Source organism: Ischnura elegans, chromosome X, assembly GCF_921293095.1.
Source record: "Ischnura elegans chromosome X, ioIscEleg1.1, whole genome shotgun sequence".
NCBI lineage: Eukaryota > Metazoa > Arthropoda > Insecta > Odonata > Coenagrionidae > Ischnura > Ischnura elegans.
In genome coordinates this window covers 96,855,978-97,000,156 of record NC_060259.1, presented here as the reverse complement: position 1 = coordinate 97,000,156, position 144,179 = coordinate 96,855,978, and the positions used below count along the sequence as shown (strand labels likewise).

The window sequence follows — 144,179 nt, the reverse complement described above, 5'->3', positions numbered from 1 at the left end:
AACAATGTGCAGTGGACTTGCATTTTATGATCTTAGGTTTTCCCGGCGTATCAGTTGCAGAAAAGTTTTTCGGGTTTTGCATCGGTTAATGTTCTCCATGTCTCCCGACGCATCGAACAACGACTTGCTGTTCATCCTCTGGGGATCTTCTGAGTGGCTATGATGCTTGGATTGCTTCGAAACATGTCACACAAACCAGAATTTCTAAGGTAAAAGCATTTACATATTCCCATATTGACGTTTGAAACAACAGAACGTGAGTACCTTTATGAAATGATTCGGTAAATATAGAACAAAGTCAAAGAATAAGTCAAAGAAGGGTGAAGTCATGAATTTTCATTTAGGCGAAACGGGTAATCCTATCAAAAATATCCAATCGTGTATGTAATATTTAACCGTACATCACTTAACTATATCATATAATTGTTTTACATTAATGCATGGCATGCTGAAGATCTCGCTGATCAATGGAAACAAAATTTTAAATTTTAAAAACCAAAAATTTATCCAGTGTGTTCCGAGAACGAGATACATAAACCAATAAATATTTATTCAAATTGTTTGAAAAATTACCATATAAGAATACATTATTTTACGCAAGTTAACAGAACAAGATAGCGAAAAGGCGAAGTCATTTCAATGTCATCCGCCCGCTGGGATGGGATTTAATTAAATGCTTTAAAGCTAAATTAAATGCTAAAAAATTTAATTAAAAGGTTAAACGCCGCCTACGTTCCCTTGTTTCCTCTGATAATAACCTTTAAAAATGTATCTAGCAAATATTGGACTATTTTATTAAGTGACAATTTTCAGTAGGTACTTACTTCTACGACAAAAATATCTTGGATTATACTAGCATATATGTACAGTAGGCCGGCCCTTATTTTTCAGAATTGAGAAAAGTTATGTTTTCCTAATCTCAAAATGATCCAAATGAGGTTTATATTCACGTGTTAAAATTTGGTTACGTTAAAATAACGGGAACCCGTGCCCCAAGGGCCCTAAGTACTGAGGACCCTCAATTGAGTTTTTTGGGGCCGAAAAAGTGCTATCCCTATGTAAAACGTAAAAGTAAAGGACTTTAGGGCCGATGTTTTGTTTGTTTTGGCCTATCTCTAATCGTTTACGAGATATTGTGCGTCGTAATGTAATCCACACTCTAGGGCGCTACCCCGCACCGCGGCGCCGCTGAGGTACGGCCCGCACCACTTACTAGAGACTTCCCCTCCACTCCCTCCCCTCCGTCAGCAAAGTCTTTGCTCCTATTGGCAAGATTTTGCCTCTGAAGAAATGTGCTTCCGTTAGAAATAATTTAATTGCCATGACAGTATTTCCAATCCAAGTGATCAATTTATTTTCACTCTGTCCATGATTTTCGGTACATATTAACCAAAATAAAATACATTTTCAGTGTATTTCTAATCTTTCACTGACACCCCCATATTTGACAATTAAAGTGTCCTTGCGTACGTTGGGGTCGTGTTACGATGAAAATTCACACTTAGTAATTCACTCTTTCTCCTACGTAACTGACTTAAATCTTGCATTAGTTTCACCCATTTCCCTGCACGATCATTTACCACTTGAAGGCCCCGAATAATTTGCAAATCGTTCTTGTAATCATTATGTTCATCCCATTCTCATGTGGGCACATCAAAGAATGCCATATGATATTTCCAATGTATTAAATAGCTTTCTAGAATTAGTAGTGACAAAATTTGATATAGATACCTTAGTCAGGTCTTAGTGCTTTTAGAATGCGTTCTTCGGTGGATCATATTTTCCCTCACATGTCCTCGTACAGCGTATCACGTTTTCCTTTTCAATACTAGAAAAGGATCCGTCAATGAAAGACAGGCCTACCAACTCCTCACTCAGGTACCACCAGTGGTTTGAAAACCTCTTTTGTACTGCTTTCGCTAAGTCCAGGTTTACACTTTCGTAATTAACAAGTCTTTTTAGGAACTGCAGGTCACTTTTGCAGCAGATGTAGCACAAGTAGCGGAGAACATCATCTATTTCTTTCTTCTTGCACATATTGAAATATATCCCTCCAATAACGGCATTCCGTGCTCCTCTTTGATTGCGTAAGAATTTTAATTCTTCAGCCCAAGCTCATATTTCCGAGAGATCAACTGCACATTCCTCCTCGTGTGTCAAAAGTTCAATGGCACCGCTCCTTGCAATGTCAAACAAATCATCAAGTTTTGTCACGAAGGATTCTCTTCTCTTCATCTCTACGGTAATTCCCGTTCTCTTCTAATGTCGTCGCACTTTATCCATTCCTTGTGTACTTTTTCCAACTTTTCAATCGCCTCATTCTCTGTGATATCAGGAATTCTCGTTTTTTTCCGTGGGTAAAACGCATTTCTGGTGTTTTTTTCGCGCACCAAGTCAAATACATTTCGAACCCATTAGGTGATAGAGAAAACACTCAGTACTTCTCTCACTGTAGGTAACTTTGAGCCAAGTATTTCTCCACTTTCTTTTTCTACCAGTTCAATGTCTGAATTTAGTCTTGAATTCATGCCTTTCGTTGTTGGCCTATTCTTAAAACGAACCTCAGGTGTATTCATAGTAAACTAGTTATTTCACTACTTTTCTCCTTAAATCCTAAAGAATTAGCACTCCCTATCCTTTGCACACTATACACAAGAACTAACTACCTCTCCACATTGATCTACATCAGTGAACTGACTGCATCGTTTCTTTTTCCTTAAATATTTCTATCTACTGTTGGAGCCCTGGAAGCCCTGCTCATTTCTTTAATTCCTTGATAATTCACGAATGCAATTGTATGACATACTTATAATATTTTGTACATAAAGAGCACTTTGGAACAAAGCATTCTGGAATGGTGCACGGTCGTATGGTGGCAACAAATTAAGATTGAAGGGGTCGGTACCTAGTACACAAGGCGGCGTTGAAGGGTAAAAATTGACATTGCGGGATTTAACAATATTAATCATGACAAAAGAGGAACAGTCTGATCAAATCCGTACCACTGGCATGTAAATCTTGCCAACAGGAGCAGTCTTTGCCGAGGGAGGGGAGGGGTGGAGGGGAAGTCTCTAATAAGTGGTGCGGGCCGTATATGCTTGACTGTTTTGACTGTTTATCACTATGGCTATAAAAGATTTTTTTAGCCACAGAAGGCAAGAAAATCAATATTATTGAACGGTACAATGTATATATTTTTCTAAACTTAACAGAAATGTGACCTACACATCTAATTTTATTCGATCGCAGTATTTTAGGTATAACTATTTCCGATTCTAGAAATGTAAATACTACTATGTCTTTACATGAGACAAGCGTAAAAATATTTTACAAACATAAATACAGCAGAAAATAAAATGACAAAAGCTTTCTCGGGCACCAAGTGAGTTGTTTTTGTATATGTAGCCAAAGTTTGTGTCGGATTGACACCGTCGGGTGTTTGAATAAGAAGACGTTCTGCTGACAGTGTCTTACTCTTGTCTGACAGAACTTCAAATTTATCATACGCTAGGAAAACACCAAAAATTAATACGTATGCCCCGAAATCGTTTGTAGAACGTTGCCTTTGACAAATACATCCCTATCACCGTTCTACAATTAGATAATCGAGCCTCCGATGAAGTTTTCCGATGGGTTTTCGTATAAATGCCTGTGAATGACTTTTTCAGTGTCATCGTCCTGTATATTTAATCTAATTTTCGGATATACCGGATAATTAAAATAGATTAATGCGAACGTTTATTTTCAACTTATTAACAAATTTTATCAATTACGAATGTACCAGTATACCGGTATTTTTTCGCCGGTACAAACGAGGGAGTACTATTATTGCTATTTAATACACTACGTCCGCAGGGCATACTGCAGAGGGTAAAGCATGACCATATGACTGCTCCATGCACTTTTTTGTCCCAAATAGAAGGCAACTTACCCATTCTTTTCTTATTTGTGTAGCGCCAGATGAGTAGATGAATTCGGATTGTTAGTAGGGAGAAACAAAATATCCTGAGAAGATATCCCTTCGTGAGTAACTCTGACAAGTGAGACTTATAATATAACTCGTAAATTGTAACCTGATGACCTGTTTTCGGAAAATAATGCCGCATCAACTGCCGAGAAGCTCAGCTGCGAGTGTATCGAGTTTCGTCAGAAATCACCATCGTATTTTCCCAGTTGTTTCCTTGCTTAAAATGCTTGAATAAGGTTAGAAATACGTCGTGTTTGGTCTCATTCTTTTTTTAATTACGTGCGCATTATTAATATTTGTATCTAATAAAAGTATAACACCAGTTGCCGAAAATTATAGTTAGACACCTTTTGGGCTAATTGGTGAGTAATCCAGCAGTTGACCTCCAGAAACTGGGAACTTAGAAGGAGGAAGGCTGAAAAAATTCATTGGGCCAGAATCAAAGAGGCCTGAAAAGGGTTTCTTTTGTTCTCGAGTAACTTGATATTTTCTTTCGATGATAAGGTCTTCGTATTAAGATCCCTGCGCGAGCTGGGACCTTTTGTTTGATTTCGAAGAAGAGGAAAGCGTCAGAGGGGGGGAGGCGAGTATTAAATGGAGGGGGATAGCGGATCTAGGGGAAATGCTCTTATGTTACTAACCCTCGGCATTGAGCTTCTCCTTATGGTAGTTTCATCGTCTCATCTCGTGGGGAAGATTCAAACTATGTCTCTGTCATTATTAGCCATAAATGACGCATTGTATATATTTCGTCTCATTTTCGTCAAAGTATGGATGCGGGAAAATTATGCGTCGGGACCGCTATTACTCGACGCTAGTATTCGAGCTATGATTTTCTATTAGAATTCGTTATTCGAGTTCGAGAAATTTGCTATTCGACCCATCTCCAATTTTAACCCATTTTTTTATTTTGCTCATTATCATGATGTTATAAATCTTTCGCCTTCTTCACGGTCACGGCTGCCCGCCTGCTATCGCTGCTTGGCGCGGGGACCTTGCCGCTTGCTTTATAAGCACTCCTTATCTACTTTATCGTCCCCGAAGTGCTTCCTGCTCATATTGCTAATCGTACATTTGTTCGCTTCCTTATTCTTTTCGTCGGAGGATAGGAAGCAAGCTCATTGAGTCGACTTCTTTTTCGAGGAGGAGTAACTCCCCAATGATATGAGAACATCGTGATGTGAACGACTATTCACGATAATATATCACTTTGCTATCAATTTTGTTTTCAATGACACCCCATCCAGAATCATCGTGAGGTTAGTCATCAGCTTACTCTAGAATATCAACCGCCCCTGTGCTTCGAGCTAAGATAATTTGTCTCCTTTGAAATCACTCCCCACCGCATGCCATCACTGCTGTCGGTGGAGTGGTTTAGTTTTGGTGCTGCATGTACTCCTCAGCAAATCCTCTTCAATGTGAGTCATTACTTCTCTCCATGCTTACCGTAGTTATTTGCAATCATATTCATTTACTCTTATTATAAGACATGCGACTTTTAGAAATGAGACTCCTATTTTTCAAGGAATTTATCGACTTATATAGCATTATATAGCTGTGAAAAGCGTATCACGTTGAATGAAGTGTAATGGATATCAAAATTGATAACCCAGTAATATCTTCTTATGCTTAGTCGCTCGTAGCCATATGGTCTCATATCATTGGGGAGATCAGACTCATATCTTCAAACAGGACATCAAAATAAAAATGCTGCAATCTGATTACTCGAGAATCTTCAATCATTGCTTCTCCGTTACATTATGAAATGCACTGGGATATGCATCGCGCGAAATGGTATTTTGGCCCTTGAGGGAATGGTAACAAATATTACGGGGCTCTGCATCTCTTTCGGAGAAATAGGAGATAGGAAAAGAGCGTGAGTTGTCAATGATTAACTATCTAAATTGTAAACAGGCACATATAAACCATAGAAGATCACACTTCACACACTTGTGTAGGTCAGCTAGGTGCAGGCGGCTGATGGAATAGTGCTTTAAAAACCAGCGGGCGGTTTCGAGTGTATTAGGAAAGTTATCATGGTATTTACATCTCGGTAGGGAGATAATGTAGTGAAAAATTTCCAAGGCAGGGATCGAGCACGGACCAGAGGTAGGAGGAAATTTTGTGCCAGATGTATGAAACATCGGAGGGCGCGGAAGCACTCGAGGGTGAAGACAAGCAGATACTGTTGAGGACGTATGGAGAGAACGCTATCCTATTCCCAGTCGACCCCTCCCTGCCTCGTGTTTCAGCAAAATTATCACTGAATGATGGATTGTAAAAATATGTTTTGTGCATACAGTTTTGTAAATGGTTAATATGAATTACAATATTTTTTTTCTGCGCAAAGGTTGCCCTTTTTCCAGTTCGTCATTACTTAAAATATTTCAAACATTAACATTGTCGCTGGCGTTTCTAAAACAGGTGAACCTTTCGAACTTTCACAAATTAAAGCCAGATACGATTTTACAGGTGGAGTAGATTTTTCAATTGTTTTCAGTTCATTGTCGATTGTACATTATCAAGTGGATGTCATTCAATTTCTGTCTCTCAAGTCTCTCTTTACGAAAAGTCTCTGACTACGAATGCCACTCACTACTGTCATCAGTGTTGAATTTATCTTATCATAGAAAAAAGTTAAATATTAGAAGATTTTAATTTTGATTTCAGTGTGAAGAACGAAATAAAGACTTCGGAAAGGCAATAGTTGACTGGACAGCGCAGAAATACCTACCTTTCCGATTTTTTTATGATGACGACACTCAAAAGTTTTTCAAGATGTTGAATCCCACCATTTCATTCCCTAAAAGGACAAAGTTGCGGCAGATGGTACTTGACCGCTATAATAGGATGCGAAAGGCGGTGTTGCAGTTGCTGAAACAAAATAAATCTAACCTGTCTTTCACCATCGATGAATGGACATCTGTAGCTGGGAAATCGTACTACGGAATTACAACTCATTTCATAGACGATAAGTGGGAGTACCAGTCTCTTGTTATTGACTTCGTTCCATCCAACGATAACCACACAGGAAGGGACATTGCCGAAGTTTTTATGAATACCCTAAAGTCATTTGAACTTGAGCACAAGCTGCAAGGAGTGACCGTTGATAACCCCTTCGCAAATGCTAAATTCTTAGAGGAACTCAGCAAGATGCTACTCTAATGAGATCTCTTATTTTTTAAATTAAAAATAGTGACCAATTGCGAAATAAATTCCGTAGCGCTTGCGAAGCTGCAGGGGAACCATCACTGAACCTTGTAATAGACGTCCCAACCAGGTGGAATTCAACAGACGATATGATTACAACAGCACTTAATGTAAACAGAGGTATTTCAATCCTATGTGATAGTGTAAGTGACTGAAGCGCCTCAAAATCACTGAATCAGAATGGACACTGCTTGAAAATGTTCACAAAGTTTTAAAAAACTTTAAAGTTCTGACAACTAAATTAGGAGGTGAAAATTACGTCACCCTTCCACTCGTTACCGTTCCTTTCAACTTGCTTTTGGATAAGCTTGAAAAAATCATGGAAATATTGGACAACAAGCCTGGAAGGATTGAAGGCAATGAAAAACTTTTGCTTGCCTATCAAGCTGCTCGGAACAAGATGGTGAAGCACTACCGCCTGGCAAACTGGATTTATTGCGCGGTATTAATATTAGATCCACGTCATAAATGTGAAACTTTCACCATGACGCCATGGGGAAAAGGGATGCAGGAAAAGTCCCTCTTGAAATTTAAGGAAATATTCAAAACCTATTTCGAAAGGTATAGCACTCAAATACAGTCAGCTCAGTCAATGGATCAAGAGAATCTTGAGAGGTCTGCTTTGGTAGAAAGTGACGAGGAAGACCTTTTGGATGCATATGCTCTCTATAAGCAGTCAATACCCAGTACTGGCAGGTATTTTCTCCTTTTCGATTAATTTTACTTACCTCAGCTATTTTGACCTAAGAGAGAAATGAAATTAGTTTCATAACTTTTAAATATTAATTTACTTTCAAATAGAAAAAATGACCCTTTTTCTGATGAGAGCTATTAGTTTTAATATTTTTTCTCCTTGTTAATCATCCCAGCATGAAATACGAAGGAAAGAACTTGAAGACTATCTTCAACAGCCGAGATCCCACAGTGATGTAAATATATTGACATGGTGGAAGGCAAATGAATCAACTTTTCAATTGCTATCAAAATGGCTAGAGACTTGCTCAGCATTCCCGCTACATCTGTTCCAGCGGAAAGGTTGTTCTATAGAGCAGCCTTGACAATAAGAAAGCATCGAAACCGCTGGGGTCACGATTCAGCTATAAGTTTACTCTGTGTGAATTCGTGGGTGACCCGCAATTTGGCTAGTCAAATAAAAAACTTATGCTAAACTTTTTTAAATCTGATAATCATTTAAACTTTTTTATTATATTGAAAATTATCTTTTATACATTGTCTCATCTACTATCCTGCTCATCGTACAACTTCTGTCCAGAAATCGTTCCAGGTTTTAGGATCAAATCTCTGAAATAACCTACCAGATGAAATAAAAAATATTCGGTTTGTTAAGTCCTTTAAGGCAAAAGGAAATAGTTTATTGCTTACCACCTCATTATAACATATTGATGGCATGAAGATTAAAGTACGTTTTATATATATAACATTTTTTGATTGCTTGTAACTTTGATTGTTTGGTCTTCATGTAACCTAAATAGACGTTTCTTACTCATTGGTTCTGCTCTCTGTGATTTAACACTGGGTTATTGTCTGGCTGTAATATTGTCTATAGTTACTTTGAAGGTATAACTATAATTTTTTGGAACATTGTGTATCATATGCTTTATTTTTTTTAATTTGTATAAAGGAACACTTTTGTTGTAATGTCTTTTTAGTTTATCGTTCACAACGAGATCGTGAGTTAATTTCATGATTCTATTTATTCTAGGCTTATATTTACGCAATGATTGTACAGTGAACAGTTTTTGTTCTTAGAAGACATTAGTAAATATCTTATAGCAATATATCTTTCTAAATTCTAAATACCACACATTACTTTAGCGATTATTTTCTTTCACCTTCTGTGAATTTCTCTGCAGAAAATTTATGTCTACATTCCATTTTTAGACATTTTTCGTTTTAAGTTACTATTTTATTCATTGATTATAAATAAAATCAATGATTTTAGCACCAGTTTGATGCAATTGGTGTCCAGATAAATATGTGTTTGCAATTTTTATTAATGGCTCTCCTATTTTTAAGACTATCTATTTAGCGATTAAGCGCGAAATGTGAACGACGCTAAATTTATTATGGGGGAAACGAGACGAGAGTCTCGTCCGAAACTCGAGACCGAGACGATACCAGAGGTGAGGAAACGAGACTGAAACGAGATTGGCGAAAGTCTCGTCTCGTCTCGTCTCGCGGCAACACTAACCGGGATTCGAACCCGAATGCTTCGATTTGCGGCCTAGTTCTTTAGCTTAAATGGCTTGAGTTAAATAAAAATTTGTTAGTTATGACATATTCAGAATTATCTTTATGTTAATTAAACTTTTATAAATATGAAAATTATTTTAACTACGTTATTAAAGCGGAAATAATCTCTTATACCAATTACATTTTCTTCAAGATAATTTTCTTAAACCTTCTTTGGATTTCCCTGCACTAAATTTGTCTTTATTCAATTTTTAGATATTCTTTATTTTTATGTTACTAGTTTATTCATTGAGTATCAATACAAACAGTGATTTTAGCACCAGTTTGATGCAATTGGTGTCCAGATAAATATATATTCACAATAGGGTGGTTTCCTATTATTTTTTTATTGCTTCAATCGAAAGATTATTACTCCTGAAGTACGCATTTCACGGTTTTAGGTTTTTAAATGACGATATCTATTTTTCGCGATAAAATGAAAAGTGAAAATTAAAATGGCGCGCGAAAACGCGACGCCTAAGTATGAATGCTGAGAATATCCCGTGTGACGTCATTCTGGTTCCCGCTGTCGCCGTGTGAGGTGACCTTGGGGCGAGGATATGTAGCGCTTGGCTTAACTAAGGATAATTATTACCCTATCAAACGAAGGAAACTTTCCTACCATAGGCAGTTTTAATAGGTGATTATTAAGAGACGGTTCCCTGAGCTCTGTGCCTCATGCATGCAATGGTAATCTCAGACGATGTAAAACTTTTATCTACTCGTATAGGAACTAGGTCCCTGTGACGTCACGTGGAGTGGCATCGCATGGGCGCCAATCTGGCCTTTTTCAAATGCGGTTAAAATTGACCATTGCCATTCGTCTAAACTGGGATTTCTAAAGCCAAATAATTTCTATATTATGAATACACTAATAGATGGGTAACGAATCGCAATCAATGACTTTCATTTTCTTTGGTGAAGGAAACTACCCTATTTATGTTAATGGCTTTCGTAGCGTAGCGTACTGATTCAGCGATTAAGCACGCAAATGAAACGGTTTTATATGGTGCTAAATTATTTTGGGAGAAACGAGGCGATACGATAGTCTCGTCCGAGACTCGAGACCGAGACGAGACTGGGGTTCGCGAGACGAGACTCAATATTTTTCCGAGGGACAACATTTTTCCCTATTAAACTGCACTGCACAATGAAATCAAAAACTGTAGTTTACTTCTAAATAGGGGTGTTAACCTTAAACGAAATTACCCATTTAAGTAGATGCTAACGGTGAGTTTTGGCTAATAATTTACATTGGTGAAAAAATTTCTGCAATAGGTGCATTACATTTTCTTTTGTGCTCCGTTGAAATTTGTGCGCTTTTAAAACGGCCAGTTTCGGCGGGAAGTCAGGCTCGAATGGCTCTGACGTCACACACAGCTACTTCGCTGACTGCACGCTTTCGGTGAACGCCGTTATCCGAGCCGTGCTTGAATTTGTGGATGCCGTGGTGAGAAATGCCTTCGGATTGTGGTTTTGTGAGGGCTAATTCTAATGCTGTGCCTAATATGAGTGCACTGATGCTCATTTTTTATCATGAATAAATAGAGGGCAAGGCAAGAAAAAAATCTAAATACGCAGAAAATAAATCTAATAATGACATTATTAGCGCTCCGGAAATGCAAGGAGTGAAGCGGGCAAGGTAAGAGTTATTGCATATTAACGATGATAACACTGTAAAATATGTTAATTGTACTTATGAGTATATTTTGCATCAAATACTTAATTTTGTTACCATTTACTCGGCCTTGGCTGGCTTCCATTTTTATTCTAATTATACCCTAGTAAACGCTGAAATGGTTCTCGAGTGATACAATTCATATTATATTAACAATCCCTGTCACACAATGCTCATTTTTTTTTTTTTTTTTTTTTTTAAGGCTTTTGATAATTTCTAGCCTATAAAAGCTATGGTGACTAAAGGGAACTAATATCGTAAAATAATTAATTTTGTTCCTTTCAGATTCGTCTGCATCGTAACATAGAATTGAGAAATGTTGTCAATATTTATTCTTGTGAAGATTACTGAAAGGCCTCTTGCACACGCACCGATTTTTGATAACCAATAATATACCGGCCGATATTTTACCGGTGAAGCGCTGCTTGCACACACGCCGGATTTTTACCGGTCAAAAGATAAGTTGCTTGGTTGTTGAGCCGGCGCCAGAGATCCGTAGTGGCAATGGTCAGTAGCTAACCGACTTCTTACCGGTGCCGGTGCGCGGTCGCTCAGTGTGCAAGCTTCCATGCCCTTCCATTGTTCACTATTGGAATGTGGACGGCCGTCCAAAATCGGCGTGCTATGGGTCTATTGAAAACTCTTTCAGCGCTGCTAGAGAAGAATACGGCGATTCATCAGTTTGTTATATCCCACTTAATAGGGAACAATATATACACTATGAAAAGAAGAGTTTGTCCTGAGCACAAAATAAGAAAAAAACTATAGGAAAAAATTTTTTGTCACTTATTCTTCCGCCATACCCAGAAGGAAACAAAATTTACAAATTCATTTCGTTCAAAAGGTACTAAATATTTGATGGCATTACATTTCTTATACTCACTCCACGTCAAAGCTTGTTTTATTGGATCAGAGAGCTTTTGAATTTGAATTTCAAAGCATTCAATTATATTCTGTACATTGCTGTAATTGGCTTGAAAAGACCAAAGGTAAGTAGATAAAATTTGTTATGCTTCGGAAAAATCATTAAATTTTTAAAGTAATTTGAAATAAGAGATAAAGTTGTGTGGATAGTAGAAGAAACTCTTGTCTTATTGATTTGGAATTGGTCTCCTAATCTCTCCAAGCTGTAATTTGATTTTAATTTTGATGATGGCGATGAAAATGTCTCTAGTGGCAAACTTGAATATTCTTATGAGCAAATCAATGACGTACATTGGATCTTTAGGTATTCCCAAGTACCTCTTGCGGTAACTTCATTATTAAGTCAATTATATTATTGTTTCCACCAACTCCAAAACTGCCCGCTGAGTATGTGCTCGAGAATATTTCATCAACAAACATTATGTTTGGCGACTGTATGGCAATCTCTGGTGTACTAAATCTAAGACTAAGTTGGCATCAATTAACTTCGGTGATCATTGAATAGTATTTTAAGCATTATTCTTAATCTTTCGTAAATTATTTTCCTTCAAATAACTTCAATAAAATTGTTTTCGATCTAAATCCGTTTGACTTATTTAGGAAGACCGCAAGTAAAACAGTATATCACGTTAACTGACGTTATAAATCTTATATATATCAATGGAATTTAGTATAAATTTAACACTAACATTAAAACGATATTCACAGCATTAATACGATGTCTTTCCGCTGATTTTTGGTCATCTCGCCTTGCTGCAGTAAACCATTTCCTTCGCATACAAGAATTAAGAGGCACAGCATTAAAACGTTTTCCCGGATTTCTCATTGTGGTCGATTTACAAAGCCGTAGAGAGCAACCTATATGCGCCTTCTTCCTAATTTCCTCCATTTTCCCCCTGGTTATTTCTTCGCTGAGGCAGGATCACAGGTTTGTTGACGGGGTTAACGGGTTCCGCGAGAAGTTCGCTGTGTGTGACGTCAGCATGCCTTTGGCAACCATCGTGTGCTTTCGAAGCGTTTGAGCCGACCCTCGTATGCCACACTTTTCGCTTAGCCTTTTAAGGGTTAAATTTTTGAATAGGAAAGCGTTGAAACTCCCGCCAGTATCCCCTCGGTGTGTACTTTCATTTAAGACAGTAAAAAAAATTGGTGAACAACCCTATTGTCTTCTTGAATGTACACACAGCACGTTATAAGAAACTTCTTAATCGGCAAGTACGCACAGTTAACTCCTCGAAAATGATGCCTGAACTCATTTCACTCCGTTCTTTCCGAGAGTCTAGCCGTTACTGTAAGGACAACTCAAGGGATATAGAAGCCGTGGTCCACTAATAGCTAGTGGTCAGCTGAGGGACGAATTTAAGGTCAGCAAAGGAATTCAAGCAAACAAAAGACGTCACGTACCATCTCCTTGAGTCTAAGATTCATATGTGGTAAACACACGAAACGCTAACGGGTCCCACTTGGAATAACCATGTCTTCGAGCTCAATGCCATGATGAAATAGAAAATAAATTCTAGATCGTAAAAGAAGACGACTCTAAGCCACAGATGGGAGCTGTACGAATCTTCGCACTCAAACACCCGAAAACGCACGCAAAATGCTATAATTTATTTTCTGTAGCAATACCTACCAGTAATCTAAAATTAAAATCGTATAATTACACCCAGAACAGTGACCATTCTGATTCCGTAGGTCCCTATTCTGTGGCAACACCAAGTAGACGCCAGATTATATTCCCGCCGGGCGGCGCGGCGATGTCAACTCACTAGATACGTCGCTCTGCGCAAGCTCGGACGGCGTTCCAAGACTTCCACAAGGCACAAGATAAGACGCGTCATAGCACCAGCAGCCCCCACCACTACCACTCTCCATATAACTGCATGGGGATGGATCGGGACGTTCTGGCCAGCGCTCCACGGCTACAAATACGAACTTCTCGCGCTATTTTTGTGTGTTTTTCCTACACTTTCGATGTATGCGATTGAAAAAAAACATTGATTAATTAGATGTATAGTTATAAATTAATGGATATTTATTTTTTCCCTTTCTCAAATGTTTGGGAGGGGCGGCGTCCGAGAGTCCTCATAGGCAAGCCGCCACTGCCTTTTCGTCAGCCGCGGCGGCCGACCGTCTTCCGACCTGGCGGAGTAATCGGAGTGGGCCGCTGCATCGCGCATACTTTCTTATGCGATAGTTTTATCCCCTACCGTACTTTCTTTACTCACTCCGAGAGAATACGTAAAAGTTGTCAGAATTTTTATGGAAAAAGCAACTTTTAGGTTTTTGCGGACAATGACGTCTTTCAGCCTTTTTGAGCACTACGTACGTCCGACGTTGATTTTCATTTATTCCCTTGTAGCGTTTAGTTTCCTTCTTGGATTTACAAAAATGGGGTAACTAAGGTTAATTAATCGAATTAAGAAATTATGAAAAAATTTTGGTCAGTAAAGCTAAATCTAAGTTCTATAGTTCGTTCGCTTCGCCCACTTAATTGCCATTGTGATTCAAGATCGTAGATGTAAATATTAAAAATACTCAAGGTTCCCAAACATTGCAACTTTGGAAAAAAATTACTTGTCCAGCCACAAAGGTTTGTTGCGAAAGACAATTTTCTGCAGGAAATAATATTGTAACACTGAGACGACAAAGTCTGCTGGCTGATCATGTAGAAAAAATAGTTTTTCTGCATGAGAATTTGAAATGATCAAATATTACATGATTCATTTACATGCATAATCTTTCTTGCAATTGTACACATGGCATTACTGATGACTCTCTTGACTAGTTTGGAGACAAACATTAATTAAATTGACGACATAATACTAGAGGTATATTACTTTCAATTGCGCTTATTGAACAGTTTAAGACACATTAATTTTATTCTTCTCCTAATTTTGATACAATTACCATCAAAGTTCCTCATTATCTTTTCCCTTTTGGATCAAGCTAAGCATTCAGAATTCACGAGGGAATTGGAAAAATGAGAATATGTTGGAGCATGCAATGATGTATTGCCTGGTCCAGAAATTGTCATACTCGACTCGGCTCGATGCTCGGGAGTAGTTTTCAACTCGACTTGATACTCGACTCGAGGTCAAAAAGTACTACTCGCACATCCCTAGAACATAGTCTTATAATCATAGCGTTGAAGGTGCTGCGATTAGTAATACCCTCCGTCAAATTTCGTCTCTGTATTTCATACTTATTGCAAGTGTAATGTGACCAACAGCTCCCAGTAGACCTGGTGGGTGATTCTAATTTCATTGTAGTCCAAGCCATATTTCCCATAGTATTAAACATCTTATTTCATCCGGCGATATCGAATGCCGTCTCCAAGCCTGAGAAGGCTGTATATTTTCAATCGCTCACGTGGCTCATTTACTTTAACTGTAGTCTCAGACAGGGGCGCAGCTGTGAATTAAGGCTCGGGGGGTTTCAGGCGCAACTAATACTGGCGGACTTGGGGTATTGCATACCCGCCAGGGTAAGCGGGAGGTGCGGAGGCCCTCCGCCGGAAAAAATTAAGACAAACGGTTCAAAATGGTGATTTTTACGGCCTTCTGAGGGATATTTTATTAATCCTCACACTATTCTACAAGAAACATTAATCCAATTAAGTTAAATATATTTAACTAAAAAATTTCTATGAGCTCTGGGGGGGTTTTTATCCCCCAAAAACCCCCCTCGCTGCGCCACTGGTCTCAGACGTATAGTTTCTCCTTGCCTCCCTCTGTTCTTGCCACACCTGAATACATGTACCTCTTTTGAATCCGTTTCAATACAGTAAAAACTGGTTTTCTTGGAGAGGTTTTCTTCGATTTTTCTATAGCCTCTTCTCCAAGTGATGATTTCAGAGGCACATGACACTAGACTCAAGATTTGGCGCTCCCTCGTATTTCTAAGTCCTTTCCTTCGTCGCTATCGTTACAGATGTGCTCCTTTTTAAAGCGAAGCTTTCCCGATTCATAGCAATTTTGTATACTTCCACTGCATGTCTGTGCGATTATTTTATCTTGGGCGTTGCGGATAGATCACACACGTTCTCTTACGTCAACTATCACGAATAGAACTCACAATTTTGCCAAAAATCCCTCAGTGAAATAACTAATGTGCAATCGTCGAAACTTATTCATAAGCGGAAAAGCATCCGCCTTTCTTCGCGCTTATCAGATATTTTCACATTTATTTCATTCACACTGGGGTAATATTTCGCAAATTATCACCCAGCTGAAAAATACTACTCGAAAAACAACATAGTACCATTTCGTCAAATTACTAAAGGTTTCGCGGTCCATGTTTGTAGATTTATGGTTCTTTGGGAATATCCCGCGTCAGGTTATTAAAATGGCCGACGTTTCTTCTCCTATGCCGGAGACCTCATCCCACCAGGGCAGGGTCATTTGCCCTGATGAGGTCTCCGGCATAGGAGAAGAAACGTCGGCCATTTTAATAACCTGACGCGGGATATTCCCAAAAAAACCATAAATCTATAGTACCACTTGATAAAAATACATGGCATTAACGAGTAGATTGACAGACAGACATTGCAGAGATAGCTTGAAGAAAATGACCGTGAATATGAAAAGAGAAAAGTGTAATTTTCAGTTCACGAAATTCAAATTTTATAGCAGTGTTGGCAGCAAGTATTTCATGCCATCCCACATGAGCAGCCGATCAATTGATCGTCCCAGCTGATGTAACCTAAGGAAATCCTTCCGCTAGCGAGTCGTGCAGCCGACAAGATGCGAAGGTCACTCCGATAAAGAAATGCTAACTCTACGGAAATATTAATAGTTAGACGTGGTGAAAAAGGCTGCGAGGAAATGTCTCGAGAGGGTGAAGCATTGTACTCCGGGGCACAGATGAGCTAGAAGGCACTCAGACAATGTCTACCTCAACAATACACAGTTACTGGAAGTATTATTTCATCACGCTGTTCTTCATCGGCTGGAGTGAGGGGGCAGAATTCACCGTTCCTATCATAAGCACCGATGACGGGAAAGTCCAAGGCTCTTCTCTACTATCCGCCAAAGGAAGAAGGATATTGGCATATCGAGGAATTCCATATGCAAAACCCCCATTGGAAGACTTAAGGTTCAAGGTATGGCACTAAGATAACCTTTTATTCAACACGCTTCCATTAGATGCGAGTTCGATTCTTCCGAACCCTGCAGTCCCTCCACCCGTTATGCTCTTAAATTAATCCCAAATCTTCAATGACGCACAGATATAGATACGAATATGGCTACAAAATTACAAATACAGAGCCATTTTGGCCCATGCTTTAATTCGTGTGATTAGCTTGCATTCGTAATTTTTAGAAGGATTTCATTAAACCTCCGCTAAACTCCGTTTAAATCCACTCATAACTTCCACAAAACCCAAGAAGAGGCGATAATACCATAATATGTAAAATTATTCGAGTAGCGCGTTAATACTAAATGAATACTTGTGTGTCTAAGTTTAAAATTCAATTTTATCGACCATCATGAGAAATATAGCATGCATTCGATAAAAACTTTCCATTCAAGAGTACATGCCAATGGATTCTTATTAATAATACTTTCAAGCAATAATAACAAGCATGGAAAATCACTATAACTATGAAATGTTCTATTATAGGATTTCTGACCAATGCAACGAGGCGAAAATGAAAATTAGTGCCATTAGATCAGAGCAGTTTCAAACACGTGTCATTGTAGCTATGCTATTGACCCACGTAATTGTGACGTGACCCTTAACCCCTCTCTGGAATGCCACTCCATACGACTGCCGGTCCCTTCATTACAATCTAATAGGATGTTTACTAGTTCACGTAAAGATGACTTTTTCCTCGAAATATCTGTCCAACCAACTCAGTTCATTTGTAACGGTTGCAGTGGCTCCTTGGCTATAGAAACAGTTTTCTTTGAGTCTCCACATTTATGCGCCCATTTTTGTGGGGTTAGCGAGCGTTCATATCATAGTGAGCTCCTTGGAAGATTACCAGTTAATGATAGTAAAAAAGGCCATAATGCTGGTTAAATAATAAAAAATACGTCGAATCTCATAATTCCTTTGGGTGAACGTCATTACCATACGCATTCAGTCTATGAAATATTTATTTCCGTAATGTATCTTTGGAATAACTATCTTTTCTGCCTGATTTTTAACCAACATTTTTCACCTAATAGCGCTCTTACTAGTGAAATATAAGACAAGAAATGGTTTTGGAACAATTTATAATAGAAGCGTGATATTTCTATAAAATAAAAATACATTATATATGGCTATTTATTTTAAATGCAAACAATGATTTTGTGCATAGATCGCCTTACGACTATCAGAAATAATAATAATTTTCCTTTATTGCTAAAATTATGCGTAGGCGGTAGTGACGCTGTCTGAAGTAACGGTTGGGCCCCAAGAAGATATATGCTCTTTATGTATCACCCTGATTCCGTTCTTTTAGCTGAAATGCGACGGCTTTCTCAAAGCTTAATGTTATTTATGACATTAGCCACGATTACACCGCGGTGCACATTATTTATTCCCACGGAACACACGTGTGTCCAGTAAGTAAACGTCCATATATCAATTCTTCACCCGTAGTCATGATTTTTCGGTGAACATTAACGTTACGGGGGAAATAAAGCACAGAAGAATCTGTATCGTAGGCGGATTTAGGGAGGTGCACGGGGGCACGTGCCCCTCCCTATTCCCCCACTCCCTGACGCTTAAAAAATAGATAAGATTTTTAATACGGTTATCATTGCGTTAGTTTTATTTTGTGTACTACGGATCCTCAATCATTTTATTTAGTATTAATAACTTTCATGTCTAAAGAGAATATTTCCTACAGTAAGTGTTGGATTTTGTTTTTAATCTCAAATATGAGAAGATCAGTCAAACCCCAAAGAAAAAAATCCTGGATCCGCCCCTGATCTGTATGCTAGCAAAAAGGCTTTGTAACTGCCCTTATAAGGTAAGACTAAATTTTCAATTCATATTGTGAACAAAGACTTCACAGGCATGGAGAAAAATGATTTCGTTGAATTCAATATTAAAACCAAGTTTTCTACTCATGTCCAAAAATATTTATCTTTCATAAGCTTTAAAAAAATCTGCAGACCGATAAATATCAGATCACTCACTGTATACTTAGGGAATAATCACCCGCTAAACATGACTTCACAACAGTAATTGGAAAAGTCTAAAGAACGCTATAGTATTAAAGACCGTTGCATAACAAACGATGATATCATTTACGCAATCTTATTGTTAAAAAAAATGTTTAGGCAAACCGTTAATTCTTCTAGCCCCAGAAAATGAATTCAGTGACATCAGAAAGAACTACTCACCAACACGACAAGGACTTTTTCCTCAATCCACCAATCCTCTATTTTTCAGGAGGCAGAGAGTAGCCATGAGCAAATATTTAGTGAAATTTCTATCTAAAATAAAATAATTTTTGCTGATTAGGCGATGATACATTTTACGCTTTTTTCATTTCTTTTTCATACATTTCGAACGTAGAAAAGCCAAATTTCTTCAATTTCAGCTTAGTTAGAGGGAATCAATCACAGGCACAGTTAAAAAAAGTGATCCGCACCCGTTTAACTAGAACCAAATTCAATATTCTACTTACAGATATCGTAAAATAACGTATGTTAACATTTTCAGAGTAAAATATAAAGAATTCAGTAAAATACACAATGTTCCGTGATGCTATAATTCCAGTTCGATGCTACTAGCCGCAATGAAACAAATCTTTTCTTTGGCAGTATAATTGGTATATCATTCCATTTTTATACTATTCATAGGAGCTTCTTTTTCTGGGAATAAATAGCGTATACCATTTATACGCTAAAAATATATGCGTTGGAAGGATAAAAATTGTATGGATTTCAGCAGAAATAATTAATTTCTTAAACTAGAGTATAATTCATGCGAACTTTTCCCTCCATCACATTATCTAGAACTACAAAATACTTTATATTCTTCTCCCTGTTCTCCATTGCATAACTACGTAGGACAAATAAAAAACGTTGAAATACACAGAGACTTTTCAAAAAATCCCCACTTTCGTCTTCGCCACGTTCCGCATACCCAGAGTGCATCGACTTCAACGCACACGTCATCCGCTCCAACGCTGAATAATTTTTTGCCTCCCTCCCCTGCACTCAAGATATGCTGACGCGGCGTATACCTCTCTCGTTGACGTGTGGTGAATATGATGCCCCTCGACGTGCATGGCCTTTGAGGTATCAAAATTTCGCTTAATTTAATAACATTTAAACTATCACACATATTTAAAAAAATACCAAATTGTGCTTTGAGGTCCAACACCAGTAAGCGTTACTTTTAGAAATATTCATCGATTGCAAATATGCCAAAATAACCCAAATGTTATAAATAGCCCAAAGTGTGTCCATTTAATGATTTTCGATTTCAAATACTTCGCTATAACATCATTTCAGAATACATCTCAGGGACTATTGTAATGACTGTGTGTCATATTGTGTATTTATTTTTTGTAATGTGTATGACGAAGGGTCAGATATTTTCAATGTGCATGGTGTGTTTTTGTCCCAAGGTTGCGAGACGATCCTTTGAGCACATTTCTGTCGCCTCGTCACCATATTTGTCGAAGGCAAGGGTTCCTGCTCATAAATTTGGGTCATCGGTCGTCGAGGCGTATGTAGTCAGCGTCTCCTCGACCAGTCATAAACGTCTAAATTTTTTGGACATATGGTAATTGTCTCGCTGACGAAGATAAGTTGCTCGTTTCCTAGGGTGGGTCGAGTGAAGCCACCCTTCCCCTGGTCTTGGAGGTGTTGACCTGTGCCCTGACGACGCGAGCGCGGGAATTTGGGCAGTCGGTGGGTAGACACGAGAGCGACGGGGTGTGCCTGCCCGTCGCAGTTACATTTGTAAAATCACCACCAACCTCAGTCATTAAACTTCTCTGAGATCTGATTCGCGCGGATTTCAATTCTTTGGTGCCCTAAACCCGATTCCGGGAGACGCAGCCACTCGAGTCTCCCTCCTTGATCGTGTCGATCACGACACTATGCTTCTAATTTCTATTGAGGGTCTGTACTTTTAAATCAGCAATTGCATGAAAATTTTCATTCCTTCAAAATTTGAGGAAGCCTTATTACTTACTTCCCGTATTACTTACTTAAATAATACTAAAAACTATACAAATATAAACACGTAATGCGTGCGTATGGCTGACAGAGATGAGAGACAGCGGAGAACGCATTGTATTGTATTAGCATTTAGTCTAGGTAAATGAAAATCTATTGAGAGCAAAAAAGAACGCTAAATTTAGTATAAGAGCAACACAATGGGATACAATGAGATTCTAAAAACGGTGACTGTGGCGCTAAAATGCTCGAAATGGCCACAATTAGAAGATGATTCAATTCTTATTAAAATTATTTTTCATGGGGCATAATAAACGTCATTGTAGAAAATTAGTTTTTCCATCTCTAACGAAATGATTGATCTACTCTTTCCTTTAGATGAGCCATATAGATTTTTCCGTCAGTGAGTGATGTATTTAAGGAATCAACTCTCCTTAAGACCCACTAAAACTCCTAAATATGAAACCGTCACTGGCAATGAAAATTGATGGATTTACGAATTTCTATTAAAGAATTTAAACCCACCTTCGAGACTCGCTTGCTTGCCCCAATTTTGCTGTGTAATCGTCGGGATAAATTTTATTTCAGAGCGTTTTAAATCCAAATGATAACGAATAAATGCCACTAAATAAACCTTTAACGCCAATGATAGACATCCATCCAACATGTCAGCACGTGAACATAAACTAAAACCACTATGAGGAGACATATTTTTTTACGGAAAAAACAGATTATGATAAAATCGGAAAGGAGAGAAAACATGAAATTTCTGTCGCACAGCTATTACAATGCATGGAAAAACCAGGATGGAAATGCATGGAAATGCACGGGAAAACCAGATTATGATAAAATCGGAGAGGAGAGAAAACATGAAATTTCTGCCGCACACCTATTACAATGCATGGAGATTCATTCTATTGATAACTTTAATCACAAGGTCAATGAAAAGGGGAAATGGCAGTATCAATCAAAAGATTTTTGTCAGCTTGTAAGCTATTATCTAAGATAACACATCGCTTCTACCAGACTAATAATCCAAGAGTCAGATGAAACCAATCTCGACCAACAGCCTGGAAAAATAGTTCAACGTAAACCCAATGGCTTACGTAGCTAAAAATGAAATAAATCCAAAAAGATATTCTCAGAGAGGGTACACACTCTATTCGGAAATAATAAATACAATCGTCGCATAACATTTGAATCATAATTAAAAGCAAAATTTAAGAGGGCTTCGATGTGAGCATGACCTACTATCTTAATTATTCTTCAGTTAGATACAAGGAGGCAATATCAGTTGCGTCGATTTTCTACTTGGCTCTTCCTCAAAGAGTGTCCAAATAGAAGCTCAGGTGAATGGTGCAAAGGACGGCCTCAATATCTGTGTCCGTCATTTTTACTTGAAAACTCACAAATTTGGCCATATCTTTGAAGCCATGAATTTCAACTAACGAGGAAACCGATAAATGTTTATAATGCATTTTGATTGTACGGTTCATAAATTTTATCTATAAAAATGAAAGCTCAATTGCACTCTCACTATCTGCACCCTTCTATTACCAATCCATGAAAACGTCTTTTAACTGAATAAATGGTGCATATTTTTCAATATTCATGCAGGTTCCAAAGCCAGATTCTTTTCTATCAATAAAATAAGACTGGTGATTCAATAGCAGCTCAAGACAACAGAGCACGTAAAAAATATTGCTAACTATACTGGGAAGCCTTCATGGCTAAAAGCGATGAATCAGGATACTATGAGGGGCGGCCGCTGTGCCCCGTGTAAAAGGTAAACCACATATACATTTGTGTAACTCGGGTGGCGGCGACGCAGGATAAGTTTTAGTTTTTAGGTCTTGAAGGCTGGAGCCACAACGGCATTCTATAGTCGGCGGAAATCACCAACTAATGCAGTAAATAAATGAATGAAATAATTAAAAATTACTTCAGAACTCCAACTGTATCTTTTAATTATTTTTAAACACCAACATAAAAGATAAATATTTCACTGAAAAAAACATTTTCTACATTCATAATAAGTGTAACCAGGAATTATTAATAGAAATAAGAAAAACCGTCATTTTTATAAAGAGTGAAAACTCAAAATTTTCTCTTTAGTTTTGGTCCAGGAGCTATAATTGATGTATTGGTGGCGCTCAATTTTTTTCTAATTTCCAGCCTCCAGAACCTGTTTATAAGTGGGGTGATGTGAAAAATGCAACTGAGGAGGGAAATGTTTGCCCACAAAAGTCCATGCTCTCAGATGAAGTCATTGGAAATGAAGACTGTCTGACCCTTAATGTGTACACACCAAAGGTAACTGAGTGGAGCTTCTTACTTGGTTGACAACATAGTAATACAGGAATTCGTTTTTATGATTACAGAATAATTTTAAGCAATTAAGTATTTGCAAATTTCTCTCAATGCTGTTTTAGCTAATTATTTTTGCCTATTGTCAGATTCCAGAAGACAAGAGTGGAAGATTGCCAGTAATGGTTTGGATCCATGGTGGTCTATTTATTCAAGGATCTGGTGGTGCTGATTTATATGGACCAGAGTATTTACTTGATGAAGACATTGTCTTAGTCACTATTAACTACCGCCTTGGTGCACTAGGTATGTAAGAGTGACCAATCTTATGAAAAAACATAGATGTAATACCTCAATGAAAGCTTTCTTTACCAAAAAAATCATGCCTTTGAACAATTATAGGAGTCAAGCAAGATAATGTATGGTCTAACTGATAATAGTTATACTCCTGTATCAAAAGTTAAATTTTTGGCACAGAAGAAATAGAACCTGTTCGTGCTTGTCATAAATAATTGGTTTTTCCAGGTTTCTTAAGCACAGGAAATGAAGAGGTACCAGGAAACAATGGCCTGAAAGATCAAGTAATGGCTCTGAAATGGGTCAAAACAAACATTGGGAATTTTGGTGGAGATCCCACAAGAACCACAATATTTGGGAATAGTGCAGGAGGAGCCAGTGTCCATTACCATATTTTATCACCTCTTTCAAAGGGTAAGAATACATTAGACAAAATCCATTATATTCATTACAAATGTAATTTTAGAAGTGAAGCCCAGTAGGGGTCTTAGGGCTGCAATCCAGAACTTGACTCTATCTTGAGCCCTTCAGTGTTTCAGGTCTACGACTCAAATTGAGTTTGGGGGAGAGTAAGTATTTTAGAAACTAACTTCAACTCGGCTCACTTGAGCTAGAGTCATAGTAGTAATGCACTGTGGTAAACATTACAAAATAATACTTCTAACCAAACTTTTGTCACTCATAGTATATTGACCATCAAAAACTAATGTTGCTGGAATATAATATATCACAAAGAATTATTTTTATGAGAAATATTTCATTTCAAAAATGTATGGTGACAGTGGAGGACATCTTGAAACTTCACTCATTTTGATTTAGTACTCAACTTATCAAGTGTGGTGTAGAGCTTTAGCAAGCCTCAGGACTCGAGTAAGATATCTTAGTATAAACATAGCAATCAAGTCAATTTTTAGTCAGGATCAAGACTTGAGTAAACTTCTGGAATATATATTTGAGTAAACTTCTGGAATTATGAAGCATTTTCCCTATGCATTCTACAGTCTAGGCAATCATTATTTCTCCAACCATCCAACAACTACATGCAGTCATTTACATACAGCTACTGGTACCAGTGGCATACATAGATCCTCATTTTGGGGAGGGGGCTGGGCCCCCTCCTTTGCTCCTAAAGGGACTACATACCATTAGAAACTAAATATTGTGTAGACCCCAATGAATAGTGTTTCCTTGGTAACAAGAAGCAAACGTGACTCTCAGAACACTTCAGAAATTCATCAAATTCAGTGGAGTGATTTTGGCCCTTTGACCTTGCCCTATCTTTCACGGGCACTTAGGCTAATAATGCTTGGTAATAATTTTATGTGATGTATCTATAATCATGGGGAGTAAAAATGGCAGGATCAACATAAGGTTAACTCAATTTGAATAAGGAAGTATGGATATCCCATAATATTTTTTATTTCAATAAATGCAAATAATAATATATTTGATGGAGTATCACTGTATGCCAAGGATATGGGCACATGACTGATTTAACTACACAAACGACAATATTTAATTTTCTATATTTCCATAAATTGGGGGGGGGGGGGGGGGGGGGAGGTCCACGCCACTTCCACCAAAGGAAAAGGGGTGGTACATGCCAACTCTCAGGAATAGTGCATTTCAGTGAAATATTTTAAGATAAAAGAGGGAAATGATAGGGAAATATACAAACTAATCTTCACTATCTCCCTATATCACCAAATAATGTATCTCAATCATAACTCCTTTCATGATCACTCTTGTTTACACTCACCTTTTCTTTCCATAGCGTTGCACTGACCAAAACAAAGACAAAGAGCTAAAAGACAAAGCAAAATTAGTATAATAATATTGTACTATTTTTAAACAATTTTATTTTGTCTATAAAGTTTAAAAAATAAATAATATGATTATAAATAGACTATAACATTTCATTTAAAAAATTATAACTTTGAAATCAGCATTGAGAGTGCAGTCCCCAACATAATGACGAGGAAATGCTTGGTGCCTCAGCGGCGCTGTAAATCCAGCAACGTAACTTTTTCCATTAGAGGCCAATAAAATGAAAACTATCCACACTATGTAAACAAAAATTGCTTTGTAGACTGAGAAGGAAGAAAAAATAGAATAATGAAAATATCAAAATGATCCAATGGAATGGAAAATTGTTACATCATTTTTAAAACCATGAGTGTCGCTAAGGCTCAGAGAATCCATATGAGGGTTAAAAACCAATAATTGTAGAAGAAGCTATCATTAACTTAGAGTTAACTTTGTGTTCTTCTACTGGGAATAATATAATATTAGGGAACTGAAAATATTCCATTATCTGATGATACTTTAAACAAGTGAAATGCAATGGATAAATAATAAAAATAAAATACAATAATACAAAGTTTATTCCAAAATGAATGGTTGTACTTCTATCAGTCGCCCCTCATGAGAAAACCAATGATCACACAAAATAAATAAATCTTTATTTCCTGTGCATAGGTTTGTTCAATAGAGCAATATCTCAAAGTGGATCAGCTCTGAACCCTTGGGCCTTCACCAGTCAGGGGCCACAGCATGCACTCCAACTGGCTGCTGGATTGGGATGCGAGGATGAAGGGGTAAAACAAATGGTGAATTGCATGAGGGGGCATCCAGCCGAGAGAATTGTGAAGGTCACCAGCAGATTGAAGGCATGTACATATTCAAATTATAACTTAAGGCGAATAACTGTTTAATACCCAAATACTGTAAAGAAAAATGCAAACTTTATAGGTAATACCCACGAACCTCACTTGAGAATGCTGCTGCTATGATTGGACACAATTAATACTTTGGACACATATATTTAACATGTCACATGAAAGCCTTTCATATACTTGGGAAAATTTTTAATTGTGAATGGACATTTGAGCTGAGAAGAAGAATCCATAACTATCTGATCATTATATATATTATTACAGAAAGGTCTTTTCTGTCATTCCATGTAAGTTCCAAGAACACTGCACCTACAGTGATAAATGAGGTATCATTTTAAATGTTGAATCACCGGCTTCTGATGAAAAATACAACCTCAATCTCAAATTTCAGTATTAACCGATTAATTTGACTTAAAAGTTTTGGTTTTTCCATGTCAATTACTCGCTTGAGGTATATCCACTCCACACATTTTTTTTCCTAATCTTCAAAAAACCGACCATTATAATCCAAATGACAAGAAAACAATTCCCGACCAAAGTGACCTTTGCAATGACAATTAATTAAGCACATGGTCAGACTCTTCAGTGAGCCGGATTGTACTTGCCAAAACCCATTTTTTCTCATGGACAGTTGTACATTTTTTAGAGTTCGCACTTTCCATGATATTTATGTTAGTGCGTAAGGAACTCAAAACCAAAAAGTTACAGACGACAACATTGTTACTTGTCAATGTCTTCAAAGAAGTTTTGTAAATTGTGTGCCATTATTCAGTCAGAGACGTCATGATTGTTCCTACTGGTACCAAACTCTCTTGCCTGTATTGTATTCATATGTTTCGTATATTTTTCCAAGAAAACAAGTATGAAGAGTGTAGTCTACAATACACCTTTTTCCCTTTTTAAAACCCAATTACATTGTTTCCTTAACATACTTATCCCCTGATAGCATGAGAGAGCAAAATTTTCATACGGGTTACCTATTTGAAAAAATTGTAATTTAATAATTATTTTTTATTAGGAATGGGGTACAGATTTTTTCAATCCATTTGTTCCTGTTGCTGAAGGAAAAGGCAAGGATGCTTTTCTCCCAAGTGACCCAAGGAAAATGATGAAGGATGGGAAGATGAACAAAGTCAAATACATACTAGGTGTTACATCTGATGAAGGGATACTATTTTCATTACGTAAGTGGAGGATTTTCTTGGTAGGAAAATCCATTCTAAATTAAATATATCATAACAATTTAATTCTACACTGAGACTGCTTCTAAATATAAAGGAAAGGTAGTAAATTTTCACAGTAAATAATTACATGAAAAAACTTATTTTATGTACAATAAATAATACTTTTCATAGCCTAAATGTATACATATATACCCAGTTCACAATTTTTATTTTGCGTTGCAGAACTGCTGAGAGATCATATCCTCTTAAACGACATGAAGTATGAAATGTATAGACACCTTCCAATTTATCTGGGGTACCAAGGGGATGAAGAGAAGGATGCTGAAATAACAGCTAAAATTCATGACTTTTACTTCAAGAATGAATCCCTTCAGGTATCTGAACACCCTAATTTTTATAAGGTTGGTAAAAATTATATTAATCATATTTTATAAGTGCAAATATCATCATTATATATACCTAATAATATTTTTCTGAGCTAAACACAATTCTTTCCTGTACAGATGGACATGGATCATAAAATATTATATGGTGTTGCCGAGACTGCAAAAATACTAAGTCAAATAACATTTCCAAAAGTTTACTTCTATGTATTATCATATGATGGGGGCATCGGTTTGTTTTCTCCGGCAATCAAGGACATCCCAAAAGGTCTGCTTGTCTCAGGATATCAAATCAATTACACATCAAACTGAGACTTGAATATTAAATATGCCTAATGCAGTTGAAGGAAAGAACCAATATTACCTATTCTTTTATAACATCCACAGGAGTAAGTCATGGAGATGAATTGGTCTACATGTTCACCAGTAAATTATTTCCCAAGGAACTAAAAGCAGGGACCCCTCAAGCAAAAATATCAGAGCGCTTGATAAAAATGTGGACCAATTTTGCCTCAGAAGGGTATAATAGCACTTTTTCAGATTTTTGTAAACTTTATAGTATATCTAGTAACTGCGACAATGTTCATCAACAGGATGAACTACTCTCGAAGTATTATTACCAACCATTGCATATCTGCTGAGCACTTAACAAATGTTACTCTATTTCAGCAATCCTACTCCAGAGGTGACTGAAACTTTACCAACTATATGGGAGCCTTATAAAGGAAAAACAAAAGACCACTTAGACATTGGAATAGAACTCAGAATGAAAACTAGTTTGTATGATGAACGAGTGGCATTCTGGGATTCAATATTTGCAATGATAAGAAAACAGGAGAGGATCAGGGATGAGCTTTAAAGTGACATATCCTCAATTTCCATTTTTTAACCGACAAAATTTATGCACATAAGTTATCAATAAAATTAAATTTGGAAAAAAATCACTTTCAATGATCATTACCTGTTGAAATTTAAATGAAGATCCAAGCTATGTTATAAGTAGAACTTATTTTCAAATTCCTCCAACAGGCTAGAGCATTTTGCAACACCAACAAACTGAGATGAAATCACTGTGAATGAGGTAAAACGATAAATAATTCAATAAGGTAAAGCCAAAAAAGGGCTCAAGAGCCATTCACTCCAATCACTCATTAGGATCTCCTATTCCGTATGATCCTAGTACTCCCCGATCAACAGGAAGTTTAAATTTATACTTTCACACACATGCGATAAAAAATTATGTATAATCATAAACTAGGGGCCAGACATAATATTTTCCAAGTACGTACCTAGATAATGATAGCATGTAGAGACTTGCATGAATTCATCACAGAATACAGTTAGCCTCAACCCTGGAAAGTGTGAGGGAAAGAAGCAAACCAGAATATAATTCTGTATTTGAGGAAGATGTATTTCTGATGAAAACCAACTGGTATGACTGTCTCTCTTCACAGAGTGCATGGCAGGCTTTGAGACCAAAAAAATTGAAAAAAATGTTATATCCACCAAATTCTTTTACAAGAGAGTATGTCAACGTTTAAAAATTAACTTTCCACACTGAATGTCTTACACATGTCTTAATCCTGCTGATGGGCATTGCCTGAGCCAGTAACAATACATTAAATATTACTGTGTTTTACGAACTGTTACAACCATGTAAAATGGATAAGCCATTTAAAAGAGATGTTTTCAGCATAATATCACTAAAATTTTACTAGAAATCAAGTAGGTCCAGAGGTAAAAGCAGCATGAAGGCTGCAGTACCTGTGAACCCTATCCCAAGCAGTGCTTGGACTTCATGCAGTAAGTTTTGAATTAGAACAATGAATGAGGGTACTGATTAAAATGTTGGTGAAGCATAAAATAGATATTAATTATTTTGTGTTCCCCAATATTAGCAACATCACTGCCAATGGCATTGATGTTAATTTGGCAACATTGGATTCTTTGAAAGTGATAATGACTAGAGACAAGCAAGCATTTCATGCAAACTAGAATCAAAGAACAAGTACGCCTAGGGTGAGTAGAACATAGGAGTACAAATTAAAGAGTCCCATGTCCAAATCTCGGTGAAGCCTCTGAAAATCCAAAATGTTGGTTGAAGCTTGATATGACTTTAGAATGACTAGGATCAGCATTGACCGATAGCAGGATGCCTTGTTCTGAGAAGTGCTACACAGCAATAGCACCACAACTACCTATAATCACACTTCCCATTGGGGATAAAGTGATCTAGTCACAATAATTGTAACTTACCATGCCTATGAGGCTAAAAGTCACTCAGAAAACATACTGCATGACAAGGGATGCTTTCCAATTGTGCATCTGCACTCATCAGTTTTAAACTATTTAGCTCAGAGCATGTTCCAATTGCACCTGTGATGTCATCTGCACTAAACAGATGGGAACACATCCTGCCCCATTGTTCATCTGCGCTAGCAGACAAAACTTGTGATGGCAGGAAAATATATTGCAGGCAGAAAATGAATTCCATCATTTCAAACATAATAATGATTATCATTTGAGAACAAAAACAATAATTTGGTCTAAGTCTTAGATGTTTAACCTTGTAATTTGGGAAATATATTACATACTTTCTTTGTCAAACATAATGAATGCTATTAGAACAAAGGACAATGGCAAGAGGAGGCTACTAGATTTCCTCGAGTCATTGTCCTCATGAAAAAAATTAGGAATGGAAAATGTAAGCTAAACCAAAATGTTATATTGCTTAGATTCTAAGCGTACTAACTAACATGGATAGCTGAGCATATAATATACAAAATTTCATTCAACATTCATGTGGTGTTAATTGCATTCTATTAAAAGTAATTCAGTACAGCAAAATTACTGTAGAATTCGCATATTTATTATATGGAGTTAACATTTTTTACGGCTTTACGTACGTGATGGGAATGCAAGTGGTATATGTATCTCAATCCAGAAATGTGAAATAAAGTACTGCCAGTACTGTAGCCATACCGGAGAGGTAATTGTTAAGTAACAATAATTCAATTATTTTCTTTCAATTAACACTCACTAGTGCATTTACTAAATACAAAATGAAATAGACGAAAAATTATCATCCTTCTTCATAATTCATGTGGCGACGGCCGGGTCAGAAGTGACAAGTCATTTGAACATTCTACTTTTGCCGCCAATCGGTCCATCATTTGTAAACACACCAGCGCAAATGCGTTCCAATTGTCTGTTTCAGTGTGAGCTAGTGTGTTTCAATCTGCTGCGATGTGAACTAATCGGCGCAAGGTGATAGGAAAGCACACAAGGTAGTGATGCAATCAGGTATTTATGATAGGTTTTGCAATGAAGGGAAAAAATACATTCTTTCATTATAAAAGAAAATGTAATATTGCACAAAGGTTGAAATCACTCTAAATGCTTCATTAGTTGAAATGGCTATAATAATGAAAGAACAAAGGAAACATAAGACATTGAAGCCATTCACATCTATCACATATTTTTCACCTTATACAGCAATTAACAAAATAGTTGCAACAGCATTCATTTATGCTTGCAAATGATAAAATTCAAGACAATATGACCACTCTCCTGCAGGAGAAATTTTAGGATTAAAAGTCAAATTCAACAGCTAAGTTATTTACATCATTTAAGCAAAAAGTAAATTTTGACTATACATATTGATGCCAAAACATCTAACAGCGATGCACAACATGATACTTACAACAGATTTTGAGAGCTCAATAAAATTTCGTAGCTTTAATAGAAAAGAATAACTCTTTCAGAAAGTCACACAACCTTCTCCAAGGTACAAACACACGCTAAATAGTATTGAAACAACAGCACATTTCAAACAGTAACAAGTTATTGTGTTATAAAAACACTCCTCACTTATGAACACTTAAAGCAATTGGTTTATACAATTGTTATTAGCAATAACAACTTCTCTCAAATTGATAGCAGTATCATTTAAGTTTTCATATGAATCAAATGAATTATAATTTACCAAACAAACGGCATATTTCTAATGATGCTAACTAAATTATTAGAACTTAATATAAAAAGATTTGACATAGATAAAACTTTCTTAGAGAACTCAAATAAAATCAACATCACAAATTCATTCATGTTGTTAACTAATAAAAATTAAATGACTAAAATATAATAACCAAAGTTACAATAAAGACATCACGATGCGAGAAAAATAATTGCAAAAGTCATAAAGCTTCAAATGGCAGCTATGCTTTGAAAAATATCACAAATTTTGTAAAAAGTGCCAACAAAACACTTTTGTGAGCACAAATATTCAAAAATTATAGTAGCTAATGAAAAATGCACCACATAAGGGATATTTATATTCAATACCTATCGGCAGCATACATTTTACTAAAAATAGATAGTTTGTGTAACATAAAAAAATTGCTATTCCTCGGATATGTCAATATAAAAAGCACGCTGGTTTACTGTGTAATATCTATGAATGAAACAAAAATATGATCAGGAATACAAGGTATTATATTCATTATATGCACCAAAAAGCTAAAGCATATCCCCTTAATTCCTTAAAATACCATGAAAGCACAGAATTCAGGAGCAAATAGACATTTCAATCAATATCAAATGTTTAAAAAATCATTTTGAAGACTAGTCTAGTACACAGATTTTAAGGATTAAAAGGGAAAAATACTAAAAAAGAACAAAATAATACTTGCGCACAAAAATGAACAGAAAATACTATAGACAATAGGTAAAGGTCTAAGACAACATACCTATAAGGAAGATCAATGAAGTCCTTCACTAATTATGGGCAAATGTAATGAGGTACAGTAAAACTTTGATTATCAAATCAGTTGATCAGCCTCAAAGATTACATCGAAAGGAAGAAGGCTCATAGTAGTCAAATGACAAAAATTTGAAAATGAAAATTTAGTTTTTGTAATTGTTCCTTACATCATTTAAACATATTAATGAAAATCTAGATCTCCAAAATCAATACAGCTACCATGTTCATTTTGCGTACAAAATGCTTTATTTTCACCAATATTTAACTGATATTTTGTCTGTGACTTTCCTATATTCAGCACCAAAGTGTGATTACCAGGGAACACTAAATAGTAGTGAAACCATGTCAGTAACCTCAGTAATCTAATAGTCGGCTACGTCATCTAGATACAGTCTTTTAAAAATTCTTAGTACACCATCACCTAATCAATTAAATATGAGTTTCCACCCTGGGATATATATATTGATTTGTACAAACACACTCAAACATGGCTCAAGAAATTGCCCTGAATTACTTATGACAGGGTTTTACGTGGTAGATATTTGATTATAAAAACCTTTAACTATGCCAAAAATTTCCATCAAACCCTGAATATAGAACATTTTCTAAACTAAAAATAAATTAGAGAAATCACCACATATAGGAGATGATACCTGTAAATTTATACTTCAGTTGTGATGCTTCCTCAATACTAGAAAATTTAGATCGAGGACATGTTTCCAATAGGAAAAAAAAGAAATATCATGGCAGTGAACTAGGCATGAATAATCTTTTCAGCTTCAACTTATGCTAAAGGAAAATTAGTCTATTATTTGGGATCCAGCCAACATTAATTGACTTTCTTATTGTGAAATGAGAAAGAAAGCATATGCATAAATCTATGATCAGCTTTGCATCATAAATCCTCTGTCCATCAAAAACTCTATCGGCGCAAGAGCATTCTGAAGATATCTCAAACATTCATTTTTAAAGGCATTAGCTATAACATCTTGCTACTATACATACAGTGACAAAAATAGTTCTCTACAGTGGCATGTAGCATTTCTACAATCCCCAATATTTAAAAAAATGGCATTCCAACAATCTATTGAGGACTGTACTCAAGAGTTTGCTACTACCTCAGGTCCCATCTCTCTAATCTTGCCGAAGAATTATCCAGTAATTGCCAAGACCAAAACACTGATGGCTATGAACAAGTGTGTAATGAATGAGGCAAGAAGTTAATTCTATAGGCAAACTGCTCTAATGCATATATTATCAGCAAGATAACCCCACGTTTATAGGAGGCAGTCAACTATATTTTCATGTAATGATTTACACAGAGAGGAATATACAGGGCAATTGTTGGACTTGTGAAAGCACCAAAGACTCAGTATATTGCCACTTCAATGGCATGATTGAATCTAGGATCCAAAAACTAAAGGATGGTGCACGTATAAGATCTATAGAGATTGAATTCACTGGCACACCATGAGTCAGCTACTGACATTTTAAAAATGTTATCCTTGCCTAGATGATGAATTCCTCGAAGTCTGCTGTCTGAAATTTTACTTTAGTTAATATGTAAATAGCATGTCAACCAGTGGAATCACTAAATTTTAAAAAAAGTGGGTTTATACATATCACGTGTTTTAAGTTTCTTGCCACGACTGCAATTTACCTGACTGATGACTAACAAGTGAACATCAATGACGATTTGTTTTAGAAATCAATAGACTTTTCACATCAAATATTTTCTTTTCTCGCACCATTTGATGGTTAAGCCACCAATTAATCGACTACATCATACAATATGATATCATAGCACAATTCAGGGTGGATAATGATGAATTCTACAAGGTAATTTGATCCCATAAAGGGAAAGATTTAAAGTGAGCAAAATAATTGGGTACACTAATATCAGACAAGGTGCATACAAAAATGAACCATTAAACCTAAATCAGGGACACAGTTACTTAATCATTAATAAATATATATATAATGACCCAATACCCAAAAAGGTACAATGAACAGTGTATATGATGCCTTGTCTAAATGATGGCAGAGGTTAATGGAGTTTCAAGACTAGAAGACAATATATATCAACAAAAACCAATTGAAAATAAGGGGCAATAGTCAACTGAAGGAAAGATAATCAAAGTGTTACTGCCATAACATTTTTATGAGCAAAATTTGTAATATCTGGTGTGCAAATAACACCAGTTCACTCAGAAATACATCATCCAGCCACATATTGCAGTCAGTGAGATTTCCATGTATTGCTTTGAAATGAACAGAACAGATCCCTCAAGCTGAGATTTCTCTATACTCTATTCACAGCTCACAGGACTTTATTTAATTAACAAAATATTTCCATATGGAAATGATATGCTTGAGTTGTACTAACATCACCAGGTACCGAATGCCCCAATAAGCAAAAGCATCCGTCAATTCTCATCTCTTGGGCCCTTCTGGAGAGGGAAGCTCAGCTTGAGCGGCCATCTTCAGAGCATGCACCCACCTGAAAAACAATCGACTCATGTAAAATTACATAAGAAGTAGAGATATCTTACATCAAAAAATTATGTCAAATTTACCATAATTTTATAATGTACTAGAAAATCAATCAAAACCAATGGGATTGGTCCAAAAAGTTTTGGCAAGGCTCACAAATACCAAAAATCTTAATTCAATGAAAAATTCTGTTGATGAAAGGGAAAGATAATTAAGACGGACTAACGATGTAACTCAGGCAGGTATAAGTTGAAACACTATAGTATAAAGTTTCCAGCTTAACTTTGTGGAACCACGACATATGGAAATAAAATTCAGTTTGTATGCTGCACGCTGAACATTTGTTAACCATGGTTTCAATACTGCTACATCATAACCAAGAACAGAAAAGGATATAACATTATTGAAACCACAGTTGGTGAAAATAAATATTTAGGGTGGAATGTAAAAAGTGAATTTCACTTCCTTAAAAATTGAAACTACCAAAGAAAACACTTAAGTTGCAGTCACATTTCATGAGTTGTGACATCATTGGAGTTTTCGCTCCTTCAGGAAGAAATGATCATTGAGGGAAGGACTCACTCACGAGACTGAGAAACAACAAACCACCTAAGGCCCATGCTTAAGACTGAGAACTAGCCACAAAGTGGTTACCAACTCCATATTAGTGTGATGTCATTAAATTATTCTTTTTATGGCAGAAATATTGCCTACAGTACTGAACAGCAGGGTTATTCCACTAATCGTATGGCCGGGCCATAAGTCAAAATCGACCATAACTACGGCCTCAAGAAATACGTATGGCTTCAAGCGATTCTACTCTGAGCGAAATGCCATAAGTCGGGCGGTAGCTATGGCTGAAAGGCCGTAATACTATGGGCATTATTAATTCTCAAACTCTATCCAGGTAGGCAACTTAAAGCATTGGTGAACATCCCATAGTTTTTTTTTCAAAAGTTGCACTGCTTCAAAAAATCATTCATTGAATATTAACTAAGTAACAATCATTACAAAACTTTACCAAGTACATATTCTTCATTGCATTATTCCACATCCCATACACTCTTTGGGGTCTTAATGGGAACCTCGTATAGACAGGCTATCAGGCTGCGATAGGCATCCCAGGTGCTCGCTACCAGCGACGGTCAATCGACCCACCCAGAACCTAATGTGCTCCTTACAAGTTTCCTTTAGTAACATTAAATCATTCTCTCTAAAGGCTTGAGTAATCATTTGCATGAACAAGGTTTACCTTAGTTCATTTAAAATTTCAATTACATAATTCAGCTGAAAACCCTGGATGACTGTTTTTTTGACATACACTGACACTAAGCTTAATCCCCGATAAATCACCTCTTACATGCAAATGCAAATGGTGGAATTCTCTTGTCAAGATCCTTCATAAGTTTTTCGGCCAAAAATGTGGTTAAAGTAACTTACTATTCTCATAAAAACTACATTCGATAGAAAAATATCATCATATAGAACAAGAACAATATTAAGTATGGAATGCACTCTTAAATAAACTATTAGATGATGCAGCCATACTTTACCACATATTGCATAAATTAGTAATAAAATTCGATACAAGGAGAGGTTTGCTATATATTATTTTCAAAGTAAATATGGTAAACATCCTGTTCATTCAGCAAATTTCAAATACTTGCTATGTATATATTTTAATTTAAAAAATCATTACCTTTCAACATCATCTTTAGAGCTTCCTTGGAAGTAATACATCTTCTTCGCATGATACATTTTGAAACTCTTTTCTTTATCAGGGAAATGCTCTTGCAGCTCAGTCAACTAAAGAAGACATAATATTATTCAAATCATTATTTCATATTGTGAGAAAACATAGGATCATAAAATAGAAAGAAGCAGAGGTAATCAACAGTACTTACCTTTACTACGGTAAAACCTGGCAATGGAGTAGCTGTCATTGCTTGTTTATCAGTGTGAGAGCGATATGAGTAAAGAACAAAATCAGGATGAAGGGAAAACCACCGACGAACCCAGGACTTCCCTCTGGTTTTCAAGTGCAGGTACCCATTTAAAACACATATTGCATCAGCTGGCACCTAAAAAATCAAATTATTAAAAAACTCAATGGCTTAAATTGTGAGTCTACATGGTAGTGTGTAACTAGAGGGTGCATAGTCATAATTGCAGAAGAATGCTGACAAAGAAAAAAATCATACATCACACAATGATTTCAAAAAGTAGAATGGATTGGTGAGAATTCAAAAACTCGACATAATGATTTAAAAGATAAGTGTCATCTTTTTTTTTAATATTTTTAAATTGCATTCACTCTTACATACTATTTCAAATATTTCACACAATTCATTCCACATCACCATTTGAGATATCAATCTCTCACTTTTTGATGCGGCAACATTGCAGCAGCAAACTATATTATCACACTTTAACATTTAATTTTTTTCATGATCCTGTGATGAATATTTTGAATATATGTCGGTAAAGATAGAATTAGGAGTATTAAGTATGCTTAGAAATTAACACATCTAGGCCATTCTGAAGAGGAAATTTACATTTCTATCCTGGTTCAGTACACATCAATGCCAATCTTATCGATGAGAAGCACTTGTGTCTTAGCAGTTTTTGGTATAGGAGAAACAAGGGTAGAATGGGACAGAGGGAGTTATGGGACCATTCAAATTTCCCTCTCTCGAATTAGCTCTTGCTTTACTCACATATACGAGAAGCAGTACATAGCTGCATTTCCTCCTAAAATAGCTCCTGGCTCACTTCTGTGATAGTGAGTTAAGAAGAGGATATAGGTTTTCACACCAATTTTTGTAACTTTCGTGAGATGCTTTAACTTTAAATTTCTATAACTTTCATTCTGACATTCTCTCGCTGGAAGCGCTGATGAAAATGCATGTCCTTTGGGTGTATAACTGCCAATTTAATAACATTTAGTTGCTTCTTAAAGCCTAATAATAGATGTTAAATACAAAATGGCCCTTAAGGAAGGTCTAGGACAGTGGCCTAGCTAGGAATTTCGTTCGGGGGGCATCCAAAACCAGGGAGGAAATTTTTTGAAAAATAGGTTACTAATTGTAAGAAGAGGGCTTTGAACTAATTTTTATACTTTTCCCTTAAAAGAAAAACTTCATTTGATCAAGAAATATTTTGTAAATTCATGATATTTCAATATTTTTTTCTTTAATGAAGGAAAATGATTGTGTTTTCATATTTTGGGGGGAGTCCGGACCCCTCGGACCCCCCTGGCTACGCCACTGGTCTCGGAAATTAGATATATGGGAGGAATGGGACAGTGTTCCACTCCTCCCAAGCACTATTATTTTTTAAGTTCTTTTTATTCTTAGGATATTATGCCTCATAAGTGGAGGGATAAAATCCAGATTAGGTACCAGTGCCAAATTGTACCATTCTGGAAGCTGTGAAGATGGTTTTTGATGAAGCCAAAAGTGTGAGAGAGGAAGTAAGAGTGGAGAATTCATCAAAATCTGCATTATCAGGACATTTAATGAAAGCTTTTGCTTCCAAGGCCAGGGACAGTGTAATTTTTCAAAGTAATCTCACATGTGGAACTGTTTTCCTCTTTGGCACTACACAGGGAAAGTTGGTAGTAATGGTATGACGATGGATATGATGTAAAATTCATGCAAAAAAGGGGAGCCAATTTAAAATATTTCTTCCCTCAACAAGACATTAGTTTCATAGAGAAAAAGGATGTTGTTTTTAAACTGAATGCTCCAATTTTGTTTAAAGGCACTGAAAGAGTGAAATCCTAGTTTCCATTTACTATTGCTACCATAAATCGTATAGATATGATCATAAATAAAAACAATATCTATTACTTATGTATTTTGAATCAATCATTTATTAGTTATTGCCATTTCTGCCATTTTACATTAGTGTCTCATTCCTCCCGGAATGTGGGAGGACTGGGACAAATGTTGTATGTTCAGAAAATACTAAAGTCCACAGTACTTTCCTAATCTAATTTATCATATTCTAATTTATAAAAGGACTTTATATGGAATTTTGAAGGGTCAAGGCAACTAAAGATGGCAAAAAAATTGATATAAGCCCCTAGTATTTTCGCAAAAACTTGTGTTCCAAAATGTGTCCCAGCCCTTCCTAGTCTCCCCTACAGCTAAACAATGACTGTAATTTAAAGTATACCGGGACTAGCCGCGGTGATAACTTTTACGGGAGTCACCCGCGATGCACAGTCGTGCGAAAGATCCACAGAGAAAAAATCATTTGCCTTGACCGGGATTCGAACGCGGATCCCGGTCAAGGCAAATGATTTTTTCTCTGTGGATCTTTCGCATTTCGAATGACTGTAATGTTAAGTATGCATTCCTTCAGGATACATAAGTTGGCGAAAAAGCTCCATTACCTCTTACTAAGAGGAAGTTTTATTTAATGCTGACCTGAAAGAGTGTACTAATGTAATCCAAAGAGCAATCCATGGCTTATGTGATTGATGCATTAACTTCACCAAAAAATCATTAGAGGGCACGTTTTTATTTTAAGGAATCTCCCAGAATTATCAGTGAGAGGGAAGACTTCAAGTAGAGATTCATAATTACTAGCATATGCAATGAATACAATGAAAAACTAATGACGTAATCAATGGTAATAATGCAACATATTATGAAAAAAGTCCCTCCATCACATTACGTCATAAACAGTTACAGAATTCATGATTCATTTTCGAAAGTGGTTACTACATTCTTACCTCAAGAACACCTTTGCCACGACTAAAAGGTATTTCAATGTTTTCCTTCCCCACTTCCTCTATGCCTGGACTCCTGCATGGACTTTGAGTGGGAGATTTTTTGGACAGAATATTGTGGCACTGGCGGCATACACGAGACGCCTTGGTATCTTCATATGGCAGTTGAAATTTGTGGTTTGAACATTTCCCACACACAACCTTTCAAAATAATGACATAATATAAGTCTTAGCAAAACACACCATCTCTACCACAGGTTGAGGAGGTGTACCCACAGCCATAGGATTTGGATCAAAGCAATTATTACAAGGAGACAGCATAATTTCATTTTTTCAATTTACAATTACATGTTTATTAATAAATGAATGAATATTTTTTAAATTACTAATCCACTCTTAACAAAGGTGATCTAATCCTAATGACAATTTGTAATGTGAATTCTTTACAAGTTTTATGCTGGTTGTGGACCAACTTTTGAAAGTGACTGTACCTTCATTGTGAGTAACCTTAGATAATAATGATTTGAAAAATTAATGTCATACTTTCGAAATTGCCTCTTACATAGAGGCAGTTGACATAAATTTAGACTAAGTCAATGATTGAAATGTAGAGTCCAACGGCATGGACACTGGAGAAATGCTCCATGTTGCAAAAAATATGTGCAGACACCACTGCCAACTCATGAGGTTGGGTTCAAGGTCTAGCGAAACATGACAAATTTTTTGTATTAAAATAGGTTATGAATGGCAAACACATACCAATTATAACATTTGCTAGGGCTCATTGGGAAAGTTAAGTTAATTAAAAAAAAGTCTATACAACATTGCTAGATGTCATCATCTTCAACTAAACTCAATGTCCAAGGTGCAACACAACAGAAATTTTAGGACCTTGATTAAACCTATCTTCTCAATGAGGAATTCGATAATTTTTGGGACCTTAAATTACATCATGTAATGGATTTACAGCAGTAAATTTCATTCAGGTGCACACAATCACTTTCTATTCTTCAAAGATGACAATCTAATTTTCAAAAGGATAGAAGGGATAACAGAGAGAGGAGTGGGGTAGGAGATGTTGGGTCACCTCCAAATATTGATACACTCAAGCATTGTGCACATATCCACCTGAAGCACAACAAATCTCCTTGCTATTACCCACTAAAATGTCTAAATTTTGAACACTGCGGGTCATGGCTGTGAATGGACCCCCAAAAGAGTGACAACATAAAGAACACAAATTCATTAAAACTTAGGCAGTCCATTCATGGAACCCAAATTAGCACAAAAATTTAAGCATCATAGGTTAAGAGATCTTAAAAATGGTATAAAATACATTTCAATGCTCTTTGTATTATAATCTGAGGAGGTAGAAGAATTAAAACCCCTAATGCAAATTTCATCATGCGATACATTAAATTGATTGATCAATTATCATCATTACCATTATAGTCAACAACCCTAATATTGGTTTGACGCAGTTCTCCATTTCTCTCTCCTATCCGCTAGCCCTTTTATAGCGACACATTTATTCTCTTTTGCATCCTTTATAACCTGTCCTATGTAACTCATTTGGGGCCGTCCATTGCCTTTTTCCCCTTCCACTTGTCCTTCAATGATTGTCTTCATTAGGCTATCGTGCCACAAAATGTGGCCAACTCAGTTGCCCCGTCTTCTGCTTAAGGTTTTTAGGAGGCTTCTCTTTTCTCCCACTCTTCCTAGTACTTCCTCGTTACTTACACGGTCAATAAATTTTATCTTCATCATTCTTCGGTAGCACCACATTTTGAATGCTTCCACTCTTGACTTCTCTGCTGCTGTCAATGTCCAAGCCTCGCTTGTACGGAGTAACATGCTCCATATGTAACATATAATGAACTGTTTCCTGACTTCTATGGTCATATTCTCAGCTGTAAGAAGATTCTTCTTTCTGTAGAAAGCCCTCTTTGCCTGCGCTATTCTAGTGACTATCTCTTTCTTGCTTCGTCCATCGTTAGTGATTCGGCTTCCCAGGTAAGAAAACTCTTTCAGCTCTTCAAGCTTATGCTTCCCTAGGTAAATGTTTGTCTTAGCCTCCTCTCTTTCGCTGCAAACTAATATCTTCATCTTTTATTTATTTTTTATTTCCATATTTATCAGTCTTCTTCAAATCCTTCTCTGTCTCAGCTATGACTCCTATGTCGTCAGCTAATCACAGCATACTAATTTTTCCCCGTGGATATTGATCAATTAAAGCCCTTTGTAAAGTTAATATGAAAAAAGAAACTCGAAAAATCTTTTCTAAGATGTGAAAATAAAAAAAAAACATTCACACCAATTATGAATCAGAGCATTGATACAATATAAAAGGTCCCAATACTTGAATTAATTTGAGTTTCTAAACCTTAGAAGCCACAAATGTAACTAAGAACTTGTTACCTAATTGTTACTTCAATGAGGCATGAATCAAGCAGGTAATATTATGACAAAAATCGAATCACTAACCAATCCACATGCACGGCAGTGATGTTTCCTCTTCATTACACTAAAATTTGCAGAGCAGTCCATACATTTAGCCACACTGTCCATTTTAATGAAATTAGGAGCACGTTTCCCAATTTCAGTTTCCACAGGTGCAATGTTGTCTGCTCCAATTTTCAGAGATGATTTTCTCTGGCAAAGCTCTTGGCTGGCTTGCCACAATGCATCCAACCATGATGTTTTCTCCACTTCAGTCCTAAATGAGAGAGTGAAATAGTGATTATGATCAAAAGGTCAGTGTTATAAAGCCATTATGTAAATGGTGTTAACTCCAATAACTCATACAAAAGCTATTTTGGTTTGTGAATTTCTCAATTTGAAATTAACCTCAGTTACATAGTTTGCTAAAAGTTATCGGGTAAAAATGAACATATAGTTTATATAAAAAAAGAAATTAGTTAATATTCATGATGAAACGCAGTACTTCACTTCTACAAAATGGCAATGAGCTGTCAAAACCAGGGTCGGTTGTTTGAAATTATGCATGGACTTTACTACTGTGCTTCACTATCAATAACACCATCAAAATGTCACCTCTGAAATGATTTCTGATATTAATAATGCCAAATTAGGTAATGGCTAATCGAAAGATTTGATAATTCAGTCTTTCTCAGCTATCTAACATCAATACCTTAACAAGAAAGTTGAAGCTTGAATATGGAAATGACAAGCTATGCTCTGGCCAGGATTAGGAGCTGGCATAAGAGCTCTATTTATACTAAAAGAAATGGTTTTCTAGACTTACTGTGTATATAGTTCAACATTCTTGTGAGTGTCACGAATGTAAAAAGTGTTAGCAGTTTCCAGATTATCTCCTTCAAGTACTTGGATGTTGTCAACATTAAACTTGGCTCGCAAGCGATACATAGGTCCAGATATTACTCTATTGGTAAGAAGTTTTGGAGAGCATAGAAAGAGGATGTCACTGAACTGAAAAGCAAAGGAAATAAACTGCTGTAGCAAAGATAGTGTACCAAATAAGGGTAGCACACAAAATTACTAATAATAATTCACAAAAATAATAGCTAAAAATAAAGACAAAAAATTGATTAATTCCGTCAACTAATCACAAAAGGCAAAATATGTTAAATTAACTGCATTCACAAAAAATATAGTCAATACTGAGATAAATTATGGCCATTCTATGCCATTTCTTAAAAACTAAGACTAAAATATCAAAATTAGACTATCAAAACCTTCAATCCATTTATTAACATGAATTATTCCCATTATCATCTATCTTCTGCAAAATAATTTTCAAACACAAACTGTTGCAGTAAATTTAATAATATTTCTTCGTTGAAGTGAATCTTACTATTCTTTGTCACACTCAAAACAGGACTCTCGTAAAAACAGACATAGTAATATAAATTATTGGAGCTCATTAATGATACAACATGAGAGTCAGGGTATGTGGTCCTGTCTCAAAATGGATCAAAAGTGATTATCATGTGGTAACTAAATTCACCTGTTAGAGGAAGACAGGCTATGGAAGATACATAAGAAAAAGATGAACAGCATACAAAATTTTCTATTAAAATGAACACAAAAATAGGCTCACAAATGCCTGAACTTGAATATATTAACAACTTATCTGAAAATTAAACCAATGATACCTTGCCTAATTTGGAAATGGGCAATGGTGTGTGAGAAGTGATACTTTTTTCTCAAAAACACTTTTTCAGGCAAATTTAATGTAACCTAGAGGAAAAAAGGTGGCACCTGTATGAATGGAGGATACTCTTGCAAAAATATGAATTAAAAGGATAATAAATGATTGAGAATGACAAAAATCTGCAAAAATTTTGAGAAAATATATGTCACTTGACTAATATTCCAGAAGAGGAACTAAGGATGATTTCACACCTGTCATGTGCCCTTACAAAATTGCAGGCAGCATGGAGTGAAATGGGCTCTGAGGTGAGATGGCATGAAGGCACCAAAAATTGGAATTAATTTTTCAGAGCAGAAATGGATTTTCGATTGGAATAGGAGGTGAAAATGCAAAAAAGAACAAAAAACCATTGTAATTGAGTTGCTTAGAGCATTGCGCGTTAAAAATACCCCCTGAATCTTCATGGCTGGAAAGTATACTTCAAATAAGTTATCATCAGGTGAGATGTAGTGTAAGATAGATAGCAATAACTCCATTTAACATAATCCAACTCACTCCATCATTACCCAAAACAATCTAGCATTATCCAACTGAATCCAACACAATCCAACCCATTCCATTGCACACCAATCCGCAGCAACATTATCCAACCCACTCCAACGTAAACCACCCCACTCCAACATACACCAATCCATTTCCACATGATCCAATCAACGTCAACATAAAGCAACCTTCACAAACATAAAGCAACCACCCCAACATTTGGCAACCCACTCCAGCATTATTCAACCCAATACAGCATAATCCAATCCACTCCAGCACCATCCATTTTGTGCTAACATACACTAATCCACTCCAACATAACCCAAACAATTCCAAAATAAATAACTCACCCCAACATTCGGAAAACCACTTCAGTGTTATCCCTCCTACCCCAATGTTACCCAACCACACTCCAACAATAGTCAGTCCAACTCAATATTAAGTAACTCACTCCAGCATAATCCAGTCCCACTCAACAAAAATCAACACCTTGCACCATTATCCAACTGACTGCTGTACCTCTCATTGAGATAAATCCCACAACACGCAGTTTTTTATTCCCGTTTGGCTATCAACCAAAAACAAATGAAAAGCCAAGGCAGAGGATTAACTCTCTGCTTACTGCATTACCTGGTGTGAAACTAGGAAGGATGCAATTGCTAGTACCAAAAAGGCTAACTTGTAAAAATAAGACTATGGAAAAAAATTAAGATGCTCCAAAAAGTGAACTTGCTCCAATTGCACAACAACGGAGAAATAAAAGTGATACTAAATGTGAAAGTGTGTGAAAAAATTCTTTAACAGTGGGACTTCCTGCTCACGATGGGAAAGGAAATACATATGTAATATTTTTCCACCATATAGCATATACATATTTAAAAAATCAAATAAAATGCACCTTGTATTACCTCACCTAATACTATCTTGGATTGGTTTACAAACATTTAAAAGTTGCTTGTTTCACCTAATTGCTCCACATGCAAGTACAATTACATCTATTTAGAAGTATTTGCAGAGTAGGTGTGTCACAGCCACGTTACATACAAGTTGGATAAAAGATGAACTAAAGCAATAACAAGTCATTCAAAGTAGCTGGTATCAGTTGATTTTTTTTCCTTTGTGTTCCAGAAAACGTACCCTGCCTCACAAAACCATTAAACTCATTACCCACACAGAAATGATTAAGATTCATAAAGGATTATAATACATGTCACATTTATCATTATGATATGTCCTTGTGGCTTCACTATGTGGTTGAACAAATGAATATTAAAGTCACTCTGATCTTGAGTGAAACATGAAGTCTAGGTTAACACCTTTGGTGCTACAAAGCAAAACAATTATGACACAAGATACTTCACTATGGTTAGATTCTCTGATCAAAACTGAATTCTGTGAATTATTGCAAGATTCTAACAGTATAAAATTAACAGAAAAAGGATGATGTAAATGTGATGAAGAATGCATATGAAATTTTGCATCATTTATTAAGAAAAAGGGTGGCGTGTGAAAGGCTAGCCTGTACTGCGAATTTTATGTGGCAATTGGTGCCAAGTTTTTCTTACCTACTCCAATATCTCACTGTAGATAAAATTAAATGATAGGTCTACTTATATGTAGCTCCATTGCCAAGTTTCAAATAGCAGATTTGCAAAATCATTAAAAGAATAGATAACACTGAAAAAAATTCACATAAAAATATCCAGCCTTTCGTATCATAGGGATAGACAAAAAATACTAATCTATTGCATAAAATAAGCAACTGAAGAAATATTCAATCAACTTGCCAGGAATAGATATCTCTCTTGATGATCACCACTACGAGCTGATATTTTTACAATCTTCCCCTCCTTGATGAGCTCTCGTGTAGGGCTTACGAGGTCAACTACCCCACTTATGCTCTCCTGAATATCAAGTAGCTGCTTGAATTTATCAATCTTTTTCATGGCTTCATTAGCATGGTTAGCTGCAGTAGACACTAAATGCAATGCTTCTGTAATAGCAAAAGTAGAATAAACTTTTGAAGAGACAAATTATGATACATCATGGTCAAGGATATATTCACTTCATTACAAAAATCAGCAAGCACCAACTGCATTGGCAGAGAAGATTTCTCGGGATCCACACCATATAAAATCCCCCATATCTCCTTCCAATGTTTCAATGTGCAACTCCTCCATTGTCTGCAGGGATTCAGGAATCCTATGATCCCTAGAAAATGAGTTGCACACCAAAACGTCAGCAGGAGATACATTCAGAGGATCTTACCTTAGTATGAAACTCAAGAAATCTTCACTGCCATTGTTCGCTGGGAAAAAACCACACATTACACCAACTGCATTGAAAAATAACTGCTGATACATGTACATTGACCAAGTTATGATACAACAATATCCTACAACAAAAATATACACAAGGAGTACATATTTTACAATATATTCCTGGTCATTAAAATCAATTTTTAATGAGTTATATAACAGATATTTTAAAATTTCATCTCTCAAACTATCCTTAAATGCATAAAAATTATGCAACAATGCAAATTAAAAGAGTTTATAAAGGCATTTGAAATAATCAATACAGTATTTTGTGAAGTCCAAATGACCAATGACAACCACTTTATATCTACAATCAAATACCACATCCCAAATTTCCAACCACTGTCTACATTCTGAGATTTCCCCTTATACATTAACATTTTCCCTTTCACTTCTCCTGAGGAAGAGAACACAAGGTTATCTCGTTCAAGAGGTAAACTGCAACATGTTTCATTGGAAAACATGAACTTTGAAGAGGCTTTCAGAGCTAGTGAGAAACCTCAATCACTACATTTCAAATGCTACAGGCAACCCATTAATGCGATCATGATTTCTCTTATGCTATAAGGAGGTTTGAATAGGATTTAAGGAAGTTTTTCAATAGTCATGCAATTATAGATTTGAAAGAGGGCCTTGAATACCTCCAAAGAGGTTGTTAAGAGGCTTGCTAGAGGTTTTTTGCTGACAGTTGATTCAGAAAGGATTATATTGATGGTATCTGAAACCTCTTAAGAAATTTTTTTGGCAAACCAAAATATTTTCAAAGTATGATAGAAACAGGGATTTTAAATGTTGTACAAAACCTTCACCAGTAACTTAATTTTTCAAAAGGAATTCAACAAAATATCCTCTCTAAACCAGACCAAAGTCTCTTACAACTCAAGATTTTTGTCAGGATACTGTTCATAAAAATTTTCCAAAATTTATCCATGGTGATTAAAATGTTTATATATTATAAATGTCTTTAAAATAATTTTACTAACATAAATTAATCTATGTCATGAAAATTAAAATTTTTTGCATCAGCATAAAAACACTTTCCTCCATGAGAGTTCTATGAGTGAATCTTTACTCTCACAGTAGGTAAGATGAATGGATTTCTCACCAACAAAATCATGCACTAAGACCAACAAAGCCATATTTAGCACACACTTTGATAGGTGAAGTTCACAGTAAAAAGCTATACTATAAATCTAAATGGGATGAACTTATTATTTCTGATGAGGCTGAATCAAAATCGTATTTGAAATAATTTTATTTCTAATTATAAGATTCTTACTCACAATGAAATTCTATGTGTACATACCATGTTAAAAACTTTCAACGATTAAAATATTTACGAATAACAACACTTTCTTTAACCCACTCACTGCTAAGCCTGCCAAAACGGCAGGATGAGCATATTCAACCGTGAGCAGCAACCACCTAATTAATGGATGCCTCAATCTCTTCAAATGTTTAGGGCTCTAACATTTGAGTTTCTGGGATCAGTTCACAAAATTGAGTCCAAATTGAATGGTTTACACAAAATATATTTATAAATACTATTAGTATTTAATTGCAACCCAGATAGCACAAAGTAAGAGAGTTATCCATTTCTTATTGTTTTCTTACGGAAAAAATTGATAAGCAGCATATCATAAGCTAAGGGGCTTATATAAGGCAAGGGTAAGATTTTAGGGAAGAATAGGTGAGGAATGCCATCAAATATCCTCAGACAACGAGCTATGTGCTAGCTGGGAATGAAATCACCTTAATTATAACAACTGAAAAAAAAAACCTACATGGACTGCGGATGAACAGTTATTATTAGGGTGATGTAATTGATTCCAAAAAAACTTATTATGTATTTCAAAATTTTCTAGAATGGCATTACATATACGGCTTGATTCTAGAATTACCAATGAGTGTTAGGAATAAAAGACACTTTGTTATTAATGAGTGATTTCTAATGAGGATTGAAAAGGAAATCCAAAAGAGGGAGATATATGTAGTTTATGACAAAAATTTCCAAAATTCACCATCAATTTGATGAACTTATTTCCCTCAAAGCTAAACTGAATAAAAGGAAACACATGGTTAGTAAAACCATGATTCTTATATACTGGTTGCTTATCTCCCGACATATTCTGGCTCTGGAGTGTTGCCTTGACGGACGCTTTTACCCCTCAAACACAACTTTGGGCACAGTCGCGCTGCCACTAGGTGAAATATGGAATTAACTGCACTGTCGAAAGCATATACCGCCGCCGACAGCACAGTTAGTTCCATATTTCCCCTAGTGGCAGCGCGACTGTGCCCAGAGTTGTGTTTGAGGGGAGGCGTTTGAGGGGTAAAAGCATCCGTCGAGGCAACACTCCCAAGCGGAGATTAGCAACCAGTATATAAGGGCCATGACTAAAACATGGAGCACAATGTGGTCACAGCAATACAGGCATCCCCCGAGTTACGTAAGAGATGCGTTCCGGCAGACTATGCGTAAGTCGAAATTTACGTAAGTCGAACCTTTGCGTTGGCGCTTCAGAGATTGCTGTATAACAAGTTGTATCGTACAGGAATGAGCGCAACCACATACGCCACCACATCCATCGCTAGAACTGCAAATTTTCACGTTGATTATTGACTTGGGATTTATAAGCGATTTTTCTACAGAAATTAACGAAATTTCGTTCGAGGAATGACAAAAATGGGTCACTTTGTTATTTTTAGCACGTAAAAAACTCTATAACTATTCGATATTTTTTCTACCATAGGTTGTACAAGCGAATATATACTTCTTCGCGCTCGCATTCGAAAATTAACGTAATCATTTGAAATACGGTTATCGCTTACGTAAGTACGGATTTACGTAAGTCGAGACATACGTAACTCGGGGGATGCCTGTAGAAGCTAAAAAGGAGACACGTCCATTGAACCCCAGTGAACTCACTTTCAGTGTCCGTTATGTCCGATGAATCTTCAGGCAACTTCTTTAGGTAATCTTTGAGTAGCATTTCGTACCTTGGCACCCTTTGAATTGGACTCAGCATGTGATGAGAAAGAGTTAGGTTTCCACACTCTGGCGTTTGCTGGAAAATTTTGAATGTAATGAATTAGTCTTAAAGTAATGGTGCCATAAAAATAAAGTGCATAAAAATAAAGTCTAATGTGAATGAGGTATTTAAGTTGGAAAAATAAATAATATAAAGATGGGCCGAGTTAAGTCAGACAAGTCCTTCACTGAAAAGACCACCAAATTGGTATATACAATAAATTAATTACTCAATCACAAAATAAACATTATGACAAGGAAATTGACTACAGCCCAAAAAGTTTAACTATAACAGTAGAAACGCACAAACCATCTGGAGTTATCAAATTTAAGAAATGTTGATCTGCTAAGTCAAATGATTTATTGATTTTTTACCATAATTTTTTTAATAACTTACATGTATTTCATCCATAATAGCAGCAAACCTTTGGTGTTTTGCAGCCAAAATGCCCATCAGGTTCATGGCATTGTCAAAATTTTTCACATACTCAGAATACATTTTAAGGAATGGAGCAAAGTTCTTCATGATATCTCCTATGGAAAGTAAAACTTCATTAAGTATCCGCCTTAGTCTATGAAAGGAAAAGAAGTTCTAACTCATTTAACTCATTTTAAAAATAGCACTCTTTTTACCTATCCTTTTCTCATGATCCCAATTTTTCATTCTCTCTTCCAACTGAGGTAGAAGAAAATCATGATGGAACTGATAGATGGATTTTATGTTAGAAAATATTTGAGGAATCATTTCTTGCGAGAACATGGGATGAGCTCTGTTTTCTTGATCAACACGAAAATGAAATACCTGAAAATATAAAAGATATTCAATACTAAGATCACCACAACTAATTCATATTCATGCAAACGTGGCATTTTCAAGCGGTATAAAAATACTCAATATTGCTAAAAGATATTATTTTATCAGGTTCTTTCTCCTTTTGGCCCTTTAAAGTGCCAGTGTGGATGATGTCTCAATATTGCATGCGCACACTTGCTTCTGATTAGTGAAATGTTAATGAGTTCTACAGTTATTTTAGAAAAAGATATTTCAACAAATTACAGACAATAAGAAATAATAATAAACGTTTTTGATGAATCAGGGCAAAATTAGAATGAAAGACTGGACTACATTTCCTAGCTTATGCAAATGTGAAACTTCTGAAGTTGCAGTAACAATGAGGATGTATTTCAATGGAATAGGAGGAGAAGATCCTGAGATAGTATGACTTTAACACCATAGCAAAAACAATGATCGTGAATGGCTTGTTTCTTTTGAGATAACATGTTTCAATTTCCCCTTCACTGCCAAAGGTTACATGATACATATATATTTATACTACAAATAAAGAACCGAATGCTATGCCAATAAATTAACCAGAGCATCAAACATGAATAAGGAAACATACCTGATCAATAATATGCAGTACATCCACATAACTCCTTTCAGTAGTTAATAGCTCATTAGCTATCTTGTAAGGACGATCCTTTCGAGCATCAGACTCAGGAGGCATGAGGGCCAGGGGATAGTTCCTTGACTCACTCCCTTCATTCTGCCCATCCCAAGTGATGCTTGCATCATCGGTTTCGGATGGTGCACAGCTAATCGGCCGAGGCAGAGAGGGAACTAAGGCATGCCTCAGCTCAGCTTGGTGCACTGGACTGATAGTGTCCGGGTCTGTCCTACCCTTGGAGATGCTCCTTTCGGCATCGTCTTCCTCATCCTCACTCTCAGATTCTGAGACATCAAACCCTGTGTCCTGGTAGCATTGTGTCACTTGCTCAGCACTAAACCTTTAGGAAAAATCCCAATCTCAATTAAATACCAAATAGATTCAACCAACTTCCACTTCACTTTCTGAAAGAATCTTTTCCATACACACTACCTATATATTTAGACTTAAAACTTTCCTAAATTAAAAAAAATTAATTGTTTGACTAGTTTAACCATTTGAGAATCTGTAGGAATATGCAGAGAATTTTGAAACACCATTTTACCTGAACATGCCAAAAAGCGGCAACGTGATTTTCACATATAAAAATTCCACGCTCCATTCCTGATTTTAAAAACTCAATAAATGTTGCAATGCATAACCAGTATTACACACTTGGGGGAAAATATTTTGAGTCTTAAATCATAAAATAAGTCACAACTATACTGAATTAACTGCCACATACTTAACTCAAGGAGAATATTGAAATTTTATAGCATACATTGGCATTCCGACCAATAATACATTAACTCTCTGTGACAAAATGAAAGCAAATATAATGGTGAATAAATGAATAAAAAGAAAGGATCCATGTTGTCATGTAGTGTAAGATAGTGCCCTCTAAATAGAAAACAACCCATATCCTAGCAATGCATGCTGCAACAGAGCCACTAATAATATATTTGGAGTTTTTATCGACCTACAAAAATGACTTTGTGCAACTCCTAAACCAGAGATAGCACTAATATCTAGTCTCAGAGGGGGCAGGTTGGGGCTTGGACTCCCTCTCTGATGTAGTAGGTATTGAAGTGCAGTATGGCATGGTATTTGGAGGAGGCGACCAACAGCTGAGGTCATTTGCACCATGAGGAAAGGGTATGGAAGGAATGGTGGAGACAGAGGCGAAGCCAGGAATTTCGTTTGGGGGGGTCCAAAACCAGGGGGAAAATTTTTGAAAAACAGGGTAATGTGTTTTAAACTAATTTTATCACTTTTCACAATCGAAAAAACTTCATTTGATAAAGAAATATTTTGTAAATAATGATTTTAAATACTTTCTTTTCTTTTATGCAGGAAAATAATTGTGTTTTTAATTTCGGGGGAGGAGGGGGTCCGGACCCCCAGGCATTTCCTTAGCATGCACCCAGTCTCAATTCACCACAGTCGGCTGTTTGCCGAGGAAAATCGATTCCATCACACACTTTGCACTCTTGCCACCGGGAAGGGGTGAAAGGTAGAGGGAAGGTTATACCTATAAGTGTTCACAACACTGCCGAAGTATTCCACCGAACTCCTGCACGACTGCATTTGGATCTTGTTCTCCGCGCAGCCCCGCACGCTGGACGGCGGTGACACGAGGAACGGGTTGAAGCGGGGGAAGCCGCCAAAACTCGCCAGCCTCGGGAAGGAGTGCGGCTCTCCGGGGGCGTCGCGCGGCCCGCGGCTCGCCGCTGGGAAGACCTCGGCCGCCGGCGATGCCTTGGGCCGCAGCACGACGCCGGGCTCGCCGAGGACCCGACTGCCCTCCGTGGAGGACGACGACGACTCCACCGAGACGGTCTGCTCGCTGAATCCACAGCTGGACGAGTGGCTCCGCACGAACTCCTGGTGGAAGTCGCCCTCCTGGAAGCCCATGGAGGAGGAGCGGATGGGGAAGATGGAGCCCTCGAACAGCGTGGAGAAGCGCTCGAAGCTGTTGGGGCCCGCGCCCGCGTTCACTTTGCTCCACATGTGAAGGAAGCGCCGCGTCTGCTCGTCGCTCACGCGGTGCACCAAGTCGGCGGCGAAGGGCGGCGGCCCGAAGCCCTCGGCCTTGCCCGAGGGCCCCAGGCGCACCTTCTCCCGCTCCATCGCTCTCTCGCCGGCCACGTGGTCATTTAAGCGGGCCTGGACCTGAAACACACCATAAGACGTACGTCGTGAACTCCATTTTCTTATTTCCTACCTTCACAATCGACAATTCTGTGTCACCGAAGGCCTTCGTCAACGACATGCCAAACACACCACAATTTACATGTACGCAGACGACACGGCTATTGCACCCACATCATGCACGGGAGACACTAACATAAATAAATTAAACACTTTTTAAAACGCCTACACAAATGGACACAAACATGGAAGATACAAATCAACGCAACAAAAAGCACGCACGTACACTTTTCACAACGCAAAAAATTCATTCCACAAACATCTCAAGACATCAACAAGAAGAAGATAACAAGAGATACAACACACAAATTCCTCGGCGTCATTCTAGCTGGCAAATTGACGTATCAACCCCATCTGAAATATTGCCTTTCCAAAGCAATAACTGCTCGTCAAGCAATCTCTTGCCTTTCCATCCCAACCAGCTCTCTTTCCCACAGTTCCCGCATCAGAATACACAAGTGCATCATCTGGCCGGTGTTGCTGTACGCATGCGAAATCTTTGCTAAAAACAGAACCTTCCGTAAAAAAATAGTCTTTCCAAAATAAATCTATCCGTCTCCTCCCTAATATTAGCAAGTTATTCAATATAAATCATGTCCGAAAAGCTCACAACCTCCCAACAATCTATGATTTTTCCCAACTTTGCAAGAAATATAAGTCCTGGCTGAAGGGCACAGGTAGTACACTAATTACAGACATATGGGACAATGATCCAAGCATCCCAACTACATACGCACTGCCTCACCAAATTACTCGCCTATGAGCCTATCCTATATCTGAACCTCCTTTAATCACAGGTCTTTCAAAATGCATTTTACTGTCAATACTTGAATGCACCGTTGAGAAATTGTTACGAAATTAAAAATTGTGTAAGACAAAACAAAAAAAAGAAATAAGAGTGAAAAAAACATATTAAATTGTTATATTAAACAATTGTATTGCAAAATAATTAAATAGTGATGATCTGTCCTCATCACGGCCTTCCTATTCTTTGTCGCGCGTTCATATCCCATTCAGAATTGCCAACCCGCGATGCACAGCGAGGAGAAGCGACCTCTTTCTTTTTTCGGGTTAGTCGAATTTTTTGTTTGTAAGTTTTTTTGTGATTTGGGTACATATAGGCCAGGTGATGTGAGGCCTGGGGGGACATTATTGTGCAATCATCGCAAGTGAGCAGACAGCGGTCAAATCTTGCCCAAGGCGACCACACACGGGAAGCGAGGAAGACGCTGGAGACAACGCAGCGGAGGCAGCCGGAGCGAGGGATGCAAAAAAGGTCCATCCCGGAACGCAGACTATCGGTCACAACGGTGACGGAGAGAATCAGCGGAGCACGAGCGAAAGCAGAAAGAGCCTTCAGTGTCCAGGCTTTCACGGCATCGTCCCGAAATTCCCGGGTGGGGACCACCCGGAGATTTTGGGACGCCCACAGACACCGTAGGAGACGAAAATCACATACCATGGAATGTGAACGTAGGATTCAAAAGCAAATGTAAATGTTATATTAGAGGAGCAAGTAAAGAAATTTTTATAAAAATATGGAGCTGGGTGTAATTACAAGAAATGTAATGACGAGGAAGTAAATAAATAGTGATTGGGTGAAATACATGTAAGTTGCGCATTCTAAGCGAGAGAAAATGATAATATTGCGGCAAACCTCATACTTATTAACAAGTATCTTCTTTTATCGTCAAGGGAATCAATGGCTGACGATAAAATGAAATATAGTTGCCTATTAAAATGAGAGAAATTGATAACATAGCGGCAAACTTCATATTTAAATAAAAATATGTTATTGTTTTGTCGAGAGAAACGCCAAATGATGATTGAGTGAAATAATAGTTTATCAAAAATATCTTTTTTATGTCAAGGGAGTAAATAAATGATGATAAAGTGAAATAAATCCTATTCTAAGCGAGTGAAAGTGATAACATAAATGAGAGAAAGTCATAATATGGTGGCAAACCTCATGTTTATTAACCAATAACTTATATTTATGTCAAGGTAATCAATAGATGATGACACAGTGAATTATAGTGGCCTATTCGATGGGGGAGAAAGAGATAAAATTGCGGAAAACCTCATTATTTACTCGGTGATGAGGTGAAAACTAAATAAAACGTACAATGCGCACATGAAACCCACTAGTCGGTGGCCGTACCTTTTTGGTGTCGGTACGGCTACCGACGATCGGCGCCGCACCGATCGGGTGAATAAAGAATCGCACGACGAGTCGGTGTGACGTCCCACCCGACGAATCGGTGCCGCACCGATCGGTTTGGAGATACAGAATACGGCCCCCTCGTCCCGCGCCCCACAACCCACGTAATTTCTGTTTGAGGTGAGGTCCGAGGTCACGCATCGCGCCTGGCCCGGTTCCGTGTCGGGAGGTCACAAGCTGCATTTATGAGTTTATTTCATGTAAAAATGTCAAATTTTCAAAGAGAAGACACATTAAAAGGTTATCTCTTTGTGACTTTGGAAAGAAAGAAGCATGCAAGGCAATTTTTAGGAAATTTTGCCGTGGGTGTGGGATGAAGTGCAAAGGTCATTTTGAAGTGAGAGCTCACCCGTGCATTATTGGGGAAAGAGGGGGGCTGAAACCCTAGAACCCCCTTCCGCTGGCGGCGGCCTTGAATCTATGAACGTTTTTCGACTCTCTAGTCTCCCATTGATTTCCAAATAAAGTTGGCAACCGTAAGTGAACTCCATTGGCTCTTAGTGCTCTCAAATGACCGTTGGCCCTAGAGGAGTAATCACCTCGCACCTTATCGAATCACTCTCGTATCTCGCAATACGCACATGCGAGCAGGGCTTGCGAAATAATATTGCAGAAGATAAGCAATTCCTACGAAATTTATAAAAATGTCGAAATGGAGGAGATGAATGTGGATAAAATAATGGGAAAGAAGAAGAAATGCTAACGACGATCGGGAAGGCTAGAGATATTACCGTAAAAATTGAAATTCCGACACATGAAAGAGAATAAAACACAAGGAAACCACAGGAAATTGGAGTCAGAAAAGGCTGTTGACATTGGGGTTTTAAGGGGGGAAACCGCCACGGAAGGGAACGGAAAAATGAAGGTCAGTGTTTCAGGAAAAATGACAAGATTTCCAGGAAGGGAATATTAGAGGCAGCGTAAGAACTGGGTAGATGTTTTCAACGACAGTAAAAATTTGATGAGGACGGCGAGCGACAGCGTACGTACCGATAGTCTCTACAGCGCGCATCGGTCACTAACGATAAAATATCCAAGAATTTAGAGGTGCAAAGATAAAATTATATGACCAACTTTAGGGTAGCTGGCGATATTTTGCGGAAATGTATAACAGGTAATATGATCACAGATACACTAAAATTGTATGTTCTTTTTAATCGTCCGACCCAGGTTTCGACACTTTGTCATTGTAAAAGCTTTGAGAATGGCATAGTGCCATTTCCTAAAAAATTATACACCTCGTTTGCATTCTAGAACTGATTATATAGGAGAATCAGAATCTTTATTCAGCCGACTCGGCGACGCAAAGGCGCCCACATCTCGTACTGGCATCTATCCCAACAACCAGGGATTAGACATCAGCAGAGGCTGACAATTCTCTTCCAGAATCCTTATTCTACTCGCATGCAACATGAAGCAAAAGTCCTCTGAATGGGATATAACGCTGTGTATCGTTAGGCATCTCCCGTCAACAGCAGAGATACAGCAACGCGAGGTTTCTCTCGAGGTTTATTTACACGATTTAAGCATTCAGCAGGGTAGATGCGTCAACACTTGCGATAACGCAGTCTCAGAATTTGAACTGGGGATGTTACGAGTGCATTTTTACTAAATCGCCCCGTAGGACGCAGCATTCACGTACGATGATATCGAAAGAACTTTGCTTCCAGCAACTTTTCCCTCCAAAATGTGACTCGCCAGCAAAAATATTTTGCTTATCTAATGATATCATCCTCGATCCATTTTCTTAGAACTGCGTAGCCAGCAAACCGCCAGGATATGATTCACCACAATGGCAGGTGAGTAGACGTCGTGAGTAGGTACTTAATTACATGCTTAGCGGAGAGACAGAGTAAGTAAAGTAGTCCTTCCATGAAGTGAGACGCCAAGCCATGATCCCCAACTACCATACTAATCTAAATCTATTTGTGTAATTGCAATCTATTTTTCTAAATCGGACAAAATAAATACCAAATTATCTTCAATCAAAAAACAGCTAAAACTGTTACTAGCTAGGGACATAATCAGGGCGTGTCCTATAACAACATTACACAAGCAAAAAGTTTTTTTAATAAACCTGAATCAATTCAGATTAAATAAAATCTTAAAATTAATTTCAAGGGAATGAATTTCGGTGTCCCATCCTTCGCAATATAATCGCGAAATGCAAATCGCTGCAATTATTGCCTCTTAACATAACGATTCCTCCCAGTATCTACTCCCACATAACAGGTTCTTCCACCACATTTAACCTTGGCCTTTCTCGGCTTAACCTCCATTTTTTCGTCGTTTCATCTTCCATCATTTATCATTTTGATAACTCAACCTTCACTAAATCTCTCATTAAGACCACACAAACCCTGCACGCGAATCACTCTCTTTTTCGTCGTACACAGCAACATTGGAAACCACATTCTCTCATGCTATATCAATTACACAACGCATTATCCTCTATAGTTTCCTTCAAAAATGGCAATAGGTAAACAGACTATCACATCATTCAATCCTCTCCTTCGTTTTACGCAGCGTAAGTAAATTCCGCAGCCGAAATAAATAGGATTACAATGCCAGGCATTTTCATTAAGGATTTCAGATGGGAGGAATAGGAAATAATTATCAAATTAAAAGAAAAATATTCTCTTCGAGAGAGTTAAACCCATTCTTCACGGCAATAATACTAATTATTTTGTCAACTCAGTGCTAAGAGCATTATTATAAGGAAGTAAAGAGTCATCTCAGGCATGATCAAGTGAAATATCACATTGATAGCATAATGCCGATTTAGAACGCACATACGTCTAAACAGGTCGAATTTATGTTTGCCTAGCCTACACCGGAAAAATAATAATTTTTCCGCTGGTGCTGAAGCTTTTCAGACATTAATATCACAAATAAAGTGTTTTTCACTTGAAATCCTAGGTTTCTAGGGCTCAATCGTAAACGAAAGCGGGATCATCGACCCAAAACGCCGCCGCCTCTTGTCACCCCCAACACCAAAGCAGTCATTAAAGTAAAACTTGCATAAAAATGGTATCTTTCCATGCGATTGGACCAGAAGACAGGTGTGCTATAGGAGTCACTATATCGATCGGAAATGGTTCGTCATGGGAATAAAGCGAGGCAGGCGGAGTCAATAGACAGCGGTGCCGAATGATTTGGGGAAATTCCCCCTATTCACGACATTGCCGCGGGGCCACCTTCCACGTACAGTTCAACGAGGTCCGGAAGTAGGATGTATTATCTGCGAAGTTAATTTAAAAATGTAATTTAATTTTTCTAATACAATTATGTAGCAATAATTATTATCTTATACGTTTTATACAGCAATATTAATAAAACTTCTTAGTAGCAAACATAAGGTGTGTAATTTCAACTACTGCGTCTCAAAAAATTAGCTTGTGGATAAATCATATTGTAATGGTAGGGGGAGAGAGAGGAAGAGAGGGGGGATGAGGGGAGGGGAGGCGGCAAACTGATCTTTGCCCCCTCACAAAACCCCTAGTTCCGGCCCTGAGTGCAACAGACACCTTATCCCAGCAATCGCACGTTACATGGGGAGTGAAAGCATTTTTCTGAGCCACTTGTCTCGCGGTATTTTGACATGAACTGGATCCTTGATATTGATCCTTTATTGGATCCCGACAGGTGTCTTCGGCGCCACCACAATCCTTGTGGTCATCCTACGGGGCTCAATTTCTGGCATGTTTCTCTCCTCACACCCGCACGGCTAATGCAGAGAGCGGATCTTCCGGAACCATAATCAGGATTGATGAATCGTATCATATGAATTTTAATTGTTTCCATCAATCGTCGAGGTTCGATACCAAAGTATACTTGATGCATAACTGAGTACACTTGGTATTTATAGTGCAAATTTCAGCGTATGAAACCTTTAATAAAATATTTTACTTTAAGCAATTTAAATAATAAAGTGTGTTTCATTTTTCTTCCATGTATTTGACTTCGTTTCAAGTACCCATACCTATTTGTATTATTATTTTTAATATGAATTCTATATTAAGGACATCTATTGATGAATATTGGACAATTTTGCAATACATTTCATTTGCAATGTGGTAAAAGGGCTGAAGCTCGTGAAATAAAAATATTTTTAAAATTGATATTATAAAAAACCATCACCAAAGAAGGGGATCACACTTCCATTCCTGCTAGCAATTTTTTTTAAATTTATCACTCGCCGATTATAAATACTTACTAGTAATATTAATCCTGAAGCGTCCACAAATAATATCCACTTTATTCAAAAAACCTCAGTGAGAGGTAAAAATCCTTTCTTCTCCCTCCATTAATCCATTCTAGCCCGAAATATTCGATCACGTTAGCCATTAAAAAAATTAAATATGGGCCTGTGATTTAATTACCCAATAGTCAAATGGGTATAACTTATTAATAGCAGCAATGCGATAAAACTTACATTAACACATTATCCTTACAAATTCAAACTGTGCATAAGGTAATCACCGTCCAAATGGGCTTCACTTATACGGGATGGTTATTTTCAAACGGATATTTTAGAGAAAGAGCCAAAAAATGCGAAATAACGAGCATGCTGTATGATTTTGAAAAATAAAAGGCCCTTAAAAATATTCAAACCAAAGAACAAACCCTAATCAGGGTCTCAGTCATACTTTATGGACCTCAGTAAGGATTTGTCTTGCGACTGGAAATTTTATAACTAGGTAACGCTTAAAGTCCTTTGAAATTACAATCAGGCACCTATACTCCTGCAGCAACCTGAGAGTACCTTATTTATCCTCTATGAAATTAATGGATCCCGTAAGAAGACCCCGCGTGGTTTATAAGCCCGCCGCAGTGCAAGAGAGGTCAAAAGATCGTTCACCCAGCCTGACCTCAACCTTTTCACGGGCGAATAGCGTCACACTCAGGGGGCCTTAGAGAATACGCTCAGACATGCGAGCCTTTCACTCGATGGATCTCTCTCTGGACTCCAGGAAAAAGGAGCGTCGGGTGGATCGAAAAATGCCAAAATTGGTTCGCTCAATGAAGAAGACTCACGATTTCAATTCATTGTCCCATCGGCCTCCGGTCAAGGTTACTCCCTGCCGTCTGGAAACTCGTCCACTCTCTCGAGCAATTTGTATACAAGAGAACTGGTTCCCACTAATTCCCACTCGGTTATGAGGCTCAGCCCACGGCAGACGATAGTTAAGAGTGAATGGCCTCACGGGATTCGAAGGAGGACCACAACTACGGACTAAATTTGAATTTAAAATGTATCATATACATCTATTTTGCCGAGCCCCTAAAGGCTGGTCTGAAACGAAAGATGGTGACGTCAATTTCTCCCACACGGCGAGGAAAAATTTGGATTTGGAGGATTTTTGCGTTCCCATGAATAGCCCACGAAATATACAAGGAAAAACGGAGGTTTATTGATACTTGGTTAATTGACATTGGAATACAGAACTCAGCTCAGATATGATTTTCAACCAGAATTTTTCCTGCTTCTACTTTCATGCTAATTTATAAAAAAACTTCAAGCTCCTAAGTTTAAAAAGGCATACTTTTTGAGCGACATAAGTGGCTTCAAGACAGTGCACTAAAATTTTATAATACTAAGTTTAAACGTACCCTCGGACTAATTTTTAATGCTCACGAATACAAAAAAATGTGAACCAGAATACTTGTCCACGAGACAAGATTGTAGAAAACTAGAATCAATTCGTGGATTTAAAAATTAATTTATGGAACAAATATGACCGTCTACATCGCAACATGCACGAAGGCATGTCGTGGCAACCGGTGAGCTCATGCGCGAGCATCTGCAGTTTCCGTCAAGAGAAGTGATTCCTGGGATTCCGGCCCAACGAACAGGTTTTGGCTGCATCCTCCACGCACGATTAAAGCGCCATGCGTGATGCATACATTCCGACGGTAAATACCGATTCTGGGTAGAGCAACTGGTGAACGCCGTGGCTCCCAACCCGCAAGATGCCTTGTGTACCACTCATACTGGAATGTATTAATTAACCGAAAACTTCTAACCCCTTTGTCCTTCCTCACCGCTTGCTCACATCCAAGTACGTTATTATGAAAAACATAATCAATTGCTTAAAATCGCATCTACCCCTTATGGTTCGCCATCCTCTTTTTCAGGGAACCTTCCCTTAGCGTGGTGGTAACGTTCTTCAATGATACCGAGGGGCGATAATGTCAAGGAAGTATTGTGTCCATTCAAGGTACGATGTATTTTCCCCCGATCTTTCACCCAAGTTTCCGTTAATTCTCCCACCGTAACTTAGCAATGAGGAAATACTGCATTCGACGAATGGAATCGTATATTTGGAAACCGCGTACATTGGAATTCGCTCTCCTCGTAGCCGCATTCGGGGAATTTTCACAGCAGTAACTTCTTGAATCGTGCGGAGGGAAACTATTGAGGATCCCGCGTATCACCACATAGGAACTTAATTGGGGTTGCAGAATCATACGTTTTAAAAAGTGTGCGCTTGGTATGCCGCAACTTAAGCGTGCGACGTAGATAGGGAAATTACATGTGAGAAAATGACAAAAACTGGCGAATGAAGCAGAATAGTTGGCGACTGACTCACTGACTCTTGCCGAGCAGCTCACCGCTTCTCCGCTACTTCTCGCCCTCGCGCATCTGCCTCATCTGCGTCGTTGTCATTAAGTTTATAAGCGATTCTGTCAGTCAATGATTGGGTCTTTCTGAACAACTCAAGGAACCACAACTTAAATGACGTCATTAGCTTAAGAAAAATGGGCGGCAACCTTTGTATTTTTTCATTTGAAAGTTATGAGAAAATAGCTGAGTGAGGAAGAATAATTTTTATTGTAACTATTCTTTCTCATCCATCTACCGAATTGTCTAATTAAATTACTATTTCGGGTCTGGGTGAACGACCCCATTTTCTTGTGCGCGGCTCGCATTGCCTCCAAGCAACAGTTTTACGTACTAATAAACACCAAGGATGAAGTTCGCCATGGAAAAAATATTTGGCTTTACCGGGATTCTAACTCGAATCTCCCAGGAAATATGTTTAGCTTAATTGGGATTCGAACCTCGATTTAATTTAGCGGGAGATTCGCGTTCGATTCCTGGTTGAGCTACATATTTTTACATGGTGAACTTCATACTTGGTGTATATAAATTTCCTCCGGTCCCGTGACTGCGTACGAAGTCACTTGTTTCATGCAGTACTAATAAACGTTTTCAAAGGAGTATCCGCATGTCATTCTTAAGACTTACATTTGGTGTATGGAGAAACATCCGCAGGAGAAAATTCCATCTCATTGGTGAGCCAAGTCATGCCCACATGATAAGCCTCAATTAACTTCACAGCACGCTAAACATATGTGTATCAACACTGGAGTTCATCATCATGAACTTCAGATAGGAAAAAGTTTATAAAAATGTTCCGCTCTTCTGTAAGTCGACCACACGTCGAAGATAACGACGCATGCTTCATAGTAACCGATCACTCAGCTGTCTCTCGCGGGCGTCATTCGTGACTGGGCCTCTGTGTCGAATTTTGTCGAATTACAAGTGGATCTCTTGTCTGTCTCCTATCCCTTTCAGAGGAACCCAGCCTTTCCAAACGTGAGGAGAATACTGAGTCTTGAAAAAGAGCACTTGGCGACGTTCATTTTTCGTTGAGCCCTCGGGGATTTACGAAGCAATGAGAATGGTTTTGGGAGATGCCTATCATCGGCTCGCACTGATCGAGATCTCATTGTGTTCGCATCTACACCGAGCTCAGCGGCGTCTAAATCGCTCCATCAAATCACGACACGCACATTCACATATTTCATGGGTGATTTTTCACGTTTTATCCGGACACTCTCAGGATTGAAACTTGGCAAGGAGGGCGAATCAACGGCACATGCAACGTGCTTGAATCCATTCTATGAATTCAGATAGTTTCACAACGTTGCGACGATTCTGAATTCATCCGCTAAAATACTTTCCCAAGCCCGCTTTTGTCTGCTTTATAGATATTTCGGAAAGATATCGCGGGGAATCGTGAGAGCATGATTTATTCTATAAGGCAACCAAATATTTTTCATTTTCCCCTATTGTTACGCTACAGGACTACTACGCCATTAAGTCTAAAAGTGTTATTCACAATTTCTCCGCTCCGACTTCGCAAGCCTTTTTCATCCATTCAAAACTGTAAAAGATGCCATTATCAATAAATAAAAAATCTTATAAATTCATTTCTCTTAGGGTTCGATTCATAGACGACACTGAAATTGCTCACTTTACAAAGTCTCTCTTAACGGTAAAGTGAGACTTAAGCTAAAGTTCGTTTCAAAGTCGTCCCAAGGATCTCACTTTGTAAAGTGGCACTTGAGCTGCTAACGTCTCGATCCGGTATTGAAATTTTGAGTGTTGGCAATGAACTCTGCGAGAAAGTGAATAAAAAGTTGACACACGATATTAATTGCGAAGTTGTAAACAGGATTTTGGGGAATGTGTTTCCCTGTTGTATAGAGCAAAGATTTTTAACAAAGATGCATTTTCTCGTTATCTCACTTTGTGTGCAAATGTAAATGAATACTGCGTCATTGAAAGCTTTTCCCCTCTAACTTTATTGCGCGTTAATGATTGAGTTGGCTGAATAAAATAGCCAATTAAAAGTGAGCTCTCACTTTTAATTGGCTTCGTGCATTGAAAATGCTCTTAAATGTTTCCAAAGAAGTAAAGATTCAAATGCTGATATTTTCACGTCATTTTATGATCATCTTGTACGTTTAACTACATACGGTTGTTTGGACTACATGTTAGCTGAAGTTTGATGGAATACTTTCATTAAAGGTGGGTGAAATGGTGAAATTCTCTCGCGTTAACTTGAAACTGTACCAATTAATTTAAAGATTCACCAATCAGTGGTTGTCTCAGGTCGATGCATATTTTGAAAGAGGTATGGATGTGTATTGAATTCTTTTGTGCTAACCAATATTTTAATTCTTGAGATGTTGACGTACGTGGCTGTATATACTGGAGAAATGGACACTCAAGAATACCTATATTATTGAAACGAATAAAAGCATGACCACGCAATGAAACATGTTGAATGTGAGAATGATTTATTCAATAAATATCTCTGTCTACTCAAAACGATGCCTCTACATATGTGAATACCTAACACCAAGTATCCATTCACGAATTTTGTAGTAAATGAACTCTGTGATGCTGTGTAAAGAAAATTACATAACAATCCTACCCCTTCGAGAAAATATTGCATTGTTGCAGATAATCTATGTATATAAAAAAAATTCGAAAATCGTGTTAGTTAGAACACTTATAACTCGAGAACGGCTGCACCGATTTGAATAATATTAGGTTCTTTGGATTCGCCTCAGCCCCGGATAACATATAGAACATTTAAAAAATAGGAATACTTCACACAAATTATTCATCATTTTCTTAGGGATATGTTTTTAGGAGTTAGTAACACAACAACAACCGATAAGTCGATCAAAATTACAAATTAAATTATTTGTTTTGTCTTTGCAAATTTAATAATCGAACTTCGTAACAATATAACATTTTAATTACTAAATATAGTCAAAACATTGAAATTGTATTTTAAAAACTTAATTCGAGCTAATTGTAAGCCCAGCCTAGCAATTGTAACCAACCAAAACTATCCAACGGAACGCGTTTGGTGATTTAAAAAACTGATAATGAATGTGATTCACGCGACAATACTCAAAGGGAAATTCAAAGATGAGGAAGTTCTCATTCCGAAGATTCCATGATCCCAACTTATATGCCCTTTTGAGCTTAAACGTATTCAATTTCCAATTCCTGTTGCATTCGTGATAACGATTAACAAATCGCATGGTCAGTCTCTCAGTTTTTGTGATGTTTGTTCTCATGTGTCAGTGAAAACCCATGATTTTCTCATGGTAAACAATATGTGGTATGTTTACGAGTCGGTAAACCATCCGCTGTATTTATTCCTTCGCTTCAAGGGCGCAGCTAGGAATTAAGGATAGGGCGATTTTAGGCGCAGCTAATACTAGCGGGTCTGTAGGATATAGAAAACCCGCCAAGGTAAGCGAGAGGTGTGGGGGCCCTTTCCCCAAACATTTTTTAAGATAAATGGTTCAAATGGTGGGTTTTGCGGCTGTGTGAATAGTTAAATACGTTTCGTTTGTGACTCATCCGTCCCCCTAATATTAGTAATAAAATGTTTTATAAAAATATTCTCTGAGCTCTTGGGGGGGGGGGTTTATCTCCCAAAAACCCCCTCGCTGCGTCACTGCTTCGCTTCGCTATATTTATTTAGCTTCATCCGCTTTATCTTGCGCCTATAAAAAAAACAAATACTGTTGTTTATCAGAAGGTGCTTGACGCAATACATTAAACCCGAATGTGTAGGGCACACCGTAGTGCATTTACGCATGCAGCACGTTTACGCAGTGCATTTTTTCCAAACAGAGATACTATAACTGGCGCGCCTAAAGTCATTTGATACGAATGCTGCTTCATAGGGGCTTTTCTTACACGATTTTGAGCATCAGACCAGCGTCGGTCCAGCGTTGCATTAACCTGCCCCGTGAACAGATTTAGACATAAAAACATATTTTTACGGTTAATTACACAAATATCCAACAACTGAATGCGTACAATTTTTATTTCATTAACTGCTTTATAAAACCACAATGACCAAAATTTCTTAAGTTAAAACGTAAGAAAATTCATCGACAAAAATCCGCGTAAACGTGCTCCGATCCACCCTATGTAGATTCAACAAAGAAAATGTATTCCTGACAAGCAATTTTGATACTCACTTACGTAGTTTTATTGAATTTGTATCCTAATTTTATTATAATAAATCAAATACGATTAAAAATGATACAGCCGCTCTTGATTTATAAATGGTGTAACTAAACTGTAAGTTCATTGATTGTTAGGCGGTGCGAAGTTCGCCGGGTCAGCAAGTATGACTATGAATGAAAGTTGTTTTACTTATTAATTGCTGCCTTTCGTGACGAGATCCTATATCATCATTGCAAACATTCAAATGCGTAGTCAAAAAACGAAACAAAAACTCTCTAGTTTCAAAATGACAGAAACAGGAAAATGTTAAACGTGATATAAGGCTTGTGGAAAGAGGACATTAGCAATTATGGAATGAAAACGCTTAAAATTCATTGCAACGTATAGAAACTAGCATTTTGCTGTACTAAGACCATTGACGCCAATATAAACAGAATTTCGCTATCATTTCAAGAATCTTTAAAGGGAAATTCTAGAATATAAACACATAAATAACCTAAGAACTTATTATAATTAGCTTGCATTCAAAATCCACATAAATTATGCCAACCTGTTCAACCACTTACTATGCTGTAGTAATCATAAAAATTTCCTAGGTAGTATAACGACCGATAGAGTTCAACAGCAGAATTGTAATGGATCATCTCCATCAATACTGACTCGATATATTTTCAGCAAAAAGAGACATATTTCGTATCTGGTTATTTCTTGAAACGTGCCTGTCTGCTGCTGTGCTCTCACCAAAAAATTAATTCCTATTAATTTCCTTAACCCAAATATCTCCATATTTCAACTTCAACAACAGCCACTGCGGCCATATTTATTCATCCGTAAAGGACACTTTAGCCCTAAAGTGAGCTCCTGTTGGACACTTAACGGTAAAGTGACGATTCGGCCATTTTTCTTATAAAGTGGCATTTATGAAACGGAGAAAGCAGACTTTAGCCCGGCTAAAGTGCCGTCTATGAATCGCACCCATAATGGCATACTTGCAATTGATTTTACTGCGTAAGTACTCAAGAAAAAACGCTGTCTAATCGACTTCGAATAGTTCACTTAAGCCGACGGTTTCTTTACAAAAGGCCAAAAGACTTTCATCAGAAGACGGTTGCTTGCGTGAGCCATCGCGGCGCATAAAAATGTTCACTGGTGATAACATTGTTTGATTGCTCCCATTCACTGAGTTGATAAGCAAGGACACCAAGTTTTATTTGAGGTAAAGGGCTATGAGCTGTCACAGCAAAGAGACCTATCGAGAGATCTTATCGAATCGATAAGCTATCAATTGAGAGAAAATATAGAGATTTATCATCCCCAAGTGTATACTCTATCCACAAGATAAATTCAGGAAGAGGTTATCAGACACTCCAAGCCTCATTTAAGGAATATTCGCTCCAGCATTCCCGTGAAAAAATGAGATTGATATTTTCAATTTAAATTTGAAAAAAATATAGGTTCTAATGTAGATATTCTGCATGGGCCCGGAAAAGATATTCAAATTAAGCTATCAAAACTGCTGTAAGCGTAGCGATATGAAATTACGTCATCAAGACTGGAGTCACGAAGCATTGATATTAATTATTGATATACCATATAATTGATATACCATATTAATGGCACATGATGAAAGTAATAAAATCACTTTTTCTCATAAAAACTGCGTTCATAATGATACGGTATGTTAAATAAATTTTATCCCATAACTCCACATGTGTTCACACCATTTTATTGGAATAGTCAGAGCCTTTCTAACATCGTAAGAACACAGGAGTAATAAAGTGTATTTTCCAGGATGGATGAGTGATCTGCAAATTTCAGCCTAGTATCGTTTAACTTACGGTCAATGTTTCAAAAAGTTTGTTATTTTCAGTAAAAATTATAGAAACTACTGGCACTTTCATCGCTTGAACGTGACACAATTGAAACCCATGCCATGATTTAAAAATCATTAAAATACACAACGTAAAATCATCTTTATGAATAATATTCGGGATCCATATTACTCATTTAAATAGGAGCTGCACGCGCAGGTAATGAATAAAAACATATTGTTCGACGCTTTGTCCCCCCCCCCCCCCCACTTCCTCAATATTCGTCCAGGCAAATGTCATATTAGTTCGCGGAAAAAGCGTAATCATTATGTTGTCTTCATGTATCCATTGAGGGGAGAAAATACTCCTTATGGAAGGATTTTTCTGGAGAATAGAGGAATTACAACGGTTGGCTGCAAAAGATAGGTGTCGTGGGAGCCAGAACTCCTTCAATCCGACATTATTTGTTTGCTGCTTTCAAAGAATCCAGAAACAGTCACTCCAATGCTGCTGTTCTGAATGAATATATATGAATATGAGGCCCTATTCGCTACAAAGTTTCCTAAGGGCCCTTTTATCTACCCAAGAGACATATCGAAGCAATATTACAGAAAATAGCGTGAGCATAATTTTATTCCTAAGGGTAGCCTAAATATTGCCCAAACTCTCCCTTCACCTAGCCTGGACATTCCCAGGTTAAATAGTTCCTCATTCACTATTGAGTGTTTGATTCGAGATACTCAAGTACAACACACTTTTAATTAAATACCTTTAGTGTATCTGGGCCCTCGGAGGAAGATGCTACAACCCCAACCAGTTCCCTTCCACTGAGCACACGATATATTACGTTGAAGTACTTTGTCGCTTATATCTCTAACAAAGCTATTGAACATCGCAAGCAGTCATAATCAAAGTAACAGCAAAGCCAAGCACGATAAATTGGGCAATTGGGTTTCAAGGAGGTGTAGCATTTGAGGAAACAAGTGGAACCGATACAGAGGGATATGTGCCTTACTCATCTTTCGAACACTAATTTTGGTATCCCACGACGTAGAAACTCGTGCATAATTGGTTTGCGCAGAGAATCGAGGCTGAAAACTAATCTACTAAACGAGACAGGTTGAAGTATTGGCGGAGTAATTAAGCCGAAATCACTTAGTGGAGGTCTTTTTTTAATATTCAATATAATAACAATTATGAATAATACACTTTGACTCTAATGGTGTAATAGTCTTGTTGCGTAACAGCATAGGGAATGAAAATATGTAGGTTTCCTTTCAGAATAAATAATGCTCGCACCATTTCCTGCGATATGTTTTCGAAGCGGCAACAAAGCAGACAAAAAATTATTTATTTAATATCTTCTTCAATAAGGGATCACTCAAGCTTTTTCCGTATTTAAAATCTGAGATCTTCTAGCTGCTAAATAGGCAGAAAATGAAAATTTACGCGAGCTTATCGCAAGAATAAGATTTTCATCGGTTATAAAAGCGGAAAATAAGAGAACTATAAAGAGATTTTATCCGGAAAAAAGAGGGAAATTTCAAGACAGAAATGTTAAAACAAGTTCCCATAGTCTCGACAATTTTTAGTGGGCCTTCAATTCATACCTAAGACTAAGATGATGTCAGCTCTACTGTATCATTTCACGCCTATACTGCGCAACCTTCCTTGACTCCTTCCCGCCAGCTGCTGTTGATCCAGCTGTGAAAGGGATTTGAAGGATGACAACAAAGGGAGAGCCCTGCATTTGACAATCCCATTTCAAAAGGCAGAGTCCCGCAGCTAAATAAAAAAGATCTCTCCAGAAGGTCCCTACACTGAATAGCCGGAGGAGGAATACGTGGTTTATAACCACCAAACTTATTCTTATTACGTTCCAGCAACATTAGAAAAATGATTACACTAATTTAACAGCCGCGAGTGCATATACACTTAGAATTTCAGAAAGTTCAAGAAGATTTGTGTTCAAAGCAGGCGAAAACAATACCACAAAACAAATAGTAATCAATACCATAACTTCTAAACCAATTTTATTTTACGATGAATGCCCCGAGGCCACCCCCATGTACATCATTTTTATATTTATAGCAGATATTATGAATTCAACAGGAGTGGAAAATAGGGAATTAATAAGGTAAAATAACGAGAAATACTTTAAAGCATGGAAAGCATCATGGTCTTAGAAAAGAGACGGCAACAATGACCGATGCAATGGAAGATTATGTGGAGTACTTTGTGGGCCATAAAAGAGTAATGGCATGTTTTTTACACAGCCTTGTATTTTTTTGCAGGGAAAAAGTAAAAAATAACGTTAACCCATTTATTTTGCGATAGCAATTTATTTAAACTAAAAGCATACCACAGTAAGTAATAAACTACATTAACTATCTATTTTATTAGTCTTCGACGATGTTTATTGTACATCCCTACGACATTAGAGTAAACGGTCCGGTATAGGAGCACATATGTTATTGAGCAACTTCAAAAGACGGAACAGAAAATGAAGAAGGCAAAGGACATAAAACTGTACGGTTATGCTCCGCTCCTTGTCATCTATGCGCATGAGATTCCACCATTACCGCCGCACTGTGAGTCAAAGGGCATTAGGAGCTATTCCACAAAACTGTAGACAATACAAAAAAGAAATCGGAGACTACGAGTTTCACTCTCCGATTTAGTAACAGCAATCAGAATCTCGCGGGAAGAAAAATTAAATAATATTCTTATACTTTTCTATATTTAGTGAAGTATATTATTTTATTATTTAAGTTCATTTAGTCACTTTAAAATGTCATTTCTCGGCCGTTCTCACATGAACGCGTTTCAATAGTCGTTTTCAGAAATTTCCATAATACCGTTAGCGCGAAATTCTCATTAATTCATGATTATTTCTCGAACCCCAGCGATTTGTGGTACTTCAAATTTCTGGTATTCTCTAATCTGCAATCATGGGGTAACATGCAATCTCGTCAAGTGCCAAGAGTTTCGCAGCCAAGTTTACTCTGGATTTTTCAAAAGAAGGAGAGCCACCACAGAGCAATTTGGTTTACGTGGATTTCGGAAACGAATCGTGGGTGCAAGGCGATACAATGCTGTGCTGTGGGTTGAAGGGATTTTAAGGAGCGTCGATTAACGGTCGTCCACCACGCAAATAAGAATGAGACTCCTAAGCCTGAATAGCTGGGCATGCCTGACCCACATAAAGCAAGGGAGACATAAATCTCAAGATATAGCAATTGATTCCAGTCCAAAATTTCTTTTCTTGGACACGAATACGTTTGTATGCAAATTGATACGAATAACAAGGTGATAAGAGAAAAGGGTCGCAGCGGGGTTAAACACTGCGTGCGAACTAATTTCCCACGACGACCTATATTTATTCATGCAACGACAATAGGGTGGTTTCCTATTATTTTTTATTGCCTAAATCGAAAGATTATTACTCCTGGAGTACGTATTTCACGCTTTAAGATTTTTAAATGAAAATATCTATTTTTCGCGATTAAATGAAAAGTGAAAATTTTCAAGCGCGCAAAAACGCGACGGCTAAGTATGAATGCTAGGAAAACCCCGCGTAACGCCATTCTGGTTCCCGCTGTCGCCGTGTGAGGTGACCTTGGGGCGAGGGTACGTGTTTTTCTGCGATGCAGGCAGCTAGCAGGTTGCAGAGTACCCTGCTAGCAGGTAGCGCTTGGCTTAAATAAGTATAATTATTACCCTATAAAACGAAGGAAACTTTCCTACCAAAGGCAGTTTTAATAGGTGATTATTAAGAGACGTTTCCCTGAGCTCTGTGCCTCATGCATGCATTGGTAATCCCAGACGATGTAAAAGTCCTATCTACTCGTATAGAAACTAGGTCCCTGTGACGTCACGTGGAGTGGCATCGCATGGGCGCCAATCTTGCCTTTTTCAAACGTGGTTAAAATTGACCATTGCCATTCTTCCAAAAGTGGGATTTCTAAAACCAAATAATTTGTATATTATGAATACGCTAATGGTGGGTATGGAATCGCAATAAATGCATTTCGTTTTCTTTGATGAAGGAAACTACCCTATTGAAAAACTGAGGAACATTGGGAACTCCTTTAAATTTTCTCCTCATATTGCCGAATGGACTCTCATTTTGCGAGATGCAACATTCCAGATTTAATAAATCTGTATACATACAACGACATGATACAACTACATAACACTGCATACCCCAGGTGTGAAAACTGTCGAAGACTACAGCACCCAGCGAGAAAACTAAGGGGTTGACAAAGGATACGACTCACTGCCCAAAGAAATAAGGTACTCAACCAGAATCGATAGATAATATCACTGGGTGAAACATTTTTTGTGACGGAGAGAAGAAGATAAACCTCTCCGATTATAGGCGGTGAACTGATAAGAGGGTGCAGAAAAAGAGGACAGAATTTTGGTATCAAATAGATAATAAAAAGAAAATACGACGTGATAGAAAATATATGAATAAATACATTGGACGCATTTGTGCGAGTGGTCGGTGAAGACTGGATTTGGGAACGTAGTGGCCCACACTGTAGAGCCGAGGATCATCGCGTTTAAATCCTCCTATATGAAGCCGTTGGATATCCCAACCAAGGATTTGGCGGTACAAAAAGGAGCACGGCCCAAGAAAATGAACTCCCCGCCCATTACTATAGCACGTGCTCATACCCATACGTCTGAGTCTAAGGCTGAGGTGAGCTCTACCCTCGCCTTTCCGAACTAACCATCGGCATGAGTAAGTGAGCGGGCGGTCAACCTCTGGATTGAGCATCCGATTCAGCCGAACATATTATATAAAAGGACGACCATGACGATAATAAAGATATAAAATTCTGAAATCATCATCCTACTGAATCCTATGAGATATTCCACTACTAACGCCGCGCTGTTAAAAACTTTTGGGAGTTGCTGTGAGATGTAATTGGTGCTCATTTCAGCATTTTTGGCTTTTACGGTTCATGTCTTCAGCAATAACCGTCAAAATGAAGTAAGATCTGAACTGCAAGATCCCGGGCAGCGGAGGCCTATGATCCCAGAGTATAGTTCCGCTTCACGTTGTGATTTCGGACAGATTTTCACATCTTCGCCGGAGGCATGTCCACCACTTCCTCAAATGGATGAACGCATTGATTTTTGACAAGATACAAACTCATTTATATTCTACCGTCTAAATAAAAAGGGAATAAGAACGAAAAAATGTAGAAAAAAACATGATTGTTCCACGAAAGCCTCAACAAGAAGGACGAATCGTAAATGTTGTGAGCATCATAATTGAGCAGGTATATTTAAATAAAAACAAATCACAGGCAGTACAATGTTCTCCATACACAAATTTTTTCTCCACTTTGCGCCAGTATATGTGCTTAAATGGAAAGAAAAAACTCAAAGACAAGCTCATTTTCATCGGTGCGTTTTCGCTAGCTTGGCGTTTTTGTTTTTCAACTCGCATGGGTTTTCTTCCCTCAACGCAAATATAAATATGACTGCGTAAAAGCCCCACGAATTTGCATCACATTAAAAATTTTCCAAAAGTTCCAGAAAATGAAAAGGTTTGACATCCGAGAGCTTAAAAATAATGAATAATGGAATTATTAATGAGACGGCTGTAAAAAATGCCACCAAAAACTAGGAATCCCGGAATAATAAAACTACAAATTGTTATTCAGCGCACCTCATTAGTTAAGGTGAAACAGAAGTGTCACAGAAAGACAAACATACAACTAAATCCACTATGATTGGCAATTACTAAGAACATAAAATCAACCAATTGGAGGAAATTGAAAACTAGGGTATGCATAGCATTTCAGAGAACAAATTACTCCCTGGCGGCGCATTTAGTAAATACCCTGAGAGAAATTACCGGCAACTTTCATCCTACGGAAGAGTTAAGTACAAAACCATAAAAATAACTCTGTTACTAATGCTAGTCCTAAACGTTAATTTGAGACATTCCTTCCGGTAATAACCATTATAAGTAATTCTGGGCCTCCTACTTATTCGCTAAACTCCTCAATTATGATGTATTTGCAGTTCAAAACACAATGGTACCAGGGCAATAAATTCCGACCAATCACACCTGCCTTAATATGCCGAATTGCTTAATTTATTTCAAAAAACTATCAAATATTTATCGAAAGAGCACCTAATCTCCATAGTGCCACTGATTGCAGCTAAAGAAATTCCACCCCATCGGAATTTATCGTCAATATTTATTTTCGTATTCATATATGCTTGCAACACTTATTTTAAGTCCTTCAACTACATTTCCAATGCAACAGAACGTTGGGGATGGAATATACAGAGAGGTCATCAACACAATATTTCGACAAGGTTCTATGTATGCAAATAAAATCTAAACGACAAATTTACCGAAGGCACAAAATTAAAATTAAGCGAGATATATCAAAGAAAATTTGTTGGACATGCACAGATATAAGATATTTTACGAAAGAAAGAGACACGAAAAATAAACGGGAACGGCAACCGAATAACATCACTGACAGAACGAACATAAAATGGAAGATGAGAAAGGCTTTCAGAAATCATGAAGATTAATATCACCAGAGAATAAATTGGAGGACTTCAACCAACCAGTCTCCAGCATTATGATTGCTGCAGCACCATGGTGATTCACAATCCAACCACACAGGCAATATTCGTTAAAATTCATCGCATTCCAGCAATAACTCATGGACATAGATTAATTTATTTGATCCTAGGGGGGCTGTTCCTTTTAATGATTAACAGCCAGGGTATTAACCCAGCGAGGGAAAGGAAAGAAACGGTGGCATTCAGAAACAAATAGCCAAAGCAACCAAAACAGACGAGGAAATTAAGAAACTGATTTGCAGAAAATATGAGAAACGCTCGTAAAACGGTACGCTTAAAATAGCTAAGTTTATATTTGGATTCTCGCGCTGATGGAAATCCAGAACAGCCGGGTCGTTGCACGGCCTCCATGTTTTTTTTCCACCTCATAAATAGTTTCCGGCTTTCAAAAGCGAGCGGGAGAAAAAGGGATAGCGTCGGTGAATGTCGGAGTAAGGGGCTACAATCCCGCGAAGAGTAATAAATGGAAATGACACATGTGGCGTCCACACGAGGAAGTGCAAATCACTTAATGAAGATTGCGAGCAGTGATGGCAAATGTACTTAAGAATAGTAATCGGTCTCAATAACACAGCACTAGCGGATTATTAACTATACCAAATCACTAGATATACAAGTAAAATTGGTATCAATTTGCATTTCACTCCTCTAAATAGATGAAATTTACTATGCTTGAATGGCACCTTTGATGCAAACTGGAGCGCTATTGCCAAAGTTGGTTGAATTTATACGATCCCAAAAATGTATAATTATTTAGAAAAATCAAAATTTTGAAAGCGACCCTCTAAAATTGCTAATGACACTAATGGATTTCTTAGCCCTGGGCGTTGCCCTGTAACTCGAAGCTCCGGAGCTAAAAGCATTCGGCCCTCTAGAAAGGATATCCATTTCTCCCACATGAAATTTGTGATAAGATAGATTTAATCCTCTCTGGTGGAATTTATGATATTGCTGTATTCCATTGACATCATTTCTAAAAGGCTATAGTACACCCCTCCGATTCCTTTAACCCGTAAAGACCTGGTAATATTAGCGATTGAATTAGATGTTGCCCTTAAACAAGTGGATACAAGCCTCAAACATGTTGCCCACGAGATATGCAAGATTTATCCAGCTATATGTGACTCACGAACTTCTAAAGATGTAGTGCAAGTGCTAAAAACAGCTCTATAAATTCAAAGACAATTGACTGAAGATTTGGTGATTCAGAAAGCTGACAAAGGAAAATGCCTGGTGATTTTGAAGCGGGAGGATTATATTAAAAAGTGCTATGAATTTATTCATAAATCAAATTTGTCACTGTTGGAGAAAGACCCTTCGCAGAAGTACCACAAAGCTATCAGAGATGCCATACGAAGCTCAAAAGAACTTTTCCAACCCAAAGATAAGCATTTCTTGTTAACTAAAACCCCTATTCCTCTAAGTCTTTATGGGCTCATTAAAATTCACAAACCGGACACACCAATCAGACCAGTGGTGTCGAGTGTAAGCGCTCCAACGCACAAATTAGCCCATACCTTGACTCCACTGAACTCGCTGCACACTGCATTCAAGTCTAAGCGCGGTATCAAAAATTCGCTTGATCTTGCGGACAAAATTAAACACATCATACCTCCGAATAACTCAAGACTAGTATCTTTTGACATGGTCAACCTTTTCACGTGTGTGCCACCGGAGGAAGCAACCGGCCTAGCAGTCGATCTCCTGGGGGCAGCCAAGATCGCAGAAAAAACGAAGGACGGATTATCCACCCATCTCAAAATATGTGTGGCAAAAAATTATTTCAAGTTCGACGGTAAATTTTATAAACAAAGAAGTGGCCTCGCTATGGGCTCACCACTCTCCCTTGTTGATTATTTGGAGGGAATTTTTTTTAGCTCAGGACACAGCCTACTAAATTCTGTGGTATACTGGTACCGGTATGTTCACGATATAATTGTGCTTTGGAATGGGACTGGTCGGCAACTGGATATGTTCTTGAGTTTTTTTAATTATATCCATCCTACAATTTCATTTACCTGTGAAAGAGACTACAACCATTGCTTAAATTATCTGGATCTTACAATCAAACTCGATAAATCCAGGCATGCCTTCTCTATTTTTCGGAAACCCTGTTAAGGCCGTTTTACACGGGGCACGGGATTCCGCAGGTAAGAGCTGCATTAATTCCTAAAATGGCGTGGAATTGCGCGAATGCATGAACGAAATTAGAACACGGGCTATTTTGCCGTCTCACATCCACGCATTCTCGCATGTGTTCTAGCAATTCACCCCTTTACACGACGCAATTTTGATTGCGCCTTCGCACGTACGTCAGATTGCGCAATTCCGTGTACCATGTAAAACGGCCTTTATACCGATCATGTCATCCCAGCAAGTTCAAGACACCATTACTCACACAAACTTATGGCTTTTCATTCCATGATTCATCGCCTGTTAAGCATACCACTATCAAAAGATGACTTTAAGAAAGAAATCATCACCATTAAACATAGTTCTTCAGCCAACGGTTATTCCCAAAATTTAATAGACAAGCTGATATTTAAAAAAACAGAAGATTGGCTATCGACCAAATGTTTTCGGCGGACGAGAATTAAAGGAAGCAGTGGTGCACAGTGACGTACAATGCACTTTCTATGAAAATGGCTTACCTAGAGACAAATTCCCCATGGCTTTTAAACCTAATGCCACTCTGAGCAGAATGATTCTTAAATTTAAGGATCCGATAGACCAATTGAATAGATGTGGAGTGTATTCATTGGAATGCAGCGATTGCAATGGTGTCTGCGTGGGGCAGACATGAAGAAACTTTGGAGTCAGGAATAAAGAACATTTAAGTGCTTACAAAAATAACAAAGATGATAAAGTAATTTTGCTAAACACTTAATATGCAACTGCCTTAGGAGCGATTTTAAAATGAATATTTTAAAATTATGCAACGACCGCCGCGCCGTGAATTGGACTCAAGAGAGCAATTGGAAATTTTAAACATTATTGAAATTCAGGACAGTACTCTGATAAATGAATATCTTTACCCATACTTTTCCCCTATCCTAGCGTCCGTTTTAAAATTCGTTTCGCTCCGTTGGGTAACTAGGAAACAATAAATAGATCATAATTTACGCCTGAAGGTGGTAATAATTCATCGAAACCCGGGTCGCGTTATGCAAAAAAGCAGTGGTATAAGTAATGGTGTAAAATCCAAGAAAACTTTATATATTTGACAAGAAAGTCCATCCACTCGTGAACTTTACGAGAAGTTCACTTTTTTCGGAATGAACGCGAAGTGAATGAAACTTCGATAAACTCTACAGACGGCATGCATGAACGCCTCAGAACTTTCACATTTATTACAAGGCCGCAGGCGTTCTCTCCAACGGGAGAAAGGTACGGATGAGGGGCGCAAGAAAAGCAATTTGGAAGATTAAAACACGGCGATGAATTCGCTGAAAACAAAACGCTAAGATCCAGGTCCTCAGACTGGAGGAAGCAGCCACGGATGGAGCATTGGAGCTGGAAAGCGGGGAGAGGCAGGCCATTGTTCCGAAGCAACGAGCAACAGTGGTTGGGTCAACGTCCACAGGCGTGCTTACAAGCATCCTCGCAACATTCGAACAAGCTCACATACGCCACGTGAACACGAGGGAATTCGCGCTGTTCATGAATTATACCGCCGTCTATCTACTTTCATCTTCCTCTAATGCGTGAAATACTGTATCTGAAAGGACATAGCCTTTCTGAGCCTAAAAATGCTTCCGGTAATGAAAGTTAATAAAGTATTCTTTTGGTACTTTACAAAAGAAAATTAAATTTAGTCGAGTTCAATCAATATTTTACGCAGGCAAATTGTGGTTAAAAAAAATATATAGTTTTGAAAATCGCCACAATGACAAATTGTAAATGTAAATAAGAGCACGATTAAGACATTGTTCAAAATATTTCGATATTCTAATGATTCCCCAAAATAAGATTCCATAGTTTCCTAAAGAGTGAAATGAGGATTAACATAAAAATTGAAGAGAATTTATTGGCAGCCATGCGACATTAATACGACAAGAAATGTAGAAGGAAATAATGATTATACCTCCATTACTATATAGTAGTGGCTTTCGATGACGGTTGGGCCTCATCCTTGCCACTTTGACGGACGAGAATTAATGGTCACGCTTTGTGATGGTGTTCCAAAACTTAGTTCGCTCAGCATTTAGCAAGGTTTCCCGCTTTGCCTGATACCTACTGTTTTTCCTGGCTTTGGAAGAAAAGTCATGAATGAGAATTCCATATGCTCGTCTACGTATCGATGAAGTGAGGAAGAAGAGCAATCTCATCAGGGCCATTATTGAACCAAGGGTGTTTCGCATAATACTTGAGTAGTTTAGATTCTCCGAGTTCAGGGATCCCTACTTCGAAATGCAGTAGCGTTACACGGAGAAACCTCGCGTCAAATTTTAGCTGTGGTCTCTTCTTAGCACATACAACATTCCTTCGTCCACCATTTTTTCTTCCAGAGAAGGATCCAATTACTTCATGAAGTTTCAAAACTCATCCTGACTAGCATGAGACGTCTACAATATCTGTTAAAAGTAGGACACATACCGTTACCATAAAATGAAACATGCATACTTTCTGCGGTCATATGTTCTATCAAAATCAACGTAAACCTAGCTCGTCTCGAATTAAAACACCCTTTATTTATAGTTTATTGAGCTCCAACCCCTTTCCTTGGTTTGCACTAACTAGTCATAAGAGACTAACAATAAATTTTAGCCATCGTTTCCGTCAAAAGCAAATTCACCCAATGAACGGAGCTACGAAAGGCTTCAATGGATTGCTATGCATGCTGGAATGACCCAAGTCAGAGGACACTTTGGTGGGTAAATGCACTGTGCCATTTTATAGTGCCTAATCAATACGCATATTCCGTTATCAATGAGCCAGAAGAAGCCTGAATATGCGTGATCAATGAGATGACACGACACTCAGGAGGAAAACCGTTATGAATGAAGAAATTCCATGAGGTGAGACTGCATCGCAGAGTCATATTATCCCTTCCGGTTCGAGGAAAAGATAATCGGGAGAGACCGAGTGGGAGGGGAGGCATATAATAAGGCGCAAAAGAATTGTGTCTTAAACTTAAACGTCTACTAATAAACATATAAAATAACGTCAGGCTTTACTATGTGAAAATTCTGAACATCCATATCCAATTGAGAAAACTGGCAGTTTATTATGGATTTTTACCAGCTTTCCCATTTCAAAATGGATGTCCATTTATAAATATTACAACGGTAACCCGACTGCGATGACGTACATTTGGAGGCCTTGAGGACAATTCGGCACAAGTTCTTGCAAAAAGAATGAATTTAACAAACCAGGGATCGCAAATATAATACAGGAAATGTCTCTCAGTGCTCCGCATGTATAGATGTTCATGGGATGTGCACCAACTTAATTCTATCAACTCTACGTCTTCGATGAAATATCCTATGCTTTCCTGCATTATGATTCCCAGAGCCCCTCAGATTGTCCACCATTCAGGCTTCAAAACACCAACGCGTAGGATTCCACCATCAGCGTGAAGCGACCGACGAGATAGGTCGGTATTAACCACTAATGCCGTCCATACCTCTCTGCCTTAGCGCATTTCTGGACGAATTTAGGTCAACTGGTATTGGTAAAATAACCATATTTAATTAACCATTAGTATAAAGGAACAAATTTATTACGATTTTGACAGTTAGTTCAGCCTTGTCCCTCCTAGGGGCGTAATCCTAAGATTTATCTAAACGAATAGAATATGGGAGGATCGGGTTGGTGCGGTAGCTAAGGTGTCGCTCTCCCAACCTGAGTATCCGGGTACGAATCCTGGAGATTTTTCCAAGAGACTAGCCGACCCTTACTTGAGAGCTTTTTGGTGGGCACTTCACTTCTTCCTTTTGCAATCGTTTTTCCCCTTTTCGTTCTCCTGCTACAACCCTAAAAACATACGACTTGACGTCCACCTGCACTGGCTAAACTAAAGCAACTTGTACATTATGCTGCATAAAGAATAGTGATTAATTACTTTAAATCAAGGATATAAACTAAATAAACTTACTGGATAAGAATAATGTACTCTACAAGCACCAAGACAGTACTTGATTATTCGGCAAAATAAAGTACTGTCTTGAGCCATTTTCCATCACGATTAAGGAATATATTATTTGTTACTGTTATAGAGTTTGTTTGTTTATAAAAGAGTCCGTTTCCCTACTTTAAGCACACGATTTAAGTCCATTCTCCGTAGTAGTATATGGAATGCACTCAAAAAAAAGAAACCTTTCACTGCACCTCTTGCAGTGCCCGGCGACTGCATAATAAGAGTCATTCGTAGTAATATTTATTAATTTTTCTTTCTGGTGATTATATTCTATCACTATTATATCTGTTATCCACATATAAAAGTGAATGAGACCATATTGCATCCACGCGCTTGCCTCGTCGCCGTACTCTCCGCCGCCGCGGGCCAGAACCGGAGTCGACCGCACGCTCGAAAAAACGATTTAAAATTCGGGGTTGCAAGTTGGTGCAAGGTTTCACTTTAGATCCACAATGTAGAAGCTTCATAGAACGACATGATATAAGTTACTTAGTGAAAGTCGATGATGATGTCTACTTTTTCTCTACGTTTATGTAAAAAAAAGGGCTGAAAACAGGCTCCCCATTTTGTTGAATATCTTTGGTTATTGATGAAAAAAATCTTTAACCAACCCTTCAAATGAAAGAAAAAGAAGTGACAATTAATTAATTGTCGATAAAACTATTCATGAAACCACTGCACGAGGATAAAGTTGGCAATTTTCAGAAAAAATCGAGGGTCGTCGTTTTTCGCTAAATTTGTTCAACTTTGACCTCACGTATATTGTTAACGTGAAAACACAAGAAATAAATAATCTGGAAAGGTATGCACAATTTATTTGAAAATATGTATGCGAAGTTTCCACTTCCTAGCTCAAAAAAATCGATTTTGAGGTTTTGGCCAGCTTTTTTCGATTTTAGCCCACTATGCGATGTCTCGAATTTGTTATTGCTGGAAAGGTGTATGTCCACACCCAAGAAAGTGATATTATTGTTGGAAACAGAAGAATTGAAAGAAACAGAGGCAGAAGAGATGAGTAGATGATAGTATGATGATGAGATGATGATAGTAGTTGTTGTTAAAAGAGAAGGCATTGTAGGGATTGAGGTATACAGTGAAATTACAGGCCTTGATAATGGGCTGATTGTGGGGGAGGGAAATAGAAATGAGTTTAAAAAGGAAGTCATGGGATCTTTGATGCATGGTGGAAAGGACTGAACGAAGGGTTGGAGATGGAAATCAACGAATGCACAGATGCGCTCCGTAGGAGAGTTTCGAGAGGAAACTATAGGGCGGCCTGGGTTATTTGCTTTATGAATTTTAGGAAGGATACAGAGAGATGGCGAAGTGGTGAGAGACAGTGAAACAAGGGAAATGTCCAACTGGCTTAGGCCCTCGGAATGACCTTTTGTTTTTAGTAGGGCAATTCCCTGTAGACATCAGAGTTAGGGTCTGATGAGAGAGGGGAATAGGAGGAGGAGTCTCCCAACAGTCTGTTGCACTCCGCGGTATAGGCACAAGTGTGAAACACAACGATCGTGGAATCTTCATCGGCCGAGGTTATCCCTGTATTCGGTTTTTTTCGGAGTTTGCTGATGGCAGCGGACTCCGAGGGGGTGAATTAGGTGGTGGGTTAAGAGAGCATTTCTTCTTCGTTCGTCCATCGGCTGCATCTTCGGTCCTTGTGAGTCGTCCTTTCTCAATGTCCTGTCTCCTTTCATTTTCTTTAATCCACCCTTTCTCTTATCATTTCTCCCTTTCTTCACTATGCTCATACCCCTCCCGATGGATAACGTTCAACGCACTCTACTTTGGTTCAAACAAATCAAAAAAATTCCCCTCCAAATTAGCCCAATATACCTGCCAAACAGAATTTCTCTCATCGTGCATTACACTAGCCACCTTTCCTAATTGTCTTCGAGTAAAATTCTCTCTCTGGCATTCCACCCATTTTGCGTCCCTCCTGCCACATTCTTTCTTTTCAATACTCGCTTCCCCGAAGCCAATTCACCCACACAGAATATCAGACGCTAATCAACCACTGCTACAACTTCCTGCTCTCCCTTATAAAATTAATTTATCTTTGTGCGCCTCACCTTCTCAAGGAAGTTAATATAATTCTAGTTACTGCTCTATCAAAAATCGCGTGTCTCGCTCAAGATCTCTCAGCTAAACGCTCGGAAAGATATAACAGCAATAATATCAACATAACATATACAATAAGTTTAAACAAAAAAGCGGTGTGAATTTTAATCAAAGTTAAAAATGCGTAAGACAATGAATAAAGCTTCTTCGCGATCCGAAGAAAAGGGCAATATCGATTGATGCGTAGTATTTTTTCAATTTTACTTCAGCAACATTATTATCCGTATAATTCCTCCAAATTGAGGGAATTATCCCCATAACTGTTTTCCAGTAAGAATGTTGTGGCCTTTTCGACGTGTGTTATTACTAGAATTTTGCCGGAATATGTAGCATAATAAGCCGAAAAATGTCTCACAACATATTCATCATAACTGTTAAGAAAATGATATCATGGAATACTCATAATAATGTCATTCCAATACACTAAGCTCTTCATTCTTTCAAATCACACAATGCAACGCACTCCCAGGCAATCACTATATGTACTTGAAATTTTCTGTATCTTTTATATTCTGTACCTTCCGAGAGCAAAAATTGCCACAAAAAAATAAGGATAAAAAGTTTTTCCTTGGAATGAATTTCCCAGAAAAATAATTACAAAGAAATACAAGCCTGGGGTTATATTTTAGAGGGAAAAAGAGGGTCCAATTTTCCAGGGAATAACTCAAGATTTTAATGCGGAAGATACGCAAGGAAATGTACACGGAATTTCCCAACAAGAATCCCGCTATGTAATACGGACAAGCAGGCAGTGGGTGCCATCTCGGAAGTGCCCATTCTCAATCCGAAGAAAAGGATGAATTGAAGCGAGGGCGAATTCCCACGGATCCACAATCTCGGCGCCGGTCACGCCCATCGAAACAATAACACGAGGGGCGTCCGGTGAGACGGCCCTGTTTACGGGCACCCTTCGTTCGAATCGATGGCGCCGAGACGCGTCCCTCCCCCGGCCTTCACCTACTCGTCGTCGGGTGCGGGCGCCGCCGCAGGGAGCGCGGCCTTGGAGCCTCTTCCGGGCCGTCCGTTCACCCCGGCGCGGCGCCCGCCCCCACCATCGACCGGGATGCGCACACCCTTGCCGCGCTATTCTGCAACCCTCCAAGGCGACATCTATCGCTACGATCGAGACCGTTTAACAGAACGCTTCGTACACCCTCGAACGGTCATTTTTGTTGCGAGGGATAGCCAAATTATTTATTTACATTAATGATAAAGTTGTTGAATTGTCTAACAAAATTTGTGCAAAAATTAATTACTAATAAAGTTCTTTTTTCCCATACAGACTACATTGCGCTGGTAACGGTACACATGCTCTCGTGAACTGGCAGGTTGGGATGAGTTTTGACTCATCAGTAGAGCCTTTGAATCGCGCCTTCGGCACGGAAATTTTTCGTGTTACCAGTTCATAACTAATATTATTATTTTAAAATATTCAGGGTACAAAGGTAGACCCTGATCAACGTTTGATTGAATTTAAAGTTTCAACATTTGAGCTCGGTGCTTTTTTCAGATTATTTATTTTTATATTTAGAATCAGGTTTATCTTGATAAAGGTCCACTGTGAAAATATCAAATGATAACGTTAGTTTTAAATGACTAATAGGCACCAATAAAGACAATATACGACCGATCGAGCGGATATATGGCGTCCTCTTAACACCACTAAGTTTTTCATGAACTTTGAACGGTGAAGAAAAAATAGTGAGCGTCAGGCCGCGTTAAATACGATAAATGACAACACTTCAATGACACTTGGTAAAGAGTAAATAGAAAAACTCACAAATGGGGAAGACCTCAAAGACGAGATTTTGAAAACGAAAGTCACTTTTACACTCGTCACCTATCCTTTTATTTTTATTAATTTTATTTTATACTTCAATTTTATACATTTTCCCCTCCACTTACACTACTCTTTTCTACTCTATCTTTATCCAGGACATTGTCATAACCTTTGAAGGATCATCGGAGAGAAAAGAAGAAAATGTAAAGGCGCTGCTCATTTTTTCGCATCTGTGTTTTCAAAATAAGGAAATGGAATCGATGTTCTCTTCAGGTGATACGCAAACATGGGATAAGGTGAGTGAGTAATATTTTTCCGGAGATCTCGGTATTTTGCGTTAAAAAAATTTAAAAAAAAAGGTTAAATTTCATCAGTGAACTTAAATTATCCTCTTCCTTAACATACACATTCAAATATTAATGGAATGGCGCAATATTATACTGCATACATGAATGAGACGAGCAAAACGCGATACAACAAAAATCGGGACCAACCTGAACCTCTTTGCCAAATAAATCGTGCCATGATAAATCCCCGCGGTATTCCTCATTTCACAATCTACCGCTTCCTCATCATTCGAAACGACTTTATTGGATATACGATTCGTTTTAGACCTGAATGCAACCATTTTCACCAATTAAATTCATAACTGGGATCAGAAACCTTTGCGTGACCATTCCAAGTCAACAAAAGCGTCGTCCTTTGATTAGAAAAATTCGTCAAAACTGGCTCCCGCGACGTACTTATTTTGCTCCTATATCCTCACTGATTACAAATTGAAAGTAGATTCCAAGGCACGGTACCATGGATTCTTAGCTTTCGGCGTAGGCTAACATTCTTACAAACAAAATCGTGAATATGCATCAAAACCCCGAAATCACGCATTCGTAGCAAAAAACCGTATCCCATTGCCGGTTTAGAGAAAGGATTAATACAGTAATAACCTGCACTGTACCTCGCCGAAATATTTTTTTCGTCGATTACCGGGAGATGACTACTGCTAGGATGACTGCAGCTAATACTAGCGGCGACGTTTTTTTGGGCTACCGCATTGATCACAGCTTGGTTCCTGATACGTATCAACGCTTCAATGGTCGTATTATCCTCCAGGCACATAGTCATAATATCACTGCATCGAAATTTCACCTGATAATAACACGCAAATAGAGAACCGAAAGACTGAAAGGGAATTAAACTGAATAGCAAAGGGATTTCACCAGAAATATACTTCCATAGAATTCGTGAAACAGTGGCGCAGCGAGGGGGGGGGGGGGTTTGGGGGATAACCCCCCCACCCCCCAGTGCTCAGAGAAATTTTTAAGTTAATTTTATTTTACCTAATTGGATTACTATTGCTTATAGAATAGTGTGAGGATTAACAAATCCCTCAGAAGCCCGTAAAACTCAACATTTTCAATCATTTATCTTATTTTTTTCTGGCGGATAGCCCCCGCACCTACCGCCTACCCTGGCGGGTATACCACACCCCAGGCACCCCAGTATTAGTTGCGCCTGAAAACCCCCTAGCCTTTATTCCTAGCTGCGCCGCTGTCGTGAAAATCCAACGCAGCACTGTAAATCCTTTCGGTAACGATATTTCGACGATTGACGTTTTTGTCCATTGACATGAAAAACTATGGTCCGAAACGATACAGCGAGACTCCTTCGCTGAGGCATCGTCACGTGAAAGAGTCAACTGGGCAGGAAATGGAAATAGACTGTCGTCGTTCGCAGCGAGGGAGACTGCGTCATGAGCAAAGGCGCGTCTTTGCCAACGGGCGACTCCCACCGCTCATGCATCGCGGCGATTTTATGAGAGCACGGGTGCCTCAGTAACTCGCTGCCGGCAATAAAGTCGTTAAACACGCTCCACAGCTGTGAGGCATCCGACCAAAGAGAAGAAGCTACCACTGGAATACTTTTCGCAAGGGAAATGACGACATGATAGGTTTACATGGTTCAGAAAAATGGCACGGGACACGAAGTGAAATATTTCTCTCAAGAAGAAGTGTAATATGTATCCATGTGAATAAATTGAAAACGGCACTGGTCCAGCTTAACGGCTCATAATCATCAAACAATTTAGAAATAGTAGGCCGCTATTCAAGTGGATGGGATACAACGCAACGGATACATAATTTTAAAGCGTACTCATAATATTGGTGCATGATCGCAAAAGTATTAACATAGCCTACCATTTTCCATCTCATCTGAAGTGTTTCTCAAGTACCCTCAAAAACAATTTTTATTTACCTTGAAACAAAGAGTCCTTCGAGAAAAAGTATTGATTACCTAAGAAAAACCAATCTTCTTAATTCAAAGGACATTTATGTTCAACACCAATCGTAAAGCTTTTTCCGCAAACTAAAGTCTACCACATAAGAAAGAGCACCAGGAAAATAGGAATAAGATCCGTCTAAACTTGGATCGAGCCGCTTGATGCTTCATCTCGGAGACTGAGCGTAAATCGGCATTTCTATCGTGCCAGAACGTTCTTATTTTAACGTCGGTGATGAGAAAAAGCAAACAAGTATACGATAAAATTCCACTTTATTTCAGCAGTACCACGGATATAATACATAAGTAATATAATAATACCATAATCTACTCACTAACTTTCGGAACACACCAAAAAACCCTCTTGGTACGTGTCCCATTGTTATGTTTCAAACCAACACCTAATGAAGGCAAAATAAATTAGTTATTATCGAGCGTAAAAACAGATTAGCTTCCGAAGATCGGACAATTTCAATACCCTATTACGTACTCGTACTTCTTGGCGGAATCCTCTCCGAAGAGCTTGTACAAGCGTAAATGAAAGCATTAAAAACTGAAGAAATAAAGAAGACTAGTTTTGACGAGAATATTTTCATCTGAAGATACTGCTCGGAGGGGATAATATGTCAAATTAATTTTTGAAAATTAAAGCGGTAGTCTGAATACAATTTACTGAAATAATATTTTGAAGCATGTTAGGTTATTTGGCTATGTCATTTGGTGAAACTTTTTTCAGATTAATGGTAAAATAACAGTGTTGAAACAAAAAACCTATCACGGCTATTGGTTTTTTCACAACCATGTTAATGCTCACGGAAAGACCCAGGAAATGTTTATAGGTGCTATGTATCACAATAAACTATCCTTTAAATTTTACCCTTACTAATACTAACAGATGGAATAATTTACATAAATTCGTGAGAATATTAGCAGAGAAAAATTATAAATACTAGAAATCATTTACAAGAAATGCTACAAAATATTCAATAAAAAAATGACTCCGAAATTGAGATGGAAAACAACGTCGAATCCAATGAAATACGTGGAATACTTATAAAACTTTACGCGTCTTTCTCATTTTCTGATTTTCAGTGAATGAATGAATCAATGAATCATATTTTAAATAATAATTTGATTTGTATACCCGGAAACAATGCGTGAAAATGGAACCACGACTTAATCTTGTGAATGATGATAATGATGGCGTAGATTTGTGACAGCAAAAAGTCCCGCACTGAAAATGAATTGAAATACTCTGGAGTCGGCGGCACACGTAGAACACCAGAGGGCACTTTTTTCACATCCCTACCCTGAATTATGATATTTGGACCTAGATCAATTTCAAGGCCCAGCGATGCTGAGCCATTTCCAGAAACATTCCTAATTGATAGACGAATAGAATTCATTCCTTTCAACGAAAGCGAAAATTTAACGATAGTTCGTTTACATTATATTTCAAAGCGCCACAGGTAATTTAGGGGTCTGCCACATTTCGGAATTAATGCTCATAAGTGGTCGTAGAAGATGGGAACACATCTTGAAAGGGAACATAATTTCCCCGTGGTTTATGACCCCAGAATAAGCCTCTTCTCCATATTTCGTGAGATGTGCCGTAGATCTAAAAACCTTGTATTGCTGCAAAATGCTGCTATGAAATTAGGAAAATCTAAGAAAAACAATTGGTTCGTAAAATTATCCTAAGTATAAGCTATTAAACCTAGGACATTGCACGCTTACAAACCAACAGAAATGACCGACTGGTTTATTCCAATGCTGTAAAACATTAAAGGCACATTTTATACCGAAATTCCTTGGAGAAGTAGTAAAGGGTTCATGAGTAGTACATTGATCCACCCTTTCAAGTCATATGCAAGTCACCTTTCAATGCAAATGCATGTCATCCTTCGCAGCAAATTTCTTTCCCTGCTGTATGTATCTTTGCGCATGTGTGTACGAAGTCAAAAAAGATCCAGGCCTAAATACAGTTACCAATTTAACATTATATACACTTACCTCTTTAAGAAAAAACAGGATTGGCAAAAACTAATCCATTTAAAATAATGCAATGATAAATTTATTAAGAATGATGTAGGTGCAGTGCTTACTTCATGACTATACGGAGGATTAATTGAAAAGGAGAAGAACCCAGGAAAATTACATTAAAAATAAATAATATTTCAACTAGAACAAAACATTAGTTCGAAAATGATGCATCACGCTCCAAAGGTAGTATCACAATAGAAGCTAAAAGTCAAAGAACAATTTGCACTCGGCTCCAAAAATGAAAATACTCCTTTATCTATGATTGTGGAACCATCCAACTGCTAGTTGTGACATGTGTGTACCACGCGCAAGAGATAAGCCGAGGCGCCAAGAACATAATAAGCGTTATCACGGGGTGAATCGTTCCCGCCTTCTGGAGCGTCGCGCCCATAGTTTCAAGGCCAGCCACCGCAAATCTCCATGGATCACAGATTGCTGAAGACGACGGATGGCGTGAGGGGGGTGAAGCCAGTTCTCTTGGTGAAAAACATCACGAAACGAGGCAATCGAGCGGAATCCGTTAAACTGCCACCAATCTATGACGCTATTTCAGATTACCACCGCATAAATATTCAAATAGGTAAATTATAAGCATTTGACAATAATTATGCTCTAATAAGCCGTCACTTCGTATGCTATAAATACAAAGGTGTAATTGAAAAGGATAAGTTATCCAGGAAAAGTACATTAAAAATTATAATTCTAAGATTACAAGAAAGCGCAAGAAATTCCTCATGATAGACGATTCGAATTCATTCCTTTCAAAGAGGGTGAAAATGTTTACAATAACTCGATTGCACATATATTTCAAAGCTTCACAGGCATCTTAGGGGTTTCACAAATTTTGAAATCAATAATAACATAATATACCAAGTATAATTAATAGTATAATAACAACGATATTTTTTTATAAAATTTTGCTGATGAAAATAAGTAAGATGAAAATTTACGAATCAGCTCAACTTTATCGATCCTCGACCTAACCTCAAGATTTGAAAATGAGTATATAAATTAAGCCATTCCCCTAGTGTATCACGATATATAAGTCACAAAATTGAATCGTCCATTTTACCGGTAGAATTACAATTACTTGCTAATCTAGAGATACTTGGTAGTTGTGATCATCTGACCTTTCAAGTCTTCTAGCATTGATTGGCGCAGGAGCAGGCGTCGCGAGGACCAAACTCCAACAGAGGAATTGCAGAGACTAGTGAGTAGCTTAAGCATATGAGAAGCGTCGTCATTCTGGACACCAGCTTCTCGGGACTTAAAATGAATGCGAGTTAAACACAAAAGCACTCAATAACGAACGTGGCTATGGCGATAAAAAGTCGAGCACAATTGTTTCGACGTCATGAGAAGGATGTCTCAATTTCAGCGTATCAAATGAAATTCCGAATTCATTAGACGCCGAACCTTCAACAGAAAAAAATGGCCCTGATTGCTTTTCATATGGCGTATCAGCTTATATTATTTGATTTAGTTTCATGAAAATATCAAGCCTGAATTCTTACTAAAGCGAAAAATTAAAAGAGAGTGATTAAAAATAGGGAAAGACATGAGAACATTACCTGTCAGATACTCACGCAGCTCTACTCTTCGATTCACGTGAAACAAACACGTGAAAGGGATTGAACACAAAGCCATAATTCAAAAACGCTTAGCCAGCACGGTTCCATAGATTTTAGCCTAAACGGTCCGCATATTTTTCAAGAAGTGAAAATTTATTGGCATGGTAAATTTGTAGCCACTGAATCAGTTCAAATTGCCCATTCCTTCACAAAAGCTCTACACACAGTAATTCCTCAAGCATTCCATAAAATAAACCTCTGTTAAGAATAAAATTACCTAATTTCAAACGTAAACAACCCACGATTACGAATTTAAATGTATGAATCATGAGCCATAAAAACAGCGAGAACATATTTGAAGTGCATACGAATACTAACTCACCACAATGCATCAGAAAATCTTGTAATTAGATTCTCAGAACTAATCATAGGTATATTAAAAGTATAAAACGCTGAATTTAAGTAATTGGAATCACGGAAAGAGCGAGATCCGGCCGAGATTAACGAAACTGTTAATGATGACATTGACTGAGAGTCGAAAACAAAAAAAAGCATGAAAAGTCTCCGAGTTAACGAAAAAAAAATTTGATTAAATATTCCACGTAATAGTTGATTAGATAAGTAATCAATGACCACGATTGGTTTGGTCGCGGGACCTCATTTAATTCACTGCATGAAGTGAGAAGCCAGGATATTACAGACGAGGATAATACACCATGAAAACTTATGTTTGGATTACAACATCAGACATGTATATCTGCCGTTAGGATGGGAACATTGAGCGAACCTCAAGGGCACATGTCATGCTGGCAACTTTACTACTCCGTGGAGCAGGCAATTGCAACCAGAGGGACGCCAAAACGGTAAGACCGCCATCGGGATACGAGTAGGGAATACGGATGCAATCATCTGCTTGAACACGCAGTGAAGATGCTGGCATGTCTCAGCGCCAACAGTAAGCACGGCGAGGCATCTCACCTTTCATCTCTATTATCTGTCCCCAGTTTGCGAATCAGAGGGAATTCATCCACCGCTTCAACCTCCAACTCTGTAGCGTAGAAAGGAGATTTTACAGCGGAACACCACTGCGTTAATGACACATCAATTGTACTATTTTTCTGGCCCTCCCGAGGAAAGCATGAACTAAACGCCTCTGCTACCAACCAACATGCCCAGAGAAGTCCGCAAAGAAATGAAAATAAGAGGCGGGCTAATAAACAACACGACCACATACAAAGTACAATTTGCAGAAAATATTTAGCAAACACTATGCCCGGGGGTTTTGTTTGAATCGCTCAAGATTATTAGTGGGTCGAAAACTTGATTTCGAAGACCTTGCATAGAGCACTAAAATATCTAGAATGCCGCTGTTTTGAGCACAAAGGTCGAGTTTTTCTCCTTTAATATGGTCCTATGATATTTGCTAAACCACAACTGCTATTTTTCGCCAATACTAAGTTACCCAAAACCTAAAATTATTAGTTGTGGATTCTGTCCATGAATAACACGCCAGACAGAAGGTGAACGAGGGTAAATTTTATCAAGAACATGTTAATGTCGGTTATTATTCCGAGAAATTACTTTATCAGGAAATGCAAATTTGCTATCAATATACTACTGTCAAATTCAACAGTCCATCTCTACCGGTTGAAATAGTAACCCTAGTAAATCACTATAAAAGTAGCTCATACACTAACAAAACATTATAAAGACTCGTTTTTCGCTTTTCTCGACGATATCAGGAACAATGAATACGGGCCCATATGCATTATCATATTATCTCTTTCTCTTCATCGTTTACCACTTGGTATCAACTAGTAGGTCAGGATTCACGAATGAATCAGCGCATTCTGTAATGCGTATTTATCAACCACCTCTTCCTACTGTAGATATTAGTTTTTGAAGGAGACGACACAAAACGTATGTTTTTTACGCTTTGAGCGATGGATAGGGAAGGAAGGGAGAAGAGAAACCTGGCCTCAGAATCAACCTACTATTCTCTAAGGACGCCATGGAAACCACGGCTTAGCGTTGCTACCAACGGACGTAGCCACCTCCATTGGGGGGGCCGAAAAATGATTTTTTCCAGGATCAAAATGTGGAAAATTTGCCAATTTATACTTTTGTTTGTCTCGAAACTCAGCCTGAGTTTGCGTAAAATGTTAAACTTTAGGGCTCGGTCGGCAGTGGTTAACAATATCCGATTTTGAAAAAACTTCGGATCTGAGACCCTGATATAAGTTGGCAACTTTCCCGCATGGGGCAAATTTAATCCAGTGAAAAGTGATTTTTCGGCCCACCCTAACCCCTCCACACTGCACTCACAGAGATTTGGTTCCCATTGAAGAATCCCAACGACCACTGGTATTTGATACGCAGAAAGGGAAGCCAACACTCCAGCCATTGCACCAATTCTTCAGCCTCATGCGCATTTCCCTCGAACTTCAGCTGGTAATTGATTATTGTCCAAGTCTTACAATTCATCGATAAACCGTCACCTCATTCTAAAAATCCCACTTTCCCTCCCCAAAAACTGCAGAGCCATACACATACAATTTAAGAACTGTCGAGATAATCACTTACAAACATAAAAAAGAGATTACAAACAATTTTTCGAAGAGAAGAGAAATTGACAGCAATCACTTGTGGTGCCATCCCCCGCACCTTTCTCTCACCCTTAGCTTCGTTCACTTGTTACATGATTCAGAAGTAAGCTTACCTTGGCGTAACATTTGGAAATTTTGAGGAGACGTATGTTCATCTGTGGCCCTAGTTTTTACGCAACATTTTTGCACATCGAGTTTTGGACAAAATTCAGGCAGGGCTAGTTTTTAATTATTCGCTGTGGATTGGGCTCGTCCGCCCGGCTCTAAGAAGACGCTTTACTCCTACTCGACCGGGCCTTTTCGCCACGTTTACACAATTTAAAGCTTACGTTACCAACTTGAAATGCCCAAAACATGTCAAGGAGACCTTTGCCAACATTCACTGGCATTTCGAATATGAAAAAGAGTGAGGCAAAATTTTTATATCAAGGTACAGTCAAATGTGGAAAAAGTAACACACAATATTCCTTGTCAATTTCAATATTTCAACTTCATTTTTAAACTAAATAATCACTTCAAGAACGCTGCGCTGTCAACAGGCTAAGGCACAATAAATATCTAAGTTAGAAAAATAATGGAGGGAAAAACTGATGGAAAGGTGTCTCAAGGAAGATCTAGCGAAGTGTTGGCTTCCCGCCCGGCGGGCTCGGGTTCAAATCCCGGCGGTGGCAGAGAATTTTCAGAGACTGCCCGATCCCTGCTTGAATGTTGGGTGGAGGATGTTTCAAGCGCAACACTCCGTCCGTCGGATGGGACGTTAAGCCGTGGTCCCCTTGGCGCCTTTCGTTAAGAGTACGCTAATGCCGACGCCGGGTTTCTCTCCACCCTTCCTTACCTACCCTTCCCTCATGGCGCAAATGACCCCAGCTGTCGGTCGTCTCCTCCAAATACCATACCACCATACCAAGATCTAGCGACAAGTACTATGGAAAGCAAAATGGATATCGATAAAATAAACATGAGTGACTGATGGAACTGGCACGGAAAAGAAGTAATTCGCCGGCAAAATTGACAAAATGCGACCACCCCCGAGACAGAGTGATGCGTCCTCTTAGACCTATGCGTGAAAAAATGATCCCAAGGAGACAATGATTCCCTTGGCGCACTCCTTGAGCAAGTTGAGCGCATCCCCTTCCCAAAGAGGATGTGACGCGCCCGTGGAATCAGAGGAGTAGGGGCAATCTTTGATTCGGGCTCAACCTTCAATGCCATTGTGGCGACCTAAATTCCATCCCCGTGAACTCACCCAAGACTCAGCCGCGACCATCCTTCGCTCCGTGTCAATTATAACCCTTTTGACTCTCATAGGTGAGTCCCGAATACGAGGCAGTGACCCTCCCCTCTCGGCTCAGCTGATCGGAGTTCCTCGCAGCCGCGAGGGCAGGGGTCGCCAAATGAGGGAACGGCTGACATCAGAGGCGGAGTTTCATCACCCAAGCAAAGCCCTCATAAGTCGACTCCATCACCGATTGAGGAGACAATGACGGGCCTTCCTTCGACGGAATAGCACGTGACTCTTTCAGCCAATGGACAATCATGTACCTTGCGTCGCGGCCTAATGGGTTGATAGCTTAGCAAGGAAGGGCCCCGGGTTCATATCCGGATGAAGCTTTTGGAAACTCCCACAGAAAATTTATCGCAGTGCTAGTTGGCACCGGCAAAGGACCTTGCCCTCTTATTCCGAATACGAGAAATCACGACTGTGACTCATTCCGGGGTGAGATTTATTCTCACATGACACCGTGGGGCTTACGCACTGAATAACAAAACATGCCTGGTGAAATCCACCGATCCCTCACCAACAGGAAGATTCGGTAGGGATTTTGCAGCACGCGACCCACAGCTTAGATCATTTGCGCCATGAAGGAAGGGTATGCCAGTAAGGGTGAAGAGAAACCCGGCGTCGGAATGGCAAGCTATCACAGAAACGCGCAAGGGGGGCTAAGACAATAAGGTCCCATTCCGACTGATAAGGTTTGTTACAACAAATGAGCCGACCAAAAGGCACCCAAGCAGGTATTGCTAGTCTCCCAAAATTTTCCGCCACAGCCGAATTGTGAACCCCGACCCACAGAAAGTGAAGTCGGCATACTCAATGGCGCAAAATTTAATACAACTTTAAACAAACTGTTGCTATTATCAGGTCACTGGCCTTTTATTTGCTTTTGTTTGCATCAAAGCCTGGTACGGCATCAGAGAACGATATTGAAGATCAAAGGGACGGCCACAGCGAGAAATGAAAGAGAATACAGAAGAGTAGAGGGAAGGAAGCTGAGAATTCCCTTCAGTCCAAGAGCGCTGTGCACAAGATAACGCACAGTAAATATCTAATTATCTGAAAACAAAATGGATGGAAAAACCGATGGAAAAGTCCCTCACGGAAGATCGAGAGACAAGTAGTATGAAAAGGGAAAAAGGACATCGAGAAAAGAAACATGACTGATTGATGGTACTGGCAAGAAAAGGGATAGCTTCTATAATAAGAATTGAGAGACTATTGAGGATAAGAAAATGGAACAAAACCACGGCAATGAAGTCAGTTTTATTACCTTAAGCTCTTTCTGAGGAAAAAGACTTCCTTGATTCATTAAAAATTCGTATATGATGCATTCAATCCTGCAATTGAAATCATTTTGCCTTTATGTATACCAATATACTTACATTTATTTCTCCTCGTCGATTTACCACTACACCATCCTTTGCTATTTCTATCAATTCCCAATTAAATCTATCCCCAAATGATAGCGGTTAAACGTCTGCGCGTTATCTTAAAGTCTGCGCGTTATCTTATCAGAAGAAATTTTGCAACACAACTTCCCATACGTTTTCCAAAAAAATCATTATTAGAAAAGGCTACAGGTATGTAAAAAGTGAGGTTTTTTATGGCTCAGAATGATACATTAATTCTCACTAATTTCTCAGTTTGATCTAACCCTATCCTGCTCTCCGCAACTTATTGAAAATCCTGTTGATTTTTTTGGCTCCTATAGCTTCTCCAGTTCCCATTCGTTCTTTGCTGATCTCTTTAATTTCAGATGACATTTCGTCATCACTAGATTATGATCGCTGTCTATGTCTGCCTCTGAGTAACTTTTGCAGTCCTTTATGTGGTTCCTAAACCTCTGTTTCACTAGAATATAGTTTAGTTGAGATCTTCATTTGTCTCCTTGAAAGGTATACATATATGCAATCTTCTTCCCATACCATTATGTGACAGTATGTAGTCAACCATTGTTTTGTGTTCTGTGCAGATCTCCAGAAACCTTTCTACTTCTTTTATTAAGATTTCCTAAGCCATATTTACCCGTGTTCTTCCATCCTGAGCTTCGCCCACGACAGCGTTCCATTCACCTGAAACAAAAGTTTTTCTTCGCTCCTTTCCTCTTTCCTGTTTTATTACTTCCCCGATATCATCGTAGACATCTTCGTAGTCTGTGGTAGGAATGTAAACCGTAGTACTCCAAAAGTCTCCCTCCTCAGGCAATTTCATTTCTCAGATTCCTAGCACGTCGATATTCAATCTTTGAATTTTCACCTTAAGGTTCTCTAGCTTGTCGCAAGTCCTAAGTGATCTCAAGTTCCATGTACCTATCCTCATAACTTTATCACAATTGAGCGATGTACCCTCTCGGGTAGTCCCCGACCGGAGATCCGAATGGGGGACTAGTGTACCTCCGGAATTCTTTACCTGAAATAATTCCATCATGCCAGATAATTTAAAGTTGGAGTAGCTGCGACTCCTCGGGATAATAATGTTGGGGTTTCCCCTTGCCTTCCACATCGCAGTACTACAGCCGTTAAAATAAATGTTACCACGCCTGAAGTGAAGTGAGTGTCGCTGCACTGACCACCGTGGTCTCCACCTTCACTCATATGAAGAAGAGCTGCTGTCCTCTCCCTATAGTGTGAGGAATAGCCTAGAAGAGTTAGCCAATTGATAAAACACATCATCACAAATAAGTATTTCTGCTAACATCTCACACTGTAGCTTATTTCTCCAAAGAATTCGAATCAGTCTGTCCAAAAGATACGCGAGTGGCGACTTCCGAAAACCCATTCAAATGCGCGGTGGGTGACAACACATTTAGAGGAAGAATGGAGAATCCTCTCGACTGTAACATTGGTGACAGAAGCACTGAAACCCAGGGCACTCATCTATAGGTTATCAGAAGTTTTTTTTTTGTTTCAATTAGTTAACAATCCAAAATGTAGTACTTGTTATGGTTTCCGAATCTAGAAAATGAACATAAAAGCAGTGCGTAGTGAATTTATCACATTCTCCATATTTTCCACCCTTCACAATAATTATTTGACCTCATCCGGTTTCATCATATCAACATCATTATCAAAAGTTTCAAAAGACGCTAATTCTTGGAAAAGTTAGTGCCAAGTAAAATTAAACAAGTCTGGAACATACATAGTTTTTGACTCATTTATTACGAAATTAACCTCCAAAAAATTAACTCTGTAAAGACTGAATGCAAGAAAAAAATTAATTCATGGAATGAACTTTTAAATGAGTCTAATTGGGACTTAAACAGGATATGTGAATTATAGATTAGGCTTCTAATTTTCTCTCGTCCGTCATAATCTCTAAGGATTCTCGAACACAAAATCTGACTCCACTTCAGCCGAATACATAAATGGCGACGAGAAATCAACTACATACGGTGATAAAATCGTAGTACAATAAACATAAAAAGAAGCTTTTTAGCTCAGCTCGGAGGAGCCCATTTGTTAAAAAAATTGAAAAATCCTGAGATGCCTAATGGGTTATGCTGGGTTGATACGCGTAAATGTGTTTTTGTAACCAAAGAGCAGGTTTATCCTTCGTAAAAATTTTCTCCGTCCAAATTAAAACTATATGAGAAATCTAATCTCAAACTTGAAAAGCGCTTAAGATACAAAGACCGCCCGTTCAGAATACCTTATTACTCCTGATGGCCCATTCCTGAAGCGTTACGAAACTTCTGGTGAATATAAACCAGGGTCGCGCCAATCACTTGACGTGAAACATATGGAGGAGTGGGGCGCTCCGAAAGATCTAAGCACTGACCAGATGCCCACGGGCGAAAGATAAAGAGACACAAAACGCTTTCGCTAAGCTAAATATCTCACGTGCCCGTCTTATGACCAACTACCCCATAAGTGGACTCACACCATAGCCTTGAAAAGGTAAGTTTCGCAAAGAGGCAAAGGCCTGGATTCCAGCCTAAACGTGGGTAAACGTATTCCTCCCAAAAGGCAATGCTAAACACGGAGTGAATGACCTTGGGTTAAGAAGACTCAATTTATATCGATTATACTCCTGTAGTTTTTTTCAGCCATGCTACAACGTAGCGTAATGAGGATGTCGAAATGAATAGAGTAATGGACTCCGCTCAACAAAAATGAGTAAAAGGGAGTACATGACGCAGAGTAGCGCTTTAAAATGTTTGGAGGTTCGAAAAATGAACCAAAGAGGGTCCACTAATTTGAGAGGGTGAAATAAATTAATCGACAAAAATACCGGTGCAAAGGATAGATGCATGTACCCGCTTTGGAGATTTCAAGAAGTTCAGGAAGAAGTTTTCGGATGTACTTGAGAGAGCCTATCCGGCCCGAAACCGTGGCGTCCTTCAGAACCATTTGACAGTATCAGCTACCCTCATCAGGGGCACTGAGTTTTGGTGATTCGCGGAGGTACCTGTATATCCAGATGGGGGTGGGAAAATTTCGTGTTTTTAACTTATCGATTGATTCAATTGCACATACCATAGGGTAGTTTCCTTCATCAAAGAAAATGAAAGGCATTGATTGCGATTCGTTACCCACCATTACTGTATTCATAATATAAAAATTATATTGTTTTGAAACTGTTTAGACGAATGTTAATGGTCAATTTTAACCTCATTTGGAAAAGGCCTGATTGGCGGTCAAGCGATGCCACTCCACATGACGTCACAGGGGCCTAGATGCTATACGAGTAGTCAGGAGTTTTACATCGTCTGAGGCCGGAAACGTGGACGCTGAGGAAGCAAGAGGAGAAACGGAGCAGAGTCGTTTCAGGTGTGGACATGGAGGAAAATGGAGGTGAGATGGACGATGGGAAAAAAGTGAGGAAGTTGTAGACAAGGGGACTAAGTAAAGAAAACCGATAGAGGACGTAAAAACGAGTCTAGGGACTTGGATGGATATAATTTGTACTAAGGGGCTCGGGGACGCCGGAAGTCGTTAAAAGAGGGAAGAATGTCGGGTAAACGAGAAAGAGGGAGGACAATATAAGGCTTCATGGATAGAATGAAGAGACGTGCCTAACTGAAGAAAGAAATACAACGACCGACTTCCTTTTTAAAAATATCGATACCTATCCACTCAAATCGTAATAAAAATGAAAAATAAATGATATATTAAAAAAAACACCAGCATTATATTCAATGTCGTATTTGTAGGGAGGCCCAAGTGGAGCAGAATAATATTCATATTCTGCATATAATTTTCTTGAAAGGATACAATTTTCTTGAAATTTTGGCTTCCTTAACTTTTTCTATGTTAAAATTTGAACGACCACGGCTTGGCAGTTGACACCCTCTAGTTTTGATCCGGGGTACGCCCTTGATGCAGAGTTTAAGAAACATTCACTTAAATTTTGTTACACATACACAAGACAATGCCATCTTATGATGTAAAAAGGTTATAATTGTGGTTCTACAATGTTTGGCAAAATGGGCGGGGGGGCGCGCCCCCCATCCGTATCTGCCACTGTTCGCGTCTCTTGGTTGTTGTGAGCGATTAATTCCCTCAACGCATTACTATTTCTCAACGAGTATATTAACCCATGGGCGTACCCAGCGAGGGGGAAGGGGGGGGGGGGCAGCTGCCCCCCTAGAAGCAAAAATTGCAAAAGCCTTTTTAAAAAATCAGTACTGAATTGAAACGAAAGTATTCAACAAATTTTATTTAAACCCACGAAAAATGATATGCCTTAGTATAAGGTATGTAACTAAAATAAAACAATTTTGCAAGGAAATAATCTCATAAACTAATGTCACCACTTGACTTGCCCCCCTAGACCATGGCTTGCTCCCACCTAGATTATGGCTTCCCCTCCCCCCCCCCCCCCTAGTTATTATCCTGGGTACGCCCTTGTAACGAATTATGCACGAGAGCATGACCGCAGCATGCACTCATACTTCCTCGGATATATTATTATTCGTATATATTTCAATACAAAGATCATTGGGTAAATTTTGTTTGAAATGAAACCTAACTTTGAATTGACCGAGGGCCCAAACAATTTTTGATAGTTCAAATTAAGTTATTTTTTACAGCACTAGTAACAGTAGCCCGGGATAGATAGAGAGAGAAAATCCTGTGAAATCGATTAATGGAATTTGACGAACATTCCTCAAGCACTCTTACAGTCGCGAACGTCTCTTGGCTTACGATCTGCACCGGGGCCTGACCAATGTTTAGAGATACCAGTTTGGTAGTCCCGTAAGGCCCCGTTCACACTACGCTCTTTTTACGCCGGTTAGCCCCGACCATGGTTACAAAACGAGGTGTGAACGCAAGTTACCGTTAACCGTGGTTGGTATTCTGACCACCGTTTTCCGACGATGGTTGGCGGTAGTTTATGCGTGTGTGAACAAAAGTTGGTTAAAAGCTTGTTAGAAAAAGAAGAAGGCGAAGCAGCAACAAGGTGGGATAGGAGGAAAGAAAGCAGAAAGTAAAACATTCGAAAGGAATACGGCCGTTTTTGTTGAACTATATTCGCCAGAATTAATTCAAAGGAAAGTGCTATAGATTCATAGCGTAATTTGTTGACTATTAATAAATTTTAAACTTGATGTAAGTTGCTATAGTTCGTAGTTAATAAGCCATTCGCTCGCATTGTATTTTTACGGACATATTTAATAATCTATATAAATATTTTTGCTAGAATAATGTTAAATGTGCGAAACTACCTTAATGAAAATCTGATGGTCACAATGATTTTAATGTTTTGGTAAGAGTTCTTTGTCCCAGTTCAACTTCTCATCCTTGAAAAAAGTTCTTTCCATACCAATATAAAATATCAGGCCTGCTAGTTAGATATAACTATAGAATATATAAGTTAGAAACGTCGGGTGATACTAAATATCACAAAAAATGCCTCTTTCTCTCTCTTATTTCATAAGTTTAATTTTAACAATATTCAAGTCATATTTCTGCAAGTTATTCGTCAACCATTGAATTGAAGTATAATAGTTTTAATTTATAGTATAGCATCAGATTGGATCATATCCTTTGTCAAAATCAGAAAACATTAATTGCTAAGACCGCACTGCAGCGACAAGTTAATCTCAATTCCAAATCAACAAAATGTGATTAATTGACGCATAAGGCTCAAGATTAGGTCCTCTTTTCTTCTCCTACATCAATGATTTGTCATCACATCCGAATCAAGGGCAAGTAGTAGTAATATGTTGTTGATACCAACCAAATACTTACTATTAGTCATTTTAATTCGGATTCAATAGAGCAGTAGAAAAATGCAAACCACGCTATCGATGAAATGATTAGTTGGACGTACACATCTGAATTAACTTCTACGTAGCAAGGAACAATGCTCGACGACGCTGGAATGCGATTATTTAATGCATAGGCACCTCATAATATGCATATACGCTGAAATTAACACAAGAACTTTTTCCTGCATATTCTCTATTTCCTTCCAACACGTTGTTCGCTCTTGTCAATTCATTTTTCACTTGGACTTACTTTACCATTCATCAGATGTCGCCAGTGTCTTACCATGGTATGTGTGAACGCACGCTGGTTCTGACGTCATCTTTACGCTGGTTGACAATGATGGTAGAGTGAACTAAGCGGGCATAAGGGATAAATATGAGGAAGGGGGATGAGGGAGAGTCCCCGACAACCCAGAAATTAGGATCCATACGCATACACGCAACTGATATATTTAGAACTTGGAAAGAAGAAGGAACTTAGAAAGGACAAGTAGAGGAAGAATGGTGAAGAAGTGGTGAATCTAAGGAGATGGAGGTAGTGAATGAATGAAACGTCCAATAGTGTGGAAGATGAGAGGAAGAAGGTGAAATATACACACAAAAGGATAAGAGAAAGTCAGCGTAAAAGAAAATGAAACAATAAATACAATCGCAGTGCAATTTGATTGCAAGAAAAACTTCGAGGAGTTAGCTACGTTTTCGCCTATCAAACGAACTTCGGCTTCGAAGCGCATTGAGTCAGATTATGACAGATTCGGCTGTAAAGGAATTTAAAATAGGAAGGAGGAAATAAATAAATCACAATTCCGCCAATCGCTGAGCCCCACAAAGTAACAGTCATTCAGAACGTCCACCAACCACCTCAAGTGAGAACGCAGATACTTCTAAGGATACGCACAGAAGGAAGAATTCAGCATTGAAAAGGCACATGTACGGGAGAAAGGAACCATGATTAATCCAAAGAGAAGGGGCGGCAGATTATAAAAGGCCGAAAGGGACTGCGGAAACGACCGGGGTCACGACGGCCAGCGGCCACACCAAAAGCCATTCTGAAATATGCAGGGCCCGGAACGAAAACTAAAGGGTAGTTTCCTTCATCAAAGAAAACCAAAGGCATTGATTGCGAGTCGTTACCCACCTTTAGTGCATTCATAATATACAAATTATTTTGTTTTAGAAATCCCAGTTAAGACGACTGTTAATGGTCAATTCTAACCTCATTTGAAAAAGGCCTGATTGGTGCCCATGCGATGCTACTCCACGTGACGTCACAGGGACCCAGATACTATATGAGTAGTCAGGAGTTTTTACATCGTCTGAGATTACCAATGCATGCATGAGGCACAAAGCTCAGGGGAACATCTCTTAATAATCACCTATTAAAATTGCCTAGGGTCGGAGAGTTTCCTTCATTTGATAGGGTGTTAATAATACTAATTCAAGCCAAGCGCTACCTGTTAGATTGGTACTCTGCTACCTGCTAGCATCTTGCATCGTAGCGGCGCTCATAGCCTCGCACCAAGGTGGCCTCGCACGTTGGCAGCCAAAACCAGAATGACGTCACATGGGCTTTTCCCAGCATTCATACTCTGTCGTCGTGTTTTCGCGCGTTTGAAATTTTTCACTTTCCATTTAATCGCGAAAAATAGACATTTTCATTAGAAAATCTAAAAGCGCAAAATACGTACTCCCGGAGTAATATCTTTCGATTTAGGCAATAAAAAATGATAGGAAACCACCCCATTGCGAGGGAGCGCCCGAACATGGCCTGATACACTAACCTCGAAGAGCAGACGCCGTGCATTTTGTGCGCGAGAACACTTTCTGGCAAGGGGGCCGCAGCTCTGACGCCCTCCAAAAACAACAAACGATCGCAGGCTTCCCTTTCGTATCGCGATCACACCTCTCCCTAGGCTTCCCGCTCGATCAAAGGACTCGGAACTTCAGACATTCTATCTCTCTTGTCACACCCAAGGAATGAGAAGACGCGAGAAATTCTGTTACGCCTCTGGATACTGAAAGTAAGCGTAAAATCGGAGTCCAGCTTTCCTGTAACACTGGAGGGACCTTTGCCCGTCATTTTCGTGGGTGCTAATTATTTTAAATATATCTTCGTTTATGTTAGAATTAATTGATACCTTCATTAAATATAATCTTTTTATTTATCAATACAACTGTGTAATTTTTCACGAATCATTTTACAATAAAAAATTAAAATGAATAGCAGTCATGTCGCCCTTGCTTCCCCTGCTATGGCCTACCACACGCCACTCGGCATGACTAATATGCTGCATATTTCCATTTAAAATGGCATAAAGAATGCTAAATGCAAAAATGCGCTAACTAGAACATGAAATTGGCCAGACGTAATACAGTGTCGTGATTTCCTGAGCAAAACACGCATTATCGTAGCAAATAAAATGGAAACGCCTCCAATATTAATATAGAAAATTAAATAGAAAATTTCCATGAGAAAAAATTTAATTATATTTAAACAGAATACGTGATATAAGTCAGAAAAAAGGTAACAGAAAAAATTCTTGGCAACATGTTTAAGTAAGTAAAGGTCGAAATGGCGGGTCTGGTCCTTCTAGATGATTCAAGGACGATAGCGAGACCCATGGATATTCGAGGATGCGGGAGACAACTTCAAGTTCCGTTGAACCACAGAAAAAGGGGGTTTATACAGGGAAAGGTTGAAGAGGGACGATGATAAGGGCTCTCAGGCATTTTCAATGGGCGATTTCGGCCATCCAGATTCAAAGGCTAAAATTATCCGATGAGCACCAATATAGAACGTCAGTCATCGAACGTCACTCGTCGAAAATCAGAAGTCAGAAATGGGTATCGATTATCGATTGCCAACTACCCTGGGCGATTGTCACATGTAATTGGCTGTAATTTTCTGCGATGATCTATACAATTCAAAAGCCGTTGGTTTCCGATAGACGAAGATGGACGTCGATAGAAAATCGACAACTTTTGACAGCCATTTATCATTACCTACCATTGTCAATCAGCTGACTCTTGACAACAAGGTGGCAATTTAGAGTCGTTAGATAGCTGACGTTCCCAAAGGGTGCAAAGGAGGATCGAATAGTAATGACAGATTTTCCAAGGGGGTGAAATAATATTCGGGAGGCTCCAGTATTATAAGAGATGGGATAAATTCTCAGATAAAAGCAATCAATTGTGACACTATGAGCGACCACATTTAGACATTTGAATCCAACGAGCCAGTTGGATCGCTTTTTTACCCTATGCTACAAACACTGAAGAATAAATTTTTCCTATTATTATTCCGCACTCGAACATCCATGAAGCCCTAAAATGTCATAAATTCAGACAAGATTTGAGATTTATCCCAATATCTATCGGGAGAAATGTGGAATGTAAAAACACCTCTCAAGTACCCACTCGCACGAATAATGATGGATTCAAGCAAAAGGTGGAGACATAGTTTGAAATAGTCTTGTACATGAGAATAGAACAAGGAAAAAATGGTCGCTAGAAGTTAAAATTGTTTTTCAAGGTCTTCTCTCACAAATACTGACGCAATTTTTTACGAGCAATACGGGTGCATGATGAGCATAAGCGATGGATTCCTATTTTTCCAGGTAAGAACTACGATCCATATAAAGACAAAGCTCTGAAGCACCGATAAATTTATTGTGAAGGTGGCGGTCAATCGGAAGTTGCCTTGGCATAATTACACAGAGGATGAGAGACTGCGTGATCCCCTCATCCATTGCATATCATAGAGCAGGTCACCAAGTCTCACTAGCGAAATTAAAAAAAAGTCAACAATACTTCAATGAAACATCAACACAATTGTTTCCTATGCAGCAGAAATTCATATGAACACCACCTTCTTATGTATACTGATATTACTACCTGCACTCCCTACCTGGCAATAGTAATGACTCATAAAATACCATGTAAGGTTATATTGGCCTTAATAATTAAAAAATATTAAAGCCCATTTGATTAGAATTGTTTTTGAGGAGTTCATGTTCATACTGACCTAGGTTCACTGTGACAGCAATTAAACCTTATTTGAGCGATAAAGAGAAATTTCAAAACATCCCTCATATCTCCTGGTATGATTTAATGAGATGAATTTATCATATGCTAAATTCCTTATTTCATATTATTCAAAGTATGATTGACCTCTGTTTGAATACTCCGATTTAATAGCATCACTTTCATTCAAGTTCTAAATTTAAAGAACTTCTGCAGGACTAAAATTATCCATTCTGAGAGCGTGAAGGCCATCAAAGTTTTTGATGAAGAGAAATTGTCAAGAGGCTTGCTTTCACAAAGGAAAAGGCCGTGGAGAATATTGCCACGCGATTCATTTCCTTTCAAAAGGAAAAGATTATTTCAACAATAATCGTTACCAACGGGAAGCATTATAAACAGCACTGCTTCCATTTGATTGCCAACACTTCTTTCTCTGAATACTTCTCTCGGCAGAGAGAAGTGAAATAAGGACTTTAGCACACGATAAATTCATCTCATTAAATCATACCAGGAGATAACGAGAGATGTTTTGAATTTTCTCTTTATCGCTCAAATAAGGTTTGATTGTTGTCACAATGAACCTAGGTTTGAATGAACATGAACTCCTCAAGAACAATTTAACTCTGGCAACTTAAGGATAAAATATGATTAGTAATCTATTTACGTTTTTTGCTCTAATTAATTATTTATATTTTAAAATTTGCATTTCCGTCTCTTTTCAATTGAGAACCTTTTGTTCCTGGAAAACGGTTGTACTAGTTTGGCTGTGGTATTCTCAAGGTGAACCAACAAACTTGGAAATACGCGCGAGAAAACCTGAAAGTATCGTCATCATGGCACACACTGCAACCGATCCGATTCCAAGCACGAACCAGGAGAAATCAAGATAAAGAAGCTCAGAGATGAAGTAATCATTTCACTGTAATGTAACGTGGAAAACTAAAGCGCTAAACGATAATTATTGTTACGATGGCCGGGCAAGGATTGTGCTCAGTGGTATTTTACACTTGTGAAGGTGTTAGCGGCCCAGGTACTTTCTAAGAACTTGGAAATAAGCGCAGGCAAAGAAAAAAGGGTTGAATATTCAGCATGGAACACTCTGCAAACTATCTGATTCCAAGCACGAACCAAGACCTCATAGCTATGCTCAACCAGTACTCAAGAAAATTGTCGGGCAATCTTGAGATCCTTGGGCAAGGACAGATGATCACGGGATAGCCACACACAAACAGGGCGATATCTTTCACTATACGCAAACAGGAATTGAGTGGAGAAGAAAGAAAATGAGATATTTTATTTGATGGACTGGTAAATACAATGGAAGAAAGTTCAAATTTTCGAGCAAGATGAAAACATCCGTAATTATTCATCTCACGGTGCAAACAACGCTGAAGCTAGCGAGAGTAGTCGATAAGGTCCTAACAATTACACGCAATTCCTTCACCCCTCGTGCCTCTTTAAAAATTATTCAAATTAAGTGTAATTGCGTCAATAGTCTAAACAAACCAATTACCACTCCGATATATTCATTTATTTGCGTTTGCTTCCCAGCAATGACTTCCATGGAAACATTTCAAATCGTAGATGCGCTTCCAATTTACGGTAAACTTCATCCAGCCATAGAAATAACACATGCTGAGTTTAATTCCGGAGCTCAATTTTATTTTTGCCTTCCCCTCTAACTTCGCTAACTGAAATTGACTGTTTTCGGTTCAATCGTCACAAAAAAAATCCCTTCCAAGGCCCAGACAAAGCTTTCTCAGTTTTTTATTTAATATTTCATTATTTATACAACGTACAAGTTAAGTCCATGGACAGTCTTTTTAAAATGACGTGTTATTCCCAATTTAATAATGTTATCAGAATCTGCTAAGGTGAGATTCCACGTTGTAGCCATCTTAAATAGTTGACAATAAAAAATTGAAAACATAATATAAAAATTCTCAATAACCATATCACATAATTCCATTGATTTCCGCAGCCTTTCCATTTATTGCAACGAGTGTTTATGTAGATTTATTTGATAAACTTAAGGAAATAACTGAGGAATATCCGATAGTGACATGTCATCAGTGGGTCTGCAAGTTCAGGAGGGTACGAAATTTCTCGAGAGGAAAAGCCATTTGCTCTGAACCAGTGGCGCAGCGATGGATGGATGGCTTTGATGGATATAACCCCTCCCCCCCCCCCACCCCTCCCCCGAAGCTCAGAAATTTTTACAAGGTAAATCTATTTTACTTAATCGGATTAACATTACTTATAGAATAGAGTGAGGATTAATAAAATATCCCTCAAAAGGCCATAAAACTCATTATTTTGAACCATTTACCTTAACTCTTTTCTGACGGAGGGTCCCCGCACCTCCCGGTTACCCTGGCGGGTATGCCACACCCCCAGACACCCCAGAATTGGTTGCGCCTGAAACCCCCCCTAGCCTTAATTCCTAGCTGCGACGCTGCTCTGAACAGAATTCGAGCCAGACGTCCCATAATTTTGATTTTATTTATATATTCCTGTATCGCCGACAACAGCACCACTGACCTTTTACATCGGGGTAAAAATTGAACGTACACAAACATCCATGCCATTGATAGGGGCAACCTACCTAGGTGGGACTGGAACCCACGACCTCTAATGCTCCAGGCAAGGACATAGAACATAGAACCCCGCCGCCACCGAGGCCGGCAATCGATATAATATTAATTAATATCAATTTTAAGCGATAACATGCATTGAAATTGTTGACGGCCTCGGTAACGGTGTGATAAAGTCCTCACCTGCCAAACAAGAAGTCGCGGGTTCGAGTCTCGCCTGGGTAAGTTGTCCCCATACATGGCATGGTTGTACGTGAAATTGTTAAATTTGTTAAATATTCCGATGTAAAAAGGCCAACATGTGCTATATCCGGTCGTATGGTAATAAATTAATAAAATAATATTTGACAAATTGAATTTTTAAATAAAACGCCACTCGCGAATTGAATGATATTGGATTAAAAACTTGGGCAGCTATCGTGTAAGAAAGAGGCAGGTGAACATGATATTTCTCCGTCATATCTAGGCTGCATAGGGGTCAATTGAGGGCAGGGGGTGGGCCGAATGGCGGTAGCATCCGGCGGGCCACGACCCTGCAGACAACTGGTCGAGCAAGCGGCGACGCCCGCTTCTGGAAATCCAACGGAAGCCAACCCCTTGCCGGGTGTCCCGTCCGATGAATATAATACGTCTCGACAGACTATACCGTTATCGGAAGCCTTACCTCCGGTCGATGCTATAAACTCCGTCGACCGCACCAAAACACCCCCATATTAAGTCGCGAGATAGGTACGCTAGGGACATTAGCCAGCGGTCGACATCATTGCCATTCAAACATCCTTAGCTTATAAATACTGTGTGTGTACCAAAATATCAATATATCGACTGCAGATGGACGACAATATCACTGCAAATGAGGAATTCCCCTATTTTGCATTTTCTTGGTATTGAAAGTACGATATTTATTATTTTTAAGTAAGAGGACATTAGGAGCAGATAAAACATATTTTAATTTTACCTAAATTAGCCGATTTTGAGACAAATGCCTCTTTAGGCTTCATATTTTCTCTTTTGCGCTTAATTTTTCGTTTTTTTCCACCGGATGATGACATAAAGCACCAGTTTATTGAAAGCATTTCACAAAAAAATAAAAATAAAGGAAAGTGACGCAGATTATCTCATGTCTATCTTCGAAATCGAGGTGTTGGATTCATGGGCGTATCCAGCGAGGGGCAGGGGGCGGCAGCTTCCCCTCCCCCCCTAGAAGTAAAAATCGCAAAAGTCTTTAAGCAAAATCAGCGCTTAATTCAAACGAAAGCATTAAACACATTTTCTTTAAACCCACGACAAATTATATGTATTAATATAAGATTTGTAACTAAAATTAAAATATTTTTTCGAGGAAATAATCTCATAAACTAATGTCACAACTTGGTTTGCCCCCCCTTAGACAATGGCTTGCCCCCCCCCCCCCCTAGTAATGATCCTGGGTACGCCCTTGGTTGGATTCGTTGCGAGATGGGGGCTGGCCATCATCAGCATTCCGGGCAGCCACGCACCACGTGAGAGGAATGGACCCGAAGGTAGGAGTCGGTCACGGGGCGACCCGCCCACGGCAAAAAAAAACGGATAACCGAGATCACAACCCGCCAACGTAACATGCTCAATGAATTCTTACCCTCCATCATCCTCGATCAACGAAAATTTGCTTTCAAATCCTTTTAAAGCATTTTTTAAACATAATCAACCTCTTATATCTCTTCATGCTCTGCGCTTCCTGTTAAATGCTGGCTAATATGTATGCAAATGTTGGATATTTACAAACAAAAATTTTACCGGGGATATCACATAAAAGTATTTACAAACCATATAGGTACCTTTTTTCATTTTGTTTAATTTAATTTCAATTCCATTGTTTTATTTACTGTAACATTACTTATACAAAAAATAAAACGAAAGTACGAATTTGTAACTAAAATACTATTTACCTACGCTCACGGCAAATTTGAGATGATAACTACCGATCATACCACAAGTTATACCAGAAGTAAAAACAAGATTCAAAGCAAATATGATCCAATAAAAATTGCGGCAAATATTTGGACAACATTAATACACAGTTCTTTAATATTTGTAGGGGTAATTTGACATTTTAAAATGAAAATTAAGCTATTAAAAACATTCGCGAGGCAGGGAACAATGAGAAGCAATTTTAACAGTCCAGTAGTGGACGATATGTCCCTATGTTCTCTTTTACGGAGGAAATATACATTGGCAATCAACGCCTTGATCCCACAGCCATTTATTCAACATCACTTAACATAAGTCGGATCCACTATTTTATTCAATGCACGCTCCAATGAGCTTCGTCCATAAACCGTATAACTCCGGGAAAAAAGACACCAAAAGAGTAATTTTATTGTACTTCCCTGCATTCAGATGTGGAAATATCACTGAGTTATAAAATGATACAAATTATCATAAGGATTAAATAAAATACTAGCAATATATTAAATTGGCGTTTTATCATCAGTCATCGGAAAATGGAGAGCGGTGATATCATTTCCTGATACAACCAGTTTCCCATGATTCGCTCTGCTAAGGTTCTGACTCACATGCGGTCCCATTGCAAAATCGCAACCACTATTGGTAAAAAATTCAAGCAACTCAACCATGACAGGATTTACAACTTTTTTCAGCCATTTTAAAGAAATTTTCGCCCAAGCATTACTCTACTTAAGAGTGAACAGCCATGGAGTGAGTGCCTGCACACCCATTAGCATAACAATCCTGTGATGGATTCACAGCAGCCAACCACCTCATCTCAATTAATCACCATTTCCTTCACCTCCCCACGCTAGTTCTCATCAAAAGCACCCAGTTTTACGGAGAGCATCAATAGCAGACAATGTAATATTGGGAGTATTTTCATGCGGGTGGTAACGGAAAATACGGCCGTAATTAATCAAACGAATAGAGCAAGAGCAAATATGGGTAAAAGAAGCCACGACTCAACCCCTGAAGCATTTATTTCGCAGACTCTCGAGTAGACAAGAAATTTTAGAAGGCGTGGGTGCAATGATCGTTCATGTCCTGAGAATAGACTTACTCTCCGGAACGTTTTAGACGATAAAGAACGTGACCCCGTGGAATATACGAAGTCTTTTAATACTACTTAACGATGGTAAAATATTAGGGGGTAAACCGTATCGGAGGAAGAATCATGAAACAGAAACATTACTACTTAGGGAATAAATCAGTAATTTTCCTTCCGATACCTCTCCAGTAATTGTTTATTACGTGTAAGTGGTTAAGCGTACATCGCTTTCTTAGATCAACGTACTTTAAAGCTGGATGACGAATAAGAAGAAGGCTAGGAAATCAAGCTATTCAAGGAAAGTCAGCTATTGAAGAATAGAGTGGGCCTTGGTAGAATGTCTTAAGGTGATTCGGAAGGCGCTGAGGGATAACATTCCGGAGAAACAGACCCATAAGCTACGTCATCATTTCCTTTCTACGCGGCAATATCCACCCACTGCAGCTATGGCTTCCAATGTCCAGCCGCGTATTTGAGGCAAGGGGCGCAGGGGGACCCGTGGCAGATGCTTTCGTAGTGCGAAACTTGATTTTAACTCCACGCCTTGAATTCCTCTCTCCGTAGATTTAGGAATTTAGATGTCAGGGAGGAAATAAAAAAATTATCAGTTAATACAAGTGCGGCCACCCTCCACAGCAATTACAACCTTAAACGATATCTAACGGGCGTACAAAACTTTCTGCCACCATTAATGCCAAAGTTACGGAAAAATAATTAATCACTCGATTTTTCATTTCGATATTTTACCAAATGAGATCAGGATATTTCACGGATAGACACAATTTCGTATAACAATACTAATAATATATAAGATTTCAAAAGAATACTTCGTTCGAAAAGCGGGTTTACTTTTACGTGGCGTCAAACATCTCACTTTTAAAAAAATCCAGTCCTTTCCCTGTAAAATTAATTAAATACTCCTCATATTGGCCCTTTTTCATGGTGTTACACGGCTCCTCTTGGCTCTTCGGATGAAAAACACCGATCTACAGAAAAGTTCATTCTAAAGTTCCTTCGAACGCATCAGTATTATTATTTGAGCATCGTGTAACCGAGTTGTAGATCGGATCTGCAAACCGGCTGAATCTAGTCAATAATTTAATACAGATAGACTGTTTAAATCCATTACTTCTTAGTTTGAAAATTTGAGGGAACTATTGAAGACGAATTCAAAACGGCGCAATTCCTCTATATACAGTGTTTAAGCACAATATACCGGCTCTATAAGCTGCTGTCACTGCCACTAACATTAGTCACTAACTCAGCATTTTACATGGTGTAACAAAAATATTCATAGGGAAACGTCAATGTGATAGCTATGGTAGCTTTAACGGAATAATTTTTTTGTGGAAGTGAATGGATAGCAAAATGCGGGTTGCATTTCAGAATATGTATAAAAGGCGATTAATAATAAGACCACGATGGAAAGAATATATGTATATAATATCCTCCAGCACGTACATTCCCTCTCTCCCCATAAACAAATAAGCCGCCCCATGGAAATAAATTTCAGACTACGTGCCGGTCTGGGTAAGCGTAATACCCCGTTTACACTAACAATAAGTGATTACAACACTTCATATCCTCAATCCCTTGTCAATTTGAATGCCCTTGTACGACAGATGATCCTCCAACAATGCCCTATTCATCTACAAAATTATCAATTCCTATTTAGATTGTTCCTATCTCCTTTATTAGTAACTTTTAATGGATCCCGTCATAACTATATAAATCCTCACCTGCTCCTTTTTAATTACCACAGGGAAAATTATGCCTTCAACTCCCAGCTATCCAGAATGATGAGGTAAAACTAAAACTACTCATAACTGTCCGTGACGCCTTAAAGAATCTAGGATTCAACGAGAGAGAAGGTACGTCAAAAAATTTAAGAATATTCACGAATTAAAGACAGTACATATTGCTCTTATTATTTTACTAGAAAAGACTTAGATTTCCTTAACTCGGCACAAGTATTGATTTCTCCATGCCTTCATCAAAATGTTAAAGCTATTTGCGGCGAATTTTATCGTGAAATCCTGTATACAACGATTTTAATTGATTTATAATATATGTATATTTGTTATTTTCCATCATCTGTGACGTATAGTGTAAGGATATATGGTTATGGGTTAACCTGTGAATAAAGAAATACATAAAACTGGTTTGGTTTAGAATATTCGCCATCATTTGCTAAATAGAACATCAGAAAAAAACGTTCCCCCTATGTTCTTCCATTACCTTTGATATACTAGACCATTGATATACTAGAGTTATTTATGAAATATCAATTATCGTATCAAGATTGCAACGGCGCTTCGATCTTCATTTCCTAACTCTTTTTTCTCGGCGCACTAGGGCTAGCCATGGTAAGTTCGGCAGGGTTAGGTACTAAGGCCTACCATGGTAACTCTGCGCGTTTACACGACGTTTTGAGGTTACGCGGGTACGGATCGAGGTCGATACGTGCGTAGTGTAAACGTGGTATGAGAGGTCCTCCACGAATTTTTACAGAATCGAATTCAGGATTGCTGATAGTCTCGTCGCAGGCGCTGACCTTCAGGAGGGCCCTTGAGGCGGAAGCGGCGAGATGCCAGAGGGCCGCATGAGTGCGGCCCCTTTTATTACTCACAAGAACTGCCTCATGGTGCATACGTCGTGGTGATGTCACCGCGGCTACGGACGAAATAATGAAGGCTCTTCTTGGACGCTCCATTGCGTAAGGCGTGCGAGCCGTGAGGGAGGAGAGGGGCCGTTTCAAGTCACGAATTCGGCATAAGAACGTGGCGTTCAAAAAAGAAGCATAGAAAGTAAAGAGTAACTAGCTTAACTTCAAGAGTAGTTTTTCGACCAAGACGACCAATGGTTCTTGAAAATGTTACGCTGTGACGAAACCATGATCGGAAAATAAATCACCACGTGGAAAAAGCAAAGATGTTACTCCTTCAACTCCTACGATAAAGGTTTTCCACCACATCAAAGTCCGTTACTATTATTTAATTCAAGAGAAAAACTGATGCACTTGGAGATCGTCAAGAAAATACTTATGAGGCAAAATTTCATGAAAATAGTTACGTAGAACTCCTGACAAATTCTGTACTTGGAACATAGGTTTTCACAGCGAGAGGCATCGTTGCTAACGGCTTTCGGGAGCAGCTGCGTGTTGCGCTTTGTCGTGCGAGCTTTCGCGTCCATTACAGGGCGCATCATCAGGCGATGAATGGAAATTCAGATCTATCTAATCTCCATCTCAACCAGACTAATGCTCCGACGGAGGACAGGCGGCAGTCAATCGGAAGCGAGGCATGGGAGCGGAGGTAATTGGAGGTTATGGAGGTTTTTGGAGCGCTGAATCAAACATGTCAGTCTGCGCCGAGTCCCAAGATCGCTCTTTTATACAGATTCTCCCAGTTTTCCGCGAGCTGTCAATGGACACACAATTTATGCGCCTGTCTTCGTATGTATTCAGAAAAAAATACAATACATATTTACACGTAATAATGATTTTGATGAAACACGTGGCACCCAAAATTCGCCATTCATACATCAAATAACTGCAGAAAATTTTGACCCTCATTGGTTAGTTTCAGAATTTCCACAAATAAAGTCTTTATTTGTATGAAAATTCTTTTCTGTCCATCTCACTAGACACATGCATAGGACTACAACCCCACCAAACAAACCTAACTGCCACATGGTGACCAACATCAATATTAAAAACTTATGAAAACTTACTACTACTAAGATCTCCCTCAGATTAAAAATTTCATCAATTTTTATCCTAAGTATTACTTTTCACCAGTGAACGACGCTTCTAATGCATTATATGGTTCACGGGTGACAACGTAAACAAAAAGGACGCTCCGTAAAATCCCGCGTCATTCACGAGTAATCGATAGCTCAGATTGAAAGCGTGGTAAATAATCACTCCGAAAACCTGCGCTCTGTGCCCAGCACTAAATCAGACACATGAACTAATCACGGATTTTGTCGTTTCAAACTTGGTCCCATGCGCACGCGCAGAAAATCTTTCGTGTTCACGTTTACTTTGAGGGTAAGTTATAAACAATAAGGAATGAGCCCATGATCCAAAGATAAAGATTAAAAACTCATCCACTGGAGATTTATCCACGGTACTTCCAGCAACAAATAAATGAATTTTATCATATAAATATGTTTCTATCATAAATACATTTTACGATATAATATATGCGTACATCATAAAGCATGCACTTTCCAAATACCATTTTCTTTATTTCCTCTCATGATTGCTTTATTGCTTTTTCGGCTACGGTTTTGGCCGTCAAGGGATTAATACTCAACAAGAAAGTACCTGGAAAGCGGAAAGGGCGGGAAAACCATTAGTACGTCCTTGGAAAAAAATTAGTTAGTATGCGAGAGCACATACTTATAAACACTGCCATGAGCAAGGAAATTTGCTCTTCCGCGATGTATCGCTCTAAATTTGACTTATCACATATCTCACCACAAGCAATCTCACCTCATCCGCAGACGCACTAGTGGGGCGGAAGGCTCATTGTCTAGCACAGCGTTGACAAGCGGCGCGCCGGAACGCGGGCGTCGTCGAGAGGGGGCCAAGGAGACGAACAGTTGACTGCGACAGGGGCGCTTGATCCGGAGTGTCAGCTTTTGAATCGGCCTCTTGAGCGCGTCGCCACCACACAGGGTGAGCAGACGCATAAATTCGACAAAATGGGCGATTCTCTGACGCTGGCACCCCCCACCCTCGTCATGAATGCATGCATGAATGGTCACATAATGTCGCACTCGAGGGCTCAGCGTGGCAAATTCTGGAATGCAGGCCAGAACATTTCTTGCGCTCTACTAGTCACAACCGGCAAGTGCTCACGCCGAGAGTAAATATAAACGAGGGCAATTTTCGGCTTCTGAGCACGACACCAAGATTGCAATGGAGAAATCCAATATCACAAAAACCCCCTCCTCCTCCCTTCCTTGCTTGTGAAGATCGCGGATTGGCTGATTTCGACGATCCCGTTTCTTTAAATGTTGAAAATTTCTATTGATAATCTCCCTTCCATTCAATTCAAAACTCAAGAATGGGTCGCATAGTTTCAACAACATATGTTTCGATGTAATCAAGAAATAAAATCGAGGATTAATATATTTTCTTCCCAAGAGTGTATATTTGTGACGAAAATGACATAATACCGCCAATTAAAATAGATAATATAATCTGCGAAACCAGTTTTTATATTGATTATGAAGCAACAATCGCGGGTTTCCAATTTTCCACAATATTATTGAATTCGGAGTTTTTTAGGTTGCCTTTTTACCTTTTTGACTACTTTGCAGTCCCCTTCACCACTCTGTTTATATTTACTCTGCGTGTATCCGAAGTTGATGAAGTGAACATAAAGACGTAAGGCGAAGTCAAATAGATGGCAATTGCCACAACTTAAAGCCTATCTTGCGAAACACGAAAGAAGGAGTAGAGGCAGAGCGCAGCAGAAACTGGGATTCATCTGGCGAATTATGAGACGTCGCAAGGATGAAAAAAGGAAACGGCGAGAACTTAGCAAATTCCAGGTCGCACCCAAAATATGTGGCGTATTAGATATCCGAAGCGTATAGGTTAATCGTTAAACTAAGTAAAATACAGAGTAAAGCGATGAGACTCGTTCAAAACTGCGACCAACGAGCGTTGCATAGCTTTTACACGGATTATTTTGGAAGCTGCAGCACACCTTGAGGTTACGAGTAAGACGTAGGTACATTGTTCGAGCAATTGATTATAGAAGTCATTTACTGTGACACAGACAAAGACGATGACATAAGAATACACGGGGAAACACATATTTATAAGAATTCGCTTTTATCGCGGGCAATAAAGGACTCAAATACAAGTGGACATTAATCAAAACACAACGCACGCCTAATTTTCTTAGATACAAGTTCTCTATTGGGTAAATAGCTGGTTTCCTAAGACCCCCTGCCACGTGTCTAAAGTGCAGCTTGCTGGATGGCATGCCGATGTAGATGCGCGCTTCCTCGTCATTGTACCAGCATGTACGAATCTTTTTGCCCGGGGGGGATTTAGCTGGGAGAAGCAGGAAGTGGAGAGGAGGGAGGGGAATGCATTTGTATGGCCTTGGACCAGTGTTCCTTTAATTCATGCTGTGGGTGATGAATAGCTGTGCTTCCATGTGCAAGGAAAGGCGAGCGTGTGAAAATGGCATCGGATGGGGCTTCCGAGAGGCGTTCATTAATTACAATGCAAAATAACTATGGCTGCCGATTTTTTTCTCGCTGACTTAGGCAGTCTCCCTTAAAACTCGTTAAAATTATTATATTCCTGCACTCTTTATTCTTATTTACTTGCTAACAAGAAAGCCACACACGTGACAAGAAGCTGAAAATCTTTCAATTTCGCGCTCATCGCTCAACTGCAGCAACAGGGTTTATATTTACTCGCCATGGATGTTTTATCTAAAATCGACTCTAAAATTTCTTGCAAATCAAATAAAATATTGGAGAGAAAACTAGTTATTAATAACATGTTATCCGTCAAAGGATTGAAGACATGCGAATTTATCACAAGCGTTCTACACTTTAATATGCATCTGTAGATTCTGCACATCAGGTACGTACGTGTTTACGAAACCTTCCGACTTAAGCATGTCTAAAACAAATAGTTAGTGTCACAACATACCTCGAATTTGACTTGAAACTTATTAATTCCAATTGCTCATGCAAATGAATATTGATTTCTTTTATTTATTGACGGAGTTTAAAGAAAGTAGTAAAAGGTGACATCGAGACGGCGATAAATCTTCGCACATGGAATTAATGACGGAAAGAGGCAGACATTTGAATTAAACAGCGACGAAATAAATAAAATGCCCATTAAGTTCACAAACAATTGTTTTAAAGCTAATTAAAACCCTGGAAATGAACTATTCTCTTACTCACACAAAATATTTCATTAATAAAAAATATTATGGCAATAATAAATTCTATGTTCATTCAATACTAAATTTCCACTGGGTAATTAGAACTTTCGGTATACACAATTTTTAAATATTTTAGCCAACAATAGCTTAGTACCTTGAAACGCTATCATTTAGCGCTAACTGACTCATTTACGCGATCACTTTTTATCAAATGAATGCAGCACTTCAAATCTCAGGTTTAACATGAATCAAGTACGGATTCCAAGGATTACAACGCTAAGAGGTTTCACCCAGTACTGATTGTGAGATGGACGTATCCATGACATTCATAACTAAGAAACTTTTCATTTGGAGAGAGGGGGGCACCCAATGAGGTCATGAAAGCGTGCAACCCCCTCCATTCAACTCCAGCTAGCATTCTCGTGTCTATCACCGATTCAAAGTTCCCCAACTGCTCGCAATCATTATCAATTTTACTCTCAGACTCTCAACATTATCGTTTCACAACCGAAGCAACCAGCGAGACTGGGCTGGACTGAGCGCGACAGCAGACGGATCGACTGAAAGGCATAGGCGTGTTTAGGATTTTTTTTGCATGAGTTCCAAGAGCGATTATAACCGCCCACCCCCCTCCCCCAGACGTAGTCTCTTATGCGAGTGATTATGTAGCAAGAGTCATTAAAGTGTACCGGGACTAGCCACGGTGATAACTTTTTACGGAGTCACCCGCAATGCACAAATAGTGCGAAAAATCCACAGGGGAAAAATCATTCGCCTTGACCGGGATTCGAACCCGGATCCCTCGATTTACGGCCGAGTGCTTTAGCCAGTTAAGCTACCGAGGCGTCATTCTCCCCTGTCGGAAATCGAGGGATCCGGGATGATATTTCCTCTGTGGATTTTTCGTAGCAAGAGTCCTAATTAATTCTAAAAGATTTTTTTTACAGTTCACTATCTCCGAAGAAGAAGTTACAGCTTTTGCATATTCCTTTTCTTGGGGTTATAGTTTATATTTTATACCAGATTGAATGGGTTTTCAAGGCTACTTTTGGGTCCTTGGGTGGGTTTACGTGGGTTTCACGTCACCTACAGTAGTCAGGCCGATGCGAATGAGCCTCATTTTCCTCGATATATACACTAAAACACACAAGCAGAATGCATTCGTGGACATTTATGCTTCGGTAGTAACTGAATCACCGATTAAAGTTATACTAATTTATTACTTTTCTTTTTATTACTTTTATTCGTCACATATCTATAAAGTAAGTATTCACTGTCCAATATAGATATCCTCATACTGTTCTGAAAGTATACGTAACTATCTCTGAGCACTGAAACAAGGTATCGGTGCCAAAAACGTCGTGAGAACGCGTAAGATTAGCCATGCTGACTTCAGTATCGCTTGATATTATCTTAATATACAACAGAGAATGAATTATCATTATGCTGAGTATTGTATGATTATTTGCAGAATAAAGATTCCATTAACCAAAATTGCAACTCCCCGCCGAGACTCGAACTCAGCCATGCGAGTGGAGGTTAGAAAAAAACTTTTTTCATTGAAGACCCAGTAATAGTCGTGTAACAAATTTTGGATCATCAGCAGCCAGTATTTTACTTTCTAAATCCATAGAAAGCCCCTGCCATAATACAACGAATTACCACAGCACATTTTCAGGGGCATTACAAGTTACATTACTAACCATTAGTGGGCTATTAATCATCTTTCAACAATTTGTCGGCGATCAATCCAAAGTGATATGGCCATTGGTAAAAGAATGAGATACGAAATATGGCAGTCGATAGTAGCCGTAGACAATAATGTTTTTTAATCGCATCGCCGATCATCGAAACCATCGGCAAATCTATTCAGTCACAGATCTGCGTCACACACGCACTCTGTCATGAAATTGTTCAATAGGTGACGTCTGATCACAGCTGAAGCATTGAGTAGAGAGCCCATGGGGGATGCGCTGAAAACTGGATTGGTCGCACTGGTTGAGGTCACCTAACATGTGGAACGAAAGTTGTCATTGTGGAAGCGGAAACGGTTGTAATCCATAAAATATTTATCCTTCAATAAATATTTTTAACTAAATAATTTCGATATGATAGTTATACGCATCAAATCAAACCGTGCTGGATAGGATGAATAAATCCTTTCAGGATTCGAACCACTGATGCGACTCCCGTATGATGTGCCAGTGTAATGGCTAGCAAAGCCTTCTGCCCCTCCAATGTAACCAACAATGGCTTTTCTTGCATGAAGAAATGAGGCCAATCCTGTGAAGAAGCCAAAATTTGTTCTCCTCCCTCTACATAGTCTACATCTCGAAAGTCGCCTTGACAGGCGTGTGGCCGAGGGTGTTAGCACATTCACCTGAGACGGGCTCGTTCACTCAATAGCAATTCACTAATCAACTCGCTTCAAGGACGGGAATGATAAATTACGATGAAAAAAATCTTCCTCATACTGAAATTCTATCACAAGTTTAAGAAAAAACGGGAAAGCTGTCGCCCACGTTTCATAAGTTGGTGACGTCATTAAAGGTCTATTTCATACTGTTGTTCAGAGAGAATCATTCATTGAGGAAGGGAAACACTCATATGAACAAAAAAGAACTAAGCGTGGCCCATGCACATTGCGCATTGCAAAAGCCCGAGGAGTAACAGAGAAGCGATGATTGGCTCAACGAGTTCATGACGACACCAACTCATGGGTGCTGGGGTTGACCTCTTGTCGAGGCCGTTGATTTTTCAAATAGCACGAGAAGTAGGCGAAGGGTAAAAATAGAACGGATTAAAGGTTCTCTCTTTTTTTCATACTCTATCACATCCGACAATAATAGGCGAATGAGCCCACTGTGAGAGCTTTAATTTTATCTTAATTGTTAGCATAACAAGGCAGCTCTGTTAATGTGGTCGGATAGCGATAGTTGGGCTCGCTCGGTTCAACACCTGCCAGACGTCGTCGGGTGGGGGACAGGGAAGGGAGAGACGCGAATGGGGGGACGCGGAAGGGGGCGCGCACGGAAAAGGGTACAACGGGGGAACGCGATTATTACGTTATTTGACCCAGTGTGTCTTTTTGGCGCCAGTGGGGAGGTGCGTGTCGGGGGGCCGTGCGGGAGCCAAATCGATAAGGGATGGAGGGGGGCTTAAGACTCCCCCAGCTACGTCGAACGGGTCGCCGAGTGCACCTTCCTTCCCTAGCGTGGCCCACCCCCGCCGCCCCCAACATCACCCTCCGCCCTTCAGAGGGAGCAGGGCGTTCCTTAGCCTTATTGGCATGACGCGCGCTCGAAAAAATCCCGCCAAGATGTGACGAGCAAGTGAAAAAAGCCAATATTCAAGCCTGGCCAGCAACCAGGAGGTTCTGGGTTCGAGCTCCAGTCAGGCCGCAGTTCTGCCCTCTGATTTCCGGCTTTTTTTCAATCTACTACAGCACCGTTATCCTCGCCCTTTTTCCATTATATGTTCTTATCCCTTTCTTTCCTTCCTCTGAATTTATTAGCTTTCGAAGTAGCTTTTTCATCAGCCTGAGTCAGAAGTCACTACTTCGCACATTCATACAAGTCGCCACAGGCGAATATACAATCATAATAACAGATAGAAATTGAAACAAAGAAACAGAAACATAAATGCAGGACAATAACACAGAGTGGCGTGGGGATGGAATGAAGGCCGGAAACACATGGAAAATTTTCATCTGAACCGGGTATCGAACCTTCCGCTTTCCGGGCAGATGCTATTTGTAATTGTGTTAGTATATTCGCCTGCAGCGACTTGTGTGAATGTGAATGTGACAGTGGCGTAACTATGGGTGGATGAGGGGATAGATCCCCCCCAGAGAAATTTAAAAAAATCATTTAAAACTAGTCTAGTTTTGATCTATAATACCTGTATTTGCATTAAGTTTAATTTTAAGTGCCAAAATGATATAAAATGTATTTCTAGGCATGTCATTTTTCAAAAATTTTCCTGGAACCCCCGTTGCTTGGGGAGGGGGGCGCCCCCTCAGGTATCCCATCCCCCCTAAAGTACACTTCTAGTTACGCTACTGTATATTGATGATGCTAGTATTTTGATCACTGTGTCGCCTGTCAGTAAACGAAAATTTTTCGTATCAATTATAAATGACTGCGCATACATCCGCCTTGATTTCGATTTCATTTCCGCTACGGACATCCAAGCACACATTTTATCATCCCTCGACTAGGAATTTCGCTCACAGGAGTCTCCCCAATTATACTTCAGGAACAACACTGCCAAAATCTAAGAAAATATGAGAGCGTTATATCGCAAAACTTAGAAAGTCCTGGTCTTTAGTAATTACAAAACAAACATTTTTCAAGTGTTGTATAGAATATCACGGTTATAAAGTACACATATAATGCGTAAATGGATCAGAAAGTGTTTATTGAAGCGAGCATGGCTCCATAGGGAATGTTTCTTCACGAGGAATTCATTGATCACTTCACAGTCTTCACATTTAACCCGGAAACATATCGCTAATGAAACGAGGAAAGAATTGAATCCGCTTCCTCCGCTAAATCGTGCAACAGCTCCGCGTGCAAACAATTAAGACGGCTTAGTTCGAGCCGAACAGATTAAGCAGAGACGCATACTGGGATAATGAATGACGCACGTGATATACATTGCGCACCTCCGCTTAGCGAGCCCATTGAAAACGGAGCTTTAGGACTTCGATAAACTCATTTTCACTACAAAGGAGGAATAAATAATTTTGCTTAATCTTTGAGAAATCGTGTAGCCACTACAGCTTATACGTACAGGCATGAACACCTGACGACCACTGTTGACGACACGGTTGGCCGCAAACTGTTCAGACAAAACTCACATTTGCGCATTGCTTATGTACCACGAAAAATAGTACTTCAAATCACAAAATTTCATGCAAATAATACCTTAGTTTTTCATTTTGGCAAGTGTTTTTCCACTGTAAAACCATATATTTGTTTTCAAGAGGAAGTTCGAATCCACCATTGGATCAAGGATGTCCCATTCCAGCCAATATTTCATACACTTATAAAAGCATATAAAAATGATTTAATAATAATTTTATTCCACTGATTCCAATTGAAACGGAAAAAATTAAAGTTCGTGGTAAAGAGAAGTGATTCAGTCAGTATATTCCGAAAATGAATCAGAAAACACTGTCTTGCGATATGTAGCATTATCTCACCTCTTTCATCAGAAGTTATTAAGCTCGATGGAAGAGAGTCATGAAATTCTGCCATTTTCATTGACGCATAGATCTTGTAACTTGCACGGTAGGCAACTATCTATCGCAGATTGCCTTGACATATTTAGCGGACATTATCAAGGATATTACGCAATGCACCTCACACCTTTTCAACACCTCGAGAAATTTCAACTTCAACGTGCTCATTTAATTGTGGGATTATTCTCGAAATATCACTGCAATATTTATATAAAAACAGAGCGGTTTAAATGAGTAATTCTCAATTAAAGAGAAATTTAACGACTGAATTGTATATAAGATAGCCGGCCTCGGTTATGGTCGACTTGGTCAACTTTCCTTTTCAACGGTCAACTTTTAGATCGCAGGTTCCAGAACCGCCTGCGTAAGTTTCCCAGCCAACGCATCTGTGTTTGTTTTTATCCTTTGCTACCCGTATGGCTGTTTTAAGAGGTGTGCGTGTAAAACAATAATTCTAAAATTACTTCCACATGACATCAAGCAGTTCGAGCAAAAAGATCAATACCAAAAATTGGCTCAATGAGTAATGGGTTTTGATAAACAACTAGCCTACTTCTTTGGAATTTTGCAGAAAATATAAAATCAAACTTTTATCAGCCAATCAAGTTATAAGCTTCGCTTACTTAGGCTGAAAGAACAATGCGGGACCATGAAATAACTTAATCATAAATAGGAAAATTTAGCCACAAGATTTATACCAGGCTCCCAATATATTCCGAGAAATAACTCGAAAAATAATCGTCCTTGAACAATCTTCTGCAGCATATTTTGACCGCAAAGGATCTCGCTGTGGTTATTACCTTCCGTAAACAAGCCTTCCGCTTTTAGGCAAGAGGAAATGGGAACTTGGTACTATCACGAAGCGCTCTCACAATGAAGAGCCACCGACCAGAGATAAGCCCAGTGGCGTGAGTGGCGTCACTACCATCAGCGATGAAAAGCTTATTTCTTAATAATAAGTGCATTTTACACTGTTTTTGAAAAAGCGTGTTTTTTTATTTTATTTTTCCCTATGATACTGATTTGACGCCAACCAAGCTTTGAGGGATAACTGATTTTCAATTTGTTTTGAAATAGGTTTAAAGTTAATCGATAGTAAGTACTACCTCATACTTTTTCGTAGAAACAGGAGCAGTGTATTTTCCTAACCATTTGAACTTATAGAAAAGTTAGGTATATCGGTACAAATTAGTTTTTTTTTACTAATTGGAAGTAACATAATTAGCGCCAGCTCAAAAACGTAAGATAAAAAATAATGATAATTCCATAAAAAGCTTCACAATCATACTGCGCATTCGGAAACAAGGGAGAAGAAAGATCTTGAAAACCCTGGAAAGAGCTTTTTACAGGCAGTGTTTAGGCACAAACCATTTTATAAGGGAAGAGAATAATGAATACAGATGGTACAGAAATATAGCCCCTTTCGTCGGCAATTTATGTATTTTACACTGGCAGTTTCACACGATAAATAAAAATATATTAAAGATCTCAGAAGAGTAATTTTGAACTGAGTCAGCAAGTTCTCTGACAAATTACAACACGCATTTCACGTTCCTAGAAGAAACACTCTCAGGATGGAGAGAAAAAGAGCACATTGTAAACATAGAACCTACAAAATACCCCATGGTCGACTGCGACCACATCTTGCTCAGTGCAGCAACAGAAAAAGGGTTCGTTCCAACACCCAAGGAGCCAATGTAAAGCGAGTCTCTCAATTGGGAAATCAAGACAGGCGCATGAGGTTAGTACAGTGACTAGAGAACTGCATTAACTACCTCACTGCAGGGGAGCCGAGCTTAAATCTGTGTAGGGCAGAAAAAAGTCCCAGCGGTTACTTATTCCCTCCTAGGGAGATTCGAGGAACACAATTGAGCCGACGGCTGAGCAATGGGATTCCCTCGCCGTCTTTGATTAAGAGCGGACAGCAGACATCGTCTTCCCGTCCGCTCTGACATCCACTAAAGTCTTGGAGCGCTGCCTCTCACAATCAGAGGCGCCGACACGGACGGTACACCCTTTAAGTGAATGTATGAAGGAAGCGCTCTCTTTTCATCCAAAAGTCATCAAAAAATTCTGAAGCATTAGGCCTAAAAAACTACTTCCTTTGTAATTTCCTCTATACTGCTTCATCTACGAACAGGATCAACCTATCTATCTATCTAACCCATTCAATAAACGATCACTGCTTCTTCAAACTCCTCATATTATTCACCAAAATCACTCATTACTAGCAGGGCATACCGTTTTCTCGTGCCATTTACTTTCTTATCAATACACTACGGTCTGACAGCAGAAATTTTGCAGCAGCAACCTGCGTATGACCTTGAAGAAAATCTCACGTTTCATGCAAGAGCGACAGATGAATTAATCTGCATAATCGAATCCAAATTCAAAGAAATACGCAGGGGCACACCAAGTTCAAAACAGGTTTTCTAAATTTTCCGTTAGAAGTCCCAATTTATATTAAATCAGAATTTAAGATCATTTATAAGAGGTAATTTAAGCTACATGAGTTGAATTACAGAAATTATAATGATATTAAATGGTAAATTCTTCGGCAAATTTCCATATTAATCTAATTATAATTGATGAATTTACTAAAAATTAACTAAGGCTTGCAACCAATTACCATCAATTACTAACAGCCCTCATACCTGACTGATCCAGAATTCATTGCCACCAATGAATCACAGCATTTAATGTTGCGCAAATTGGGTGCCAAGAAATGTTTGCGTCCAAAGCAATAAAAAGGCTCCAATTTTATTATTGTCCTAGAATCGATGGTGATGACACGGAAATGCTTCGTTCATTTAAAATTATTTCAATCCAAGCACACACTTCTCATCTGAATTAAAATAGCACCTGGAGCCTGCGCAGTACTTGAAAAATGATTGCGAAGAACACGAGCAATGCTCGCACTGCATTCGTTAGTGACTCAAGCGAGCAAGACCATTTCACTGGGTGACTGAGTACCACGTAACGACTTTCTTTTCATCCTAATTGAGCCGACGAAGTTTTAAGTTTGGACTTAAAACAGCTCTCCGCGAAAGACGGAGGGGAAGGCCCTAAACACCTCCGCCATTCAATATAAACACGGAATTTAGCCGCCTTAAGCTGCGACGCATTTACGCTCCCCAGAAAGCAAGAAAGTCTTTTATTTAATCCAGTGCCCTTTGAATTAATACAAAGCCAAGTTAAAGTTGAACTACACGCATTTTAAAGAAGACATTGCCTTTTCACCTCACGGCGCGGGTGAAATATTTAAACAACGATTAGGTAAGTTCTTAAATTTCACAACAACCGTTGATGTAAAACTTTTTATACTAATCCAAGGCAATACCTTCACGCCACTTAAAAATTAAAGAAAGCACTCCACGCACATCATGGCTCGATTCCAGACATTTAATTTCGACAGAAATAAGAAAATAATTTTTAGGCCTGTTCGCTATTTGTAATTTACTTTTTGGTTTTATTGCTTGGTACCTAGGTCCATGCCAGCATATGAGAAACATTCAGAAATAATTGGAGCAAAAAGTTATAAAATGTTAAAACGAAAATTAAATCATTTCACGCGAACCACTGTAGGCCACTACATCGCTCTTAGCCGTCACTATTACGCCTGTATCGTGCCATTAGTTTCAATCCGCGCTATCTAAAGGAAATAGGTCTATATCATGAATTTTTACTTTTGCCAATGAAATATAACTATTAAAATTATCAAAACTTTCACATATTAAGCAAACATGAAATAGCCGGAGATCATTTACGAACATCGAACTGACACTAGCTCAATGAAACAATTTAAACAGCCTTCCAAAGCCCCTTGGATTAATTAAATCAATAGATAGTATTTTAATATGTAGATTCTTTGGCTATTTCCGAACCTGCTATGAGGACCCAACAATATACTTCCAATGCACATGCGGCTCTATTTCTAACCGAAAGAGGTAAAAAGTCTATTGATATTTTCTCTATGACTACTGTACTGTAAAATCGGTGGGCTGAGAAGAGCGAGTTGCCGCAGCGAATGCCCTGAGCACCCCAGACAATTCACTTCGTTTGCCAGCGAAATGCGCCCAACTCCAGGCAGACGGCTTCTCGCCAGAACTCTATTAAATTCCATCTTAGCAATGCCATTCCAAGCGAGATCTTCAAAGCACCCAGGAATGAAGCACCGTTTCCAAAAATAAAACTGCTGCATAAGTTGCCTGTCAGAGAATGTGGAGGGTATCCTAGTAATCGGAGTTGATGGGTCCGGTGGGAATTCGCCAAGGAGAAACTGTGCCAGTCGCAAAATCTTCTACGCTGAAGTATTTCTGCCAGACTACCATCAAATAAATAGATACGATGAAAAATCTCGACTTAGCTGGAATATTATCGGGATATTTTCCATAAAACAGACGGCGATATAAATCTACCAGCAGATAAAATAGACAAGTTTAATTAAAAACTTTCACAGGAAATCCACGTACTTTACAATATCCAATAGTAAGATTTAATATCCCCAGAAAAATAAATCACGACGTCCTGTACTTCAAAAGTAACTGTATTAATGTTTGAACATGAACATGATGCATTAGAGGACTAAAATAAGCAATTACTAGGGCTCCGTAGATTATGATTAATAAAAGCTTCACTGGTATATATAGAATATATCATGGTAAATAAAAGCTTCACATAGCGGTATAAAAATGGACCAAAATTCGGTGTATAAAGTCGATGAAAAGATAAATTTTTTGATAAAGGCCTTTAAAAAATCGGTGAATAAAACATCCTTTTCCAAGAATAAAAATAAACTTTTATCGAGCCAAATGCTCACATGTCAAAGGGCATAATGCTCACATGTACTGATCACTTATTATGTATCTAGCCTTTTTCTATAGCTATCTGGTCTTCTTGTATGGCAGGTGCTGTCATTTAGTTGCTCCTAAATGTAATTTTTCAGATTAGAAAATAATTTTATAACAAAGAAATAAAAGCCCTGGGTTTCTCACAATCTCCAAATGAAAATATCCTGGGCTTCAAAGTGTTAAAAAGTCAACACATGTAAGCATATACCTATCAGAATATGTAGCTATTGCTACTACATCTCCAAACTTAATGCCTAAATCTTAGTTACCTCAGTAACCACTTTCAGTATTGCTGTGGAATATACTGCACCGCTCGCGTTCTCCATAACGTATCTACTCCGCCAACGTAAATACACTGCTTACTTGAGCAATTAAGTGGCTATATAATGACAATGAAGACGCATTTCTCTGTTCGGTCAGTCGTTTCGTCGCACATTATTCTAACTGGCTTATCTTTTACAGCTTCTTTTAACTCCTACGTAAAACTAGCCATGACAGTTTTTGTTAAGGAAACCTCTTAGAGCAAGATTTTCTATTTTGTCGAGTAGTAAAACAGCCTTTATAAATGCTTCTGTTAAATCACAGTTTAACTGTTCTTCATCTAGCTCGGTTGTATATGATTTATCTAAAGAGTCTTTCAGTGAAACCTTTCGTGCCAATGGTCGAGCTTCATGAGACTCCTCCGTGCCTTCCTGAAGAACTCTGGCTAGGTGCTTCTGTCAGGAATCCTCATGATCCAATCAAGTCTTGCACTGCAGAATTTGTGCATGACGATATGGTTTTGTCTGTCAAAAAATATAAAATCCTTCGACATCATACTCATAAACACGTTATATAAACATAAAAACGAATTTCAGCATTCCAAACGGCAAAAAATCACCGTTACCGATATGAATTTCACTTTTAACCCACGTGTTAACGTCTCGATCGTTAAGAAAAATAAAGAAATCTCCCGGAAACGAATTTCGCACGTAACGGAGGACTGCCGGAAAAGGAGCTTCGGAAATTGTTGCGCACGGTAGCCATCTTTAAAAAAATCGTGTTGATAATGAAATAAAATACTCAATCTTTGTTGAAATATGCCGCAGCACGTGTGCATTTGATTGTGGCTGTTTGAAATTTGAAAAAGTAGCGACATGATCTAAAATCCTTTCAAAGTCGTGAAAAACAATCGCAAAAAAAGTCAAAAACATTAAAATTCGCGAAAAGCGGCAAAATTTCGCGTTCGCGAAAATCACGGAGCCGCAGCCATTACCAATCTCTAGTTAAAGGGAATATTATTCCTATGAATATGTACGCCGCATCACAGGAAAACTTGAGTGCCAAATGGTAGAAAAGACAAAAATTGATGAATGTCCATGTGTTGACGATAGATTAGTGGCGCGATAATAGAATTTTAGTAAAAATGGAAAAAAATCATTACTCAGATTACGTTACAGAATATTAGCAAATATGAGCCAAATTTGGAGCGAAATGCTAGAATAAAAATCACGAAACTAACGAAAATTAAATTAACTACATCCCTTAGACGATAAGTTCAAAATTACTAGCATCAAAATAAAGCTCCGTAATTCTACATCGAAAATAGACTCCAATGTCATTCAGTTTTGCCACGATTCAGTGAATCGTTGAGTCGCAAAATCGCTCATTTTTATTCCAAAGTTATTCGCCACATTTATTATTTGGAAAGTCCCACCAAATACGCATGAAATGATTAATCAAAGAAGTCAATACAATCAAAAACCCATTAAAAAAGAAAATATCATAAATGCTGGACATTTACGATCACAATTCGAGACGCATAAATTCAGGATGCCATGAGTGTTGTCGCATAATAAAACGACACCCGCGACACTAATGATCGGAACACTCGAGAGGCGGCTTAGATTCCTCCTACAGCTTGGGGAGGAAGTATTTCTCATTATCGCTCCGCCCTCAGACAAAAACAAATAGCCTGACATTATATGCGTATCCCGAGGCCGACGATGTCCAGATGTGCCTCCGGCGCCTCCTCCTCTGGAGAAAATGTCTCGGTGAAGGGCAAGGGGAGTGTAGGCGAATGGAAGAGGGCAGGAGAAAAGATTGAGAGAGTGGACAAGAGATGGCTCCGGGGCCAAGACTGCAGCGGACACATAAAGAAAAAGTCATGGCAGTTGGAGAACAGCATTACCCGAAGATAGAACAAAAAATGGAAGCAGGCAAGAGCGAAGGAAAAAAATTCGCCACTTTTCTCGATAGGCCCTAAATATACGAAATATACTAAGTACATAATATACTAGGCAACATGGATAATAAATCGGCAGACCCTGGCCTCCCTTGGAGTGTAAAAATGCATGATCTTTGAGTATTACTTGGCCCGTAGATACATCTTCGATCTCACTCGTCTTTCTATCCTATAAATACATTTATTCACTGGAATGCTGATAGTTTTTACAATTGAAATTAGTGCACTTTCACTAATTATTCATCAATTCACGAAAAAAAGAGAAGAAAATAGATAAATACTTCTTAGAGACATATATTTTGCAAATATATTCACAGATTTCATGTAAACCACTCTTTTGGCACAGCTGGTTGAGTTCGCGGGAGATACTATACGGATGCTAATAGCCAACGATCATTCTATCCTGTTTTTGTATCACTGATACATAAATTTTTCTTAAGCTTTGCGCAATATATGACTTAAGCTCCCAATAAAATATTAATGAATGATTTCATCATTCTTTATCAAAACTTTCTTGCTTGACGTTCAGCAAAAAATGTAAAGCATAATTGCATGCATTTTATCCATAAACAAAAAAGAATTAGTTATTCCTAGCAAGAATTAGTTATTCCTATTCATGGACAGCAATCAGCGCAATTCGAATGGAAATGATATTGCATTTTAAACTCACTCACCAATAACATATCAATCACCGGTACCAACTCAATATTTGATATCTGATGATACATCTTTTATTTCAAATTTAAAGCAAAGAATAGGATATCATACGTCTGTACGTAAAAAAAGAATGTTAATCTATGCAACCGTTCGGAACTTCATTATTCAGAATCTGCAGCATCTCAGCCTCCATCGTTAGTTATAACTATTACTGTGACTGATTGAAATAGACACTGAAAATGCCGACTTGAAAGAAAAATGTGTGATTTTTTTTATTTTAAAACATGGTTTTCTGAATACCACATACGGCAAAAGAAAATCGATACAAAGAAATGGAATTTTTATTTATTCCCCCGACCGATAAAATATGTCCAGCCCTTAATCTTGAGTGAAAGTACTCGCAAAAAATCAAACAATGAAACCGCTACACTACATGCGAAGCATCAGGAAGGGGGACCTGAGAGCCAGATACAACAAATTAGATGTTATAAAAACATTCGCATTGAAAAATTATAAAAATGTGTTGATTTCCATGGTGATCGGTGAAACTGTTTCAGAGCCTATTGATCTCGGATGTAAAAAAAATCCTCCTTTAGAAATATGATGTGATTAATCCATTACCTTACCAGTGCAGACAAACACAATTTGCCTTTAATATCATTCAAACTTCTCAAGCTAAAACTCATTATCTGAGCTTACGTCTTGCTTTATAGGAATACAGATGGTGATGATAAAATAAAGAATAATTTACATGTAATAAAAAACTTAATATATCCACGGGACATCAATACAAATAAATTATTCGCCAACATATCGAACGGGAGAATAAACATGAGAATAAAGAACGAATGGTAAACTTCCACACTATTTGATTTAAATGAACACCGACCCGGTTTCGGCACGTAGTGTCATTATCGAAACCGGGTCGGTGTTCATTTCAATAAAATAGGGTGGACGTTTACCATTCGTTCTTTATTCTCGTGGAGTTCAAACATTTCCACCAAGTATCGCCCGAAACTGTAACTTACATTGAAAGGGATCCAGGTGCTCTCACATAAGCAATCTAACCAACTGAAGAGTTTTTTACTATAGGTGTCTTTTCTGTTTCTAACTTAGTTATAAGATTGGTACTTTTGCTATTCATGTGTGTAAATCAAATTCTGCCACCAGGTAATCGACTACTTGCAGCAATATGTAATAACAATAAATAATAATAATATTTTCCGAAAGTAGGGAACGAGATTGCAATGGCTCCGGACTATGATCCACAGCTCGCAAAATGTAAATATGACGATAATGGATGGAAAGAGAATGAAATCGACCAGGGGAATGGAAAATCTGTGACCCGAAGAAATGCCCCCATTTTTGGCGCTATGCTTCTAGGGTTAGCTACAGCACTTTAATACATAAACATACAAGAATCATACATTCGAAATAGCACTATTTCCCAGTCCTACACAATGTGACCACCCTTCCTCCTAATATATATCGCAAAAACGACCATCAGCACAAAAAGAATGGTGGATATGAAATCTGAAAATACATTTGCAAATACATGCATCTCACGAGAATTTATACATTATCTACTGCATTTTTCGTGAGGTACTGACTTCTTAGAGAAATTTCGCTAGTTCCCATTGTCAATGCCTTTTTTCAATAAGCTTCGATCGCATGAACTGCACGAGAGCGTAAACTCACTCTCTGTGTGGTACAATGTAGAAAAGTACAAATACCACCAAATGACTACATTACCAAGAAGTACGAGAGACAGAAAAATAGGGGGGGTATTGGGAGGAAGAACAAACCGTAACAAAATTAGCCAGGTAGAGCGAGAGCTGAAATACGAGAAGAACGATGCTATGATGTAACCAGTTGGAAACACGGAAGAAATAATGATGGTAACCCTTAGCCTAACATTATGATTGAACAATGCTAAGACGAATTCCACAAAGCCTTTCCCTACAGCGTAATGCGAAGTATTTTCAGAAAAAAATACCATAATTTATCCGCGCCGGAATACACCACACTCCATTGTATCCTCTAGTCTATAGCCAATTATCTCGAATCATCAATAGAGGCAATATTAAAGAGCAGGTGAATGTAACCTAACAAAAGTATCCAGCACTTTTGGATCAGTTGATAACGACAGCAAATTGTCCATTCGGCGACATTTTTATTTTTTGTATTCAAATTAATACGAAATACTCCTGTATTGAGAAAAAGCAACTGCTACTGTTTCTTCCTGCAGAACTAGCTGAAATAAAACCCATAATTCACTAAATCTAACGACAGGTCACTATTATGACAAACTATATTTTCAGTGGCAAGTAGTACAATAATTTGAACAAAAAATAATTTGCACAAGTATGGCGCAGTTACAAGCATTATCGCATAAAAAAGTTATATGCTGAACGACAAGAGACCTTATGAAAATTAACCCAGATTTATATTATATACGTTATACTAAAAATAGACGTTATGCAAAAAATATTTATAAAGAACAGTTAGCTGTGTATGAAAGTCTTAATTGCTCATAAGAACAGCATTTAAAAACTTTTTTGGTGCTAAATACGCGTATAACATCAGACGATGGGTTCATAAATATTAATTCTGGCTTATTATACAAGTGGACAGCAGATATTGTCCTGCACACGGATAACCTAGTAAAGGCCCGGGACAGAATTTGCTTGAAATTACTATGACAAGCTGCATAAACTATATGATACCAAACAAAGCCTTCATTTACTCCAAACGTCCGATAAACAGCATTTTCTACCTGAATGACCCTGACTGTTCGCCACGAACAGATATTTTGAACTGTTCTTTTTACTGAACAGGTTCAAAGTGAGCGGTTCATCAAAATGAAGAGTTTAACCCACCTCTACTCGCTACTACCGCCTTAACGCCCCACGCTATTCAGCTCTCCACTTCCCTCAGATCTATAATGATGCTTGGAACTATTCGATTAGGCAGCGGCTTTCCTCATTTTCCTTTAATTTATACAGAGAGTAGAAGAATTTGTTCCGCTCTAAATCCAATGCCTCAGTCGTCAATCGTTACATAATTTAAATTTCAAATAATGGAGATAGTCAACAATTACCTATAATGACATCGCAAAATTTTAGAGTGGGCACCAGACTTCGTATTTTTCATTTATTGTTTAATGCAGAATATTTTATGCTGCCGAAAATCTTATTTCCCCTCCATCCAGGGCCGGCCTTAGGGCAGGGCGACCGCCCAGGGTTCCGCGCTTTGGGGGGCCCCGCGTTCGTGAAAAAAAAATTAAAATATACGATAGTTTTGAATCAAGGTATCATAACGGCGTAATTACGAAGTCTGAATTTGGGAGGGGAACACATACTTAGCCAGAGAGTGGTAGGGATTCAAAATGCTCGAGTTTGTAGATGGGGTATAGAGCTTAATATTTTAAGTGAAGGGCCCCGCATTGAAGGTTCGCCCCTAGCCCCGCACCTGCTAGGGCCGGCTCTGCCTCCACCTATCGGTAAAGGGTTTGTATTCAAAATGTTCGTCAGAGAAAACGATCCTATTTCTGTCAGGAAGATGAAAAAACGTGGAGGTCTTCCCACAAAACTACAATTCCGAACACAAGAGAGTATGCAGGAAAATTCACGAATGATACTAATCATAGTCATCCAAGCATTTCATCATTGGCGGGTGACTCGATTGAGACATCTGAGCACATTTTCACAATCATGGAATAGGGCAATTGATTGTACCATCCAATAAGGGTTGACAAACTTAACTCTCATCTAAAAATCAACTTAGCAAGGATTGAGAAAGAAGAAAGACTGCCTTCACCAGATTTTGAACCAGGTTCTTGGTAACGGCCAGCCACCACAGAAGAACTCCTTAAAGATTAAATCTATAAGATAAAAGGTCTACGATTTTTCTAATATGATCTCTTTTAAGAGATCCACTGATAAAGATATGTGGATTCGGGTTCCAATCAATCCGATCTAATTGAAATTCCACTAAACTCTAGTCAACCTGAATCGAATCGAAAGCGCCGAAACCTGAGATCGGTCGATCACCGGTTTACTTAGGAATGAAGGGCCGAATCAAACTGAGCTTAACTTACAACATGAGGAGTACAAGGATGAGCAAGGCGAAGCCAAAAAGAAAGTTCCTCATTCCAGCAGTCACATGCCATGGGTGCAAAATGAAGTCGACGCGGAGAAGACCAGAAAGCGCCGCCACACGGGCTAATTTTTAAACTAATTTGCGAGGATGGGAAAGGAGGTTGGGTTACTACGACAGAGAGAATGGGGGCTCAAAAGGAGCCCTTCGGGGGTACAACACACCGGGGCAAGGAACCAAGTCAGAGACTTATACACCCGATCACCCTGGGAGGGGTTGATAGATAGATAGATAGAAAGATTATTTATTATTCTAGGACTGATGTCCTCTAAGAACAAACCAATTGGGAGGGTTGGAGAGGAAGGAAAAAGGAAAGAGGCGCCGCCGCGATAGGAGCCCGTCGACGCCTCTGGGGTAGGATATGTTCGGAAGGGATGGGACGGAGAAAAACACCTCAACGCTGGAGAGGCGAAGAGGGCCCAACTAAATAGCGAAACCAGGCAAAGCCATTAATGTGCCAGCGATTTTAGAGGACCATCCTATAAGATGAATAACCCAACGATCAAATCGCTAGATGGACTCCACCCCTCCCCCAGAGGGCTATTGATTGAGCCTCGGCGATGAGAATTCAATCACAGCAACTGTAAAAGGGTTCCGAAGAGTCGCCGGTGCGACGCAACCAAAAACAAGACTCCTTTCCGGCAAATCTCCACTGAAATTTCCGCTAGGGGACAGACCCTTCATCCCCTCCACAGATGACTTCCTCATCATGTTCAGGGTTGATGGTCATCCGGAATGGGATTCCAACATCACCGTGAAACTTAAAAATGATCTCGTGTCTCCGGCCGAAATCATCATTACTTCAATTTACACTCCAACCACTTACCCTTTACGCTTAATTTCGGCCGGAACGACGTTCCGGCACCTCTCGGAGAAAATTGGGTATTATAATTCGGCGTTGCGCGGGCACTGGCAACAGGTGAACTTAAACAACACATCACATCGTACTCACACACTAGTAGTGTGATGTTGTTAACACGAAACGGGCGCGGGCCTGGGTAATCTTTCTCTCTATTAGGCGGGGGCGGCGGCTTATATTTGAAAATCAAAAGAACCATGTAAATAATACCTTCGTATAAGAATGGCGCTCGCTTCGATAATTGCTGTTTTACTGCCATGAATTCCCTGGAGATGTCCTAAAGGATGAGGGAATGCCGTCTACAGCAATGATGACAGAAAAGGATTGAAGGGGAGTCTGAAAAGATGAACCACACCCTGAACACACTTTCCACGCTGCAAATCGGCGCTTTCAATGAGTGACACTGAGAGGTCATTTCCCGCCTCTTCCCCGAGTGTACGCGCTTCTAGAATCTCTCTGGATACATAGTTATCCGCAGAATTGGCAATATTTCAACTCTAAAGCGCAAACCACGTTTCGCTCCCTAGCGGAGAGTAGGATGGGAATTCCAATTAAGCGAAGAGTCAAACGTAGGTTCGACTAGTGGAAGGTTACACGGGATTTCCACCGGGTCAGGTTCTCCAACTCCATCTCGGCCGACGTTTCGATGAACGAGTCGTCCATCGTCATCAGGGCATGACTAATTTAAGGTTCTTTCATTCGCATTTAAGGTTCATCATTTCGTAGGTTGGACTAATTTAAGCGTGATTCGTACAGCGTCAAAGGTAATAAAGGGCATTCATTGACTATGCATTTAATTCAGGCCTGCGTGTACATTAAAATAAATCGAATTGTTGAGCTGACGAAGGTGCGAAATAAATACTTAAACACAGTCGGGAGGTTAAGCTCTTGAAACCAAGAAATGCATTGTTCAAACAGCCCATACAATACTCAATCCTAAAAAACCTTTATATATACTCATTCATAACAGGAAGGGGATGCACAATGTCTTAATTTAACGCAAAACATTGGATGGAAAACCATTGAGGGGAACATTAATCCACAAAAATACATCATCATTAAACATATGCCTCTCATCTCAGTAATTTTGTTCCCAAAGAAATTATTCCATGGTTTATAGATTCCCTTACTTTCAGCCGCAGGTATTTTTGCCAGCTCTGAGGATATCTCGCCGACACATGTTTAGATTTATGCTTTCCTGCCCTGCTGCGATAATGATACGAGATATTGCGAGGAAAACGGAGTTGCAACCAACTGGACCCCCGCTAAGACGCCTCACAACACGGATATGATGAAAGATGAGGATACACCCCAGAAAAATAAGGTCTTTGGACCCTTTACCCATGCGAGCCGACAGCCCTACCAATCCACAGGAAATGCGGGACGCCAAAGTGGTGTATAGGGTGATTCAATCTCGGCAATATGCGCGTAAAAAAAGGGGGTAAAACTATATTCGCGGCCCAACAATGTGACCCTTTCATGGCAGACCTGTCTCGGTTTTCGGGAAACTAAGTCATGAGAAAAAATTCATAAAAATGACGGGAAAAAATACTTCTAAATTGGGTTTAAATTTCAAAGCATAAGTACAAGCATAGGTACACATGAAACACAACTGCCTTCAATTGAATGGAAAAAGACTCACGTCGAAAGAAAAAAATCAAAGCGGTACAGGGACCACAGCTAACATTTCAAACGCCACAACAGATAAAAACCCACAGACTTAAAGAAAACTGGGAAAGAACACGTCCAAATATAATATTGGTTATTTTCCTTCATCTTAATTATAATTAAAATAATACTTAAACATACAACCCACAACTAAATGCACTTAGAATTTTAGTGGTACTTCACAATTTTATTATTTGCTTGAGGTAGACATTCTGTCACGAAGGAAAGTCCTTTAAAAAATTACCAAACACGAAATGTACAAAAAACAATAATTAATGGGACCTTTTTCAATTATGCTTTCACGAAACAGCCACAAAAAATCAAAAGGCAGATTTAAAATCATTTTTAAATTATAACAACACAAAATTGACCAGGAACCCTTTACAACACCGCTGACCGTAAAATGCAAGAGGGCGATATCAGAACGAAAGACTTAATAATAGGCACATATTGACCGAAAATATGGGCAAGAATGTCAAAATATGACACGTGTATTCCAGCTCTACTCGACGACTGGACTCGAGATGCAAGCTGTGCCCTAAGTTCATAACTTCAATTTTTGGCATATTAACATTCTCATGGAATTGGCAACCGAACATTAATTTCCACGATTTTTCGTTTCTGAATTAATTGAAGGATCATTCTGGTCAGGTTATCGGAGAAACAACATCATATTTCCTAATCAGTATTATTTGGCGATCCTCTTCATTCTATCTCCTAGCTCTATATTCTAGCTCCTCCGCGGCGGCCCGATCGTCGAGAATCGCGCATTTTTCAATCTTGATCACCGCGTTTGTAACGAAACCTTCATGAAGTCTACAAGAAAGAATGGATACTCTCTTCTAATATGCAAAGACCTAAGGAAGAAAGCATGAACATAATGGAAAGAATATTCTTAATAACGAAAACATCGATGGTTACATATTTCTTACGAGCAAACGAGAGCGTTATGTCTTTCGTTAAGATGAGTAAATACGACCCCGATCGAGTCTTTCACTTTGGCTTGGCTCACGCAATCGGAGACGAGACTACACGAGTGAACGGCTGAAAATTATGAGAAAGACCTCAATTTGAGTTTCCACCAGCCCTTCTACGCATTGAAATTAAAGACGCATGTCTAACCAACGATTTTCAATAAATAATTATTCTCGCGTATCTTATATTGTACTGATAACGATCTTCACTAACAATATCGTACCAAAGTGAATACATGAAAGCCGAATAAAATAAAAACTAAAATTCTATAAAAATGGACAATCTTCTCGCCCACTACGAGATTCCTTATTCAGTCAGAATCTTCATGAAAACATACTGAAAAACGTACAAGAGGTCCGCTGAAAGCCTGCTACCGAAAATCGGCGCTAAAATGAACAATATCTTGTAATGACCGAACGGTTGGCGCTGGGGTGCTTAAAATTTTCGGAACACCGAAATTTTGCGCCCCAGCGCCCAAGTTAAGCAGCAAGAATGGACATCCGGCCCGTCTTCAGCGACAAAATTCGCCGAAATAGTTTACCCCCTTACGTGAACGAATAACACAATCTCGACCAGAAGTATTTTTTTCGCGATGAATTACTCATTTAAAACAAACATTATCATTTTGAAACTATCAGGGTATATAGAGTAGAACTTAGTCAATATGTCAGTATCACAAATGTTAAAATTTGATAGAAAAGACTTAGATGAAAATTTTATTCTTTGAGATACTGGCAAATTTTGACAATGATTTACACTCTACAATATGTATACCCTCAAAATTTCGAGACGATAACGTACGTTTTAAACGAGTCCTGAATAAATACCGGTCATGCGGGAGTGGGCCTAATTTATGTCCCGAGTCCATGGTTGCATCCTGAAATTAAAGCATTTCTTCTCTAATGAATCCGTCACGATGCTGACACATTTCAGTGACTTCGCAGCAACGTGGTCGGCCGATAAGGGATGATTCCCATCCCACACCCGCAGTCTTTTCACATCGAGCTGGCCCGGATGTGCGGCTCCACAGCCTTGAAGAACCCGAAAAAATAAACAAATGGAGTTTAGGACTTCCCATCAGCCACAAACCACTGGGTCTCCCGCGGATTTAATTATTTTTCCTGAGGAGCGCTGAACTAGTGCTCGAGGGAAGGGGCCAATAAGACTGGGCCCGCTCAGGGAATCGCAACTTGAAACCCATCAAGTGTCACTCCGAAGCTTTCGATCCAAGTTTCATGAGCAAGAATAGACAGCAATTCAGTAATCTGCCAACCGGAAGTCTCATGCTATCAGTTCCCGAGTGGGTTGAGGGTCTTGTTCATCCACTATGTTGGATGAACATGTTCTGAATATGCGTTGAGTGAAGAAGGATTTGGTTCTTTCCCGGCGAATGCTGTTGATGAAATCTTCTCGGGAAATCAGCCGGGTGATGATGGCCATTGCTGCCAACGTTTCGATGGCAGCAATGGCCATCATCACCCGGCTGATTTCCCGAGAAGATTTCATCAACATGCGTTGAGTGAGTTTCGAAGTCCCTTCTCTCTCATTCCCGGAATTAGTAACATCATGGAAATTAATACCATGACTATTATAAATACTTTTTAAAACTAAACACAGTAATTCAACGGCATTATAGCTACGCAAGAAAGCAACAGAACGCACTAAAGTTTGCACTGCACCGCGAGATTTTTTCCTCACAGGAGCGATAGCATTGTACCTTTCTGCGTCGAGCAAAACCATCTGCAGAAAGCATACGATAACAAAACAAAAATTTACTTCGAATTTCAACTCGATACATTTTCCTCCTATGGTATATTTTCGAGAAATAAATATTGCGTATGAGAATGGAAAAAATACACAAATATTTATCACGAGTCATTGTTTTGATATTCACAGATTATCCTAAATAATAAAAATAGAAAGATGACAGTTGATCCTCTTGTCGATTAAAATATCAGCAGTTCCAATCAAAGATGCGTACAGAAAGGGGGTTTGGGATTGAAATACCTAGTGAAGTCAGATGGGGTTCAATCGAGATCTAATGACATTAGAAACTGATAGTCGAAAAAATCGAGGTACTCGCTTAAATAATTTATGTAAAATAATTAAATATCTAATAATATAACATTAAAATTTTACCTTACGCAAACATTTATAAATTAACTTCCTTTGGAGCATAATGATGGTCAGTGAACATCTCTTACCCTCTCCCCCCAGACTCCTTTCCCTCCAATGCAAACAAAAAATGCGTTAGAGACCACTGCTACGGCAAAAGAATGTATATATTGAATGGAAAATATAGTCCCAATAAAAAGGAAATACTAAATTCCCAGTAATAAATAACCGATAGCGATATATTTCTCTATTGATATTATCATAATCGAGAATTAGCAAAAATCGGGCTAAAAATACGACTTTCCCTAATTAATAGATAAATCGGTGTCATTAAAATCAAAACCATCAAAACCAATAATAATGCAATAGAGGACACATTCTTAAAACGAAAGGTCGCGAAAAGTATTTCTATTTTTTTCCACTCAAACTCTAGCTTTGGTTTTGGACCATATACTTCTAATGAAGGCAAAAATCACAATCATAAATACTTAATACTCGAAAGCAAAAATGCACAGGGCCCTTTTCCTTAGATATAAAGAAAAGTCAGGATAAATTAGGTGATACGTGATTAAAATGAAAGGAAGACTCTTAGCGAAAGTTCTTTCAATACACCCGAGAATAATAATTAAGTAATGATTGAACGACCTGCACGACCCTTCAGAACGTAAACATAACTCCTTAACTGATTAATATTCTGAAGGCCAAGATGCTGTTTTTGTGGTAAAGAAATACATTATGCTTCTCAGGACCAAAGTGCATTACTTTTCATTTCTCCGCCTCAACACGTCCGATAAGTGAAAATCCTGCCTTCAACACAGGTTGTGAAAGAAATTTTTTTTTAATCTCCTTCACTTTATCACAATGGGTACCTGAATACTTTGAAACAACAACCCATAAATATATGGTGACCACAGATTGTACAGTCCGTAAATACAGAATTTTATAAGTTAAAAGAGGCTGTCTTTTAACGCCTACTAGGACAGTAGTGATGAGCGAATTGGGTATCCACTACAGACAATCTTCAAATCCAACACTTCTGGTAACTATCCACACTCAATAAAGGCCCTTCTTACCTCATCTGGTCAGAGTAAAAGTAAAATTTCACGAAGCCTCGAAGGCAAATCACCTTGGCATACATTCGCACGTGGAACTTGCAATAACTCGTATCTTTTGAAGTCGTTCAATTAACAAACGAAGGCATGAATCCATAAACACTTCTTATGCAAAAAAAAACATAAAAAATAAAACGACGGTATATTCTTAAAATATTCACGAACTAATTTTACAGCCATTTGAATTTGCTTCGGGCTACTTTCTACAACAATATCTAATATCTCCACTGATATCTAATAAATGAAAATCTCTAGACGAGAGCAGAAACAGTTATTTTGAAAATTCTGACTTTAAAACACCTGTAATAGAACCCAATGATCGCTCAAGCTGTCACTCCTACGTACAGGAGTTGACATGTCAAAACTGACAGCAATAAATAATAGCACACGCCCCAAAATGAGTTGTTTCACAGTCAATCAAACTAAGAAGCTAAAGAAGTGAAGTACAAGAGTACAGCTGTAGATTCCAGGTTACACAAGAAAGCTACGACAGAAAGACGAGAGACAGAGACACTACATTTTACAACAACTTCATCAACATAGCCATAAACAAGCCGGCAGATATAATGTTTTTCAATTTTTTTTTGTATTGGCACGGATTAGAGATATAACAATTGACTTTAACGTAGAAAAGTAATCAAGCATTAACAATGTTCAACAAAAGATTTATCAAGGAAAATATACACAGAAACACAACCAAAATAAAGAGAAGAAAACATTTCCAACCTTCAAAATCCCCCGGCGGTTGTCCACTGCACTATCCTCAGGAAACTTTCTCGAGCATTTTAAACAATAAATCCTTTATGGTGCTGCACAGGAACTTAGTTTCAATAATGGCAAAGTCTTTATGTCATAAAAATAAATTTCACGGCCACCTTCCTTACACCACCTTACACCACACAAACACGACGTACGTCAGTATTCGCTGCTGCGGCGCAGCGACAGTGACCCCCAGCGAAAACGAAAGCTACCAAGTGATTTCAGAATTTTCTAGCCGGAGTAGCTCAAAGAGCTCGATAACGCAGGGGGATGGGTCAACGAACACGGCTACGCAGTTCAAGGCATACCTACCAGATGTCTCTTCCGGACGACTACTCAAACGCCAACGTGCACATTGGGATAACCACTTGAAATATGGAGTGGACTTTTGAATCTTTTGAATTACGTCTTTCTCCATTTATTAGACACATTTTTGAGCAGCACGAGACAAATCTTCCAGCTTACTCGAGAATATTATGAATATCGGTTTAAAAATCCATGATATGACTCTATGGTTATAAATACAGTTAATTTTAGGAGCTAATTCTATTAATATATGAGTGAAACTTCGAGATATCATGCTTTCATATTATTTCAAATGCTCAAATTAGAAGAAAAACGCCATTCACTCATGAAAGGGTTATTTTTAAGGCCGAATAATGAGAAATATTGCACTGAAAACGTAATCGCAGAGAAAGAGAGAGGAAACAATATGTGCAAAAAAAACAGATGGAACCTTCGAATTAATAGCTTTAGCATGGATTACTCAATAATATTTTAACTACCAAGGGTTCAAAATAATCTACATAAAAGCAGTAGTA

At 38.6% G+C, this 144,179-nt stretch overlaps 2 protein-coding genes across 2 annotated transcripts; one reads left to right on the top strand and one right to left on the bottom strand.

The window, feature by feature from the left end:
• The first annotated feature begins 16,854 nt into the window (after positions 1–16,854).
• LOC124171822 (esterase E4-like) lies at positions 16,855–28,953 on the top strand. Its single transcript, XM_046551163.1, has 10 exons — positions 16,855–17,136; positions 23,342–23,479; positions 23,623–23,779; positions 23,999–24,184; positions 26,249–26,439; positions 27,464–27,629; positions 27,852–28,030; positions 28,133–28,280; positions 28,400–28,532; positions 28,682–28,953. The coding sequence occupies exons 1-10, from the start codon at positions 16,921–16,923 to the stop codon at positions 28,869–28,871; spliced, it is 1,704 nt and encodes a 567-aa protein (XP_046407119.1). The 5' UTR covers positions 16,855–16,920; the 3' UTR covers positions 28,872–28,953.
• Positions 28,954–31,300: 2,347 nt separating this feature from the next.
• LOC124171821 (FYVE, RhoGEF and PH domain-containing protein 4-like) lies at positions 31,301–143,568 on the bottom strand. The gene is made up of 13 exons (XM_046551162.1): positions 143,326–143,568; positions 52,991–53,631; positions 51,436–51,820; positions 50,666–50,834; positions 50,430–50,566; positions 49,931–50,069; positions 46,471–46,676; positions 43,271–43,455; positions 42,490–42,721; positions 40,009–40,206; positions 37,172–37,348; positions 36,967–37,073; positions 31,301–35,274 (listed from the first exon to the last, which is right to left on the bottom strand). Exons 2-13 carry the CDS (start codon positions 53,587–53,589, stop codon positions 35,208–35,210), a joined length of 2,601 nt encoding a protein of 866 aa, XP_046407118.1. The 5' UTR covers positions 53,590–53,631; positions 143,326–143,568; the 3' UTR covers positions 31,301–35,207.
• Positions 143,569–144,179: the final 611 nt, after the last annotated feature.

Bases quoted from the DNA above. Each gene is read 5' to 3' on its own strand.
- LOC124171822 (XM_046551163.1), top strand. From the start codon at position 16,921: ATGTCTACCTCAACAATACACAGTTACTGGAAGTATTATTTCATCACG. The intron at 23,780-23,998 runs GTATGTAAGAGT...TGGTTTTTCCAG, and splicing joins CTACCGCCTTGGTGCACTAG to GTTTCTTAAGCACAGGAAAT. The intron at 24,185-26,248 runs GTAAGAATACAT...TCCTGTGCATAG, and splicing joins TTTATCACCTCTTTCAAAGG to GTTTGTTCAATAGAGCAATA.
- LOC124171821 (XM_046551162.1), bottom strand. From the start codon at position 53,589: ATGGAGCGGGAGAAGGTGCGCCTGGGGCCCTCGGGCAAGGCCGAGGGC. The intron at 37,349-40,008 runs GTAAGAATGTAG...TTGATTTTTTAG, and splicing joins GTGGCAAAGGTGTTCTTGAG to GTGCCAGCTGATGCAATATG. The intron at 37,074-37,171 runs GTAAGTACTGTT...TGTCTTCTTTAG, and splicing joins CAGGTTTTACCGTAGTAAAG to TTGACTGAGCTGCAAGAGCA.